Raw genomic sequence first — 141068 nt, forward strand, 5'->3', positions numbered from 1 at the left:
ACTCAGTAAATGTGTGAAAGAATTGGCTCACATAAACCTTTGATTTCCTCTTTGGAAACTTTTAGTAATACTTTTCAGCAACAACTTCAGGATCACATGTCTTCCCTACTTGATTTTGTGTTAACGCACACCTGAATCCAGAGCAGCGAATTGTCGAACAGTATATTCATTTTTGTTAAATGAGTAATGGCACATAGTTTTGTGATTCATCTAATTGAAGCCCTATTAAGGAACATTTTAATTTTAGAACGTCCTGATGTGTAAAACCTTAAAAGAGGGAGCACTTGTTTTGACATTGATACGTCGGGCACGAAGCGGCGCACACCCCGGACAGGCCACAGAGAAAACTTACATTTACAATCACGGACAATTTATTTAAATCCAAAATGCCACAGCAAACCGGGCAGGTGCAAGTATACCCACCCGCTGTGGATAAGTCCAGACTGGGACAGAGTCTAGTCCCTCTGAAGGCGACCGGCTCCAGAGCTCCAGAGCTGAGTTTTTACATTTTGTGTTCTCTTCTGTTCAGATTATCCATTTTCTTCATGTCAAACAAAGCTGTATGTAACGTGTCTCGCGGTTAGTATCATGGTTGCTCGGCAACCTGAACAGCACGACGAAGCGTATACCGTCCCATTTCACAAGCCTCTCACTTCCGCACTTCTCGTACTTATAGTACGCACCGTGCGTAGTGCGCGTACTTCAAGCGTGCAGACCCTGAATTGGGACACAGCTATCCGCTCTGCTGTCTCCAAACTGTGGAGTAGAGCTCCTCCCACTGATCTCTCCCCCCCGCCGCCACCATAATTCTTCATTCTGTGAACATACCAGTCAGCTACATATTTTAGTATTGCTCCTGCATGGAGCTGTTTTTGTTAGATTTATAGTCTACATATTATTTATTAATGCAGTTTGTAATTCTCTCTTACACAATGTCAGTCTTACTTTAAGTGTGTGTAGAGAGAGAGTGCAGGTTAAGTATCTATCGAGCATCAGTATAGTACAAGACCCTTACAGGCACCCGTGGCACTTTCATATAACTGTGTTGTTCATTTGTTGTTTATTGTAGATTCTACTATTTTTTTTTTTTTTTTTTTTTTTACTCATATTTGTTATTAGGGCTGCCACAAACGGTTATTTTGATAGTCGACTAATCAGATCATCATCCATTGGACGTACCGGTACAGCTTATTGCACCAGCAGCATCTGCTCTTATATAACTATCATTAGCTTACAGCTTTAAGTGTTTAAGGTGCTAACTAAAAATAAAGACAAGATGATAGTTTATTAAAGTTTAATGAAACTTGCAGATTGTTTCGGTGAAGTTTAATAAACTCCTTGCTATCTAAAATATAACAGGACACCGGAGTAAATTCTCGAGCATCTCACACTTCTGATGATCAGCTGTCTGCTTGACGTTTATTCAGCTGTGTAAAAACTTTAATCTCAGCCAAACAGACTTACTCAGGAACAAATAAAACACTGAAAAAAAGCCAAACAACAACATTTTTAAGTTATCTAAGTGACTCATGTATCATGTTTAACCTGAGTAGCGAAAGACGGCGGTGGGTTTGAAAACGATTTGCCGGGAGTCCGGTGTTCTCACGGCTCTAGTGAGCCTTGCCCCCTGCTAGCTATCGAGCTAGTGGGAAACAGACTTCTCCGAAAAGCGCTTTTGAAAATATGTGGTGTCTTGATAAACTGAGCAGATATTTGAGGTTTACATAGCTACATTCTCCCTGAAAATATGTTAAACGTTTATTTTGTGACCCAGAAAGAATAATAAGAGTAATATTAAAACTAACTAGCTGCCGCCATTGTTGGAAACTGGAATTGGCTGAGCCGTGCTATGAATTCTGGGATATGTTGGGCCATACGCCTGACCCATCCTTCAAATCTGGGGAAAAGTAGGACGCATTTAGTACACCTCATGTCGGCTGCATTTGCAGAAGTCTTTGAATTTGGAAAGCCTTCACAAATGCGGCCTCCGAAGGATGCGCCCCCTGAATTTGGACACAGCTTCTTCTTCTTCGGGGTTTAACGGCAGCTGGCATCCTTGTACATGCAGTGCTGCCATCTTCTGTTTCAGTCCGTTAGTACACTCTTAAATCCTGCTACTTATTCCTGCGTCTTTTGGGATCTTACAAAGCTTTAAATAACGCGTTAAATTAGTCGTCGATGATTTTGATAGTCGACGTAATCGTGGCAGCTGAAGTTGATTAGGATTTGACTTTGGGAGGTGGGATTGGGCTGCTGCACTCAGAGCATGAGCTTGAGATAGCTAGATTAAGGACATCTGCTCTGACTGATGTCTCCGAACCAGGAGTAAAACAAGCCCAACCTTCTGAAGTCTAAGCTGCTGGCTCTTATTTGCACACATGCTGACTCCAATGATTTTTGGCCATGTTGAACCTTCTAGCACTGCGAAAGTTTAAAAGCTCTTTGTTCCTGAAGTTTCATACACAACATTTGTTTGTCTTGTTTCGCAGCAGAGTCAGGATGACAGAAAACGACGTAGATAACGAGCTGTTGGACTATGAAGATGATGAGGTGGAGGCCAGAGGGGTTGGAGATGTTGGAGATGTTGGAGGTGCAAGTGACATGTCGATAAGGAAGGAGGGGGTGAAGGGCTCCTATGTGTCCATTCACTCCTCTGGATTCAGAGACTTTCTACTGAAACCTGAACTGCTGAGAGCCATAGTGGATTGTGGGTTTGAACATCCGTCTGAGGGTGAGTAACTGGTGCCAGGAGGAAAATTGCGAACTGGTACAACCGCTGCTGATTTTATTCACTTTTTTATCTTCTCTCTGTATTTGAAGCGTCTAATAAAGATTAATGCCAGTTCCTCCTTTAACAGAGCTGTGGTGGGTTGGTGTGTTGGCAACGGTAATTTTAGTTACATAACACATTTCATTATGCTCAAACTCGATGTGCTGAACACAGAAGATAAAAGCATGAAAATCTGTGTAGGTTTATGTGGTGGGGCGTGGACTGCGGTGCTGTGCGGATGCACCTTCACGGCATCCACAGTCAAGCCCGCCATGTTAAAACATGGGGACTCAGGGTTGTGGTGGTTTGACAAATGTTGAATAAAAATGGCTCAAAACACAAATCTGCGGTCCCGCTGTGCCTTAATTCCACCACACTGGTGCCGAAACCCAGGATGTGGCACGGCAGGGTGCATCCACACGGCACCGCAGGCCACGCCCCACCACAGTTTACAATCTAAATCATTGTAAACCTACAGTGAAAACAGCAAAATAGAATAGCCATTCATTGTAAATGTACAACAAATGTATAGGCGCTTCACACCAGCTGTGCTGGAATAAAATGTAAATAGAGAGCAGGAATAAATGGCAAACATAGCCATATGTACAGTCTAGAGGAATATGTACAAAACAAGACTAAGGCACACATTGGAGAACAAAGTGCTTGGAAATGGTGCAAAAAAAAACAAAAAACTCCATATGAAGAGATCTCAGCACAGGGTAATGTGCTCAAATTTCCCAGTTCTTGTTAAAATGCAAGCAGCCATCCCAACAATGGGATGGTTTAAAACAAAACATATCCATGTGTTAGACTGGCCCAGTCAAAGTCCAGATCTAAATCCAATCAAGAATCTGCAGCAAGATCTGAAAACTGCTGTTCACAAACGCTGTCCAGCTAATCTGACTGAGCTGGAGCTGTTTCAAAGAAGAATGGGCAAAGATTTCAGTCTGTAGATGTGCAAAGCTGGTAGAGACAGACCCTAAAAGACTGGCAGCTGGAACTGCAGCAAAAGCTGGTTCTACAAAGTATCGACTCAGGGGGCTGAATAATTACACACACCCCACTTTGCAGTTATTTATTTGTAAAACATGTTTGGAATCATGTCTGATTTTCGTTCCACTTCTCACGTGTGCACCACTTTGTGTTGGTCTTTCACGTGGAAGGTCAATAACATTGATTCATGTTTGTGGCTGTAATGTGACAAAATGTGGGAAAGTTCAAGGGGGCCCAATACTTTTGCAAGCCACTGTAACCTACCTCAGGTCAGCAGGTAGCTTGCTCCAAAGAACAGGACCACAGATGCTGAAAGCACCCGTAGTGTGGGAACAGTTCAGAGATGTGCATGTGATGACCTGAGAGTTCTGACTCTGAAAGACCCTGAGAAAGTATACTGGAGGGCAAACCACAGAGAGCTTTGTGAAATAATTAAAGGATTTTAAAGGTAACTTTGCATTGAACTGGGAGTGAAAGAAATGGCTTGGGTACTGGTTTCTGGTTGCTGCATCCTGAATGAGCTGAAATTCTCCTGCTCATGTGTTCTCCTTCCAGTTCAGCATGAATGCATCCCTCAGGCAATCCTGGGTATGGATGTGCTCTGTCAGGCCAAGTCTGGGATGGGGAAGACAGCAGTGTTTGTTCTTGCCACCCTGCAGCAGCTAGAGCCCATCACCGGTCAGGTGAGGTGTAGCAGCCAGGACAGAGCTAAAAGGTGTTTTATTATATTGTAACAACTGTCATTTAATTGCTTTTCTGCATTTATTTTCATTTTAGATTCTACTTACAGCTGATTTTTAGCTAATGAGCACATTTGTTCTGTACTTGTGGAGCCTTCATGTCTAGATAAACAGGCTCAAAAACAAATCTGAAAGCAAACTCAGGATATTGCGTTGTCTTTTGTGTGAAATGCCGACTTTTACCTGACAGTCACAGAGTCAGTTGACTCCATGATGTTGTGATTAGGGCTTTTCACAACTCCTGACTGACCAACTGCTAACATCCAGATGAGAGAAAAATGTTTGAGTCACTCTTAATTATTACCATCCACTTGGCAGAACGCTTGGTAAAGAGTTTTGGGCTGTTTGAGTTTGAACGAAAGACTTGCAGTAGTGTGCAGGGAAAAAAGAACAGTGTACATTCAGATTTACAGATGCATCGTGTTTTCAAGGACCATAGTGCAGTAAATACATCCCATAGTGAATTAAGTTGGTACTATATCTTAATCAATCCCTCTTTGTCCCCCATAAACCCCCCACCAAAGCAGCCAAAGGTTCGCCACCGAGCCCCACCCTCAACAGAGCAATCGAAGTCACATTGCCCAGCCTCGCCCCCCTTAGTTCCTCCTTACCACCTTCATGCTTTGTCTCCGCAGTCTGATGTGTGATGTGTGGAGGGTCCGGGCTGCGAGGATTATGGCAGTGGTGACTTTTCCCAGGAGAAGCTGGGACCCTGTTTACTAGAAGGTTTTAAAATTTCTGTACTTTTAGGTGACAGGAGACATGTGGCCTGGTCAAAACACAGAGAGCTGCACTCTAAAAGATCTTTAAATATAGTAAACATACCTTGTGTGCCACAGACTGCTCCCAAACACGAGGGGACAAGTAATACCTCTAAAACACTTAAGTTGGCTTTATTAAACGTTAGATCTTTAGCTGGGAAAACATCTTTAATTAATGATTTAATCACTGAGCACAGCCTTGATTTTATGTTTTTAACTGAAACTTGGTTGGACCAAAGTAACAGTGGAGCTGTTCTCATCGAGACGACCCCTCCTAACTACAGTTTTATCAGTGAGGCCAGGGTGAGCAGGAGAGGAGGAGGGGTTGCTGTCTTATTTAATGAATCATTTCAATGTAAGCAGCTATCTCCTGGAAGTTTTCAGTCTTTTGAATATGTGGCTTTACAGCTGAAGGCCCCATCCAAAGTTGTGTTTCTTAATGTTTACAGGCCTCCCAAATACGGCACAGACTTTTTTAATGACCTCAGTGAACTGCTGTCTGTGATCTGTGTTGATTTCGACTGTGTAATTATTGTTGGGGATTTTAACATCCATGTGGACAACCCTCAGGACAAAGGGACTAAAGACCTGAGTAACACTCTGGGCAACTTTGGGCTGACTCAGCATGTAACAGAGGCCACACACAATAGAGGACACACTCTTGACCTACTGATCTCCAAGGGCCTGAGCATTTCAAAGGTTACTGTGTCTGATGTGGGCTTATCTGATCATTACTGTGTTTTCTTTGAAAGTAAAATCTCAGCCCACACAAATATATCAACAGCAGTGATCACAAAACGGTGTATAACTGAACACAGTAGTGCAATTTTTAACCAGGTCTTCCCATTAACACCTGACCTGCCCAGAGGGTCAGTCAATGAGCTCGTCAATAGCTTCAATGCTAACATGTTAAATGTAATGGACACTATTGCTCCCATTAAGGTGAAGGTTATCTCTGGAAGGAAAAAGTCTCCATGGAGAAACTCCACACTAGTGAAAAATGAAAAAAGAGAGTGTAGGAAAGCTGAGCGCAGATGGAGAAAAACAAACCTCCAGGTTCATTATGACATCTATAAAGAGAAACTTCACAATTATAATTTACAACTGAGGAGTGCAAGGAGGTCCTACTTCTCTGACATCATCACTAAAAACAGCCATAATGCTCGGGTCTTATTTTCTACAGTTGACAGGCTAACAAACCCTCCTGTGTCAGTGGCAGCTGAACTTCATTCAACCATGGCCTGCAATGACTTTGCCAAATTCTTCACAGACAAAATCCAAAAGATTAGACAAGCAGTTGGTACATCAACAGCAGATCCAGGATATGTACTGTGTCCACCGAAAAACTGTTTAAACACCATCAAACAGTTTCACCCGATTAACAGCAAAGACCTGGAGGACATCTTAGGTCAACTGAACTCCTCCTCCTGCTGTTTAGATGTCCTGCCAACAAGTTTTTTCAAAAAGGTCTCAAAGACTTTAGAGTCAGACCTGTTACAGATCGTCAACTTTTCCTTAATGTCAAGTGTGTTTCCAGAACCACTAAAAACTGCTGTAATCAAACCTATACTGAAAAAGGACAATCTTGACAAGACACAAATGAAAAACTACAGGCCGATCTCAAATCTCCCATTTTTAAGTAAGATCATTGAAAAAGCAGTTTCTCAACAGCTCAGTTACTTCTTAAAACAGAATAACTGCTATGATGCCTTCCAGTCAGGTTTTAGACAGAACCACAGCACTGAAACCGCTCTGACCAAAGTGTTTAATGACATATGTCTGAATACAGACTGTGGAAAAATGTCAGTCTTAGTTTTACTGGATCTCAGTGCAGCATTTGATACAGTTGACCACAACATATTACTCAAACGACTGGAGAACTGGACAGGTCTTTCAGGAACTGTACTAAACTGGTTCAAAACATACTTAGAAAACAGGAAATACTTTGTATCAATAGGTAACTTCACATCTGAGCAGACAAGTATCACATGTGGAGTTCCCCAAGGTTCCATCTTGGGACCTCCTCTGTTTAACATTTACATGCTCCCACTGGCACAGATTATAAAGAACAACAAAATAAACTATCACAGCTATGCAGATGACACACAAATATATATCACAATGTCACCAGGAGACCGAGGCCCTGTACAGGCTCTTGGTAAATGCATTGAGGAAATTAATGACTGGCTGTGCCACAATTTTCTCCAGCTAAACAAAAACAAAACTGAGGTAATAGTCTTTGGCGCCAAAGAAAAACTATTACAGGTCACCAGAGAACTTCAATCTATACATCTAAAAACCACAAGCCAGGCGAGAAATTTGGGTGTAGTGATGGATGCAGACCTAAACTTAGAAAAACACATTAAGACAATAACAAAATCAGCTTACTATCACCTCAAGAATATATCAAGGATAAAAGATCTGATGTCTCAACAGGACCTGGAAAAACTAGTCCATGCATTCATTTTTAGTAGGCTTGATTACTGTAACAGCATCTTTACAGGTCTACCTAAAAAATCAGTCAGACAACTACAGCTCATTCAGAACTCTGCTGCTCGAGTCCTCACTAAGACCAAAAAAGTGGACCACATCAGTCCAGCTCTGAGGTCTTTACACTGGCTGCCTGTCCGTCAGAGGATAGACTTTAAAGTCCTGATGCTGGTCTATAAAGCTCTGAATGGTTTAGGACCAAAATACATCAGTGACCTCCTGACCCAGTATGAACCTTCCAGATCCCTCAGGTCATCTGGATCCGGTCTTTTATCAGTTCCCAGAGTCAGAACCAGACACGGAGAAGCTGCATTCAGCTTTTATGCTCCTTATATCTGGAACAAACTCCCAGAAAGCCTCAGATCAGCTGAAACACTCAGTTTATTTAAATCCAGGTTGAAGACTCACCTGTTCTCAGCTGCATTTGAATAAAGCACCAAATCCACACTTTAAGCTTAAATTTCAAAACCTACATTAACTACTGATCTTATCTATTTCTGATTTTATCTGTTTTGATTTTATATACTGTTTTGTTTGTTTGTTAAGCTTAAATTTCAAAACTTACATTAACTACTGATTTTATCTACTGTTCTGATTTTATCTGTTTTGATTTTATATACTGTTTTGTTTGTTTGTTTGTTAAGTGGGTTTAGAGCTCTGGGTAGCTCCCCAGCTGGGTCTAGACTGGGTCTAGAGAGTATTTTAAATTCAGGGAATTTAAAATAGAAAGTAGCTCGTCCACAGAAGGACTGGTAGCTCCCCTTACGATAAGGGTTCAGATCGCGCGAACAGGTGTGAAATGTGTGTATTTAGTTAGTTAGTTTGTTTGCTTGTTTTAATCAATTTTAAATCATGCTTTTTATTTGTTTTTGTTTCTAATGTCTCTGTAAAGCACTTTGAATCACCTTGTTGTTGAATTGTGCTATACAAATAAATTTGCCTTGCCTTGCCTAATCTTTGCCATTTTTATGTGCAGGTCTCTGTCCTGGTGATGTGCCATACCAGAGAGCTGGCGTTTCAGATCAGCAAGGAATATGAGAGATTTTCAAAGTACATGCCCACTGTTAAGGTAAAGCAGCTTGAACTCATACATCAGTTTCTCCCAGCTCAAACAGTATGATGTATGCTTGTTTTCCTGTAGGTGGCAGTGTTCTTTGGAGGGCTGTCTATAAAGAAGGATGAAGAGGAGCTGAAGAAAAACTCTCCTCATATTGTGGTGGGAACACCAGGCAGAATCCTGGCACTGACGCGCAGCAAGACGCTCAATTTGCGTCACATCAAACATTTCATCCTGGATGAGTGTGACAAGATGCTCGAGCAGCTTGGTAAGTGGCACAACCCACTTTTTAAAGCAAAATCAGATCCAAATATGTGCCAGTGTTTAAAACCAAGAAACAAAGAAGAGGATAAGATAACATTCAAACCAACATCTGTCTCATTAGCTTTGTGGTTTTTATGTATGGAGTCCACTTTCCTTTCATATTGTGTGAAGGTTTCCTGCCTCCCTTGGGGAGCTTGCAGCAGTAAATATGAGTCTGTGGTTTTCCTGTAATGTGTGATTTTTATAAGGATCATGAGGTATCCATCTTTTCTTTTCCCAGGATAATAAAGTGTTTGACAGCTGACAACTCGAGGCCAAGGTGCTGGTGGTAGAAGTTATTGTACTGCGGGTGTGATTGGTGTGACATTACAGAATAAACAGTAACGTATACATGGCATATATCTAGCTAAATCTGAATGTACACAGTGGATTTCTCTGCTGTGCTTGTGTGACAACAAACAGAATAAAGTGTAAGAAACAAATTTCTCAGTTAAAGATAAATTTGGAGGATTGTGAAAGATCATGGCACCAGCGTCTTCCCACCTTTGTAGAGGCAGAGGGGGCAGCTAAACAAATGCAGCATGACTTTGTTGCTTTTATTTTGATGACAACTGCTACTTTTATTGTCGTAACCCTGCTAGGCGGGCGGCCTGGACATGCAAATTTGTGAAGTGATAACTCAAGGACATAGCGACATAGGGGTGTGAAATTGATACCACTAGGGTATCTAATAAAACACTGAGGGCTATCAGTCTTTCCCTAATAAAATTTAATGAGGCGTCTGTTGTGATTTGGAGCACAAACTGGGTGTCATCAGGACGCTACAACACAGAGCGAACACCATCCCCACAGACACAGCAGCCAGGGAGGCAGAAGAACATCAAGAAGGCCCTGAGTAAATGTGGTTATCCCAGCTGGACTTTTGGCTCCTAAAGAAAGCTCCAGCCGATCCAGGAGAGAAGGACAACCGCTGCCCAAGAGAAAACCTGTAGTGATCCCATACGTGTCAGGAGTATCACAGCAGTTGAGACACATTTTTTCTAACCACCGGGTCTCTGTGGCTTTTAAACCCCAAAACACGCTGCGCCAAAAACTGGTCCACCCCAAGGATCGGGTCCCCCGACACAAACAGAGTAACATAGTGTACGCTGTTAAGTGCAGGAGGATTGCCAGGATTTATACATCAGGGAGACTAAACAACCTCTGGCTACAACACAGGAGAGCCACCTCGTCAGGCCAGGACTCTGCAGTCTATGCACACCTACAGGCCAGTGGACAATGTTTCAATGATGAGGATGTAACATCCTGGACAGGGAGGAGAGCTGGTTTGAGCGCGGAGTCAAGGAGGCCATTTACGTGAAAAGGGAAAGACCATCTCTGAATGGAGGAGGGGCCTAAGGGTGCATCTATCACCATCTTACAATGCTGTGATTGCAGCCATTCCCCAGCTCTCTGTGAATGGTACTCATGGCCACTGATCAATAGTCTTTGATTAATGGTCATGACCTCCCAGCCCATTGTTCACCCACCAATAGTTTCCCTAATTGTGTAAATGTGCTGTTTATAAGGTTGGAAACCTGCAGTCAGCTGAGACTGAAGAAGTCACTTGGACGAGTAACGAAACGTTTCTCCCACAAAACGTCCAGGTGAACGGAATCAACCTTTGGGATTTACTTACCTGGATGACTGAGCATGCATCAAAACTCTGACAATAATAATCCACGCCTTTTTTCTCACCATGGCGCATGTGGTGAGGGACATGATCAATAGTGGGTCAACAACATTCTTAACCTCCTAGGACCTGACGTCCACATATGTGGACATCACATTTTGGGTTGTCTAGACCAAAATACAAAATTTTGTTCTACAAGGGCCCGATATCCACTTACGAGGACATTATACTGCCACTGTTCTATCCAAATGTAAAGCAAATGTCCTCATATGTGGATCTAATTTATCTCAGAAACAAAAATCAGGTATAAAAAAATTCTGGTAATTCTTTGTTTTTACATCCATCGGGTCTCAATCAGCCCAAATAGCAAAGAAAAATTAAAAATGCATGCCATGAAAGAGTTCGGGCCTTAAGAGGTTAAGGGACAACTTCCACTAAGGATTAATACCTGGGAATCTCCACCATTTTGTTTTATAACTGAAGAAGCTTCTCGGATGAGACGTGAAACGTCTTCAAGAAACTTAAAGAAATCCAGTTGCTTTCAGTTCAGTTTTATATATACAGTACGAGATGACAACAACAGTCGCCTCAAGGTGCTTTATATTGTAAGGTAGACCCTACAATAATAAATACAGAGAAAAACCCAACAATCATATGACTCCCTATGAGCAAGCACTTTAGCGACAGTGGGAAGGGAAAACTCCCTTTTAACAGGAAGAAACCTCCGACAGCTGTGATTGGTTGGGGTGAGAGAACGAAGACAGGATAAAGACATGCTGTGGAAGCGAGACAGAGGTTAATAACAAGGATGATTCAGTGCAGAGAGGTCTGTTAACACATAGTGAGTGAAGAAGAAACATCCAGTGCATCATGGGAATCCCCCAGCAGCCTACACCTATTGCAGCGTAACTAAGGGAGGATTCAGGGTCACCTGGTCCAGCCCTAACTAGAGCAGGGCGATATGGCCGAAAATATTTATCACGATATATATTTGAAAATTTGTGATAACGATATAACTGACGATATAGTTAAGGCGAGACAAAATACAACTCCACAACTTTACTAGTGCAAAAAAAACATCCATTTATTTTCACTTAAACAAGCAGCTGTTTTTTATGTGCATTAAAGCTATATAAAAATTTAACAGTGCAAATGCAAATTTGCTGACATATCCTGAGCATAACCATGTATAATATCCACTGAAGTTAAAAAGAGGTGCTTTGCTGCATTAAACTGCAGTGTGCCAAATAAAAAAAGTCTAATATGTATTTTTCGGACCATAAGGTGCACGAGATTATAAGACACATTAAGCAAAACAAAGCAGTCAAACTTTATTAAACTCATTCTTCTTGCTTCCTCCACTTCTGTACCATTGATTCATTAATGTTGAATTCTCTGGCAGCTGCTCTATTCCCATGTAGTTGCAGTATATGAATGACTAACCTCGTATTGTGGATGGATTATCTCAGTTGTTCTCCTGACTGAAGTTTGGTCCATTTACAGCATCCTGCCATGCGATTGCATTTGTCTCTAACCATCAGGAACCTTCACGTTAACTTTTATAAGTGGAAAAGTGTTAGCGTTCATCCTGCAGCTTCACTGTTTGTTATGCTAACATAGCTGTGTCACTAGCTATCATGTAGCACATCATTATATACCAGCTAGCCCAACTTCAGTAACCCTACAAACGTCACTGCTGTTTAGTTTCCTGTCTTCATTTATGTTGGAAGTGATAGCAGAGCTGTACGTTTGAATGTTTCAGAAATCTCTCAGTCAGAACATGCTATATCATGCTTAGGTAACTAGCGAGCTAACTTCCTGCTAACTTCTAACTGTTAAATGTCATAAATTCTGTTTTCATGGATGCCTGGATGTTAAACTTAATTGTTACACCTGGTAAAGCAGCAATGCTCATCGTTTTATTAAAGATGAAAGAATTTAGACAGCTTTTAACTCTCAGTGATGCTGCAGTGTTCGTTTGACTTTGGGACCTGAAGCGGGCAAAGTTTAGGACCCAGATTACTCCCACATTTACGGGCACCTTAGTCCGACAAATACGACAATAACGACGACCCGCTTGCATGTTCTACAAAAAAAAGTGCTTTGTCGTGTATCTGACGGACAAACACCAAACCTGTTCCACATCACTGAAGTGTCACCATTTTTACAAACCAATTCTGGTTCATCGTTTTCACTCAACAATCGGCCATGTGCGTATGAAAACAAAGGAACTGCGCATGCGCGTTTTACCCATATTCTATCGCGATATTTCATTTTCTTTTTGTTGCCTAACATTGTACCGGTATTACCGTGAACGGTATAATATGGCTCAGCCATAGCCCTAACTACATGCTTTAGCAAAAAGGAAAGTTTGAAGCCTAATCTTGAAAGTAAAGATAGTGTCTGTCTCCTGAATCCAAACTGGAAGCTGGTTCCACAGAAGAGGGGCCTGAAAACTGAAGGCTCTGCCTCCCATTCTACTTTTAAATACTCTAGGAACAACAAGTAGGCCTGCAGAGCGAGAGCCAAGTGCTCTAATAGGGTGATATGGTACTACAAGGTCATTAAGATAAGATGGGGCCTGATTATTTAAGACCTTGTATGTGAGGAGCAGGATTTTGAATTCTGGATTTAACAGGAAGCCAAAACAGGAGAAATCTGCTCTCTCTTTCTAGTCCCTGTCAGGACTCTTGCTGCAGCATTTTGGATTAACTGAAGGCTTTTCAGGGAGTTTTTAGGACTTCCTGATAATAATGAATTACAGTCGTCCAGCCTGGAAGTAATAAATGCATGAACTAGTTTTTCAGCGTCACTCTGAGACAGGATATTTCTAACTTTAGAGATGTTGCACACATGGAAGAAAGCAGTCTTACATATGTGTTTAATAGCTCCTTAGATTACTATGACCTGGATGACCGAGAACCTACGCAGACTTGGCAGCTCTTAGGGTTTATTTTTCTCAGTTTAACAACAGTTTTAGATGTTGGGTGATATGATTGTTCAATACTGTACAAAAACTTTAGAATCAGAATCAGAATGGGTTTTATTGCCAAATGTTGAGCAGGTTTACAACATTAGGAAATTGCTGCGGTGCTTCAGTGCAAACATACTGTCATAAATTGCGCTTAAATAGACATGAAAAAATAAAAGTAAGAATAAGAATTAAAAGTGCTATGTAGAAAGATATATGCATGAGATATACATGAGATATATATATGAGAATAAGAATTAAAAGTGCTACGTAGAAAGATATATACATGAGTGCAGGTGGTGATCAGTGCCAAAACATGGAATGATGCAGTGAACACAGCGTAGGGTCATGTGTTAGTGGTGGGAACAGTCGTACGTTTATTGTTCATGTGTCCAACAGCAGAGGGGAAGAAACTGTTCTTATGGCGAGAAGTTCTGGTGCGAATGGACCGGAGCCTCCTGCCTGAGGGGAGCAGGTCAAACAGACTGTGTCCAGGGTGAGAAGGGTCAGCTGAGATCCGAGCTGCACGCCGCAGTGTCCTGGAGGTGTACAGGTCCTGCAGAGATGGGAGTCTACAGCCAATCACCTTCTCAGCAGAGTGCACAACACGCTGCAGTCTCTGTTTGTCCCTGATAGTGGCTCCAGCGTACCACACGGTGATGGAGGAGGTGAGGATGGACTCGATGATTGCAGTGTAGAATTGCATCATCGTCCGTGTTGGCAGGTTGAATTTCTTCAGCTGCCTCAGGAAGTACATCCTCTGCTGGGCTTTCTTGATGACGGAGGTGATGGTGGGCTCCCACTTCAGGTCCTGAGTGATGGTGGTACCCAGGAAGCGGAATGAGTCCACAGAGGTGATGGGGGTGTCAGTCAGGATGATGGGGGGGAGTGGAGCTGTGTGCTTCCTGAAGTCCACAATAATCTCCACTGTCTTCTGGGCATTCAGCACCAGGTTGTTGTGGCTGCACCAAGACACCAGACGTTCAACCTCCCTCCTGTAGGCAGACTCATCCCCGTCCGAGATGAGCCCAATAACGGTGGTGTCATCTGCAAACTTGATTAGCTTGACAGGCTGGTGGGTGGAGGTGCAGCAGTTGGTGTACAGGGAGAAGAGCAGAGGAGAAAGAACACAGCCCTGAGGGGAGCCGGTGCTGATGGTCTGGGAGTCCGAGACATTCTTTCCCAGCCTCACATGCTGCTTCCTGTCCGTCAGGAAGTCAGTGATCCACCGGCAGATGGGATCAGGCACATTCATCTGGGAAAGCTTGCCTCGGAGATGGTCTGGAAGGATGGTGTTGAAGGCAGAGCTGAAGTCCACAAACAGGATCCTGGCGTAGGTTCCTGGGGAGTCCAGATGCTGCAGGATGAAGTGTAGGGCCATGTTGATGGCGTCATCTACAGACCTGTTGGCTCTGTATGCAAACTGCAGGGGGTCCAGGAGGGGGGGCCGTGAGGGTCTTGAGATGGGAGAGAACTAGGCGCTCAAATGACTTCATGACCACAGATGTCAGAGCCACGGGTCTGTAGTCATTTAGTCCAGTGATCCTAGGTTTCTTGGGGACAGGGATTATGGTAGAGGACTTGAAGCAGGCAGGCACATGACATGCCTGCAGTGAGGAGTTGAAAATGCCAGAAAACACTGGGGCCAGCTCGTTTGCACAGTGTCTGAGGGTGGCAGGAGACACACCGTCTGGGCCGGGAGCTTTTCGAACATTCAGACTCTTAAACTGCTTCCTCACACCTTCTTCATGAATATGAAGAGTTGTGGTGGGAGAAGGTGGTGTGAAATCCTCTTTTGTGTGGGGTGAGGAGGGGGGTGTTGTAGGTGAACAGTTTGAAAGTGGTGATGGCTCTATGGAGGGGGGAGAGGTGAGGGAATTGGTGTCTAAAGTGCCTCTATTGTTGGGGCCGTTGGCGGTGTGAAGGCTGCCTGATGGCTCGTCAAAACGGCAGTAAAAGTCGTTAAGGGTGTTGGCTAAGAGCAAGTCATCAGTGGAGTGGGGGGTTTTAGGCTTGTAGTTGGTGATATTCCTAAAACCTTTCCACACAGAGGCCGAGTCATTCTCTGAGATCTGCTGCTGCATCTTCTCAGAGTGCTGATGTTTAGCAATGTCCACTTCTTTAGTGAACCTGTACTTGGCCTCTCTGTAGCAGTCCCTGTCTCCGCTTCTGAACGCCTTTCTCTTTTCCAGCCACAGCTTTTTGAGTTTAGGAGTAAACCAGGGTTTGTCATTGTTATAACTCACCCTGGTGCGTGATGGCACAATGCTGTCCTCACAGAAGTGGATATAGGAGGTGACAGTGTCCGTAAACTCATCCAAGCTGTTAGAAGCAGCCTTCATTGTGTCCCAGTCTGTAGACTCCAAACACGTGCGAAGCTCCTCCACAGCCTCGTTGCTCCACAGTTTTTTTTTGTCCTCACGACAGGTTTGGAGAGCTTCAGCCTCTGTCTGTACGCGGGGATTAGGTGGATCATTACGTGGTCAGAAAGTCCGAGTGAAGCGCGGGGCACCGCACGATAGGCCCCGCTGATCGTGCTGTAGCAGTGGTCTAATGTCCTCTCCTCTCTGGTCGGGCATTTAGGAATTAATTGTTTCAAATGTGATGTCATAGATTTCTTGGTGTTTTTGACAATTCATTTGGTACGAAGTGAAGCAAAAATGTTTTCTTTTGAAGGGCCTTTTACATCGGCCATGCGCTGCACTCACTGCTTGTCATTTCAAAACGTGTTTCTCTGACGAGAGTTTGTGTCCTATTATGTTCAAATGTTGATAAAAACATGTATCGCTGGTTCATAAAGAAGAAAACTTTGTAACTATCCCAGCTGGTGAAGAGTGTGTTGTTTCCACAACACTGCTTCTCTCGGAGGTCTGCAGAACCTGCGGCAAACAGTTCACCAAACTCTGATACGTACAGAATGTTCTCCTTCATCATGTGGTTGAACTCAGCGCAGCAGTACTCTTCGTTTCTGTTCCTCGCACAACAATACGTCACAAGTGTGCATGTGCTGTGCTTTGCTCGGTGCAGCAGGAAATCATTATTGTGTGGCACAAACAATAGACACAAATGGGTTCCAGAGTGCAGCGCGTGCATATGTGAAAGGGCCTTCAGTCATCATTATTGAATCTTTAGTCACTGCATCTAGATGAGTTTGTAATACGCTGTAAATAATGTTCTCTTCCTTAGACATGCGCAGAGATGTCCAAGAGATTTTCCGTATGACTCCCCACGAGAAGCAGGTCATGATGTTCAGCGCCACCCTGAGTAAAGAGATCCGTCCAGTCTGCAGAAAGTTCATGCAAGATGTAAATACGCCTCTTCACTTTCATCTGCCATGCCTCTTCCCGCTCCCTCCACACCTCCACTACTCCTTCGCCTGCTGGAACAGTGGGTAACAAAGTCCAAGTCGATGTTCAGCCTCCATGAGTCCAAGTCACAAGAAAGAAGTGTGTGTGTGTGTGTGTGTTTACTTATCTTTCTGGGGACCAAAAAGTGGAGTTTTACTATACTTGTGGGGACTAACAGCTCTTATAGGGACAAAGTTCCCGTCCCCACAAATTTGAAGGGATTTTCGAGGCTCAAAATCTTGTTTTAGTGTGAGGGTCACAGTTAGGTCATGGTTAGGTTTAGGCTGAGGGTCAGGCATTCATCTTTGATGGTTAGGGTAAGGGGCTAGGGAAAGCATTATGTCAATAAGATGTCCCCACAGAGATATGAAAACACAACTGTGTGTGTGTGTGTTACCTATACCAAAGCCTTCCCTCCGTCTCCTCGCTGCTTCCTTTTCACTTCCACTGTATTATGTTTGATGTTCTCTTTGTGTGCTCTTCCCTGAATCTTGCCAACCTCCCTTTTCAAACTCCTGCCGGTCCAGCCGATGGAAATCTTTGTAGATGACGAAACCAAGCTAACTCTGCATGGGCTGCAGCAGTACTACGTCAAGCTGAAGGATAATGAGAAAAACAGAAAGCTCTTCGATCTCCTGGACGCACTAGAGTTCAATCAGGTACCCACACCATACCTTCCCCACAGTGTAACCCCCCTGTGGACATTTTTGTTTTGTCTGTTTGCTTTTCTGTTGATGGGAATTAGATTGCTGCGTTTTATGTTCATGTCTTACAAGCATGTTACTGTGGGACACACTTGCAGATCCTGCTAGAGAAGCATTAGTTATTTCAAAGATCAAAATAAATGTTATTTATGCTACTTGTGTGCAACCCCACAGCTCATCAACTTCCTGAAACCAGGCTCTATTCTTCTTCTGATTGGCTACACCTCTCAGAAAGAAGGGTTAGGGTTAGGCTGTGTGCCAGAGGACATCTCCTCACATTTACAGTTAAAGAAATACTTATTAAGATATGTACAGGCGACCGTGGCTCAGGGGGTTGGAAATCGCATCTGTAACCGGAAGGTCGCCGGTTCGATCCCCGGGCTCTCTGTCCTGGTCGTTGTGTCCTTGGGCAAGACACTTTACCCTACTTGCCTACTGGTGTTGGCCAGAGGGGCCGATGGCGCGATATGGCAGCCTGGCCTCTGTCAGTCTGCCCCAGGGCAGCTGTGGCTACAACTGTAGCTGCCTCCACCAGTGTGTGAATGTGAGAGTGAATGAATAGTGGTATTGTAAAGCGCTTTGGGTGCCTTGAAAAGCACTATATAAATCCAATCTATTATTATTATTATTATTATTATTATTATTATTATTATTATTATTACAGTATGTGTGTGTACAGACAGAAAAGTATAAGGGCCTTACTATGCTTCAGTGTGAGGGAGCGAGGGAAACAATATACTTTGGTCATGTGAGTATGTGAGGGTCCACCAGAGTGAGGGGTGCGCCCACCCAGTATTTGTTAGATATCAGCCCAGTACAGACTTTAATACCTGAATCATGTATATTTGACAACAGGGCCAACAGTTCACTGGAGTTCTGTCGTTACCATGTCAGCAGCAGAGTTAACAGGACGTGGAGGAAACCAACAGGACAGCAGTGTCATAACTGCTAATCCAACAGGTTCTGCTTGTGCAGTTTGCGAGCTTGTCACTGAACAAAGAAACAAGTCGAGCGCTAGTGAGTGTCAAAAAGCATGGCTGACGGTGCTGTCCTGTTTCTCTCTGTCTCTTTTGTCCTGGTGTTGTTCTACATGAAAACTTTTTGATTCTACTTAGAGTAAAGTAATAAATAGCTGTTAATGATCGATTGTCTCCAAGTGCAGACGAGGGCGCACACAGTGAAACAGACACACACAGGAAGCCAACAGGACTTAATGTCCACTGTAGCTGAGTGATTGTGTCGCTGTGCTGCTCAGGTGGTGATCTTTGTGAAGTCCGTCCAGCGTTGTGTAGCTCTGGCTCAGCTGCTTGTGGAGCAGAACTTTCCAGCGATTGCCATCCATCGAGGGATGCCTCAGGAGGAACGGTAACCGAGAGCGGTGACGCCATAAACGTTTGTTACTATTTTATTACTCCAGATAACACTGAACTGCCATGTTGTGTTCACTCTACTTGTTCTTTTGGCAGAGGATAGCAAGCGCAGTGTGAACCTTTAGGAAATGGCTCAAATGTAATCAGCTGACAGTGAGCTTAGCTCCATGCAGCTGCAGTCTCTTTCTTGTGGCCAATTTGATTCAGTTTTATTTATATAGCACCAAATCACAACAACAGTTGGTACTTTATTTTGTAAAGTAAGGACCCCACATCTTTATGCTTTCTACTATACAATAATATTATGAAGAAGGAAGCAGGAGGCTTTTATTTTTTTCACTCTCAGACACTTTTATTTTGTTAAATTAATGCGTTGTGATGATTATACCATCGCAAACATAACTTTTACTGGTAAGTGAGGTCATTCTTTATATTAGGTAAAGCATGAGTTCTTATGGTGTTGTGTGCTCTAAGATGCAGTGCTGTGCAAAAGTCTTGAGCCAACCATTGTTAAGACAATGGTGCTGTCATATATTGAAACATGCAAACATACCGTAAAAGGAAATACAGTACATTAAAACACAGTCTGTACAGGTCTGACAAGATTAAAAGCCAGAATCCGGTATTCTTCAACACAGTCTGATCTCTCTGAGACAGCTTCCTTTATGAGTACTCAGGAGCAGTTCTCCAGGCTTCCCAAAGGACATTCAAAGGTTTGGGGAGGCCTTGACTGACCGTCCTGTGTGTGTTTTTTATATCCAGGTATGTTTTAGTGCATTGGCAGTGTGTAAGAAAGCACTTACATAGAAACAGCGTCGAAAAAAATGCTTGTGTGAATGAGGCAAGTTGTGTAAAGCGCTCAGAGTAGAAAGGCGCTCTATAAGAACCAGTCCATTTACCATTTACTCTCATGATTTAGCTCCATTATAAAATAACTCAATTGTAAATATCCAGAATATTACAGAGATTAAATATATATAACTGACATTTTACTGTAAAACTTAATTTTGTTATTTTCACTGTAGAGGATGTGCATTAGATGGAGAGAGATATCCACAGACAGGAATGACTTCCTGTGTCCTTTAGTGGTGCATTATGGGTAATCTTAGTCTCTCAGTGACTGACCAGCTCATCATGAGTGGGTGGGAGGTCCAGCATTGTCCTGACCTTGGACAACAGCCGCCTCTCAGACACCACCTTATTAAAGTCTAGCTCCATCCCCACAACATCACCCACCCTACCTTGTTTTACCGATGGCTGTAGGCACTCACTGTTGGACCTCCTGATCCTTTCCATACATATTGATGACCACAAATATTAGCATAGTGTGCATTGGGTCCTTCACAAAAATTTGAGGAAACTGTACGAGTGACAGGATGTCTGTTGGCATCTGAAACCCTCAACCTGCTGTCCCAGCATGCAACAGCACAGAGGATGGCACTGGCCACAACAGACTCATAGAAACACCTGTGTGTTGTCCGACAGATGTTGAAGACCTCAGAGACGACTCTCTCCCTTCCTGTAGAGTGCAGTGGTGTTTTTAACCCACTACAATTTATTATCAGGTGTACTCTGAGGTATTTATAGTCCTGCACATCGACCCCCTGGATTGAAACAGGGCTCACAGGTTTCCCGGTCCTCCTAAATCCGTTGGTCTTTGCTACGCTGAGTTGCAGATGATTCTGCTCGACCACAGCCCAATACTCATCACCCTCACTGATGCATCCAACCACTGCAGGATCATCTAAAAGTAAAAGGTCTGTGGTGTAGATGGTGAAGAGGAAAGGGGAGAGGACAGTCCCTTGTGGTGCCCGTGTTGCCGATCACCTTGTCAGACACACAATGTTGAAGACGCACGTTGTGGGCCTCCTGTCAGATAATCAACAAGTCCACAAAGCAAGCTCCATATAAATAAGCAGCTTTGATGTGGAAGAACTTGACTGGCCTGCAAAGAGTTCTTAGTTCTGCCTGACAGAACACATGACTGTACACTCAGCTCCTCCTCTGTCTCTGCGCCTTCCACTCTCTACACCCATGGACTTAGCGTGCTACTTAAATAGGGAAAGACAAGGTGGAACAATGAGGAACAGCTGTGGCCTTCAGCCTCCTCCAAGCACTGCTCCACCCCTCCCCTGCAGCTGAGCCAGAAACCACACCCCGTCACAAACACCTGTGGGATAAATTAAAGTGGAGACTACGAGCCAGTCCTTCTCATCCAGCATCAGTGTCTGACTGATGTCGGTGACCAGAAATCCCATAAATACACTCAAAAAAAGCTGATGTCCAAGAAAAACTTTGAAAGTCTTTCAGGAAGCTGGAGAGCTGTTACTCAAGACCACTTCCAAAGTTCCAAGAAGGTCTGTGTCATTGGGAGAAAAAAATGTAAAGACATGAGTGGGGACATTTGCACAGTACTGTGGGGATGTTGATCAACTCAGCAGCCCAATACACACATAATGAAACTTTCAATGTGAGGATATGTGACACACAGACTAAGCTTCACTTATTGTCCTCTGTAGTTTGTCTCGCTACCAGCAGTTCAAGGACTTCCAGAGGCGAATCCTGGTGGCCACCAACCTGTTTGGACGAGGGATGGACATTGAGAGAGTCAATATTGCCTTCAATTATGACATGCCAGAAGACTCTGACACTTACCTTCACAGGGTGAGACTATCCATGTGTTGTTCACCTGACAGGCTAAAAGAGTAATAGAAATATATGTGAAAGCTGCACAAGGTCATATTTGTGACTTATTGGATGATGTACAAATACATATTTAAGGAGATGCTGAGGAATCTGAGCTCTTTATTAAATAGACACAGGTGTGAGGCATTTATTAATGTTATAATCAGCTGAGCAGGTAGTAGCTTATCCCAAGAGTGGCAAGGAGGGTCTCTGTCCTGCACCCAGGCTGGAAGGAAGTCTTCTGTTGAAAGAGGACTTCATAGGACAAACACGGGTACGGAAAAGAAAAGGCAGATCAAATACTCTGGGACAGCATTTATTCACTAACATTGACCTATACCAGAAAAACACGGAGAGGGCTTCTATCAAAGCCATACTATATTGTCTTATACTTATCCTGTACTGTGATTAGTTTGCCCTACTGTGCTGTAGTCTGTGATCCTGACTGAGTAATGTGGTCAGCTGCACTGGTGTCTTGGTGTAGGTTGCTCGAGCAGGCAGGTTTGGAACGAAAGGCCTGGCCATCACATTTGTGTCTGATGAAGGTGACGCCCGCACGCTCAACGATGTCCAGGACCGCTTCGAGGTGAACATCGGCGAGCTGCCGGAAGAGATAGACATCTCCTCGTACAGTAAGTCTTCTTTCGTTTCTTGAATTATTGTAAGGTTCATCCAAACTAACGTGTGTGTGTGTGTGTGTGTGTGTGTGTGTGTGTGTGTGTGTGTGTGTGTGTGTGTGTGTGTGTGTGTGTGTGTGTGTGTGTGTGTGTGTGTGTGTGTGCGTGTGTGTGCGTGTGTGTGCGTGTGTGTGTGCGCTCCTGCAGTTGAACCAGCACGATAAACGAGCCGGACGCTCCAGTTGGACTTCGATTCACTTTGCAGTTTTACTCTGATGGAAGATGCAGACTGTGTTCGTATGAAACCTGGCATGTCCAACAGCAGATATTTACCCAAGCCTGTGCTTATTGAAAGGAAGAACGCAGGGGCACAGCTCCCTCTGCAGGAATGATTCAGAATAGACTTTGTATGATATGATTTAAGTTTCTAATGTCGGTATTTGTTAATTAGAGCTGGGCGATAGAACGATAACGATATGTATCGCGATATAACTTTTACTCGATAGAGAAATTAAGCTATCGCGATAGACCTTGCCGCTCTTGTCTTCTTAAAAAAAAAAAAAAAGGTCAGCCAATCCAAATTAAGTAGCGCAGAGCCGAACCAATCACAGCCGCAGCGTCACGTCGCGTTACGTACAGCACAAGTGCCAAGCCGCACGTGTGTTTGTTTGGGAAGCAGCCAGCAGGTAATGGAGGAAATGAGTGTGCCGACTAGAAAAATCAACCGAGCGTGACCGAAGAGAAAACAGATGATGGTTCCAATGCCGGAGAGATTGTCGAACGGAAGAGCCATAGAAGTTCCGTAGTGTGAAGGTATTTCGGCTATTTCAAGTCTGACAAAAAACAGAGTAGCGTGCACTGTAAATTGTGCCGAAAGCAAGTCTGGAAATACAATGAACTGGTGCATGTGTCACACTGTGCGCCACGTTATTGTTTCGGTGAAATGAATTTCTACAATACTGTTACTGTTAATTCTACTCTCTGCAGTGTTTAAATGCTTACATATACACAGTTACTGTCCGTCCACACATACGACTCTGTTCTGCTTCTATGCCCCAGCTTTGTTTACTTTTTCCCACCGAGGCTTCTAGACTTCTGATTGGCCAACATTTCTGCACGGTTAGGAATCTAGCTCCACCTGCTGCTTTGGCATGTTCATAGCAGCGTTTTCCTTCATTTCTGCCTTTATGTGTGGACGGGATTATTTTTTAAAACGAAAACGGAAAATCTCTGTTTTCAAAAATACCCGTGTATGTGTGGACGTAGCCTCAGTCTCTGACTGGAAGCGCTAATTCGTCATTCGGCTTTTGTCAGACTAAAGTAACTGTTAAAACTGTTTGAAAAGCTAAGCTATACAACAAGGAGAGATTGAGAATTTCCTTTTAGTTCTCAGTTTATTTGATATTGACAAAAGTTAGTCAGTTTTGTCTGTTCTTCTGTAAAACAAACTAAGATTTATTTTTAGAATTAATATTTTGTTTCTAAGTGGTATTGACAATTTAGTCTGTTTCTTTTGTTCTATTTTGAAACTTAAACGCTTTAGCGGCTGCCTTTTGTGTAGTTTGCAATATTTGCCTTTATTTATCTGAAAAAGTCTCATGTTCCTTAAGTACATCTACCCTGTTGAACTTATTATGGGAAATAAATATTTAAATCAAAACAAGCTGCTGATTATTTCACATTTTACTTGTGAGCAACGGCACATTTAAATCTTACAAATATAGTTATTTGGCTTATATCGTGATAGATATCGTTATCGCCTGAAATGAAAAAAACATATCGTGATATGAAAAAATCTCATATCGCCCAGCTCTATTGTTAATATATAATTCAAGTTATCTGGTTTTCTAGGTGTGAGTGGAAGTACCAGAGGTAGTTTAGTACTGACAGTAGAAAGGCACTGTTTACTGCTGTGGATTAATAAAGTTTGCCTGGTAAGGTCTCCTTTATTCTTCATCTTCTCCTTTTTTTAAATCCACATCCACACTCGTGCTGTTGGGATACATGCACAATGTGTTTGTTATCGTCTGACACTCAGACTTGTCAGGATGGCAGCACAGTTTTCTTTAAAACCTCTACATACCATTAACGGTGCGTTCACCAATATTCACAGCATAGGTGTAAATGGAGCCTCATAATATCATGCATGTGGGATTTTTAACTGCTGACAGGAAGTTTGATTCCTTCTCTAGAGCACACACCCATCCATCGTTTCCAAAAGGAATCTCTTATGTTTAATATCATTTGGAGTTAAAATGAGTTTAGATTCGTGAGTCTTTGTGATTTTACTTTCAACATGTTAGTATGATCTGTTGTATATTTGTTTTTAAATCCAAGCCTTGTTGAAGACAACATCTTGGACCATGTATGCTTGTGAACAGCACCTTTTAAATTTGAGCCCCGATCGTATCTGACAGTCCTGCATGCAAAGGTTTTTTCACAGCGCGTCGGCCACCTTAACTCCATGAATCAACTGAAAAACTGAGGAAGCTGAACGAAGACGTCTCATCACAGCTCGTTTGGCACAACACACAATGTCTGTATTTTTTTTTTTTTTTCATTCTTTAGACGTGGTCTGGTCACATAGGGTGTGGTTCCCTGTGTGCTTTTTAGTGTGATCTTCAGTCAGTGCAGCTATTACGCTCCAACTAAAGAGTGATCACTGTGGACACGCATGGATATGAGAACTGAAAATTTCCTTCAATATATGGACAAATATCAAAATAGTGGATTTTATTTGTAATGTAATAAAGTTATAAACACATCAGGCAGTGGTTTTACACATCACCATACAGAAGTGGGCATCAGTCAATCATGTAGATAATCTCCCAAAGCTAATTACAGTACAGTGATAATCATCTGTAGCTACCTCACAGACCTCCTGTTGCAGAAACTATCAAACACTGGTTGCTGTTTCTACAAACTGCAGTTTGAAGCTGTTTCAGGGCGATCATGATGTCAGTGAAATTTGAAGTTAATTTGCAGCTTTACATCCTTCATAAACCTACAGCTTGACACACCTGAAGGGAGCGTGGTGGAAAAATACTGTAACCCTCTGAAATGTAGTGTTTTTCAGTAAAGCATGGCTGTGATTCACACTGGAGTGACAGGTGGTCTACTCAAAGTTTTTCTTTTTAAGATTAGAGGTCTGCTCGAGCAGGACTAGAGCTCCATTTTTTAAGCAGCTTTCTGAACCAGGAAAGCCACTAACCATCCCCACAGACTAACCTACGTGATGTTTTGTGGGCAGGTATCACTTTCTTCTCAAACTACACTTTAACATTATTCACACAAGTTCATCAGAGTTCGACAGGATGACGGGCTCTGTGGAGTCTCGTTACCTATGTTGGTTTGATAGTGAAGACTTCGTGCACTCACACACCTGCTGTTTGTCCCGTGTAAACGCTTCTAACAATGTCTCCTCACTAAAACAGCGGTTTCTCACCAGAGCTTCATTCTTTGTGGAAACAATATTTAGTAGATTCAGGTGTACACTCTTGTTTTATATCTGAAACCTATTATTACTGTTATTAGACGTCAGACCTTCAGACTACATCTGGTTATTTGGCATCCACACCTCTGTATTTGTAGCACTCATGAGTAAAAAATGTTGTGCCTCGTGACTGAGAGACAGTAAAGCAAGTACTGCACTGTTGTCAGTTAGTCCTCAATCCAACCTACTGTTTGACCTCCCTAAACTTTGAAAATGGCCTGTTTACTACCACAGACTGTATATAAAAGATGCACGTGTTGCCTGCATTCTTTCCAAAGGCCAGCAGGGGGCAGCTGCACAAAAACTTGAAAAACCTCTTTCTTGATTTAAGGACTCAGTAAAAACCTTCCTGATGATTCTGAGGATAAATCACAGCATGATTTACTTGTTGGGTTACCTTTTGATTTTCACATGAGCCTGCATTGGTCCTCAGTTTCTCAGCAAGATCTCCAGCCCAGAATCAAGGGGAAAGAAGTAAAAACAATTGAAGCTGTGTTTATTTACTTCAATCGGTTCATGGTCACAAATCATTTTTCCCTGCTTTTGTCTCTGTAGTCACATCTGTGAGCTGTAGGAAGGCGGAGGGAAACACTGCACAGTCAGATTGACCCCTCACTTTGTTCAGCTGATGTTTAAAATGGTCAGCTCGAGGCTTCAGTGTGTCCATCTTTTATATACAATCTAATGCGTGATGCCTTCTACAAGCGTTACAGAAGCCAAGAGGTGGATAAGAAGGTGTTACATAGGACACTTCTTTCTCCCAGGTGTGAACGGTGATTAGTGTGCTTTCAGTGCAGAGTCTGACCGATTCTAGGATTTCACAGTATCTGCTTACTTTTTGTCTAGTATGTGCAAATTGATGATGTTCATAGCAAAATGCTCGGGGAGTCATTACAAATGTGTTATCATAGTTTATCTAGCAGAGTGCTTACTCTTTCTGCATCACAGACTAGCCAAAACTAAGACCCACCAAAAAACAAAACTGCATTGATCCAATACCTGTCAGGCTCCACTGCAGTGTACCATCACTCACACTGTTGATAATGACATGATTACCAGTAGCTGCTGCAAACATCTGAAAGTGATGTCAAGTCTATATTTGGCCAGTTTGTCACAAGAAGAGAGAATACACCAAACAAAATGAGCCCAGAAAGCAAGGCACGCCGACAGCAGCCGTTTAGTTTAAGGATGGAATGGCTTCAGCCAAAGTGGGACCGCTCTGAAGTCTGTGTGGCCCACACGTGCCGATCCTCAATGAGCGTCAGTTTTAGAAGCTCGGCCTTCCAGCTCCACGTTTAACTTTGAACTCCTGCGTCCACCGTATTCTTTGGTCTGAGAGGGTGTTCCTCTGATTAAGGCTCTGTCCCCTCTTCAACACCATTTGGACTGCGTCTGGGTCTCTCAGCTCCAGCTGGTGTCATACTGCGACCAGCCCTCTGGTGGAGCTAAGAACACCCTTCGACCACGGTACAGGAAGTTGACCACACCTCTATAACCTGTACGAGGAACTCCTGATTTTAAGTCATCCATTACTCCCAGATTTCGAGCAAAGACTTTAAAACTGTCCCTGGTGGAGTACTGCACCCTGTACGGCCCAGGTCCTCTTAAACTGCCCCCTTGTTGCAGATCCTCAATCTTTACCAGTGGGGCGCTATAAACCTCTTTAATAAACTTTTCCTCATACTTCTCTTTTAGCAAATAAGACAAATCCAGTTTGGTAAAAGGCACAAATTCAGTGTTTAGCTTAATATAACGAAGGTACTGGTCAAAGAATTGACCTAAGCTCACACCTTTCCGGCCAAAGGTGATAGTCCGAGAGATTTCTGGCCGAATGCAGGAGCGGCCGTTGCGCTGTTCCGGCTGACGCATCCAGTCGTCCCAGAAGGCCGATGGCCATTTGGGCTCCAGTTCATCCCACATCTCTTTCAGCAGCATCCAGCCCAGACCAGGGAAGAAGTCTGTCCTGTAGAGGAGATCAGCTTTGGACGAATCCACCAAGGCGTCTCTGCCATTATCGTTCCAGGCAGAAACGCACCACAGGGTTGGGTCAGAACGCAAGATTGGATACAAGGCTCGGAAATACTCGAAGAAGTCAGGTGCGACCTGAAAGAGAGGAGACAGATGAAGAGTAATTCTGCTGCTTCAAACACATAATCACTGCCTCAAGTGTAACGATCCAGGTATTATTTACCTATTTATTAGACATTGTTTTACTATCTGTTCTTCTCTGATGGTCACAGACAAGATGCCAATCCAAATGTCCTTTGTTCTTCTAGTCTGTTAGCCAACAACAACTACTACTGTTCAACCTGAAACCATTTAAATGTTTGCTCACCACAAAACGAACGGGCCTGAAAAGAGTATTCTAGTGTACGACAGCGCATGTTCTGGCTTTGTAGATTCATATTTGTGAAAGTACTGTAGCATAAACAAGCCAACAAATACAGCAGACAAAAGCTGAAGCAGGGAGCTGAGTCCCATCATTTTCATCCCCAGCGTTACCCTACAAATGCTGTTATTGGTTTGTAGTTTGCATGCAACATGTGACATTTACTTTTTCCTTCCTCCATGTTAATTGTTTTTTTGGAAGCGTTCACTTTTTGCTTTGCCATCTGAGAAGATCTTGATGTTCTTGATGTTCACTTCAGGACTGATTTCTGTGACTTCTTAAATCAGTTGAATTTCATGGTTGCAGTCCTACAACTTTTTGATTGTAATTCTTGCATAATTTCTCATGCTTGAATGTCCTACATGAGGTCCTTAATAATTCTACAAAAAACTAAAAAAAAAAACTAAAAAAACAAACAAAAAAAAAAAAACCTAAACTGATGAGCGTTCAGTTTATTCAAGATGAAGCATTCTGATTAGTGTTTAGTAGAACGAGGCTACCTGCAGCCGAATATCAAAGGTTTGATTGCTCCGTGACAGAAGACTTGATCCTGGCATGATGTACCTTGCCTATACTGGTCACTTTCGTGATATTCATGCAGTAGAGGTGTGCCTGTCTGTTGGGTTGGTATGTGCATAATGCACACCATGGAGACATTAAGGACACATATGTACAAATGCGTTTCATAGACTTCAGGTCAGCATTCAGCACAATCATTCCTCAGCACCTAATTGGAAAACTGAAGCAAGAACGACGAGTCAGCATACAGAGAGGAGGTGCAACAGCTAACAGACTGGTGTAGAGTCAACAATCTGTCTCTGAATGTGGACAAAACAAAGGAGATGATTGTTGACTTCATGAGAGCACGGAGAGATCACTGCCCACTTAACATCATTGGATCCTCTGTGGAGGTCGTCAAGAGCACCAAATTCCTTTGTGTCCACCTGCCGGAGAACCTCTCCTGGTCCCTCAACATGAAAAGCCCATCTCCTTCCATCCATTCTCACCACCTTCTACAGAGAGACTAGCAAGAGCATCCTGAGCAGCTGCATCACTGCCTGGTATGGTAAGTGCACCGTATCAGATTGCAATACCGTACAATGTGATAGTGAGAACAGCCGAGAAGATCACTGGACCCTCTCTTCCCTCCATCACGGACACGTATAACACCCACTGCATCCGCAGAGCCACCAGCATTGTGGAGGACCCCACACACCCCTCACAAACACTCTTCACCTGCTGCCTTCTGGAAAGAGGTACCAGAGCATCCTGCCCCTCACTGCCAAACTGTGGAACAGTTTCTTCCCCCAGGCCGTCAGACTCTCGAACACTCAGTGACTGGACTGACTGACACACACACACACACACACAGTTACCTTTTGCACAATGCTCAGTCTTTTTGCACAACCCACTGTGGTTGTTGCACTTTCCTGTTGCACTGTTGCGTGTCTGCATCGTTCTGTCCTGTCTGGTGTTGCACTGGTTTTGTAATTTTTGCACACTTGCACTTTCTGTAGTCCTGTGCTGATTGTCTGTTATATATATAGCACCTTCATCTTAGAGGAACGCTGTCTCGCCTCACTCTGTGCTGTACCACTGTACATGGTTGAAAGGACAATAAAGCCACTTGACTTGAACTAGGGTAGGGATCAAACACACTAGCTGTTATTAATTACCAACTATTAATTTAGAGGACTGGGTAATGAATTTTCCCAAGGGGCTACATGAGAGGAAAACAAACTGTTGTGGAGGGCTGCACCAGTAAGTTAAACTCAGCATTAATAGTTCAATAATAATTTTATCTCTACCGGTGTCATTGGCAGATATTGCAGTTAGACAATGAAAATAAAATAGTAAAAACACCAACAATTTAATTAATCAATGAATAAACATTCCCTTTTTGTCCCATTTCAGCCCCAACCTATCGGAGCATGCAGCTGCGTCCGTGATCTTCCAGTCCTAGTCCCACCTTAATCTCCAACTCTTTCCCTATCCCATGTACAAAGATCAGTAACTGGGCTGCCTCAGACATCACATGCTTGTTATGTAAATAGTTTCCCTGCCCCACAAAACAACTAAAGCAGATTTTAATGGGGGGAGTCATAGAGGAACAAGGGTCTGTGCTTTGAGACCAGCCTGGGACCACAGCATCATTCCTGATCATTCATATTCACCTCTGAGGTCTATTATTAAACAGAAAAGTCCACAAAACACTAAAATCTGAACGATAGCTGCCGCACATACAGTGTGTAGTAATCCAGTGGTGTGTTACACCAAGTGTAAAAGATCCATTCACTTAAACTCTTTATTCTTAAAGACAAAGCATTCAGCAAAGCACAGACTCATTCCACGACCTGCCAGAAACATGAAAAGAGCAAACTGGTAGATACCAGCTACATAAGTAAAGCCAGATTTTTCCCCAGGGCTCAGTTTCTCCAGAGCTGCTGGTTGAAATTACTTTATACTGCTGTAACTGCAGAGCCTCTTTTTACCACAACTTTTCTGTGTCACACGAAGCTTTTTACTTCAGAACGGATTTGTACTTTAAAGCGGTCAGTTCTTAAGAAAGAAGTTCTTAGCAGGCCTTACGATTGGATAAATACAACCTGAAATGGACAACAACACATACCACGACATACTACATAGTGTCATGATTTATTTAACTAAAACTGAACCAAAATGCAAAAACAATGTGTGAAAAACTGAGAACACTCCACGGATCAACAGTATGCACAGAGCTGATAATAATTCTGTAGAACAGTCTGAAATTTCTATGCTAGTTTCATTTTTACCGGAGAGAGGCAGAATATCAACCAAAAATCACATAAAAGCCATCAAATAAGTTGCATGCCATTGAGTGAAATAAGCATTTGATCCCCAAGCAAACATGACTTAACGCTTGAGGGAGAATCCCTTGTTGGCACCACAGCGGTAAGACGTTCCTTGTAGTTGGTCACCAGGTCTACACACATCTCAGGAGAGATTTTAGATCACTCTTCTAATACAGAAACTCTCTGAATCATTTAAGTGCAGTCATACTTAGACCACTGTGTGCTTATGGAGAACAAATTCAATTAGGCACAAGTGGCACCAGTAAAAATGTAAAGGAACAACATTAGAAATAGGATATACCAAGTTGTTTCCCACCTGAGGTTCTGAGTAGTCATGTAAATATAACCCTCGATTCCAAAAAGGTCGAGACACTATGTAAAATGTACACAGTAGATGCTCTATAAGCTGCTCAGAAGTGCACAAGGATGAAACGCTTTTATCTGTCACATTTAAATGAATATGGGTTTTGGGGTGCGACCAACGGTTATAACTAGCATATGCCACAGATCATTCACTGTGGTGACCCCACTAGCCAAAAGAGGATGACAAGCCTACTGAAGTCTTTGCTGCTAAAATGATACAATAACAGCAAAATAACACTCATCATCTCCAAAAGTTGATTCTGTTCATCTGGACGTAGCGTTTTATGGGAGAAACGTTTCATCATCATCATCAGGTGACGTCTTCAGTCTCAGCTGACTGCAGGTTTCAATCTTATAAACAGGACATTTGCATAATGACTGAAACCAGCCCACTGAAGGAACAATGGGCTGTGAGGTCAGTTCCTTAATCTTAATTATGCAAACTCATTGATCAACAACCTCTGATCAGTGGCCATGAGTCCCGGTCACAGAGAGCTGGGGAATGGCTGCAATCACAGCATTGTAAGATGGTGACAGATGTAGCCTTAGGCCCCTCCTCCATTCAGAGATGGTCTTTCCCTTTTCATGTAAATGGCCTCCTTGACTCCGCCCTCAAACCAGCGCTCCTCCCTGTCCAGGATGTTACATCCTCATCATTGAAAGTGTCCACTGGCCTGTAGGTGTAAACAGACTGCAGAGTCCTGGCCTGACGAGGTGGCTCTCCTGTGTTGTGCCATCCGCTTGCCAGGACTCTGCAGTCTATTTACACCTACAGGTCAGTGGCTGTTGATCAATGAGAGTTTGCATAATTAAGATTAAGGAACTGACCTCCCAGCCCATTGTTCCTTCAGTGGTGCTGGTTTCAGTCATTATGCAAATGTCCTGTTTATAAGATTGAAACCTGCAGTCAGCTGAGACTGAAGACGTCACCTGGATGAGTGACGAAACGTTTCTCCCCCAAACGCTACGTCCAGATGAACAGAATCAACTTTTGGAGATTTACTTACCTGGATGACTGAGCATGCATCAAAACACTCATCATCAATACCATGACAATAATGTGGATGTCTGAGAGCACTCACCTCCAAGTCATCCTCCACAATGACCACAGTAGACTGCGAGAATGTGTGAAATACTTGGTTGAGTGCCCAGCGGTAATGTCGGGCGATTTTGTAGTACCCCTGGAACTTCCTGTGTTCTGGCCGGACTCTGATGTCCGACAGGTCTGGTTGGCTTATGTGCGTTACTTTTTCTCCGTATGAGCCAATCACACGAGCAGTCTCAGCATGGCCGCAGTCTTGGCTGACGATGATTGGATACAGTTCTTGAGAAGGGCGGTATTGTATCAGTTTGTCAAGACTCCGCTTTACTGTCACTCTGTCACAGGCAATAACCAGAATGGGAATGATGACTTGTGGACCAGAAACAGAAGCTGTTACTTTATTGTCCTCAGCAACCTCTTCCTTTACATCAGTGGCCTGATGCCGTTCTATATTGGAGCCTGCAGCTACTGTAGCAACAGACCTCTGTGTGTGTTTTATTTCACCTTGGTCCCCAACATACACATCATTTATGAGAGGAACTGGATTATTCTGCTGCTGGTCAACAATCTGATTTACTTCTTTGATATTATCAGTTTGCTTCTTCCCAATCTCCTTCTGCCGAGCCCACACCGCCCTGTGACTTTCAATTTGCTTTAATAGCTTTTTCTGGGTGTCAAGTTGAATTTCAACCTCCTCGGCCAGTCGAATGACCTCCCCAGCAAGGTTAACTTGACCTCCTTTACCTCTGACCATGCCCCACTCCTCCTTTCCTCCTGGTTCAGCTCCACCGCCTTCTCCTAGGTGGCCCATGGGAGGGCGACCCCAAAGGTAAAGTAGAAGCAAAGCATTCCAGGCGACAAACAGGAAAGCACCGCATAGTATAAAAGAGCTTTTCTTGCGAACCATGGCCCAATAACACTAGAAAAGGGGTGGGGTTGATAAGGAACAAGCGATACCAGTATGAATCCTACAGACCAAGGTGACTATTTTGGATGTGCAGGGAGTTAATATCCCACCACTCTGTACTTATTTCATTCTGTCCTTCAGTCAGGAGGGTGTCTGCTATAGGAATGTCTAATTTAAAAGGAATTTATATGATGTTACTGTGGAATACATGCAGTCTATGAAATCCCATAAGGTCAGGTCAGCAAACTTGCAGCTAGCAAAACGGACTGCAGGTGAAAGTGGACAAAAGGAGAAGACAGGTCACTTTGGGTGGAGGGAGTGCAACTCCTTGAATGTTATCCTTCCACCATCCTGAAAAAAGAGAAGGGAAAATTCAGCTTGGTGACTGTAGGTCATTTGAGAATTTCATAAGTGTACTGTATATGTGTCTCCTCTGTAAAACAAAAGCAGCTATACTGTCAGTTAAACCCACAACAAGATCAAGACCCTTCCTCGCCCAGCGGAAGAGTCAACTAGGGCATGCAGAGGGTTGGTGTCACTGCTGAGGATACAGGAAGATGGTGGGAAATAGGGTTGGGCCATATCATATCGTTCACGGTAATACCGGTATAACGTTAGGCAATGATAAGAAAATGAAATATCACAATAGAATATGGGTAAAACGGGCATGCACAGTTCCCTTGCTTTCATATGCACATGGCGGAAAAAGCATGGCGGCGACAGAGAATGAGAAGAGCGAAAGTGGATCTTTGAATGAAACAGATGAACCAGAATTGGTTTGTAAAAATGCTGCAACTTCCGGGGTTGAAGAACTGGCCTCGCTTTTGTCCGTCAGATACACACCAAAGCACAATTTTTGTAATGCACATAAAAACAGCTGCTTGTTTAAGTGAAAATACATTGATGGGGTTTCTTTGCACTAATAAAGTTGTGGAGTTGTAAAGTATTTTGTCTAGTGTCAATTATATCGTCAGTTATATCATTATGGCAAATTTTCAAATATATCGTGATAAATATTTTTGGCCATATTGCCCTGCCCTAGTGGGGAAAAAAAAAAACCTTCAAAACAAGCTCTTCTTTTAGATTCTTGCAATATGAGCAAAGGACACAATCATGTAGTTTTAAGGTGACTTAAATCAGAAAACCTTAGACTACTCAGTTTGCAGAGGTGTGAGGGATCTTCCAGGAATGGTGATGCTATTTTCCGTAGACTTCACTAGTCAGTAGGCAGTGATTTCATGCCTGTTGATCTCTAACCTGGAACACAGCTTGCTACAGGGAAGATGAGGATTGCAGCACGTTATCATGGTGATATACCCCGGTAAGAACTGATAGTAAAGGCCTCTGGCAGGACAGAGTGGTCACACCGAGGTTCTGGCTGATGTTTTAGTCAACATGTGAAACTGACCTGTACACAACTTCAACTGGACACCAACAAACAGTATTCATAAATTAAAGACATCTAAAACTAAATGTCCAGTCCAATAAACCTGAATGTTGACAAGCTTTCTCTGTTATTTCAAAGTAACAGAGGGATAAATTTAGTAAGTGAGCGAGCGGATGAAGGTCACTTCTTAGCATTAGAAACACCTAAACCAATTAGCACTGACAAACATAAGCCTGTGCTCTGACAGGATGAAGCCAGTTCTCTAAGGTAGCAGAGAGGTGGGTACATAAAGGTGCTACCCATTACTGTCACATTCTCAATTTACCCCACATTTGTTCCAGCCAAACAAGTTAAAGTGTAGTGTCATGCCTGCAGAGTGAGAAATGGTTATGGTTAGTGGCCATGTGCACTCTGTCAACAGATCCAAACTTACCACAGTACAACACAACAGACTCTTCTATTCACTTTATATTATACTGGATGATTGGATGAGCAATACTGATTTTCAAGATGAAAAAAACACTATAGTTACTGAAGACGAGTTTCTTAAACTGTCATTTATTGTTTGATTCTTTATGATTGAACGGTTGGGTGTTCCCGTAGAGGTTGGGTGTATTCCAAGATGGCGGCGCGTGAACAACGCGAGGCTCAGTGTCTCTCCAGAATCTGCTATTTAGCGGTTTTTTATCTAACAACTTTTATGCTCGTTTTGAGCGAGGGAACCCCACAACCACAACCAAAGCAGACATGACGCCAGACCACCAACCTCTGACTCTCTCCCCCACCGATGTAGGAGCGGTGCTGAGCAGGATCAATGTCCACAAGGCTGCAGGCCCTGATGGCATCCCCGGGCGTGTTCTCAGAGCGTGTTCTGGGGAGCTTGCAGGAGTGCTCACAGACATATTCAATCTGTCCTTGGCCCACGCTGTGGTACCGGCCTGCTTCAAATCCACCTCCATCGTCCCGATACCCAAAAACTCCAACCCATCTTGCCTCAATGATTACCGCCCAGTAGCACTCACCCCCATCATCACTAAGTGCTTAGAGCAGCTGGTCCTAGCACACTTCAAATCCTGTCTCCCCCCCACCCTGGACCCCCACCAATTCGCATACCGCCAGAACAGGAGCACAGAGGATGCAGTCTCCATCGCACTGCACTCTGTCCTCTCACACCTGGACAACAACAACACCTACGCCAGAATGCTGTTTATAGACTTCAGTTCAGCGTTCAGTACAATCCACCCCTCACAACTCATCAGGAAACTGACAGACCTGGGCATCAATTCCCTCATCTGCAAATGGTTACTGGACTTCCTGACCAACCGCCCCCAACATGTCCGGCTGGATAACCGCTGCTCATCTACAATCACGATGAACACCGGTGTACCACAAGGCTGTGTGATGAGCCCTTTCCTCTACTCCCTCTTCACCCACGACTGCAGACCTGCTGATGGTTCCAACACCATCATTAAGTTTGCAGATGACACCACGGTGATTGGCCTCATCAGTGACAACGATGAGGCCGCCTACAGGGAGGAGGTGGATCGTCTGGCTGAGTGGTGCGACAGAAACAACCTGCTGCTTAACACCGAGAAGACCAAGGAGCTCATCGTGGACTACAGGAGGAATGCTGACCCACATCCACCCATCCACATTAAGGGGACGGCTGTGGAGCGTGTGAGCAGCTTCAAATTCCTGGGAGTCCACATCTCCGAGGATCTCACCTGGACGACCAACTGCTCCAAGCTGGTCAAGAAGGCTCACCAGCGCCTCTTCTTCTTGAGAACTCTGAGGAAGAACCACCTGTCCTCAGACATCCTGGTGAACTTCTATCGCTGCACCATCGAGAGCATCCTGACCAACTGTATAACAGTCTGGTACGGGAACTGCTCTGCCTCGGACCGGAAGGCGTTGCAGAGGGTCGTGAAAACTGCCCAGCGCATCGCCGGAGCACCACTTCCTGCCATAAAAGACATCTACAGGAAGCGGTGTCTGAAAAGGGCTGGGAAAATCATCAAAGACCCCAGTCACCCATCACATGGACTCTTCACCCTCCTCCCCTCTGGGAGGCGCCACAGGAGCCTCCGGACTAAGACCACCAGGTACCGGAACAGCTTCCTCCCCACAGCTGTCAGACTCCTGAACTCTGCCTCCTGACATCTGACCCACGTTAAACTCATGGACTGAACATACACACACCCACAATGGACAACTGTACCCTCAAACACACAATAATAACATGGACTGAACCACCACTCACAACCACTAGCACTTTATATAGCCTCTGTAGAAACTATCTACACCCTCACTTATCTTAACTGCACTACTGTATAGCTCTGTGTGTGTCTGTGAATAAGCATGGACATGTGTATTTTTGGTGCTTCTGTCCTCTGTTTCCTTATGTTTGTGTGTAGGTGGGTGTGGCAGAGCACCTGTTCTTCAGCCCTGGTGGGCGTGGCAGTCAGGAGCCTGGCCACACCTGAGGAGAAGCGCACACACCTGAAGTCGATCAAGCCTCGTCGGGGAGCTATTTAACAATTTGGCTGAGCGCTCCTCGACGCTGGATTGTTGCGTAAGACTCCATGTCAGTGTCTTGACTAAGGTTTAAATCAGTGTGTGCATACCTGCAAGAGCATGTTTCTTGACGGCTGCCTCTGGTATTCTTTCCCCCAGGAGGAGCATGGAAACAGGAGGGTAGTGAGCACGGGGATTGCGAAAACACGGGAGCGGAGAGCACCAAGACATGGATTTTGGGAGAAGACACTGCACGGGAGTCAAGGGAGCACACGGGGATTTATTGTTATTTCTCCTACACTGTCAATAAACGCACCATTGCGGTGAAGAGTCCTGCGTTTTGGGTCCTATTATCCCCACACCTCCATGGTCTGCCCTGCAGACCGTGACACTGGCAGACCAAGCCACACAATGGCTGAAACAAAAATTCAGGTGGGAGTTTGGTGAAGCCATGGAAAAACAACTTTGGAAAGCGGTGCTCTACCGACAATGTGTACAGCGTGGGTGAAGTGCTGCTGACTTCAACTGATGATATTGTCGGGGGTTGGAATACTCGGAGGACCTCCTTAATCCCACTGAGACGTCTTCCGTAGGATTAAGACGTCTCAGTGGGATAGGGTTAGGGAAGCAGAGTCTGGGGATGACCTAAGCATTACTCGGGGTAAGGTCACTGAGGCAGTTAAACAACACCATGGTGGCATGGCCCCTGGGGTGGATAAGGTTCACCCTGAGGTCCTCATGGCTCTGGATGTTGTAAGGTTTCGGTTGACATGTCTTTGCAATGTTGCGTTGAGATCTGGGGTGGTACCTCTGAATTGGCAGACTGGGGTAGTGGTTCCCATCTTCAAGAAGGGGGACCTGAGGGTGTGCTCCAACTATGATGGGGATCACGCTCATTAGCCTCCCCGGGAAAGTCTATGACAGGATGCTTCATCAGGAACTCAATGGGGATGTTGCGAACAACACTAGAAGCCAACTTCAAGCCAATAGCACAAGTAACCATCAAATGCTTTGTCCTGTCAAATCCTAGGCCTGAACCCTCTCAGTGAGATAACTGACAAGACTGGCTACGGATACCGACTACGGAATGGAGAAAGCCACCATCATCAGCCACTTCGTCTACATGGTTGACATCAAGATGTATGCCAGGAGTGAATGATCACTGATCCACACCACCAGGATCTACCAACAATGACATCGGAATGTCATTCAGACTGGAGAAGATGGTAACAAAGAGAGGGAAGGTAGTCAGAAGTAAGGGGACAGCCCTACCAGAAGGCAACATTGCAGACGTTGAGGACAGCTACAAGTACCTGTGAATCCCACAGGCAGAGAGTAAGGCAAGTCCTGAGGAGTCAGCTGAATGGGAAGGACAAAATCTGGGCTATCAACACCTACGCCCTGCCCATGATCAGGTACCCCTGCTGGGATAATATCCTGGCCAAAGGAGGAGATAGAAGCTACTAACATCAAGACAAGAAAGCTCCTCCTCCATACAGGGTTTCACCCCAAGTCCAGAACCCTGAGACTGTGTGCTAGGCGGAAGGAAGGAGGCTGGGAACTAGTGAGTGTCAGAAGCATGGGAACCCCTGGAGGTCCCGAGGTCAAAATGGGAGACGCCCCCTAGGGTGGTCGAGAATGACTGAGCTAAGATCCTGTGGGACTTCCAGATACAGATGGAAAAACTGGTGGTGGCTAACCAACCAGAAATAGTAGCGTGAACAAGCAGAGTAAGACGGCTATAGTGATAGATGTCAGCTACGTGGCATATAAAAACATGACAGAATGCAGTGACAGCCCTCTATAGAGCTTAAAATACTCTCACAATATTTGGGGATTATACTTTACAGTACTGTAGGTTTTTGCACTACAACGTAAAGCACCTTGAGGCGCTTGGTCTTCTATGTATGGCAACTTTAAATGGAAAAAGATGAATGTTAGATTATATTGTAGTGACAATAAAATGAGAGGTGTAATATCAAACTGTGCAAAGAATACTTGATGTAAAACATGTTCTGGAAATATATAAACTATTCATGCAAATCTCTCATGAAATTGGAAAATGAGTATATTAATTGACTAATGTAAACTTCTCTCATGTTTCACTTATCTTATTTCCTTCAGTAACATTTATATTTATTTCAATTTAGTTTTGCTTTAACTGTATAAAGCAATACAACAATTTTCAAACATGCACAGCAACCCTAACGTTTTATGACCGAGGTACGCGTGAGAACACAACAGCTGGAGACAGCTGGATCAAGATTAAAAGTTGATTGTGGCTGCCAGCTAGTTAGTACTAATTCTCTTTCAAACTGCATTTTAATCTCTTAAATTTTAACATTGTACAGCAATATATATTAGTTGTGATTATCTGTAACAGTGATTAAGCCATTGTTAAATACATTTGTGTTTATAGCTTTTTAAAAATTGTCCATCTGCCTGGGACTAGAGCTGAAAACCAGCCTGTAATGGAGTAGACTGGTTCTAATATAGTGCTTTTCTACTACACTCGAGCAGCCAAAGTACTTTATACAACGGTTCTTATTCACCTATTCACACAAGCACTTTCTAATTTATATTTTTACAAACATTCATACTTCATCAGAGAGCAACTTGGGGTTCAGTATCTTGCCCGGGACATTTGACATGCAGACTGAAGACTAGAGTCGCCCAGGACTGAACCACCAGTCTTCTTGGATGAGTGACGAAATGTTTCTCCTAAGTCCAGATGAACAGAATGCATTTTTGGGGATTTGAACATGCATCAAGACATGTCTCTGCCTCATTCTTGCAATACTGTCAAGAACCTGTGTATGAAAACAGTTTGCTAAGGAAAACTCGATCAAAGACGCCCACCTATATGCAAAACAAACCAATTTAGAGTTCAATGCTGTGTGGACTTGAGAATGGGGTTAAAGGTAAGGCTTGTCTCTCTAACTCTTCACCATTGCAATCTGAAGCTTTCAATCATGTACTAGGTACTTTTAACAGCACTGTGACATTAGATAGCTATGAGTATTTTTGATTCCTATAATAATGATCTCTGTAAGTTTACCTATGCTAAATATCCATGAGACTACTTCTCAGATGACTCTCTCTCTCTGTTTAATATATCAAGCAGCTTGATTATTTGCAAAAGACAGCTTATTAAAGAAAGGGTCAAGAGTCCCGGAGAGTGTCAGACATCATCAGCTCAACTGAAATTTAAAAATCCTCGAATTTGAGAGAACAGACAGACACAAACTGGTCAGAGAGACTAAGCCCAGCAAGTTAAACTCACTGCCAACTGTACCTGAAGTCGTGGTCCTGTTCAGCCATGCAGGGCTTCAAGCCGACAAGAGGAGCCGAGCAGAAGAAGAAACTGTTGCTCCTGTCACAAAGCGTACCAGCTGAAAGTCTCGGTGAATCCCCTCCTCCCTCCGCCAGCCGACGTGGAGCTGACTGGTAGGATGACAGAGAGCAGCCTGCGGCACGAACCTACTGAAGTAACGGACACGGACCGGGCTTACCGGTGTTCGGCTCACATGATTCCTGTGAACTGGGGGCTGGCAGGGAAGGACTGGGAGGGCGGCCGACGCCTCTTAGTTTGCCAACACTACAAACTTGTTGTTCTGCTTTCAGCTGACTCGTCCACTCTGCACACAGCAGCCGTCTGTGTCGCTGAACTGTTCGCTTCATATGCCCAGTGTCGCTGAAGCTGAGTTCAAGCACAGGACACGGTGCGTGTTAAATGCAGCAGGGCCGTGCCCAGTGTCTGTCCCCTCTACAGCGGTCTCTGAGCATCACACACGTACTGATCATCCTCACGGCCAGCTAACCAGTTCACTTGCGCTGACGTGCTGTTAGCAAGCCGGCTAACGCCAAATAGCCACAATGACAGCTTTTTAGCTGAACAGCCGCCCCAGTCAACGACAGGATGCAGCGGCAGGATCCAGGGTCACTCACCTCTCTCATGCCGTGCTGGCCCGCTAAACGAGGCTTGCATTTCCAAATGAACTGAGGCTCATCGAGCTGCAGCACTAACCGGCTAGCTGGCGAGCTAGCTGACGTTAGCTAGTCGAGCCCCTCTTATTTCTTATGGTGTGACATTAAGCAGCACATTTCTGAGTGGGTTCACAGAGGCCCCAGTATCACTTTCTGCACCTTATCCGCCTCCTGTTCCGTCATCTTCCCGGCCTCGTTCCCGTATCCAGCGCCAGCAGCTGTCTATGTTAGCCGGCTACAGTGTCTGCTCCGCAGCAGGGGGCAGACTGCTAGCGGTCTGTGCTCCACGGAGAAACTTTGCAGAAGGAAGCGCTTCTCTGTGTCCCTGCAGCCAGGGGCTTCACTTACTCCACAGACCACTACCTCCCATGTGTGTTGATGGCATTTTTCTTTTGATTGCACAAAACTACACTTCCGGATTGTCGACTGGCTTAGAACCGAGTTGACCCGAACCGAGCCGAAGTCTAATCCCTGACAAACTCACATCTTTCCAGCTCATAAAATCACTTTTCTCTGATCAGTCCAGTCTTCACTTGTTGCCGCAGGTTTTCTTAGACACTCCATAGAGGTCGGACCTACTGCTTTGTAGGCTTCAATGTGTTAATGGGAATGTGAAATTCAGTTGTGTTACATCTAACGTCTGCGTGGTTTGCAAGGAAAGGTTAGGATAGTAGTTAGTTAAATAAATTCACAACTTGAGCAAATGTTACAAGATATACTTAAAACATTAAAATGATCACACACAAACACAGGGTCATCACCTTAAAGATAAAATAGTAGTTGTTTGTAAGTCATCCAACCATGGTTTGTTTTTGCAGCTGTGCTGTACCTCTGTTATACACAGAAACTAAAAACGTGCATCCTCTAATTCTTCTGGCAGGCCTCCTCTCTCCTGAAGATGTATTTTAGAAGTGGAGGCATGAAATACTGTCACAGTAAATCATTGCACTGTTTTTCTTACAGTGAATGTGTTTTTAATATGAATGGTTTAGTGGCATTTTCTGGGCACACAAATTAAGAGAACGGAGAAAAGCTTTATCACTCCAGGAGAATGGTTCACCTCCACAGACACAAAAACACAAGTCTTGCCCTATCAGAAGGTTTTTTTGTAATTTTGTAAAGGGTGTAGTGACATCCAGGCAGTGGTGATGGGACTGTCACTATAGTACATCTGTCCAATGGGACATAGCACAGCTGCAAGGTTGTACTGCCCTAACGTGGACCCACACTGTCAGCGGTCCAGGAACTGGTGTTCCTCATGCTTGTGTGAGTCATCACATTTGTTTACTACACTGATAGTCAGCAGGTAATGAACTAAAGTTACAAATCAGGTGGATGACTTTAACTCATGTCAGTAACTTTGAAGCTATTTACTAGATTGGAGAGCTGAACGTAGGCCATCACATGGTAGTTACAGTGTAGCCTTCAAATCCAAAACAAGACTGGGTTTATGCAAGATCTTGGGCACAAGGAGATTACCCACTTTATGTACTGGCAGTGGTGTTCATCCCGGAAGTCCTGGACCTCCAGTTACCGTCTTGACTTCTCTTTGGCTAACAGCTGTTTCCTTTTGTTATTAACTTCCACAGACTGCAATTATTCCAGTACTCCAACTCCAAAGCTAAATCATCACAACTGCACCAAACTGTAACCTAGATGTAACCCTAAAGCTTTGAAGTTAAAACACAGTTTGAATAAATGTGACAAAAAAAGTTTCCTCACTTCAGTGATTGAACAAGATAACCAAGTACTCAACAGCATATGTTTGGAACTAGGACTGTGGCATAATCTCGAGGTTCTTTCTTTATTTCTAGGAAAGCTGATACTTTCCAGCTAAAATTAAGGCTCGCTGCTCGGCACAATCACGAATGTGCCAGGAAGTATGTACATCTGAGTGTGCGCAGCCTGTCCCAGCTGCAACTGGGGAAGAAGCTTGGAAAGGTCTTCCTACACTCACTCAGGGTGTTTGGCTGAGCACTTCTTAAGAATGGTGCAACCTGCTCATGAATAGGTAGCATCCCTGGGAGTGTTTTTACTTTTCTTTGCTTATGTGATCTAATTAAGGATGTACCGCTGGGGGCGCAGAGAAGTTCTGAGGAGTTGAGGTTAATAACTTCTGGATAGGCAGTTTTCAGAATTTGGGTAAAAGCCGTTTTCTGGCAAACTGTCACAGCTACTGACCGTCTGCATGACAGACAAACAGGGAACGTCTGCAGCCACACAAAACCACCATAACTAGGACTGTTAACCTGTGGGAAACATGGCTGTGAAATCTGGGCAGTTCTTGACGACCCCGATGAAACCCACAGGCTGAAACATGTTGGTGAAGTAATAAAGCTGATCTTTATGCCAAGTGTTGCTTGAGCTTTGAACTCAGACTGCTCTTCTTGTCCATGCTCTTTGGGAGAAGGTGAAGCTGTGCAGGAAACCTTCATTCTGTCATTAGATACGAGTGCTGACTTCCTGCTGTTTATAGCAAAGTAAGAGGATGAATTTCTGTATGAACACTCAAAGTTAGCTTTCTACATTTAGTCTCTAATCGATGTATTTAAAAAAATATTGAATTTCTATGATATATTTATTTTCTATCAATAGATTAACTGCTGTTTTAGTTCGCATGTTAGTTATTTAGCCTCCTTTATTCGCTCCATGATCCTTCTGGGGTCTAAATTATGATATACTCAAAAAGTGCTTTCCCACAGCAATATTCAGATTTGAAATGCATTCATGGTAAAACAATGAAAATGAAAAGTTGATCATAAAAATTATTTTAAAATCAGAGTTTTTAAAAGGCCAGAACAGAAGACAATATTTTTGGAATAAGAGCAACAGATCAAATGCAGATGCTTCCACTATGCTCAAAACACCTGGAGCCAGACAGGACTGCTACTTATACAGTGTATAACTCCATTACATAATATAAAGTTCATATTTTTGACTATAATATTATAAATAATGAAACAGCAGCTTTTTTCCTACAGCAGTCCACACAGCTACTGTAAAGGCTTCAGTTATTCTGCTGTTTGCATCTCTTGCAGCAATTTCAGTTGATCCTCAACAGTTTTCAGTTCCTGCTCCAAAGCAGACACCTGCACACAGAGTAGAACATATGAAAATACAGAGATGGATACAGTGCTAGTATGAACTCACAAAGTGAATGTTCTCTGCACAATGACACAACAACAACTGATGACACCATTAGCATTTACATGTGTTTCCTTGCTGTGCACAATCTCACAGGATTGCATAACCACAGCAGGAAGCCACATATTAGCTTAAGATGACTGTGCATTTTAAAATTGAGTGTGGCCTAGGCTTAGGAGGAGATCCACCGTGTACGTGTGGCGGGGTGTGGCTCAATTGCAGGGGAGGGGTGGAGGAGTGGTGTCAGGGGAGGTTGACCTGATCTCCATCAGTGAACCAGCCTCCCCAGTAAGGATGGTGCCTGGACCGGAGGGGAGAGGTGTGTATGTCGGTGTGCACCACCCAACCAGTCTGGATGCGACTGTTGGTTTGGCCGTGAACAACTTCTTCCACTTCTTCCCTTTGATTTACTGTTTGGGAGAAAGCTGTGGACAGGATTCAAGAAAACTGGTCTAAGCCCACACAAAAATTTAGATGTGTGTGAAGTTGGACGGAGGGAGGTACAGTATCTGAGGAACCACTTGGGGGGCGGGCACAGGTGGATAAAACGGCAGCCATCGCATCCTGCCCACGGCCTAAGACCGAAACAGAGCTGAGGCGGTTCTTGGGGCTGGCTGGGTACAACCGCCAGACTGACCTCATCCGAAAGGGTACCCCAGATTGGTCTAATGGACGGGGCAGTGCCAGGCGGTGTTTATTGCAGGTAAAGAAGGGTCTCTGTGGGAAACCCCTGCTCTACACGCCTAAACTTTTTCTACCTTCTGTTCTGCAGACTGATGGCTCAAAAAGGGGCTTGGGGGCTGTTTTGTCCTAGCAGGTAAAGGGGGGGGGTGGCTCAGCTGCAGGGGGCAGGTGGAGTAGTGGGTTCATAGTGTGGTGTCATACGCACCTGATCTCCAACACCAAACCACGCCTCCCCTTTAAGGACGGTGCTGGGACAGGAGGGTGGAGGTGTATGCAGGGCAGCTGAACAGCAACAAATAAAAAGCACCAGAATGTGCAAAGCTGGTGTGTGGCTCCTCATTCTGCCACAGCAGGATTCAAGGTTTTTGAGTGGAAGAATGTACGTATATGTACGAGGTTTCATATAATCTCCTATTTTAAATTGTAATTTTTATTTATCAGCAAAATCTCAGCATCAGTCTTTGAAATGTTCAGCGCACCACTCTACAACCATCTGTTGGTTAGAGAGCGATAACAGCAGTGCCATTCCCTGAGCTTTGATTTTCTCTCTCTCCAAAACATGAAGCTGACTCGGATACAGTGAAGCAGTTACAAACAAAGCTGCTGCAGGTCTCCTTCACCTTACTGTCCATCTGCTCCCGGACATGAGAAGGAACCTTGGTGAGGTAGCTTGGAGACTGGACTCTGGCAAGGATTTGATCCAGCTTTGGGACGAGCCTGTCTCTGCGCTGAGAGAGCTGCACGATCTGTTTCTCAATGTTCATTCCACTCTGAGAGACACAACACAGTACGTTAGACATGACCAGCATCCTCATCACCACTGCAAAAACATCCAACAGGAACAGGATGGGATTCTCATCACAGTGCAAACATGACGTGAACAATGTGTGCTTCTCTGAAGAGTTATTAGATTTGCTTAAGCAAAGGTCACATGACATTTAATATTCGTTGATTACGTGCATTTATTTATACACAACTCTCATAAGGCCACAGCATGTCAATGGAGTTCAGGTCCACACCGTGACTGGGATATTGCAGCACCTTGACTGTGTTTGGGTACATTGTCCCGATGCACGACTCCAGTTTTGGCTGTGGGACAGATGCCCTCACCTCTGACTCGTCGGTGTACAGAGGAGCTCATGGTCTTCAGTGGCTTCACCTGAAAGCGCTGCTGATGATCTAAGAAGCTTGGAGAGAAAAACGACTGGACTTCTCTAAGTTTCTTGAAGACGTTTCACCTGTCGTCTGAGAAGCTTCTTCAGCTCTAAGGCCAAAGGTGGCGGCTCCCAGATATTAATATTATAATCTGTACTGTGTAAGAGGGTAGTTGAGCCACTACTGATCATGTGCCTATTCACACAAGATGTTTATCTCCTTGGCTCATGGTGTTCGTGCCAGCAAACTGCCAAAACTGCACACTTGGCGATGATCAACCAATCAAGTTATTAGCGTAACCTGACTGCTCCTTACTTATTAAACCCTGCGCATTACAGATTGGGTTCATATCTTAGAGTAAATAATTTCATTCGCAGTATGTCAGATGATAATCCCAATGCTGAAAGACTAAACTGTCAGTCAGTCCAACACACAAAGTTAATTCATTAACAATGAAGTTCATTGCTTCATGCAGAAGAAGCCCGATACATACTTGAACGTGAAGATGTAGCTGACATGTGTGGTCCACCACACCAACGAGGCTTGTTTTGGGTGGAGAAGTGGAGTGTACAGACGGGGGGATACTGCCTCTGTCAGAACAGCAGATGTGAAGGTCGGAGATTCGGCTTAAAGTCCTAATCGCTGACCCGAAGCGAAGGAGGACCTCGGCCTGGCTGGGCGAACACACTGCCCACACTGAAACCATCGAGATTTAAAGAAATTAAAGCATGAAATCATTTTTGTTCTTTTCTTAAAGAATAAAGGTCCTGCCACAGCTGAGTGTGGCTCTCAAGGAGCTTTCAGAGTTTTGGCTACTTTGTTACACATATTCAGGCCAGTGCTCATACCTGACCATTTTCAAAGGAATGTTTTATGTTTGTTTGTTGAACCTCTGAATAATTCACGCATTTAAAAAAAAAGAGAGAAAAGTGAAGAACCAGTGTTGTGTCTACACATAACAGGCAACTTAGCAAAGAACCAATTTTAAGTGAAGCCTTTGGCACTTTGTTACAAGTGTCAAAAACACAGTTTGTTCCCATTTTTGAATACCAAGAAAAATACCAAAGATACCAGTTTGACAAGCATTAAATGCTATTTTTACACAAACAAGACGATTCCAAAAAAGCTGTAAGTTAAAAATTTGGCATATATTAGTATGCAAAACATACTGCACTAGCAAAGAGCTGAAACAAAACCTAAAAATCAGCTATTTACTGGTTCATCTACTGTGAGAAATGGTCCCAGTGGAAGTGCAGCTGTCAAGAAGCCGTTCTTAATGAAGCCGAGAAAAAACAAACCGAGGCATGAAAATTATGCAAGACGTGCACTGATGATCAAAACGTGTGTGATGGAGAGAAATCCAAATCTGAAACTTTTGGTTCAAATCATTGAATTGTTCAGAGCACATCAGGTAGAGGTGCGTGTCTAGCCTCCTCAGATCCCAAAGCAGTGTGGGATCATCCTGACAGATAACAGAACAAGAGGCAGAAATATCCAAGGAAAAATTCTGAATGTCCTCCAAGAAGCCTGGAGAACTATTCCTGAAGATACTTTTAAGGAGACCTGTCTCAGAGAGCTCAGGCTGTGAAGAATAAAGCTGGTCCTATGGGAAAACGGGAAATGGGTGCAGCGATTTTTTTTAAATATCTGCAAACCTTTAACTTCTGTGCTGTATCTCCATAAAGTCAGAGTTTGTGCAATATTAAAAAGAAAAAAAACGCTGCACCCATTTTCCTGGCAAAAAGTGAAGAAATCACAGGTGACTCAAGACTTTTGCATAGTAATAAAACGTAACTTTGTTGCTATATTTGCTTTCAAGCATTTGCCAGTGGAAGAGTCGGTGTGATAATGGTTATGCCTTCTTGTGCTGACTTACTGTCAGGTTTTGCTTTGGTTATGCCGCACTGTGCTCGTAAAGAACGGGCCACTCGGATCACTTCCTGTACCAGCAGGAAATCTCTTTCCTCTTCAGCAAAATGCCAGTGTGCCTGTGAGAATGGAAAGGACCGGGAGGTTAGAAAACGAACACATCAGCTGAAGTCCACGGACAGTGTTGTAAAGAGTCTTTTAATAACTCTGGGCCAGTTTTCAGTCCTGGACTAAGAAAGCATGTCAGTGTCCAGGTTAGTGTGGAGAAAACCCTCGGTAAAAAGTAAAAGTTTAGATGAAGCTTGTTATTCTGGCTGGATCATGTGACCTTCGTTATGCCACAGTAGAGCATTTTCTCTCTTTTATCACCACGCATTCATTTGCAGCTGCTGGATGTTACTAAGTTTGCACCTTCTCTTTCCCCGGTTTGTGCTTCCTCCTCTTTGGCTCTTTCTCTCTGCAGGCAAGTCTGACTCCACTGATTTGCGTTTGCTCGTCCCACAAATAGGTTTTTAAATCTTTTCTTTTTCAGGTCATGTTGTAGGACTGTCTTGGTTGACACGCCTCTGCAACATTCACTCTCCTCAGGCTTTGGGAAGGCCTGTGCCAGGGTACTGGAGGTGTGAGTCTGTCTTTTCATTGTGGTTGTGGAATGCTGGACCAACTCTTCCTCCTCGCATGGATATTCGAGGTTTCATGGGAGTTTGCCGAACTAGTTTACATGTGGGTTTGGAGAAGGCATTCAACCGCATCCCTCTGGGTATCCTGTGGGGAATTGCAGGGGAATACGTTGTATTGGGCTTATCCAGGCTCTGTACAAGTGTTGCTAGAGCTTGGTCCACATTGTTGGTAATAAATCAGATTTATTCTTTCTGTTCATCATTTTTATTTGCTGAATTTTTCTTCTCAGAGTTTGCAGCTGAAATCGAAGCAGCTTGGCTGAAAATTAGCTACAAGTGCAAGACCACGGTCCTTAGAGAAGGGCGGAGTGCTCAACGATTTAAGTAAGGAGAGCAGGAGTGACAGTGCACTCTGAACTGGTCTGTTGTATTGTGGTGACACACATTCAGAAAGAGCCAAATGTGAAAGCAAAGGTGTTGCTGGTCCATCTACATTCATACCCTCACCTATGATCAGGAGCTTTGGGTAATGACCAAAATAATGAGATGAGAGCCTTAAGGAGAGGGTGAGGATCTTGGTGAGGGGCTCAGAGTCGAGCTGCTCCTCTTCCAAATCCAAAAGAGCCAGATGAAGTATTTGGCCACACCAGGCTTGGGTGGGGTGTTCTGGGAGGAGGCTCAGTAGCTGATTAGATTAGTGCCAGTAGAGGGATGGACAGACATTTAAACCTTCAGGAGTAATGACTGGTCAACTCTCTCTTTCCCAAACGTTCAGAGAGTTTATTTCCTGCTATCAATATAAGATCATCTAATCTATGTTATTGTGGGGAGTTGATCTTACAGCCTTAAGATTATGGCTGTTGTCAGCTGGACCTTATTTACTGTCCCTCGGTCTGTGGGCGTACAAACTGGGCAGTGTGATCGATATTATCTGCTTCTCCAGTGATATTTGTCACTGAAATATTATTAAATTCTTGAATTACAGTATAATTACAGTAAATGTCTCTGGGTGAAGCTCACCTAATAAGCAACAACAGTCGTGTTGTGTTTCCTTCTGCTTGCTGTGAGTTTTAGTGTCTCAAGTTTGCCTGAACATGTTTGGATCCGTCTCTGCTCGTCATCTCTGACAGGAGAGGTTTCTGCCAAGCTGCTACTTGGTTTACTCTGACTGGAATAACTTGAGATTGGTAGAAATTTGGAATTTTCCCAAATCCAGATATTAATGCACATTAGCAGGTTGTTTTTTAGCGTTATTTAAGACAAGAAGGTGCTTTCCTGGGGGGCTACAAACACTTGAAAACCTCAGAAAGCCCTACCAACTGAGCGGAGCGGGGGTACGGCTGTAAACACAGGCTGGTTTGTGCAGCAGCTTCGGGTGCAAACGGCTGAAGTCTCTGCCACAGCTCCTCAGTGATGAACGGCATGAAGGGGGAGAGCAGGGCCAAGGACACAGACACACAGTGATAGAGAACAGCGATGGCCGCCTGCCTCGCGTCACCACTGTGCTCTGCGTCGGTTGTGAGGACGACTTCCTGGTCCTGCTGGGTCAGCAGAGGCTTTATATACTCCTGCAAATACACACAGAGCAAAGTGACAGCAGCTCATTCAGTGCTGGGCTAACTGCTGGCTTAGCGCTAACACTTTAGTCTTAATTAAGTTAATCTCTTTGCATTAAGCTTTGAGCCTCCACGTTTCCATGGAGAAACCAGATAAATATATCACCTTGTCTTTTTTTTTTTTTTTAGACAGAGCAGTAAGAAGATCAGTGGAGATACAAAGGAAACCCTCTTATCTGGTCTGTTGGGATGATCAAAGTCTACGCATGTCCTGGGACAGTTGTGCTCCTCACCATGTAAATATCACACAGGCTGTGGACCCAGAAGGAGTACAGGGCAGACGTGACGCTGTGGAGCTCATAAGCTTCAAAGGCCTGCTCACACTGCCCAACCGTGCTGTGTAGTCTGGAGCAGATCCAGCGGTCCATGCTGCTCAGAGGAGCTGTCTGCAGAGGCAAACACTGTGAATGAGGCGCTTCCAGTGTACACAGTCAAGTTTATGATGCCAGATTAGAAGAAGATGATAAAAGTAAACATTTTTCAGATGTCTTTTCCTCCACGCTGTCAAACAGTGTGTGAAACAGGCACAAACAGACATGTCAGATTTCCCACACCTCAAACCTCTGAGAGACGGCACAGCTGTTTGTAAAGTGGGAGTGGGGAGTCAGCGTGTCATGCTCAGACTACGTCCACACTCGCCCGGATAGATTTGAAAACGGCGTTTTCGTCTGAAAACACTCGGCGTCCAACTAGCGTTTTCAGCCGTTTTCACAGTTGTGCGTCCACATTGAAACGGCCCAAAACGCTTACGTGCAGTCCTGCGCAAAAACGAGTGAGAACTAAAGAATTTGAAGAAAAGCTATCTGATATTCATCTTTTTTTAGGGCTGTCAAAATTGAGAGCAATCAAAACAACTGCTGTATAATGCCCTCCGCTATCTTTGTTGAATTGGTCACATGACTGCATCACATGACCAACATGCGTCATCGTTTTCGAGCGTCCACACTGCGCCGCGTCTCCGTGTGGACGGGAGGCCAAACCGTAGAGAAAACTGAGTTTTCAAACGCATTAGTGTGGACGTAGCCTCAGTGTCCACGCCGTTAAAACAAAGCTGTCATGATGCATTTTGGTATTTGAGAAGAACTGTAGTTCATTTTAACCTGGTGTATCTCTCTTGGTGTGCATGTTTGGTCCCTGTGTTGTGAAGAACAACGAGTTTCCTCCAGCTTTGGGTCCAACTCAACGAAAAAACAAAAAAACAAAAAACAAAACAAAAAAAGATCTTTTAGGATCAGCAGATAGATAATGGAGTCAGAGCTCCATGGTAACTGGTCAGCTGACCTGATCACTCTGTGCGAGGCAGCCAGTGTTGTTGTATTAGTCTGCTTCTATGTTTTGACAGGACCGTGGGGACGCCCGGGACTCTGCAGTTGTTCTTGGACATATCAGGTTCCTGCTCAGTGACACAAACTGTTCTTTTCCCTGAGTGCAGAGGTGGACGGCGTGTAAACTTTAAATATTCCTGTCGCTCTCAGAAAGAAAATGCCGTGTTTATAAGGGACAAACTTCTTTCCCTTGTTATAGAGAACCTCTGACAGCCTTTGTACAAAAACACTTTCCTCTCTTTTTACACTTGTGTTACATTCAACACAGCTCAGTGCTCATACTCTTTGATATGTAGGCTCAGTCCTTCAAAAAACAAACACCACACACACACATCCTGTCAGATAAGCTTAGCCTTTTTCAAACAACTACAAGTCTATAAGGTAAGAAGAAGCGCTCCAAATCGTCTGACATCGTTCTTGCTGTACCTTTGCTATAGTTTCCAGTGTTGCTCCGTTCTCACTCAGCACTCCCAATGTGAACCTTAAGGTCTGCCACATCTTATTACAGAAGTGTCTGCAGCTCAGAACCTGAGCGACAGACAGACTGAGGTCTTCTCCTGACAACAGGCAAAAGTGAAAACGTTACACACAGTAAAAAGACAAAGCAGCAGCCCACCAGTCTAACATGGATCACTTGTTTGATTGTTCTGCTCCCCAGCAGTTAGTTACGAGTTAGGAACCTCTGACTGTGATGAAAGATGAGATGTTATCACCCCGATAACATCTCATAACCATACCCGAGATGGTTTTAACCTTCTGTGTTGTAATGACGGCTGGCTTTTATGTGAAACAGGGATCAATAATATGTTATGCAGTCACTTTTAACTCTAGTGAACATATGCATCACATCTTCTTTCCCGTGACGCTGTCTTCCACATTCATTCGCTCTGACAAATTGTTTCCTGTCAGAGGAGGGACTCACTCACCCTGCATTTTGTGAGAGCAAAGGGCAAAGCGCAGAGCATCAGTCCCACACTCTGGGATCCCCGCGGGGAAGTCCTTCCTCTGTGGGGAAGCAGATGTAGCAGACAGATAAGAGTGGGAATAAAGAGAAAGAACGAGTCGGGAGGGAGGGGAGCTGACCTGTGCTTCCATGGCAACCAGCTGCTCCCTCGGATCCAGGTTCCCCTCCTTCACTTTTCCTTGAAGTCTCTAAGAGGACGGAGGAAACCACATCGTTTAAGGTGAAGAGCAGACGGCTGTGCCGCGGTGACGGCTGTACTGCTTACAACTCTGCTATGCATCTTCTCAGCAACTCAGAGGTTGTGAGACAAAATAAAAATGCAATCTTTCGCCAGCTGTTGTTAGCTCTCTACACCGCGCTGTAGCAGTAAAGACAAATCAATAACTGCTTTTCTTTAAGACGTCTAGAATGAGCAAAAAAGTGAATAAATGTAACCATTTCCTTAAAATAGAGCGTAACAACAAAACAGACGCTAACATGATGTTTCTGACACTAGTTTAAAGATGCCGGGGCTCTTCACTGAGTGAGACGGATGTCAGACAGTCATTACAGCCTTATTACCTCCAAAGAGACTCCGTGTATAACGTCTAAGGGGTCGATGACATTTCCCAGAGATTTACTCATTTTTCTGCCATATTTATCTCTCACTAGTGAATGAAACAGGACCTAAGAGACAGGAAGGAAACGGGATGAGAGACAAAAATAAAATAACAGGATATGCTGAGGCTGTAGTCCATTTTCTCATTATTATAAGTAACCTGTTTAAAGGGTAGCTGCCCGGTCAGCTCTGTTCCAAGCATCACCATCCTGGCAACCCAGAAAAAGATGAGGTCACTGCCCGTCTCCAGGACAGAGTTGGGGTAAAACTGCTGCAGGTCAGCGGTCTGTGGAAAGAGTGGGTGGGTTAGGGATGAGGGTTGCTTCTTTTTACATTCAGTCAGAGGAAGTCCAGTACCTGATCTGGCCAGCCAAGCATGGCAAAGGGAAAGAGCGCAGAGGAAAACCATGTATCCAAGACATCTGGGTCTGAAACAGGGAACAATGTAGCTGAATTCTGACACACCTCACATCCTTTTAGTTTATCTCAACATCAACAGTCCAGCTCAGTAAACCACTAACTGGACCCATTACCATTTTTGTCACACGTTTCAGATCATCAAACAGTTTTATATTAGACAAAAATAACCAAAGTAAATTAATAAAAAAAGACTGTTTTTAAATTTATTACAGGAGAAAAAGCTATCCAAACCCAGCTGTTCAATTAAGAAATGCAGACAAAGTGAAGTAAGCCAGAAGATGTCAAAAACCAGCACACTGGGATCCAATCACTGACATCTGTGACTCCGACACGAGTACAGAGGATTTACCATCAGTCATCCACACATGGAGAAAGCAGTGCGAACCTTCACAGGAGCGACCAGTCTGACAAAATTACTCAGAGTGCACCGACGACTCATCCGGGAGGTCACAGAAGAAGCTAGAACATCAAAAGAAGACCTCGGTCGTCTCAGTTAAGGTCAGAGCTCGCGATTCAACAACCTGAATGAGAGCAGGCAAACATGGCCTCCATGGGAGAGTTCGAGGAGGAAACCACTGCTGACAAGAACAGGAAGGGTCGCCTCACAAAAACACCCTCAATGTAGCCGACTTAAAAGAATTCTACAAAGAAGATTGGCTCAGTGTGAACGACTCATTAGCAACACAACACTCAAGTTCCTACAGCGAGGGTGGCAGCAGGCGTTTGGAGTCTGAAGCCTGCTGGTTATCTTAGCCTGACATAAAACCTGTTTGACAACCTGAAACGTGTGACAGACATGCACCAAAAAACCTACAAAACTACCAAACAATCAAGTAGGCAACTAATACTTTTACACAGCAGTGTGTAATAATCATGAACATGTTCAGACCCGTCTCATTAGATCAGCGAATCCTTGTCCTCGTCATTTAGCCGGCTGTAGCACAGTCATATTAGTGGTTTACAGAAAAAACAACAGCAACAAATAACTAGAAAAAGTTGCATTTCCTGCAAAAATGCAGCGTAAATGCCATGTAGTGGAATCTGAAAACAGCAGAAGGAGAACTGTCTGCTGAAAAGAGGTGAAGAAGCTGAAATTTGTGTTGAAAAGAGTTAAAGTTGAAGTGTTAACTGAAGCTTCTTATGTCATAAGCGGGATTCGAACCCGGGCCTCCCGCTCTGAGAACGGCTGCTCATCTCACTGAGCTAAAACACGGCTCAGCCCGGCAAACCAAACTGGTGATCACACTGATAATGTGGTCCCATCCAGCAAAATGGGCCAAAAAAAAAAAAGGGTATAAAAAGCTTAATGTCTCAAAAAGTATAAAAGCTATGAGCACCAAAAGATATATCACGCTTCAGCAGAAAGAGCAGAACAATTTAAAGTTTGAATGGTGAAAATTGGCTGAAAACTGAGGGACTAGTTAAGCCGCAAAAAATTGATAAATTTTGGAATAATAATAAAGTTTAAAGAGAAACAGGAACACAATAGTGTGAACGCCTCGCACAATTTACACAATAAGGTAACAATGTGTAGATACAGCAGCAGGTTAAAGGTCAGGAGGGAGGTGAGTCACCCCGAGTCAATGTGACGGCATCTGGCTTCAATCCATATTTGACAGCAGCTCTCTGACGGGCCTCGTCCTCGCTGAGTCCCCAAACCCACTGCTCCTGCGCGCGCACGCACACACACACACACACACACACACACACACACACACACACACACACTAGGGATTATCAGATAATTCACAAAATAATCTACAAACTCTGTGCAGTCCTTTTGGTTCCTCTGCATGAAACTGTCAATCACAGGCGACACAAGCGTGCTGTTTTTGGAAGTTTTCCCACACACTAACCTCTTGTTGTCCCTCATAACTCGGAAGCATCACTTTGTAGGCAGGGATCTGATGACCCCACCAGAGCTGCCTGGATATGCACCAGTCACTGCACAGCAAACAGAGGCACATTGTTCACAACCCACATGTTCTGTGACAAGAGCTGCATTATTGTGAGAGTGGTGTCATTTCACACATGTCACTGACGACACACGCTGCCACACAACCTGATGTTGGACAGCCAGTTCTTCCACGTCTTTGTGTAGTACTCAGGAATGATTTCCAGCCGTCTTTCCTCGACAGCCTGACCGGGAAAGACCACACCTCCGTGACGATAGTGACCCGGGAACTTTTTCACAAATTTTACTTTTGAAAGCAAGTCATGGAATCGATACAGCTGTAAACTGACCTGCACAGCTTTTTTTGCCATTACATCACACCGGACAAACCATTGGTTTCTTAGAAGAGGTTCAATGATGTCTCCTGAGCGGCTAAAACAGAGAGGAGAGTGGGAAAAAGAATCAGGAAAGAGAAACCACAAAGAAGAACATCTGCAAATGAGCAGGAAAAATAAATAATAATCAGGCCCCATCTTATCTTAATGACCTTGTAGTACCATATCACCCTATTAGAGCACTTCGCTCTCGCTCTGCAGGCCTACTTGTTGTTCCTAGAGTATTTAAAAGTAGAATGGGAGGCAGAGCCTTCAGTTTTCAGGCCCCTCTTCTGTGGAACCAGCTTCCAGTTTGGATTCAGGAGACAGACACTATCTCTACTTTCAAGATTAGGCTTCAAACTTTCCTTTTTGCTAAAGCATATAGTTAGGGCTGGACCAGGTGACCCTGAATCCTCCCTTAGTTATGCTGCAATAGACGTAGGCTGCAGAGGATTCCCATGATGCATTGAGTTTTTCCTTTCCAGTCACCTTTCTCACTCACTATGTGTTCACAGACCTCTCTGCATTGAATCATTTCTGTTATTAACCTCTGTCTCTCTTCCACAGCATGTCTTTATCCTGTCTTCCTTCTCTCACCCCAACCAATCACAGCAGATGGCCCCGCCCCTCCCCGAGCCTGGTTCTGCCGGAGGTTTCTTCCTGTTAAAAGGGAGTTTTTCCTTCCCACTGTCGCCAAAGTGCTGCTCATAGGGGGTCATATGATTGTTGGGTTTTTCTCTGCATGTAGTATTGTAGGGTCGACCTTACAATATAAAGCGCCTTGAGGCGACTGTATAAATAAAACTGAAGACTTTGTACATGGAAACAAGCGAAGCATTCAAAAATCTGGTGATGGATATAAAGTAAAGAGGCAGACAGCTGCGCTCTTCACTCGTTTAAACAATTTATTCTGAAGAGGACTGAATGTTTTTCTTGGCTGATCGAGCAAAGCTATAGACAGGTGACAAATTAAAGGAAAGAAAGGCATAAAAAGAAATACTTCAGTGTGCATTGGCATTATTTCAAGTCATGAGAAAGCTGTGGAAGCGCTCCTTTAAAAAAATTAAACAAATTCTCTGATTTGGTGTTTTGATGATGGTGATGAAGAGTAGTGGCTATTATACTGGTCCAAAATCCCTGATAGGCGAGATCTGGAGACTATATTGACAAGAGGTGGGACCTTCAGGCCTCGAGGGCCGGCGTCCTGCAGGTTTAGATCTCACTCTGGGTCAACACACCTGAATCACACGATTAGTTCATTAGCAGGCCTCTGGAGAACTGCAGGACATGTTGAGGTCATTTAAATCAGCTGTGTTGGATCAAGGACACATCTCAACCTGCAGGACACGAGGCCTGGAGTTGGACACCCCTGATGTAGACCATTACAATTTCCACTGTTTCCTCTGCATCAAGTCCTGCAGTGCCCCCTGCTGTCCTATGGATGAATTAACTGTGATCATAAGGTTCTCATATAGACAGCTTTGTACTGATTTGGGGTCCGGGACCACGTGAGAGACTGAGGGCTAATAAGCTTCATATAAAGAGATCAGGATATATTCGTGCGCCCCTCACAGCAGTCCCAGCTTCTCATGTGGCTTTGTGGGAAATTAATTACTGACCTCTGCTCCGAGGGGACAAGTGGAGCTAACCCACGACGGCAAAATTCCCCAAAAGCAAAACCGAGCCCTCTGAGCTGGTCACTGCGAGGGATCAAGCATTCAGGCTTTCCCTTTAATCGATGCACCGACACAAAAACCAGTTCAAACTCTGTACTGTGGTGTCAGCTGGCACAAAACGCTGCACACAACACGGTCCATCCAGTTCCTTTAGAGCAAACACTCAGACGTTGAGCGTGCATGCGCTGCTGTACCTGCAGACGGGTAAACTCATGGCATGAGCTTTTCTTCCTCTGAACAGTCTTTTCTCAACCAGAGCATCCACAACGAGCTGTCTGGCATCAAAACGCTTCACTCCCTTCACAAAGAAAAAGAACAGTGAAACCCAAAGACACACCAAACCGCACCAACAACACACAACAAACTCACACACGTACACAAACAGGTAACACAGCACCTCCAGCCACTGTCCACAGGACTCTGTCATCGTCCCATCGCCAGCAATCACAGTCAGGCGTGGAAGTGAGTGTCTCTGTGAGAGGACGAAGTCTGTGTGGTCATGAGCAGGAGTCACCTTCACTGCACCTGCAAAAGACAAACAGGAAGTGGGCGGATACCACGGGTCAGAGGGCTGAACACATCCACAGGAACAGTGTCACGCCAGGTGTCAGGTGCGGTCGTCACCAGTTCCAAGCTCCACGTCCACCATAGAATCAGTGATGATGGGTAACAGTCTGTCGGTGAAAGGATGCCTGCAGTGCTTCCCATGAACCGTCTGGAAGAAGCAAAGACACGCTCCGTTAAACAAGCGTCACGCTGCTCACGTGGTTTCCACTCTTCCAGCCTGCAGTTCATCCATTTGGCCTCCAGGCTTCCTGATGCTGTAGTGCAGGGGTGTCCAACCCCAGGCCTCGAGGGCCGGCGTCCTGCAGGTTTAGATCTCACCCTGGGTCAACACACCTGAATCACATGATTAGTTCATTAGCAGGCCTCTGGAGACCTTCAGGACATGTTGAGGAGGTCATTTAAATCAGCTGTGTTGGCTCCTGCAGGACACCGGCCCTCGAGGCCTGGACATCCCCACCCCTGATGTAGTGTCTCACCGTTGTGTTACGGCGCTTGCTAACGGCGCTTGCTAACGGCGCTTTTAAAGTTTTCTCTGTGAACAGTCGTCGTGTTTTCAGCTCACTGATGTTACAACACACTGAGCGGTGTAGGAGATCTGTACTGTTTATTGTCGCTTGTCCTGAAATATTGTCAAACACTCCCACTGAGACACTCCCAGAGTATCTAACATAAACAACTGGCCTGGTATCGAGGATCATCAGGGTGAACAGCTATGGCCACGTCTCCCAGCATAGTCTCTGGACGGGTGGTGGACACCACCACCTCCGTGTCTAAAATACAGAGAAGAGGATCAATGTACAAAATACAGGACACACCATGTCCCAGGACGGTCCCGACACGCACCGTGGCCTTCTACGGGGTACGCAAAGCTCAGCATCGATCCAAACTCCACCTTGTGTTCATAGCCAGGAACAGACAACATGGTCCGGCCGGAGAGCTCCTTCGAGTCCACCTGATGATGAGTTCAAGTGATATTATATCAGAGGCACACTCTGCTCTGTAGCTCATCTAAAAAGCGTACAGTGAGTGCTCATATGAGCTCCACCTGCATCAGGTCACATTATCAGACTGTAGCATTAGACATGCAAACACATGCTGAAGGTTTTATTGTTGACGTGGAGGCAAAGAGCAGGTTTGGTACTGTTTTCAGCACACACATGGTCTCTGAGTAGAGTTCTTCCCATAACCTTTAGTTTTAGATATGACATTAACGTCCATGTGCTAAGGAACAAGCAAAATCAAACCTTGTACACGTTCTTATATAAAAAAGCCACTTATATACAAGCTGTTAATCAATCTGAAAGCTGTCTGGACCCCTAGATACGAGTAACTTTAGGTTGGGGAGAAGACACATTACCGTCTCTATTATTCTGTCCACTTGTTGTATTTGCTATCCATTTATGTAAAGCTGTCTCACCTCTATGTCAGAGATGGCAGATTCCAGGGCACAGCTCCAGCTGACCAAACCCTCTGAGCGATAAATTAGACCAGAGTCACACAGTCGGACAAACGCTGCAGTTACAGCTCTGCTAAAACCCTGAAATCAAATCACAAAAGCAGGATAAACAGTTGAAGGTGCTTTGCCCCATTCACCACTGCAGCTTTACAGCTCAGCTTCAGTGTTTCACTCTGCAATTCTTACGGCACTTTCATTTTCCTGGAGAGGCCACAGGATGGTGCGATTTCTCGTTTAGACGAGCCTGCGTGTGCCGTGGTGAGGAGGCAGAGATGGCTACAAATAAATAAATCTGCCTTACTGGAAACAGGGACGCTGGGAATGACTCATCTCTACCCATCGTGTGTATGTGGTGTATGTGCTTACATCGCACCACAGTTTCATATTCGTCTCTCTTTGTACTGCTGCTGCAGTTATTTGTACAGTTTGACTCCACTCTTACTGGGTCCATGGTGAAACAGGCTCTGCTCCAGTCCAGAGAAGCTCCAAGCTTCCTCAGCTGGTGGTAGATCTCGTCTCCTTTCCTGCAACAGAGGCTCAAAACTCAGCAAACACCGTGCAGGCCACACAGCAGATGTGCTCAGAAGTCCAGATGTGAAGACTCACTCATTCTTCCACTTCCACACCTCCTCCAGAAACTCGTCCCTCGTAAAGTCTCGTCTGTGCTTCCCTGTTTGCCTCAGCAGTCTCCTCTCCACCACAGTCTAAAACACGAGCACATCGACACTCTCAGCACTGAGCATGTGCCACTATCACGATATAAATGTGTGATTTTTAGCAGTTTCCATATTTTGATGTTACTCTGAGGGACACCTGAGAACATGTGAGCCAAACCGTCATCACGCGTACCTGCGTTGCGATACCTGCATGGTCACATCCAGGCACCCACAGCACTCTGCAGCCCTGCATCCGTCTCCTGATGGATACAAACCATCAACACGTGAGCTCAGAGAACAAAGACAACATGCTGCTCTGCTGTTGATGGTTACCATCGAACCAGCGCATCCTCTACAGCTACTGTCAGAGCGTGGCCCAGGTGCAGAGTACCAGTCACGTTTGGTGGAGGAATACACAGAGAGAAGGTCTGATCCACAGCGTGGGGCAGCCGTTCCTGAGAACAGGAAGGGAAACACGTTACTGGCGTGGATGTGTGCACACTCGCTCTACAGAACAACGTTTTCCTTCGCTGTAATCAAATATCTCGTAGTGCTGTTGCTCGTGCTTTAGTAACGTATACTTTATAATTATTGAAAATATTGACTTGACTTCTAAGGATTAAAAAAAACATGTTCAGATTCAAATGAAACTGAACATTAAGGTGGACCTTTGAGACTGATGTCTCTTTTGCTCCTCGTCGTGCCACCTTTACCTGGATAACTTGAATACAATCAGATCACTCTGACCAAATCTGAGGTGGTCAGGCTTGCAGTGTGATCACATCTCAGGAAGACGCACTTTTCTGTTTTTACAATCACAGTGATCCTCTGAAGGCCCAGAAAAATGCACAACAGATTTATTTTCCCCAAATAGATCGTTATGGCTTTTACCGCATGATTGTCATATTTTATTCGACCTTTATTATTATTTATTTATTTTAAGTTATTGCAATTAGAACGGACAGGACTGAGGGACGGGAAAGATGAGGGACAGAGAAGTTGGGGAGAAGAGGAGGAAAAACTCGAGATGAAGAGGGAGGGAGAAAAAACCCCACTGAAAATCTGCTTCATCACCTGCTGAGAGAAAAACAAAAAACAACACAGGAGGACATCACAGCAACCTGCCTTCTCCTGTCAAAGGGACAGAAGAAGCAAAGCAATGTTTTTTCTACAATAAAAATAATTATTGTAGAAAAAACAAACTGCTTTACAGCAAATAAAGAGCGCACTGCTGGCAGGACAAGGTCAGAAAGGACATAAAGGTCACTTTGGATGCCTGAAAATATGACCAAAGTAGAAGTAACTGTCTGTGACAAATACAAATGTATGTTTTCTGATCAGTGCTCTCAAACAGTTCATCCATTTTCTGCATCACTAAATAAAAAGTATTTATTTGCTATTATTAGCATTAAAGCTTAGCTGATTAACCACTTACTCAGTGTGTTTCATAGAAACTGCAAAAAAACTGCATTAAAGTGAATTCATTTTAACTGCAACAGTAATGATTTAACAAGTTCACATGTTTACATGTTGCTCAGGACTGAAGAATCCCTCTTTCTCCCACCACTGATACCAGCTGGACTCCACATACTCCGGACTGTAACACGATGGGAACGGTAAGCTAGTGTCTGCAGGGAAACAGAAGAAGGACTTTCAGAGCCTGTGAGGAGAAGAGACAGCCGAGCCAGCAGAGGTTACAGGAGAGTCACCTTTCTTTGCCCCAGGAGGTGTAGGAGCAGTGTAAGCAATCTTCTGCTTCTCACTCCACTTTACTGCTTTACCTTCAGCACTCTGCAAACAGAAACATCAGAGCGTGTCTGACTGGCAGCTTCAGCTATCGTATCTCTCATAACTATATTTATGACATCATGGAGTGCATTAGCACAGCACTGAACAAGTCACAAGTCAACACGGTTGAAACACAACAGTGTGTAAAGTAATTGTCCCCTAAACCCAATAACTGGTAGTGCTACCCTCAAGACGTCCAATCGAGTGTTTGAGTTAACAGCCAAGGACTCTTTCACATCACTGTGGAGGAATTTTAGCCCACTCTGCTTTGCATGATTGTTTCCATTCAGACACATTGGACAGATTTTCCAGCACGAACAGCCACTGATTTCACACATGGCTGTGCAGGTTTGAATAACTTTAATAAATGAAAGCATCATTTAAAGACAAAGACCTGGATGGCCTCTAACTTTCTGCTTCTTAATTCAGATCAAACTGAGGTTATTGTACTCGGCCCTGAAAAGCTTAGAAATATGGTCTCTAAGCAGATTCTTCCTCTGGATGGCATTACCTTGGCCTCCAGTAACGCTGTGAGGAACCTTGGAGTCATTTTTGACCAGGACATGTCCTTCAACGCACATATTAAACAAATATGTAAGACTGCTTTCTTCCATTTGTGCAACATCTCTAAAGTTAGAAATATCCTGTCTCACAGTGATGCTGAAAAACTAGTTCATGCATTTATTACTTCCAGGCTGGACGACTGTAATTCATTATTATCAGGATGTCCTAAAAACTCCCTGAAAAGCCTTCAGTTAATCCAAAATGCTGCAGCAAGAGTCCTGACAGGGACTAGAAAGAGAGAGCAGATTTCTCCTGTTTTGGCTTCCTGTTAAATCCAGAATTCAAAATCCTGCTCCTCACATACAAGGTCTTAAATAATCAGGCCCCATCTTATCTTAATGACCTTGTAGTACCATATCACCCTATTAGAGCACTTCGCTCTCGCTCTGCAGGCCTACTTGTTGTTCCTAGAGTATTTAAAAGTAGAATGGGAGGGAGAGGTAACTAATGAGTGCAGCATTAAACTATTACATTATTATTGTTATTATCAATACAACGATGCCAGTATATCTGTAAACATACACACAAACGCACTAGTACTCTTTCCTTGGGGGATTTGGCAGAGAGCTTTAGCCTTAGTGCTTTGCCTCCCTCTAACTTACACCATGCTGACTCGATAGGATGCCCTCCTCCCGCACTCGTCTGCGCCTCTGCTTCTCGGCGTGGGGCCGTGCAGTGAAGTTTGTGTGAGAAGCTTTAGGTGGGGTGCTGGAACAGAGTCTGGCTGCCCTCCTCAGACTCGGACCAGGACCTGTCCTCCACATCCTCGGTGACTTTACACGCTAGAATGCCCACGCATGCCAGCCACAGCCGTGTAACGTCACTACTTTGTCCCTGCCAACCTGAGGAGAGACGTTTGTATGGAAGCTTTACACAAAATTAAATCCGTGACAAAACGATGTTCCAGTATGGTTTGGTGCTGTTTGTTGACGGGCTATTATATCTTCACGGACAACAGGAAACGCACTTGGTCCGTCTGGAAATATCTTCCCCACAGCGTTTCAAGTTAAAGCTAAGAGGAACCGGAACATCCTTCCCGAGTTTAAAAATAAAATAAATTGTGGAAACAGAGTTTTCTATCCAGTTAACTATCTAAACTATTTTAATTCCACACATAATATAATGATATAGCCCAGCGACTACTGTCATGTGATTATTTTTGTGGGTGATGATGGTTCCCATAGCTGATAGTTGTAACGAGGAGCCGTACGTTTCCGTTCCGACCCTGGCTAACGCGTTTTGTGCTTTGACTGTAGCCACCGCTGTCCCACACCTCGTAACTGTGGGTTGACATTTTTCCATTCAGTGCGATTTTTGGAGTTAAAGAGCGGAAGGTTAGTCGGTTAGCTGTCGACTAACGCGGTGTCGCTCATTGTTGACGCTCTGCTTCGTTTCTTTTGGATCTTTAAGCTAGTTAACGGTAGCGTTAGCAAAGCAGCTGCAGGGATGGCGGAGGTTCCAGGAACATCCAGTGAGACCATAACGGAGACCGTTCAGACGAGCACGCCGCCGCCGCCCCAGCAGGTAAACGATGGACAGCTGTTCGTGAGACAGTTGGACCGCTCTGGCAGCCAGTGACAGTGTACATTAAAGATACAGCGTTCATGTTATTACGGGGGAAGCTTCGTGGGGCCTGATATGTTAGTTACGTTAGGCTTATTTAAATGACAGGGCTGCTAGTAGCGCGGTAGCATTATGGAAAGCCGATAGCGGGCTAAGTGCTGAATAGCTCCGCGTTGCTGTGTGAAAGTTAAACAGCTTTCAATTAACAACCCGAATCTGTAGTATTGTTGCATAATGTCTAAAGCAGCAGGAGCATCCGGTTTACATGTTAAATACACTCTGTTCAAATCATATTTCAAGTTGTCCTGCTCAGATAAACAGTCAGACCTCCATTAACTGAAATCCCCAAAGTCGGTTAGAATGGGTTTAGATGCAGCGCAGACAGGCCCATCTGTAGGCACCACGGGGCAAAGGGATGGTCTCTGCTAGCGTACATGCCCGGTAACCCCAGCTTTGTGTCATTTCTGAGGCAGGTGCTCTTTAATAGTTTGTTATTAAACCCTCCCAACCCTCACGGCTTGACTTTTTTTTAATTTGTTGCGCATTTTTATTTCTTTTTAAATATGTGCATAGTCATGTTTGACTTTTAAATAAGAAGAAGTCTTAAAGGATTTAAGAGGCATACTCGTGTTTGGCTACAACATACTTTGTGTATCATTTTACACAAATCTTCGTAGTCCTACTGATGCAGACTGTTTACTGCAGATGATGTCATAATTAGAAGTATTTCAATAGTTGCAATTTATTTTAAGTTAGGCCTTTAAAATATTATCAGAATTTGCCTAACTGATGGTCATGGTACATAGACTGGTTCTTATATAGACGCTTCTGCTCTGAGCAGTCAAAGTACTTTCCACAACTTAGCCAATTAGCACTTGTATCTGTCTAACATCCATACACATTTAGAATAGAATAGAATAGAATTCAACTTTATTGTCATTGCACATGCACAGGTACAGGGCAACGAAATGCAGTTTGCATCCATCCAGAAGTGCTTTAGTGATATAGATATATTACAATATATATTAGCAATAATATAGATATGTAAGTATATTACAGAAATGGGTCTATTATGGTATGTTATAATGTACACGGTATTTAGAGTCTGATACATCAGAGGAATAAGTCCTTGGGGTTAGTATCTGCAGCAGACAGGGATCAAACCACCAACCCTCTGATTAGTAGGTGACCTGCTCCATCACCTGAGCAAGGACATGTTTTACTTTTCAGAGAGCAGGACACAATAGCATGCCCATGACGCCATAGAGACAACAAGAAGGTCCTACAAATGATAGATGTCATTGAGTGTGACTGCAGGATTCACAGTTCACACTGTGGGTTGTTTGCGATGTCTCACAGTAGACCTCTTACATGTTACAGGAGGGACGAAGCTTGACAATCAAGTTGAGGAAGAGGAAGACTGAGAAGAAGGTGGAGTGGTCCAGTGACACTGTCGACAACGAGCATTTGGGAAGAAGGTCTTCAAAGTGTGAGTTTATCTTTCTCCGTAGGACACAGGCTGAGAAATGTAATTAAGCATTTCAAATATGTCTGCCACCAGTTTTCAGTGTTTTGCTCAGTCACGTTTTAGGAGGAACAAATGCAAACGTATTGGATGTACTTTTTCTTTTACTGTTTAGGTTCAGTGCCAAAACTTGCACTGTGGTATATTTTATGATTGTGGTGGTTTCACAGTGGGGTGGTTGTTCTCAGTGGGATTTTCTGTGGGCGTCCAGTGGCTCGTCTGTTGGGATTCTGCAGAATATGAAATAATTGAAAGTCATCATAAAACAATTAAAACTAAATCACAAAAACAACACAGCTGATATTTTACTCTTATGCTGAGTGTGGAACAATGGAATATTTGGCACCGGGCTGCAGAGTCAGTCCTGAAAAAGCTGTTTCATGAAGTTTGTCCTGGAAAGAAACTCGATTTGGACGTTTTCCTCTGAACTGTGTGATTTTATTATCAGGAAAGAAAGCAAGAAAAAGAAAAACCAGTTTGAAATGACAATAAAGTACACTGGCTATGCTGCCCAGCACCGTTTGTACTGCCGCGCTGCACCCCTGCTTTCCATATGATTCTTTTTATTTATTTAGTTTTGTATCATTAATTTCCCCTCAGCATGGTTGAAACTGTGTGTCCACAGCAGAGACTGTACTCAGTCAAATGATGCACACTTATTTATAAAGCCTGGACCATATACACCTGCGCACCACGAGTGACTGTACAGTACACGTGGTTTTCCTGTTTAACTGCAGTATATGACACGCATGAAGTAATTACAACAAGTAGTAGCTGTACCGAACGTGCTTCAGCGTGTCACGGTGCATTGCATCTCATTACTTTCCCCATGACATAATCGAGGCTCAGCTAATTAATTTTAATAGCCTTAATCTTTCTCAGTACCGTGCACATGTGTAACATGCACTAAAATGCAGCTAAAGCCCTGAGTAGACCACGGACTCCTGCCTCAGCATCCGCCTTCTGCACACTTACTACATCAAAGACACAGTATGTGTTTAATCACACGCTCCTGCAGTTACTGTTTCTGAAGTGAAAGTATTTTTAATTTCCAAATGACGAACTTGGAGCTTCATCTGAGCCTGTGGCATCATGAGCTGCTTGTTGTGTTTCAGGCTGCTGCATTTACGAGAAGCCCCGACAGTTTGGAGAATCTTCCTCCGAGAGCGAGGGAGACGACGACGACGAAGGCTGCGGCAGCGCTCACTGTATCCTGGGCCACGGCAGGAGAGGCCATGGACAGACGGGGGGTGGGGGGACTACAGTACCCCCAAACTCTGGGGGGTCGCACTCGCACTAACAAAAAGCAGGGCTGATCGTGTGGTCTGAGGGCTCTTTGGCGCCACGACAATGACACATTAAAAACAAACAAACTGCACTCTTGTTTTAGTTTAGTTTCATCACTGAGGTTCAGGCCTGACAACCGGGCTTCAGCCCGAGTCCGAAAGTCCCAGCTGCTGCCGCACGACGGCAGCCTCTGTGCTGCTGCTCCTCTCGGGGAAAGTCATAGCCACGTCACGGGCTCGTGGAAAATACTTTGCCGACCTCAAAGCGTGTTTGCTATTGTGCCAACTTAAATATGAAGCATAGACTGGCAACACGTTCAAATCGCATTGTGATTCTAATTGAAATCAAATGACAGTTTCAGCGTTTTTCCAATCAGCTCCACTCGGTGTGCATGACATCACTGCTCAGCCTTATCTGCCGACCTAACACACTAGGAAAATAAGCTCTGAGCTTTGAACTTTATTCTTTCCTTTGTTTGGTTTTATTGAGTTGTGCTGGCAGGTTGGGCTCCTTTATGGTCATCATCTAGGTGATGCGTATCAACCCCATGATGTGGAGGTTTGAAAGGATTATTTAGAAAAGAAAAATAAAACTTGTAAAATCGATTTTCCTTTTTCCAGAAAAGTTATGTCTGCAGATTCCACAGTGCACCCAGAAGAGCTTCACAGCTCTATAACAGTCTATACGCATTACTTCCTGTTACTTCCTAGAACTTTAAATCATTCCAAAAGTAGTCATTAGTAGCAATGTGATTGGTTTTGAATACATCAGAGGAGTGCTGACTCTCCCCAGCAGCATGTGGGACTTTCTGACTGCAAGGCGTCAGTTTGGAAAAGGTGACAGCAGAAAGAGGCCATTAAATGCTGTCTGCTCGCAGAGTTAAATGTATATAATACAGCATATTGTTTTTTTTAAAATGTAGTTTTCTAATTTATTTGCTGCTCTTAATTCTGAACTCGTCCATATTTGACATGTACCTGAGCCCAGCGGGTTAAATACTGGACATTTAGATTAGCTTCATATTTGTCTTTTCTGAGCTGTTCACCAGATTTACAGCGAATGCTGAACATATGAGCCAAGGCTCTGAATACAGTTTGGTTCACTGAGGTGGGCTTGTGTGAGCTGCTTTTCTATATCTTCACTGTATGGAGAGAAATTTGCTTCTGTGTACAATACGATCCACAAGCGTAAACTAACATTTACAAATGTGTACAATAATCTGTGTGCAACTTTTCAGGGGCACCACAGACAAATATGAAGCGATCTGACCACATGTAAAACCATTTTATAAATGCGTATACCCAGACCTGAATAAATATGATTATTTATGCACAGTTTATTAAGTTCAGCTTTACGAATCCAATAATTTTACTTTTCAAAAACCTTTGTGTGTACAAATGTCTACACGTAACATCTCACTCATTTAAAAACATTACATATGTGTGGAATCGCCTGATGTGCACAGATCACCTCGCACGCCAACGTGGGGTTTTGAGACAGATTTAGCCGAGCCAGCTTGGCACAGATCCACAAATATGAGATGCACCAAGCTCCCAGTGTAAAACTGCTTCAAGTGTAGACCTGCGTTTCTTTTTCTAAATAAACAGAACAGCTCATTCAGTTCTGTTCAGTTTTATTTACACAGCCCCAAATCACAACAACAGTCGCCTCAAGGTGCTTTATATTGTAAGGTCGACCCTACAATACTACATGCAGAGAAAAACCCAACAATCATATGACCCCCTGTGAGCAGCACTTTGGTGACAGTGGGAAGGAAAAACTCCCTTTTAACAGGAAGAAACCTCCAGCAGAACCAGGCTCAGGGAGGGGCGGGGCCATCTGCTGTGATTGGTTGGGGTGAGAGAAGGAAGACAGGATAAAGACATGCTGTGGAAGAGAGACAGAGATTAATAACAGATATGATTCAATGCAGAGAGGTCTGTTAACACATAGTGAGTGAAGAAGAAACACCCAGTGCATCATGGGAATCCCCGGCAGCCTACGTCTATTGCAGCATAACTACGGGAGGATTCAGGGCTCACCTGGTCCAGCCCTAACTATATGCTTTAGCAAAAAGGAAAGTTTGAAGCCTAATCTTGAAAGTAGAGATAGTGTCTGTCTCCTGAATCCAAACTGGAAGCTGGTTCCACAGAAGAGGGGCCTGAAAACTGAAGGCTCTGCCTCCCATTCTACTTTTAAATACTCTAGGAACAACAAGTAGACCTGCAGAGCGAGAGCGAAGTGCTCTAATAGGGTGATATGGTACTACAAGGTCATTAAGATAAGGTGGGGCCTGATTATTTAAGACCTTGTATGTGAGGAGCAGGATTTTGAATTCTGGATTTAACAGGAAGCCAATGAAGGGAAGCCGATACAGGCTTACCCCACATGGGCATGTGATGTGATCTGTGCGTATCAGGGGATTCATCCAAACGTATTTAAGGTTTTTTGAGTAAGTGAGAGAAATGTTACGTGTAGTTTTCGACACACACAGAAAGGTTTTTGAAAGGTGGGATTATAGGATTTGTGAAGCTGATCTTAATGAACTGTGTGTAAATGATCAGAATGTATTCAGGTTTTGATGCATGAATTTTTAGAATAGTTTTACATGTGGTCAGATTGCTTGTATTTGTGTGTGGATTGAAGTGTGTGCTAATGAAAAGTTGCACACAAATTACTGCACAGATTTGTAAATGTTAGTTTTCTCTTGTGGATCATATTGTACACATTGGCAACCCTTATCAGGTAAATCTGTCTCCATATCATTAGACTATGGAAGGCATGCTCACAATAACACAAACTAACTAATAGAGGCAGCAGATACGAATTAGTGTATCCCATTCAAATGGACCCATATTCAAAAGTATTTTGCAGGATTAGTGCCTTTCTGTAAAGTGTTCCCCATAATCAGTACCACCTTTTACTGTATTAGGAAGTAGCTCTACAAAAACAAAGTGAGGGAAAAATAAAGTCAAACATTTAGATTATTGAAATATAGTAAATAAACACAGTTTAATCATGAGTACATACGCATGCTAAAATGTTTCAATTTACATACAAAACTGCTTTAAATGAGTTTCTAACTACTGTTGTATAACTAGAGTTTGCAGATTAGTCACACAAGTTCATCTTGTTTTGTGTCCCATGATTTTTATCAGAGACTTTGGCAGTGAGCTGGTTATAAATACAAATATTAACTAAGCTTATATATTTCAGAATTGACTGATTATAGGCTTGTTTTCTTTTTAAAAAACCTTTAATGTCATTGGGAGTCACTTTCAAAATCGGTATTGTTTTAGCTAGTTGGATTCTTGAAGACAGTTTCATGTGTGATGAGGATGTTAATGTTGGATGAACTGAAGTAAGCTGATTTGGTCAGGATCATGTAAGCCTGGATTAGTCAGACTAGATCTGAAGAATGGAGGCCTGGAGGAGATGCACGGTCGCCTTACTTCAAAACTTTAGCTCTCCGCCTCTTATTTACAATCATTCTGTATTCTGACCAAAGCTCATTAACTCAGAAGGAGGAGGCGGGGTCTGTTTTACCTTTAAACACTTTCATGGGTTTAGTTTTGTTTGATTGTTTAAATCCTTCGTGTCCACTGGATAAAACCAGTCTGCCCACTTGAGATTTGAGTACAACTGCTTTTTCATTTTTCTTTTCCTTTGGTAGGCGTGGCGTTCACAGGCTCAGCAGTGGTTGTCAGCAGAAGCATGGAAAAGTAAGAAGTTGTGTGTGTGCACTGATTCACTACAGTGTTCACGTTCCTGAGCTGCATGTCAGCCAGAAAACAAAGCCTCGGTGAGGGCGAGGGGTGTTTGTGCTTTTCCTGCTGTGCTCGCTGGTTTCCTCGCTGTGAGGTAAATAAAGACAGAGCTTTACATGATTTGAGGTTCGTTGCTGACCAGAGTGTACACATGTAACTGCCTAACGTGGCACAGAGAACGGGGGTGAAGCTGCGTGACTACTGGCCCAGGCTTATTTTTCTGACGTCTCTGCTGTGACACTCCATCATCATCGTCCTCATCCAGGATGGGTTCAGACCGTGGGCTATATTCACATCATCTCCACCAACATTTCCTGTACTGCCCACACACATTGTTACATATGTACATTGTTCTTGTAACAGTATTGCAGCTTTCTGTACATATACAATGAATACACTGAGATCGGATTTAATGTGAATTAAAGTTTTGAACTGTGATTAAAAATGTCGTACTGATGTGTGACACAGGAATAAATGTTTAGTCATGTCCCGTCAGGTCTCCCCAGTGGACTAAAGGACAAATCTGTGCGTAAAATCCACTTTCGGTAAAGACCCCACAGTAACAGACCTGACAAAGATAAAAACACCTCAATTGTAGCTTCCACTGTGGAAACACGTGGTTGTCATGCTTCTCAGTCACTTCCTCAGCCTCACCTTGAACTGGCTTAAGGTTTAAAGGTTGGCCAGTGTGCTGACAGCTGATTCGAGTTTCCTGTTGGTGAATGGTGGAGACATGTCCAACATCAACTGACAAAAACATTACAGCTTAAAGTTATTTGCAACTTTGCACTTTCAGTACTGTGACTTCCTACATTGCTTCACTGTTCTGTTGCTATCATTATTTCTTTCCAGTAGAAGCAAGCAGCTGCTTCCTGGCTGCTTTGTTTTTTAGCCTTTAAAGGCCCAATGATTGTGAACGCTCAAGTGACACCAGTGACACCTAGTGGTCGGTGGAAAAGCCAAACTTTCACTGTAAAGTCTTTGTTCACGACTCCATGATTTGTTCCATTTGAAGGGTGAGAGGTGTGCACTAACATTTGAAATGTTAATGAAAGGTTTCTGAATGGCCCTCTCTCTGCAGTATTTATGTATTTTGACCAATCACAGTACAGGGGAGTACCTTTCCTAGGTCTAGAGCCTAGAGACAGAAATGGGACTCGTAAAAGTGTGTAAAAAACACCAAACTCACGTGTGTGTAATACTAACCAGATAAAGAGTAAGACGTGTTTCGCAGGAAATAGGACAAATAAAGATTGCTCCTTCATGTGAGCCCTGCCTTAAAGTAGTTTGTCAGACTAGAGTCACAATCAAGCCGAGATTTAAAACTGATGCTTTTCATTCTTCATGATCTACTAAACACAGCTAACTTTGGCCTACAGACTATTACATCATCAACATCCCACAGTAAAAAAATACCTTAGAATTTATTGTTTGAATCTACCCAAGAGTCTTTTTTAATGCAGATTTAATTTCATATGATGGCTCCTGGTGACTTTACAGCGTGATGTGGCAGGTATCAGTCATCTGTAGAAACTAACTACAGGCTACAGAGGTTCACGCAGCCTAGGATGCTTTTAGGTCACTTGTCAGAGTAGCATCAGTGTTACACATCTGATTTGAAGAACGCACTGACCACTTAATTAATTCTGGCAGTTAAAAAAGGTCATCAGCTCTGTGCAAGTACATTTCCCAGCATGAATGGAAACAAATGCATCAATCATTTAAAACAATCAGGTTTAGCTGGCTATTACATGCAAAGACTTCAGTGTGGTCCTGCACTCTGGCTACAAACGGTCGTTCCAGCACAATCCACATAACCAACCACCAGAGTTTCAAGATTTCAGCTGAGAAGGATGGCAGCTAGAAATCCTTCCCTGCTTTGTTTCTTCAAGGTTGACACAAGGGATCAGCATCAGGCAAGTGATTAATACAATAACAAAGAAGTATACACATAGACTTGTAAAGATTTGGTGTAACCTGTTTACTTGAAGAATAATATAAAATCAAACATTTTCAAACACTTAAATATTTCATTATGTGGCCAAAAACTGGAAAAAAGCAAGATTAAGATTGTAAGATTAAGGAAAAAATACCATATCATTATTTGAATTGTGATGGACAAATATAGCATGGCCAAAGGATCCAATGATGCCCTTTAAAGCTGCATCCTCTGAGGACTGTCCTATGTTACAGTAAGATGAGGAAAAGCAGCAGATTTACATCTCCTACCTTAAACTATCAGCAGACTCTGAACCCTGTTGTGCTGTGAAGTGCAGTGTCAGTAAGGGTTTGATTTTACGCTATATTTTCATCAATAAGAATTCTGTAGTTTTGTTATACGTCATGCACAAATAAGACACAAATACTTCAGTTAATTTTGCCCAAAGGCTTCATCATCGCACAGGCTGATGGAGCTGAAGTCCATAAGTGTTATTGGAATAAACGGTTCAGCGGCACATACTTAAACACAGTAATATATACGAGAGTAGTGGTAAATGGAAAAGCCCTCCGTGACATTTCTGTGGAGGGAAAGTGCGCCCTACGTTGTGAGTATATATCATGGCACAGAAAACAACAAAAGGCAGAATCTAAGTGTACACACAAAATACTTTAAAGTCAGCTGCTGGTATTGTGCCGGTTCCCAGAATCTCACATATCCCTCACAGAAAGCAACAATGAGTGTACTGCTCCTTCAACCAGTTCATAGTTTGAATGTAGCATCGGCTGCAAATGCATGCCAAGGTTGCAGAAGCTTCCACAGCTCAGGTAGACCTGCTGTTTGATTCACCGAACATCTGATCTCTTATAAATGAATAGCAACCATCTCCATGCTGAAGCTACTTCCTTTATGACTTGAAAGGAAAGATCTGAATTAGATTTCATTAGTCTTTTGCTCTTTGTCTAAAAAAAGAAATTTAAACTGCAGACTACTCTTGGCTTTAATACAGGGGTATGCCAGGGGTGTCGAACTCCAGGCCTTGAGGGCCGGGGTCCTGCAGGTTTTAGATCTCACCCTGGGTCAACACACCTGAATCAAATGATTACTTCATTAGCAGGCATCTGGAGAACTTCAAGACATGTTGAGGAGGTCATTTAGCCATTTGAATCAGCTGTGTTGGATCAAGGAGACATCTGAAACCTGCAGGACACCGGCCCTCGAGGCCTGGAGTTCAACACCTGTGGTCTATGCTGTAGTGTGCGTGTCTTGAGTAGCTATAGCTCACCAGTGGTGTTTGCTACTAGCTCGGATCTCCTGCAGGCGACACAAACATTCACATTAGCTCCCTGTTCCACTGAGTGAGCCGGTACTGTGTCCTGGATACAAACTCAAAGTCACAGGTCAGTACCATCACAGAGTCTAAACCAGGGGTGGGGACCTCCAGGCCTTGAGAGCTGGTGTCCTGCAGGTTTTAGATCTCACCCTGGGTGAGCACACCTGAGTCAGATGATTGGTTCATTACCAGCCTCTGAAGAACTTCAAGACATGTTGAGGTCATTTAAATCAGCTGTGTTGGAACAAAGGTTAAAGTCAAGCAAATGTACATGGCCAAGCTTCAATTGAGTTCAAACTGAGCGGGGCCATACGGCAGATTTAAATTTGCCCCCCACACAATGAACACGGTCAGAAGAGCTAAACATTAGGAGGCACACTAAAACTGGCCAGTGGATGCAGGAGCAAACTGTCGGTGGTGCTGTTCAGTAAGACTTCTGTTCAGAGTTTATTCCTGCTCCTCGCTGTGTTTAAGAGACCCAAAGATATTTCTGCTTCACCTAAAGTGTCTCAGTGAGGCTCTCTTCATAAATGCTGCATCTGTCCTCTCTAAGATTTGCTGTTCTACTCACCAACACAACGCACTGGAGGCAATCGGCTGGTCTCAAATCAAGTGACTGTCTCATGGGAAGAGTAGTCCCACAAACAAGAAGAAAACAGAAACAGGTACCTGCTGGCGATTTCCCCTTTCACTTAAGCATTCTCTGAACATTCATGAGCTCTTCTGGTGTAGATTACAACAGTTATCAGTGAGAGCATTCTGGTGACAACAGTGAGATCAACTGAACACAGATGCAGATCTGTAGTGCTGGACATAAAGTGCCACAAGTATCATTTCTCTGAATATGAAATTAATGTGCAATACAATTCTTAAGTTACGCTGCAGAACACACGCTGCAGTCCACAGTCTGTCAGTCCCACCGCTGTGACGTCAGAGGGCTGGAGGAGGTGTGATACAGCTGGAGTACTGGTGGTGCCAGCAAATTCTCTCCACCTGTGGAAGACACACACCAAATAAACAGACGATCAGGAGACTACAGCGATCACTGCACGTGTGTGCATGCTGCCTGGTATAGCTCAACAATTAGAGTTAACTGTAACACGGTGGTTGTTGCCTCTGTTTTAAAACTACCAAAAACTAAACTCTGTTCAAGAGCACAGGTTTAATAAAATCCTGTTAACTGTGAAGAAAACATGTGAGATTTGTCCCAAAAACAGAGCCAACCTAAGGAAACTGCCTCTGAAAGGAAACTGCCTCTGAAACCACCCTGCTGTCAGTTTGGTTAAAACAACTTCCTTTTCCGAGCTCTCAGTTCACGTCTTTAGAAATAATGAAATCTAAAACAATCAGTCTGATACACAACAAGTGTTTTCAGCCTACAAATGCAGGACAGTGACAACTAAGATTTCTTCATAGCGTGCAACATTTCTTTCCAACACTGGCTCTGTGGACACTGGAGACACTGTTATGCTGTCAGTCAGATCCCCCAAAACAAAAATCAAGCCAGCAGTGTTTAGGAAGCATAGTCTTTAGTCTGTAGGGGTCTTTTATTTTGAAAAGTTAAGAGCTTCTCTTTGTTGTTCCAGTGTCTAACCTCATACTCTCCTCATGTGCTCTGTGCAGCCTGACGTGGCTTCCATGAAAAACAAAAGACCCGATGCCGTTTTCACCAGCAGAGGCACATCTGGTGGAACTGCTAGTGACAGTCTCACCAGTGTCCTGTTCAGCTCTTCTACAACTGAACATGTTTCCATCTCAGAGGTGAAAGTTAAACCAAAGGCCTTGTCAATGCTACCACTGCTTATCACTGTTGCATAATGTTTGCCTCCCGTAGTTATTTGGGAATTTAATTTGAAGTTCCCATTACATGAATGAGAAGAATGCTGGTACTTTTACTTCTGTCAGTGGGACATAAAAACTCCATGTTGAGAAGTACAGTCAAATCTGATAAAGACACTTAAAAAGTTAGATGTCTTTTCCCCAAAGTAAGATTTAAAATGCTTCTTATAGTGCATGTTTTTATTTTACTTTGCTTTATTCAAGACCGGGCATGAGCCAAACATGTCAAAGATCCATATCTCGTCAAACATGAAAGTTTGCTAAACCTGCTTTGTGAAACAGGCGCATGTACTTTGCCATGTCACAGTAAACACAAGCTGATGATGTTCTTCCTTTGTTGGAGTTTATTCCTCCCTTTGGAGGCCTTCCTACTTGGGGGGGATACATGGTCTCAATAGCAAATGTTTAAACGTATGTCTCACACAAAACAACATAACATTTGGAAGAATATGAAACTGATCAAGTTGATCACCCATTGTATATATAACTATGCTAAATTGTATCTATCACTGTAGCTATGTTTATACATGTTCTCCTTGTTTATTGTGTGGGGTAAGTGATGATGGGAATTAGGTGAATCGTGGGATTCAATAGAAGGTTGAGCATGGGGTAGGGATTAATAGGTATGTTATACTTCTTCCATTTCAGACTTAATAATTGTCATTTCATGTCATTTAGACTGTTTTATTTTATTTATTTTGTTTTATCTGAGCACATACGTGTGTGTATTTACATATATATTCATTTTTGTAAATGCAAGTATGTGTACTTGTGTATATATTGCTTTTTTTCTGTATATGTCTGAAATAAAGATACAATACATAAGGCACATTAAATACAGAGTAACACACTTTTGGTTCACATAAAAACATGTAGTTAAATCACCAATAGGCTGCAAGTAGGGCTGGGTTTAACGATTTCAGCTTGAATAAAGTGATATTGATTCATTAAATCCTGAATCAATTTTTAAATATAAATGTTTATATGTTTAATTACAAACGACAGAATCTCAGCTTAAAGCTCATTAAAGTATTTAAACAACCAGCAAACAGCTAAAACAGTAAATGAGAGCAGATAAACGGACTCCACACAAAGAAACACGCAGCGTGGATCGTTCACCCGACTGTGTTTTATCCTCAGTTACTTTGACAGAAAGGCATCTGCTGTGATGCTCACACCTCTGATCAAGTCTTTGTTTTTATACATAGATATAAAAATGTAGATATGTACTGATGAGCAGAATTTTAATATTTCCGACTGTGTCAAAATGTAATCAAATGGAATCAGTTATAAAATCAGTGAGGATTCTCGGGCCCAGCTGCTAACGCAGGCCTTCAGAGTCACTTTCAGCAGGAGCTTGCACACCTGCCTTTTGAGGGTAATTCAGTGTCCATGAACAAGTCAATTACTTACTGAATGCCATACAAGAGACAGAAAAACAGCTCTATGCAGACGGGTATTTGTTTTTATGTGGAATGTAAACCTTTTCTACATGAATCAATCTATGCAACAAAAATGTCTGCGTGCTCTTTAACGCAGGGCTTTGTGTTACTTTAACTCTTTAAAATGATCCAAATGTGTAGTAATGAATTTGAGGCCACTTTCTCCTCCTTTAGAAACGCTATGATTTTGTCAGTGTGCTTTGGATCATCACGCTGGAGTATTCCTGGGAGAGTTTTTGTCAGATTATTTTGGTACATCCACTGGTGTAATTTATATCTGTCATCTCCCCCTGAGTACTTCGACTGTGGAGACGACACATTCATTGTTAACATCAGTAAGTTCATCTTGGTCTGTTCTGATCAAAGAATGCACTCCCAGTATTTATTCGATTTCATCTCATGTTCTTTAACTAATATTCATTTTTTTAATAAACTGAAAAGTTTATTAAAGTTGTTTTTTTTTCCTTTGGATGCAATCCGTAGTCGCTGTTATGCAACCTCTTCCTCACTGAATGAACTCTCAGTAATAACTGCTCCACTGAGTCTAAAGCATTTGCCCATGTATGTTTTCAGGGCTAGACTGTGGAGGTAGCATGGGCTTATTTTAGAAAAGCCTCTTCAGCTTGTTGTACGTCTCCTCCTGATTACTGCTGCAGCTCGGTGGTTTGTTTTGGCTGGTCACACACAGCACAGACTGGCAGATACACTCAGGAAGTAGAACATCCACTAATCCCAATTCAATCATTTAATCAACAATCATCCTAAAGGCAGCTCCCAACATGAGGACATAACCAATGTAAAATTATTAAATAAACCAAACTTCAGTTCCATCATTTTTTCACGTAGTCTCGAGTTATTCATTATCTTCACACGTTGTAAACTCTGTCAGCTTTCCTGACTTGGATTGAAATGCTTGGATGTGAGCATGTGCAGTAGCCCAATTCAGGCCCAATGTTGATCTCAGAGTAGAAGACAGAAACCCCTCAGTGCAGCATAAAATGGTAAATGGCCTGCATTTGTATAGCGCTTTACTAGTCCCTAAGGACCCCAAAGCGCTTTACACTACATCCAGTCATCCACCCATTCACACACTGGTGATGGCAGCTACATTGTAGCCACAGCCACCCTGGGGCGCACTGACAGAGGCGAGGCTGCCGGACACTGGCGCCACCGGGCCCTCTGACCACGGGTACAGGCAACGGGTGCCCAAGGACACAACGACCGAGACTGTCGGAGCCGGGGCTCGAACCGTCAACCTTCCAATTACAAGGTGAACTCCCAACTCTTGAGCTACGATCGGCCCCTAAAAAAAACATAAAGAGCCTCAATGCTGGATTTGAACTTTTTTTTTTAAGCTTGTAATAAGTGTGACACAAAATGCGCAGCTGACATCATCTAATGTTTGTTAAAGTTAGTTTTCCAGCACTAACTATCTCAGCTAATCGGTGCTTCACAGTTAGACTTAACTATGAGGGAACATTAGGGCCACATTGAGAATAAAGTCAGAAGCTTGAGATTAATCTTGAAATGCTATTTTGGTGCCTGTGACAACAACGACTTTAATCTCCACATTTTGAATAATACATATATTTTTACTCTTAACGGGGCCCTAATACTCCGTCACATTTGGGAGAGAAACTTGTACTGAATGTGTCGAGGCTTTGTTGCACAGCCAACAGCAGCTTTTCTTACCACTGGTCACAGAATGCCTCAAACATATTTTAGTTATTTCAACTAACAGTGAAAGTAAACAAGTTGGCGCCCTTTTTCTATTTTGCTCGAGCTGACAGAGTGAATGTAGTTTGATCCTCCAGGTGTTTGCAGAAGGTAAACTCCAAACAAATAACCACAGCTCTGGCTGTGTTAACTTAGCTGCAGAGTTCACGCTCAGTGAAGTTTGTTAAAGCTGTGTGAAGCCTAGCAGACAGCTGATAGTGGGTCTTACTCACAACACACAATAACTCAATCTTGACAGGGAAATAAGTGGTTCCTCCCACAGCAGGTCTGAGCTTCGAGCTGGTTTCACACCACTCAGAGAATGTTTTTTTGTGTTTCACTTGGTAACAGGGTTAAAATAGATCCAGGATGTCCCTGCTGTGTTTGTGTTGGATGCCCAATGACAGCACTGAGCATTTTTCTCTTCTTCTTACAGTAGTTGATCAACTTACACAGACTCATAGTGTTTAACTGTGTAACAACTGCTAGCCCCTACACTAAAACCCCTTCAGTAAACAGCTGTATTATTCTGAAGCCTGGACAAAAAAACAACACAATGTTACAGAATAAAACTAAATCTGATAACTTTGACAAATATAACAAGAATAAATGGACTCACCTTTAATTTGTCTTTACCTTGTCTGTGACAGACACAGGCTTGTCTTTGTGTTCCTTAGTGTCTCTCGTGTCATCAGTGTCCTTTCCTGTCTGGTCATTCTCTTCCTCAACACCTAGCATCACACTCTGTCGAACACTGACAGAGATCACCAACGCCTGAATGATGCCATAGATCAGGGCAAACTGCAGGAGATACTCCTGGATCAACCAGAGTAATCCTGCCATTCCAACTGTGGCGACAAAAAACATAGCCATACCATGAAACCACAGTCTCAGTGCTCCCTGGACACCCAGCACCTCCAGGATAAGCTTGGCAGGAGGTGACACAGTCCACAGGAAGCCAACAACAAACAGGTCAAACAAGTGGCGTAGGAAGTTAAAGCAGATCTCGTAGTGCTCTGGTACAATCTCCACGTTCCAGCTGTGTGCAAACAGTCGAAAAGGAGAAGTCAGCTGAGAGGGAGAAGGGGTGGGGGACGGAGGAGGGGTTCCATAATCAGAAAAGTCTCCATCAGTATCACGTTCCCGTGGATCTCCAGTCCCACCGTCACGTTTCCTGTGTCGTAGTCCACTTAGCTCAGTTTTCCTTGGCCACAGATAAGAAGTTGGAAGATATCTATCCCACCACCTAGGCACCAGTACAGTTTCAGCCTCTGGCTTCCCTGCCGCCAGATCTTCAATTTTAATGGGCTGAAGCTTCTCCTGTGCCTCCCAGTACTCCTCTACTGGACTGCTTAGTTCGTGCTGACGTCCCCATGAGCCCCAGATCCAAGCCTTGATGCCCCAACCACCACTGCCACGCAGCTTTTGGCGCTCAGCTGTCAAAACGTTAGTGTCCTTTGACCTGGCACCGCTGCTGCCCCATGAGCGGACCCACCCCCACGCTTTGCCCACCACAGCTGTCATGTCTGCTCGCGGAGCTTGTTAGAGCTCGGTTAAAATCGTCAGTTCTCACGTCCCGTTGGCTTCCCGAGCTTCAGAGAAAAGCATGCACTCGCTGTCGGTGCAGTTATGAAGTTGAAATACTTGTTCAGGAGGCCTCAGGCCTGGGCAACGTGACGTCCTCGGGTCATCGCCACACCTGTGGGTGTGTTCGAGCAGTTCAGCAGACAAAAGGTTACACTCGCCCCCACCCTACATTACTTACAGGGCTCTGCTCTTAACGAGACTCCACCATTTAAAGTCCAGAAGAACAGTCTACATGTTTGGTTTCAGCTGACAACCTTCGAGGGTTCTTTCAGTATTTCAGCGACACCTTAGCACAGAGGAACTGGGAAAGTTGACGAAAGCTTCAGCTCAGCGTTAGCCAACAGTTAGCTTATTCTTTGGCCAGCCCTTCCCAACAAAAAAACAAAAACTTTTTTTCAGTCTCTCGAAACGCATTTGTTAACTCCTCAAACAAGTAGAAAGGTTGGTTTACGCGTGCAGTCCGGTATCCAGCTCCACGTCAACATCGTGCAGCTTTGCTAACACAGCGGTCAGCTGCCCTACAGGTTACTCACCACTGAGCGAGCTGTTTAAAGTTTACCTCACATATGATTTTTCGGTGTGAATAAACCTGTCAGTGATAAAAGTCAGTAGCTAAAAGCTCACCTTCGCCGCTGTTAGCTGCTTTGTCAGAACCCAGCTAGCGCTACTCGTTAGCATGAGGTAACTCGATAAACAGACTAGTTGCTCTGCTTCAGCACGTCGTGGCTCAAATGTCCTCTGTGGAGAGAAAGGTCCGTGTCCACTTAAAGCTAAGGGAAGGCAGGTACCACTAAGAGCACTCCTAGCAAGCACAAAAAGGTCGCCTGAACAGTTTCCCCGCTCATTACGAGAACAAAGACGACGAACTACCGGGTCGCTTTCAGCCTTCAAAATAAAACCATGGTTACCGTCAGCGGGTCAGCCTCACGTGAGACTCGTCCTCTTCAGCGATGTTGCCAACGTGTAAATTAGCTTTGCACGTCAGTCAATTTCACGGAGGCAGATGTTTGTAAAACATATCAAACTACACAATTTCTCAGGTTCTGGACACACCCGATTTTATATCAGTTCAGCGTAGAAATACGTGACCAAGCCGCTTTCAGCTCAGCTTTTTATTCCTTTGCATGAGATCGTTTAATGATGTTGGATAATTTTGCCACATCACTAACATTTAATTCCAGTTCAGCCATGTGCAGCACTTTAATACAGCATTCAGTCACCCATCAGTAAGATTTCACACATTTATATAAGTAAAATGTTGCACTGATGTGTAAGAGACAGTAAACCCAAAAGCTGCTTGGGGATTATACAGTTACAACCATCTGATCAGTGCATGAGAAGAACTTATGGCAAAACTGTCACCCACTGAGATTAGCTTCCAAAGCACACTGCTCTGAGTTTACTGTGATCATCCCACTGAAGAAAATAGCCATTGGTCGTGTGTGGTCAACCTTTATTGTCCTTAAATACAGTGGTTTAAAAACAAAACAAAAAACCACATTCAACATTCACACAGATGAAGACACGTTGCTTAAAGCAATGGAAGACGTGCACTGCTCCAGCTTGATGCTTCCATCAGATGACAGACGAGGCTCTTCAGTGTTGGGAGTGCCACCTCTGCAGTTACACCTGTCAAAGGACAAAAATGAGTTGAGACATGTAAGGGGGTGGGGGAACTCATTGTCACAGAGTGTAGTACATCTCCAACTTACAGCACACACACTGCATCTCATACTGCAGCAATGATCATTTGAATAATCCACCAACCTGCTTTCTCTTCATGAAGGTCATCCATCTGGGGCTGCTACAGTCATGCCTGACAAGATAACAGTGATGAAATCACAAGCTCTTTCTCATCCATATATTCAGGAAGCGCTCCAGTCTGAGTGTCTCAGTGCGCTGCGAGTAGACTTCAGTTAACATCAGTAGAACCGAATAACTGAATCATCATCGACCAGACTCAGAAAACAGCAGCTCCATTTCAACAAGCTTGGATCATTTGAATACACAGGCTTAGCTGCGATATCTTAGTATAATCTGTTCATGATGAAGTATGGTCACAGAGGTGACCCAAAATGAACACGTTTCTTACTTACAGACATGGAGAGAGCAGCTGTGTGCAGACGAGCTACAAGACAAAAGAAAGCACCATTAGCACCTGACTTATACCAGTGAACACATTCAGGGAAATCATGTGTATGGATGCTTTACCCATTTACTGCAAACACTTCAGACTTGTTACATGACTGTACAACTTCTCCCTGTGAGGAACTATCAGATGACTAAGACACTTGTTTCAAACATCTGAAGTATTAAAATGGTAAATGTGTTTTTATGTTTTACATGTGCTCAAGTTTGGAGACGGTATGACTACCTTTACTCAAAGCAATGAAACACAAGCTTTAAGTGTTCTTTGTTGGGCAGACCTGAAGAAAGCCCAGCCATGATTTAATGTCTGTAATGTGCAGTAAATGGGCTGCTGTGGGTTTTGTGGTCAGTGCACTGTGAAAACAACTTCATGCTTCTCAGAGACTCTAGTCTATGCAATCATCATCCCACATTAAGGCACAGAACAATGTTTAGAGTCCAGGCTTACCCAGAAGAGCTATGTCCAGCAGATAAATCCATGCTGAGGTGCCTGCAGAGTACAAAGGAGAGTTTTAGAACTAGCTCTGATTGTAGTATTCACATTTTAAGAAGTAAAATGCTGTTCAGTGCACTGTGAAAGAGCTTCATTGTGTATTCAGAGACTCTAGTCTTATGAATCATCATATCAGCATACTACTTTCTCCATCACATTAGAAGATCTTTCTAACACTCACCATCAGCTCGCAGCTGCAGACTCCACACTGTTCTGCATCTGCTCTTTGCAGCTTTCTGGAAAGCAGAGGATGCAATTTCCAGTCAGTTTAGTTTTTATATGGTAAACGTTCTAGAGCCATAGTCCATCTTCAGAAAGATCTACTTCACAGCGAGGCCTTACAGCCCAATGATATTTATTTCCAGGGCTTTAATACATTTTTAAATATACCAGCTTCACTGTGCTAGGGCAGGTAACCGCATCTCACCAGCAGAATTACTATGTACTGCTGTAATTTTCTTGCCTTGTAAAATGGTATTACCTTACCCCAGTTAACTGCTACATATTTGCACTGATTAAAATTTAGATGGAAAAAACGCGTATTTCACCTGCTGTGCACCACGTTGTGTCGATGCGGACATGAGCTGTTAGCTGGACAATTTAGCATTTTAATACTGCCCGATTATAAGGCTTTACTCCAGCATAGCCTAAAACTACGGTAAAGTATCAGATTAATAATAGAAGATTACTCATTCCTACTAATAATTTAAATGAAAATCGACACTGAAAACAGAACCTTTGATGTAATACTCACACTCTTCCCCTAACAGCTTCTCCGGAGGTAGACTCTGCAGATTCACTACCCTAACCCCACTTTTTCTGCACAGAAACGAACAGGACCGCAACGAGGCCAGGCTCCTGGCCACGTGCTGAGCACCTGACCCGCGGATCGCGTGCCGCTCGTCCCTCGCGCTCTGCAGCATGACTCTGACCACAGAGCTCTCCGAATAAACCCTCCATTATCAATTCAGAGCGTTAATCTGTGTAAATGCTAAAGCCTTGAACATCTGATCCTCCTCCTTCCACAGCCAGGACCCAAAGGCTGAGCACGAGCGCGCCCAGGGCTTATATATCCGGGTCCTTCACCGTTACGGGACTTTTGGTGGCCCGAAAAATGCCCGTTTTGGCCTGAATAATGCCTGTTAGGAAGTCAGGCCCCAAAGAAAATGTGAACACTTCATAACGCTGTCAGTTTGTGCAAACAAGCTATGATACACAGATACGATATATTTAAAATACCATACACAAGAGAGCAACGAGATTAAAACAATACACCAAATCTCTCTCTCCCACACACACACACACACACACACACACACACACGAAATAAATAAACTTAAAAACGAACAAATAAATAATCACGATGGGTGGGTTAGTCCACGCTGGGTGCACTCTTTAAGCTTTTTTCCACCTCCTACTCCTTCACATAAGTTCTGATTTCACTGTAAAGTCAATAATGTGTAAAAGGCGAGATGTTCATAATAAGCGAACTTCTTAGGCCACCAATAAAGCTCCGTGAAAGGGCTTTACTGGTGAAAGGAGGTGGGCCTGCTGCACCAAACCTATTTTTCTTAATGAAAATGGCAAACTACAGTGGCACTGTGATTTCATCTGATACCCACACACTAAGAATTAAGTTAGAAACAGGAAGTTTGAGCCATGGTTTGTGTGTATTTGTGTATTCAGCTGTCTGCACTTAAATCTAAACCGTGAAGTAGAAACAAGTTATTCATGTAGTCCATAATGGAGACTTTTACCGAAGAAAAAAAAGACTCGGGTGTAAAAGTCCCACTAACCCTTAACCATGTGACGTGCGGCTATTGTTCACACAGCCAGTGACAGTTGCAGCGACCGAACCGGATTAAACTACAAGTACCACCCATCACCACGTCTGTCTCAGGGTGCCAGGTTCGCTGGGCTTGGCGGGAAAAACGTGCACTTCAGGCCCCGCGCCTGCTCTGTGTTTTACACCTCGTATCTGGCAACGCCTGCAGGTCCTCGCATTGCTGTCGTCACTGAGGTCGGGTAGAAGGAGCGAAGATGGCGACTTGCTACGAGAGATACAATTTGTAAGTAGTGCTCATACGGAACAGCGTAGTGTTTCTGTCTGCGGCTTTTCTGCTCACAGCTCCGGTTAAAGACACATAAGACGAGTGGCTGTCCGTGAGAGGTGAAGCAGCTGCGGGGGCTCAGCGGTGCTGGTGGGGTAGATGACACAGCGGCTGAAGTTTGCTGACAGGCTCGGCCGGCGGAGCAGGAACCAGCCAGGTTTCTCTCCACTCTCATTCATAATGAACACTTAGCCAGTGTCGCTGTGTGGAGCCGGCAGCAGCGAGTGTGGCCGTGGGTGAGAGCGCCGACGGGCGCCTTTGGTGTTCGGGGAGGCTTCATTCGCCCAACGAGCTGCTGCACAGCTGCTTCCTCCGGCTTTAGTGGCACTCCACGGCTGGCAGCTCCTCGACGCGTTTTTAGACGTGCAGGGTTTATATTTACTTGTGAACGTCACTCAGCTGTAAGTGAGCCTAACACTGATAACCGCGGACATGTGACGTTAGCCGTGCGGCAGCTGACAGCTCAGCCCCGGCACACCCTCGATCAAGCCCTTTATTTCAAGTACCCAGCCCTACCGGTCCTGCCTCTGCCTGCAGCGTGTTTTACTTACACGAGTGAAGGTGTTGGGTGCTCCTCAGCCTTTCCCAACACGGAGCAGGTAATGAGGCACAGCTCTGTAGTACGTCACACATGTTAGACAAATGGACCCTCTGAGTTTGGGCCAGTACAGTGAGCACTGGCATAATCTAACTGGGGAAATGCAAAACAAACAAAAACTTTGACAAAGCATCTTTTCAAATAAAGTAAAGACCTAACATTTCTTGGCAATTTGTACATAATTGTCCAGTTATTGACAATAATGCCAGTTTTTCATTTAACCCTGGAGTGTTTAAGGTGCCTCTGTGTACAAAGAGGTGCTGGGTGCACCTTAACCTGATGCATCCCAGCACTGCGGGCCTGGAAGTGTGATTTAGACCAGTCTCAGTCATGTGTTACTCATCACACGACTGCTCATTCTAACACTGACAAATGCAAAAGTTACCTCAGAACAAAACCGGCTGTTTGAAAACTCGTTTCCTGTTTGGTCCACACTGTGGTGGGGGGTCAGAGTTCACCCCCCCACAGTTAAACTCTATTTTCTGTGTTTTCCACCATGGGGGTCACGTTCACCACCTGATTATTGTGTGTGTGTCTTATTGTGCTTCTGATGGCATAGTTTTCAAGGACCACAGATCAAACATGTCCTGATTCACACTTGCCTGTTGTCCACGCTGTGGCTCCTGGCTGTGGGACCTTATTCGGTCTCTTCTCTTTGTTCTTGGTTTTACACTGACTGTCAGTCACAAAGCATATCTCTGCTTATGGCAGCATTAAGTGACCCTGAAACTTTCTTAAATGTGCGTAGGTGTAGATGCTGTGTTTAAACTGTGGCCTGTTCTGTCCTCAGAACAAACCGGAGCAGCGTCCAGTCTGAACCTGTGTGCTGCTCTGGAGGCTACCTGGGGTCACAAAGCAAACATGACTGCAGATGTGCTCTTCTCTCAGATTTCCATCGTACAGAGTGTGGGTGCTGACAGTCTGCGCTTTAAATAAAAGCCTCAATTTAGAAAGTTCACTGAAACATTTCCTAATACACAGCATGAAATCAATCTTTAGTTTTGATATTTGTATTTAATACTGGTTTATCACAACATCGTGCTCCCGGCATCGTAGGTTTTGGTATCAGTTGAGCTTTTGTTTAAGAGGAAGATGGCTGGAGTTCCTCTGCCAGCGTGTTTGTCATTATTTAATTAATGACAAGTGGGAAAGTGTCCGTCACAGAAAACGAGCAGCGGAGCTTTGTAGAGTGAAAGATGACGTCAGACAAGTTGTTTGTTCTCAGCTGACAAAGGCAGAAATATTGTGTTTCCAGGAACATGTGACTAAGAAAACTAGCACTAAAGGACCAAAGGGGCCGTTTTTGACATTTCAATGATCTTTGGTTGTAGTTGAGTGATTGTTTGAAGTATAATCAGCATTAACCGTTCATGCTGTTGAATAATTGACATTTATTTGTTGACTAAACACCTCCTGGCTATATTTTCATGCGCGACTGAAAATTTCCTCTTTCCTCCCGTTTCCCTCTCCCAGGCACACGACCCCTGAGAAGTTCTTCATCGAGGCCTGCGATGAGGGTGCCGATGCTGTGCTGGCAATCGACAGGGTCTCGAACGAGATGACGCTCACAGGTAGGCTGTGTTCGAAAGTGCTGAGCATCGCTTATGATCCAAAGACGCTGTCGTTGAGACGTGCCTCAGTTTGGACGTTGTTAGCTAATCACATCTAAAGAACTTTCTGACATTCTCAGACTGTATGAGAATAACAAACTGGGTGTCCTGACACATGATATACATGTTTACAACCTGATTTACACGATTCAAGAGTGTTAGCCTGCATGCAGTAACTACATGTCACTGTTACAGGGATATAAGAGGCTTAGACGGTGAGCCTTACTGCCCTGTGTGTGCATGCATGTGTACAGGACTGCTGTCCAAGCTAAGCTCAGTCACACTCCTGAGCCCGTCCTCAGAGGAAGTAGACGTCTACTGCACAAGATGAACTCTTTTGACACGCTCTGTGCGATCTGTCCATCTTAGTCGTCCCCATAAAGGAAACAAGGTGACGTTAAAACTAGTAAAGACCTGTCCAACTGCATTACATGTCCTGAAAACAAGACTGTGCTGCACATTTTTGCAGATTATGTTAAATAAGCTGCTTTTGGGGTTTTTATGTTTTTGCCTTTCCAGCGTTCCAAACTCTCGTCTGATGTTTTCATTATGGATGTTTAGATATGCTTTTTAATCGTTTGCATTTTCATTTATACTATGAAGCAAGTTCAACACAGCCGGGCTTTCTTTGCTTTAGCTGGCTCAACAAAAACCGTTATCAGTTTTCAGTAAATTAACAGTAAAACGCAACAAAGTTACAAAGCATCAGAGGTTAGCACACAGAGCAGTTCAGTAAACATTATATAACCACGTGAGTTGAGCTCTCAGTGCGTTGTTTATTTCTGCTCTGAAACTTTAAACTGGATCCATTTAAACATCATGGGCTGGTTTCCCGTGCAGGATTCGTTCCAGTCTAAACTGCACTTTAACCCGGGACCTCACTGAATTGTCCTCCTTGGTCATGGATCAAAGTCACCTCAGGTTTGTCCTAGTTTGGAGTTCTGTATCTCCTCTCGTGAGTGAAGCCTCGAGCTAAATCAGGTCCACCTGAGGACTTAAGATAAACCTGGTCAGAGCCTGTTGGCCTGAACGTGGATCGTATCAGTGCAGAAGGAATAGTAAACGTGGATTTTCACAAAAGTGTGCACGCTCCCTCTGTGTACTGTGTTGAAAAGTTCAACTAATGATTCCAGGCTTTTCCAGGACTCTGCTCTCTCAGTTTGAAGCAGGACGGCAGGTGAAAGTGGAAATGCACAGACAAACTTTGAGTTGATTCCTGAACACTACAACCACGCTGCTGTCCACAAACATTCTCGACTCTGCTCCGGCTCGTCTAATATCTGGTTCGAGCTCAAATCGTCTTTTTCTAGACTTCAGAGTGGAGACGATTAAATATTCTGTATTATCAGAGTACTGAAGATAGTTCGTGCTAAATCACCGAGCACTGAACCAAACTGTTGGGTCTGCGCTTCCACAGGCCCCGCTGGTTTACAAACGTGTTCCCGTTAACGAAGCCAGACGAACAGCTCAGCCGGTTTTTTATGTTAGCAAGGGAAGGATCTCAGAGCAGCTTCTGCCCTCAGTGTCAGCCTCTTATTTCTGTCACACACGGTTTACACAAACACCCATTGTAACCCCCCCATGGTGTCAGGCACTAGGTATGTGTGTGTGTGTGTGTGTGTGTGTGTGTGTGTGTGTGTGTGTGTGTGTGTGTGTGTGAGACCTCCTGCTCACCAAAAGGGTCATAAAGGCAGGAAGTTTACTAAACAAGAAAACAGAAGCCTCACATAGGACGTGCATGTAATAAGACACTACAGCCTCCCCCGGCTGGGGTCAGAAACACGGGGATGTCTTTGATCGTACAGTTTGAACTGAGACTTACAAATTTAAGTACAATAATGGCAACATTTAACAATTTGACTCTAACACAAATGAACACTGGAGGTTTTTGCCGTCTTGGCTCTCCAGGTGGTTGTTGTTTAATCATCCGGGTCCAAGCGTGTCCCTGCTCGCCTGTCCGCTCACCTGTCCCTGTCCGCTCACCTGTCCGCTCACCTGTCCGCTCACCTGTCCCTGTCCGCTCACCTGTCCCCTCCCTATGAGAAATGGCACTCGTTCTTCTTTCCAGTTGTATTTGAATGTTTCTCCAGGACAGTTTAAGGGTAAGTTAGTTTTGTTATATGAGCACAAACGCACATCAAAGTGAACGATTAGTGAAAGCAGGAAAATAATTCGAATGAATATTACGTGACGTTAGAGCTGGGCGATATGAGATTTTTTTTCATATCACGATATCTTTTTTTCATTTCAGGCGATAACGATATCTATCACGATATAAGCCAAATAACTATATTTGTAAGATTTAAATGTGCCGTTGCTCACAAGTAAAATGTGAAATAATCAGCAGCTTGTTTTGATTTAAATATTTATTTCCCATAATAAGTTCAACAGGGTAGATGTACTTAAGGAACATGAGACTTTTTCAGATAAATAAAGGCAAATATTGCAAACTACACAAAAGGCAGCCGCTAAAGCGTTTAAGTTTCAAAATAGAACAAACAAAATAGACTAAATTGTCAATTCCACTTAGAAACAAAATATTAATTCTAAAAGTAAATCTTAGTTTGTTTTACAGAAGAACAGACAAAACTGACTAACTTTTGTCAATATCAAATAAACTGAGAACTAAAAGGAAATTCTCAGTCTCTCCTTGTTGTATAGCTTAGCTTTTCAAACAGTTTTAACAGTTACTTTAGTCTGACAAAAGCCGAATGACGAATTAGCGCTTCCAGTCAGAGACTGAGGCTACGTCCACACATACACGGGTATTTTTGAAAACGGAGATTTTCCGTTTTCGTTTTAAAAAATAATCCCGTCCACACATAAAGGCAGAAATGAAGGAAAACGCTGCTATGAACATGCCAAAGCAGCAGGTGGAGCTAGATTCCTAACCGTGCAGAAATGTTGGCCAATCAGAAGTCTAGAAGCCTCGGTGGGAAAAAGTAAACAAAGCTGGGGCATAGAAGCAGAACAGAGTCGTATGTGTGGCAGAGGTGTGGACTCGAGTCACATGACTTGGACTCGAGTCAGACTCGAGTCATTAATTTTATGACTTTAGACTTGACTTGAAAAAATGTTCTAAGACTTGTGACTTGACTTGGACTTTTACACCAATGACTTGGGACTTGAATTGGACTTGAACCGGTTTACTTGAAAAGACTTGATATTTTACCCCAAATATAAAATTTAACATACATATTATATAGAGATTGAAAATGTGACGTCATTCACGGGTAGAACCGCAAAGGATTCTGGGAACTCGTGGCAAGCGGTACTAGCGCACGCAGGCTTTCAATTGAAATCAGTCACACAGTGATTAAAAAGAAACCCAAAAAATGTCAAGAAGCTGTTGTATTATTAACTGCAATAGCCGGTCGCATGACAGCCACGGGAAGCCTACGGGTAAAGAGATCGGTTGTTATCGGATTACGTCGTTGAAGAGAAATTGTTCGAGCCATGTTTCCGAAGTAACAAAGAGGCGACGGATGGCCTGGATTGCAGCCATTCAAAGACCAAATATAACGTCCCAGAACCCTCCAGCTCACAGGTTAGTCTGCTCCAAGCATTTCCACACAGGTCAGTCTGCTGTTGTAGTTAATGCATCATTTTTCTTAACATAATTGGTGATATAGGTTACAAGCAAGTCTGGCGCTGAACAGAAATTGTCGCGCTATGCTCCTTTGTTTATTGTGCATAAATAGTGAATTGTCCTGACACAATATTGCGTTTCGCTTCTGTTATTATGGTACATTGACAAAAACATATACTTTTATTCACAGGATAAAACAGTTGTTTTGTATCACTAATTGCCCAGTGCGATTACAGCATACAGTATTATTGTCACTGCTACATTTCTGTGATGCTACCAGAAATTATTTCCACTGCTAATTAATTACCGTTGAGCTCAAAGGTCCTATTAATAAACGGTTAACGAATGTGTATTTATGACGACAATTTGTGAGACTGGTAAACTTATGATATGTACGATGGTCTTTCGTTCTACATGGTGCATTTCAAGGTCCTGCACCCATCCGTCGGTAAACTGTACCTGGGCTTGTTGCAGTGACCGGAAGTTACTAAACTTCATGAGTGTATGCACTCACTCCAAGAACCGTATGATTATAAATATGCATATAAATATGCTACGATGAGATAGCTGACTTCATCTAACTAGCAAATGTTTTCCAGGCTACGTTGGTGATGCAGTTTTTTTTTTTTTTAAATGATATTTAAAAAAAAAATCATTTATTTATGTATGATATTTTTGTCATGCGATTTTAAAGCCGGTCCTACAACTGCATCCAAGAATAACATGCAGCTTATCTCAGAACTGTCGGTGAAAATTATTCTTGGAGCTAGGTTTAATTGAGCTGCATTTTAAAGAGGTGCAATTTCACAATTTGTGTATATTTTCTAAGTTCACTATTTCGTCATGTGTTGAGAAAAACACAGATTTAAAAATTACATGGTCTAATATTTACATTTAGCATATAACTGCAACATGCTTTTTTTTCGTTTTTTTTTTTTTTTTTTTTTAAAGACTCGAAAGGACTTGAAATTCAAAATTTCAGACTTGTGACTTTACTTGGACTTTTACACCAGTGACTTGAGACTCGACTCTGACTTGCCTGACATTACTTGAGACTTGACTTGAGACTTGAGGATAAAGACTTGAGACTTACTTGAGACTTGCAAAACAATGACTTGGTCCCACCTCTGAATTGTGTGGACGGACAGTAACTGTGTATATGTAAGCATTTAAACACTGCAGAGAGTAGAATTAACAGTAACAGTATTGTAGAAATTCATTTCACCGAAACAATAACGTGGCGCACAGTGTGACACATGCACCAGTTTATTGTATTTCCAGACTTGCTTTCGGCACAATTTACAGTGCACGCTACTCTGTTTTTTGTCAGACTTGAAATAGCCGAAATACCTTCACACTACGGAACTTCTATGGCTCTTCCGTTCGACAATCTCTCCGGCATTGGAACCATCATCTGTTTTCTCTTCGGTCACGCTCGGTTGATTTTTCTAGTCGGCACACTCATTTCCTCCATTACCTGCTGGCTGCTTCCCAAACAAACACACGTGCGGCTTGGCACTTGTGCTGTACGTAACGCGACGTGACGCTGCGGCTGTGATTGGTTCGGCTCTGCGCTACTTAATTTGGATTGGCTGACCTTTTTTTTTTTTTTTTTTTTTTTTTTTTTATTTAAGAGGACAAGAGCGGCGAGGTCTATCGCGATAGCTTAATTTCTCTATCGAGTAAAAGTTATATCGCGATACATATCGTTATCGTTCTATCGCCCAGCTCTACGTGACGTTGTTGGGTTGGTCACTTCTTGTCTTGAGCTCCGTGCTTTCCTTTTTGCAAGTTTATCCATGTGATACGTGGAGAATGAGGCGACACTGGAGCGTGAGGGTGATACCACGTGTGGGAGCGGCACAGCAGACGACATTATTACTGTTTGCTTTCAGTGATACTGTACACCTGCTTATGAAATGGTTTCCTTTGAAGTGTCTTCGGACTTTCACAGGAGTTTTTTGAATGCTTCCCTTTTGCTTTGCCAATTCTCTGATTAAGTCAGGGCTCAAACTCCAGACGCGCGCGCGCGCGCGCGCACACACACGCACACAGACACACTGCTTCTAAAGGTTGAGGTGAACTTTGTAGAACACCCCTCTGGACTTGTATGTTGTGGTGACTCGAGTACAGCATCCAGCACAGGTGTACTTTGTGTGAATTTAAAGGCCTCTGATGCTTCACGAATCGCTGTCACTTCTTTGTGATGAAGAGGTTTTCTCTTCAGACAAAAGCAGCTGGCCCTTCTGTGTACTCGTCCACAAATATGATCAAATACGAACAATATGTTGCAGTGAAGCTGAAGCCTTGTGTGTGTGCAGGCCCATGTCAGCCACTGAGACGGAGGATTCAGAGGAATAAAATGAAACCTTTGTTCCTGTCACAGGTAAAAAGGACGTTCCTCCCTCTGCAGTTACCAGGCCTATCTGTGGCATCATGGGAACTATCCGCCTGGTAGCAGGTATGTAGCACACACGCACATCACTGCTGTCCGAGCTGCTCTTTGAAGCTGTGCAGTAAAACGCTTCTGCTTCCACCACAGGGATGTACCTCGTTGTCATCACCAGGAAGAGAAATGTCGGCAGCCTTCTGGGCCACGCTGTGTGGAAGGCTGCGGACTTTGACGTGATCTCTTATAAGAAGACGGTGCTGCATCTGTCTGAGATACAGGTCGGTAAGAATGGATCACTGATCCCGAAGGAAATTCAAACGTGCTGTGGCAAGAAAACATTTATGGAGAAAAGCTCATTAAAAAGCGTACGCTCGTGTGCAGCAAACATTTAGCATGTTCTGTGTTTCTTTTGTTTCTTGTGTTTTTCTTCGGTGCGTGCTCACTCGCTCTGTGTGAGATTAATCCACACACACGGCTGGTAGCGCAGCCCGTGCTGCTGTCGCCGTAGTCTGCTCATTTTAATAGGACACGGTGTTCTGAAACAACAACAATAAACTTTGTTAGTCAGTGTAGGAATAGCAACAGGGACAGACGGTGGTAAGCCAGTAACACTCTTTGTTTCCGTAAGTAGTTTTGCTCTGACATCAGCCCAGCTGTGATGCAGCGATTCAGAAAAACTAAACCGGAGGCGCCCCGAACGCCGTCAGGCTAAAGCAGAGCCTGATTCGATGACCCGACCTAAGAGACAGATGTGCGTGCTGTTTTTAAAACGGAGCTGAAATGTCTGTACCTGACAGACTGTCGCGTTTGGCTGGTGAATCGCCTAACAATGTAGAATTTGTGACATGCAGCAAAGTGACCTGTCATGAGCTTTCCTGCCATCTAAACGTGTCTTTCCTTTCCTAGTCTCAGGAGAATAAGACCTTCCTCTCTATGCTGAACAATGTGCTGACCACGGACGGCTTCTACTTCTGCACTGACTTCGACCTGACGCACACGCTGCAGCGGCTCGCCAACACCAGCCCTGACTTCCAGGAGATGAGTCTGCTTGAGAGGGTGAAACATGTGGTCTTAATAGCTGTTAGCAGCCGATGCACTCAGTGTAACACAGACAGGTGACTTTGAACTGGTCTAGTGGACAATATGAAGGCTCTGTTATGGTTAATAAGAGAGGTAACAAACAGCAGTGTAGCTTCAAGCTGAGACGCAGCTCTGCAGATGTGGCGTTTGCTCTGAGCGAGCAGGTGGGGTGGAGATAAAATGAGCGTGACAGAGTGTGTGAGTGAACATGCAAGGAGCAGTGGTAGTGAAGGCAGGCGAGTTTAAATACCTGTGACACTATCCACTGCAACAGGTGGTGCACAAGAGAGGTGAAGAACAGGGTGCAGGCAGGGTGGAGCGGCTGAAGTCTGGTGTCGGGGTGGTGTGTGAAAGGGAAGGTTTACAACCTGCTGTGATGGCGGATATATGGGACGAAGGAGGATGAAGATGCAGCTGCCAGGCAGGAGGAACAGAGGAAGACCTCAGAGGAGGTTCGTGGATGCAGTGAAGGGTGGAGTGACAGGAGCGTGCTGGGATGGGAGGAGCTAAAGGGAGCAGCTGAAAGAAGATTTCTCAAAATAAAATCTTTTGTGTTTTGCTGTATTTATTGCTCGAGGTTTTTATTTATCGGTCAAGTATTCACAGTAGCATTTTAGTTACTTTTAAATCGCACATCCTTAATTTGACATTTGTGTCCAACTTAAATGCAACATTAGTGTAAAGTCTTCCTCAGTGTCATGTGTTGATCCTTGTGGTTATTTTCAGGCTGATCAGAGGTTTGTGTGGAACGGGAACCTGCTGAGGGAGCTGGCTGGGCAGCCCGAGGTGACCTGAGCCTCACTTACACTGATGCATGTGTTTGTACTTGTTGTGCTTAATTACTGACCTTCACTGTCTCTCCATAGCTTCACAAGTTTGCCCTTCCCGTCATCCATGGATGTATCCTTTGCACTGAATGTGAAAGTTTTTTTTCCTTCATAAAATCGTAAGCGAAGCCTTTTTTCCTTTGACCGACCCGGTTCAGTCATCGTCATGAAACCGTGCCGTATAAACGGGAAGATCTTTGAGTGGATCCTCATATCGAGGAGAAGCTGCTTCCGGGCTGGCGTCAGATACTACGTGAGAGGTAAAACCCTCGGAGCCGAGACTTTTCTTAAAGAGCAGCTGTTCTGCTAATTTTCACACCCATCATTTTATTCGCTGGGTGACCTAGAGGGGCTTTGCATAACCAGTTCAAACAAATCCTTCTTTGTCACGTACTGAGCACTGGCACATCATCCTCTGTCTAATGTTAGCTGCTTGGCTGTTCCTTATAAACTGTCAGTACGAAGAATGAAACCTTTGTCCAGCCTAAACCCTGGGCTTGAGCTCATAGGGATTACTTGCACATACCTCCTGACCTCATTGTTTCAAACTAATGTGACCAGTGTAACAGTCTGTACTGAGCGGCGGACAGTAATGAAGGGCACCCTGTGTGCCCTGCTGTGTGGCAGTATCACCATGCTGCACCGTGCAGCAGCAGACGGTGCTCCTGAGTGTGGCTGCTGACCGATGGTGTGTGTGTCCACAGGCATCGACTCTGAAGGCCATGCTGCCAACTTTGTGGAGAGTGAGCAGATCGTTTTGTATGAGGGAGCAAAGGCTTCATTTGTGCAGGTAAGTTTCAGGGTTCATCATATCATCAGTGTTTTTACTGTTTGCATCGAGGATCATTTATCAGATGTGTTAGCCCTGCGTCACACTCTGTGCTGCCTCCTATGGCGGCTGGGGCAGAGTCCCGCCCCCTGCGACCCTGCTGAGGACCAGCTGATGAGAACGGATGGTATTTCACAGCGTTTTTTCTTTTTCTTTGAAACAACCAGACACGAGGCTCAATGCCCTTTTACTGGAGTCAGAGACCCAACCTCAGATACAAACCCAAACCTATAATCAGCAAAACCACAAATCATGTAAGCTGATCTTTCTGCACATCCGCGTGTTCGTTTCAATCACGTGAAATGGAAATCTTATGCTAACGTAATGGAAATGTTGTACAGATGGACGGCTTCCAGAGGCATTTCGACTCTCAGCTCCTCATCTATGGGAAGCAAACGATTCTGAACCTGGTGAGCCGTCCTCCTTTCCTTAGTCACTTACTGGTAAACGGAAGCACTCAGGAGACCAGTCTGACCAGTCTGTTTGTCTTCTTCCTGCTCAGGTGAATCAGAAGGGCTCAGAGAAGCCACTGGAGCAGGCCTTTGATAGGATGGTGTCTGGCATGAATAATGATATGCTCAAGTAAGTGTCACCCTGTGTTTTTACTGGTCACTGAGTCGCCATTAGCTTAATCAACCAGGTTCAGCAGTTTGACCTTCCTCATCAAAAGTGTTTGATAAACTATTGTTTTATTGATTAACCTTTTTATTGACAGAGACAAGAACGACACTGGTGCTGCATCAGTTTTAGTTGTTCTACAAACCTTTTCAGTCAGTGTGCTGTGACAAGCTTTCAAAGATTTAGTCTTCGTTTTGTTTTGTAGCAGTCTGCCCTCCAGTTGTCTCCTTTATAATCTACAGTGTGACCCACTCCTGTCCACAGATACATAGCCTTCGACTTCCACAAAGAGTGCAGCCACATGAGGTGGGACCGTCTCCAGATCCTAGTGGATGCTGTTGCTGACAAGCAAGAGGAATACGGGTAACAAAATGAGCAGCTGCTCTTTGCTAATGTCGAGCAGTTCGCTGTGATGACGTGCGTGTGCGTGTGTAGGTACTTCATGGTGAACTCGGAGGGAAAGACGGTGGCCCAGCAGAAAGGCGTATTCCGCAGTAACTGCATGGACTGCCTGGACAGGACCAACGTCATCCAGAGCCTGCTGGCTCGCCGCTCGCTGCAGTCTCAGCTCCAGGTATTTAAGGTCACAGCTGCCAGTCGTACTGTGTGGTGTAATGCTGCAGTGCAGAACGGTGCTACGCTCGCACGTCTGCCCCGTTGGTTTGTAATGGTTTTAGCGTAGAGAGCAGACTGTATGTACATGAAATAAGCTGGTGGACTTGGCCAGTTTGGGAAGGTGCAGTTTCAGAAGAGTCGCACAGGTGTTGTTGCTGTGTCTCCACAGAGGATGGGGGTTCTGAATGTGGGGCAGCGCATTGAAGAGCAGGCCGAGTTTGAAAAGATCTACAAGAACGGTAGGATACTCTGTTAGCACAGCTGCATGTGCAGTGTGATTGGTAGAAACTGTAGCCTCATGTTGTTTTTGTGTGTGTGCTCTCTAACCAGCATGGGCTGACAATGCCAATGCATGCGCTGTACAGTACGCAGGAACTGGAGCCTTAAAAACAGACTTCACAAGGTACCGTAGCATCCACACTGACTAACATGTACTCAGCCTTGGTTCTGCTGCTCTGATGACTGCTGTTTAACCAGAGTTCATCTCTTTCAGGACAGGGAAGCGGACCAGGTGGGGGCTGCTGATGGATGGCTGGAACTCGATGATCCGTTATTACAAAAACAACTTCTCTGATGGATTCAGACAGGTGTGAAAGCTATTACACACTTTGTCACTTAAGAAACAAGTTTAGTGTCAGAACAACAGACCATTGGAGTCTTGATTCTGAAAAAGTTTGGACTCGGTGTAGAATATTAACGGTCTAAGGCATCATCTGAGACATTGCTAACTCTGAACTTAGAGATGGCACGATACCACTTTTTTATGTCCGATACCAATATCATAAATTTGGATATCTGCCGATACCGATATGAATCCGATAGTTTTTTTTGTTTTGTTTTGTTTTTTTTGTTTGGTGTTTTTTTTTTTTTTTTTTTTTTTTTGTTTTAATATCTTGCTGCATTTTGTAGAAGTTCATACTCAAGTTTAACTAAACAACAACACTAAAGCTATTCTGTTACTCCTGTATGTAAAAAATACACTGCACTCAAAATAATTCATAGTTCAGCAAAACTGATCAATCTAATAAACGTAAACCTGCTCCATCCTCCCTATTCTGGTATTTTAAAGAGTCCTTTGCAGCCCTATTAGTTAGGTTGTTTAATATTTCTGCTAACTCCTAGCAAAAAAAAAAAAAAAAAAAAAAATAGGGAACCACCCCCCGCCATCCACCCTCATGATGCTTAATCAACTTTAATTTAATGCACATGTGAAAAAAAAAAATGCACAGAAATTAATTATTTTTCAAGAATAATTAAACAGATTCAACATCTTCCTTCAACAGAACTGCAGACTGCACAGATGGTTCCCAAAGGAAAAAGTACTATAGCTTACTAGGGTATATTAGACTTAACAGTTACTATATACAGTAATGGACTTCTATACATTTTACATCAGATTAAAACTTTGGGTGTCAGATTCAGATAATTATTTATTAAAAGCTCGACATTTTAAATGAGAATAAGAAAGAAAAGTCTGTCTCTGTGCCCCCCTTTCCCTGTTCATGCCCTATCGGCCCCCCTGGATAAACTTTGCTAGATCCGCCCCTGCACAGTTACAGCCGTCAGCTGCGTAGAAAAAGATCCTGGTGTAGAAAGTAATATTAAATAAATTCTAACAACAGTTTAAGCTTAAACGTGCTGCTGTTGTTCAGCCGCTGGTTTCCTCTTTCTGGCGCAAAGTGGGCCAAAAACAAAGAAGAGAGACGATCAGCTGATCATTGATCAGTTTCATGATTGAAGTAGCAGCAGGAGAGAGAGAGAGGGGCAGTCGCTCCATATATCGGTTGTTAAGCTTAACGTGGGAATGCTTTACAAACATTCAGAGATGAACTTACACACTTGCTTTACTTCTCTCTGGGATCACTTCCTCGGAGATGAAATGCTGGTTTGGTAGCGAGGCTACAAACACACAGCCGCTCTATCACGTGAGCACACTGCTGCGACGTGCTACGGTTATGAGCCGAGTTACGCGTGTTGCAAGTTTTGTGAGGTGCTTTTTTGATATTTAGAATAGAATAGAATTCAACTTTATTGTCATTGCACATGCACAGGTACAGGGCAACGAAATGCAGTTTGCATCCATCCAGAAGTGCTTTAGTGATATAGATATATTACAATATATATTAGCAATAATATAGATATGTAAGTATATTACAGAAATGGGTCTATTATGGTATGTTATAATGTACACGGTATGAAGTATGTTGTGAATATTCTATAACTAAGTATGTACAGGCTGTAGTGAGTACAAGCTATGTACAGGATATAAATATGAAAGCTATACAGAATATGAAATAAATAACTTTACAGAATCTGAGATATACAGCTATACAGAAATGGGAACTATGCAAGTTGTAAACAGTTGTAGGATTAAAAATTATCGAATGTACAGAATGATTATTTACACAGAGCTATACAGTAGTGCAGTTAAGATAAGTGAGATATAATTCCTACAGAGGCTATATAAAGTGCTAGTGGTTGTGAGTGGTGGTTCAGTCCATGTTATTATTGTGTGTTTGAGGGTACAGTTGTCCATTGTGGGTGTGTGTATGTTCAGTCCATGTGTTAACGTGGGTCAGATGTCAGGAGGCAGAGTTCAGGAGTCTGACAGCTGTGGGGAAGAAGCTGTTCCGTTAATGGATCGGATTACGTTTTTTTTATTTCTCTCTGATATCCGATCCTGTAATTTACGTCAGTATCGGACCGATACCGATACGTAATATCGGATCGGTCCATCTCTACTCTGAACCCAAAGTTCAGAGGAGACGAGCTGAACGTTCTCTATGGAAACACATAAATGACTGTTGCCTCACAGCAGGATGGTCCTGAGTTCAGTTCCTCCAGCAGGTCTTTCTGTGTGGAGCATGTTCTCTCCAGCTTCCTCCCACAGTCCACAGACATGCAGTTAGTGGGGACAGGTTAACTGGAAACTCTAAGTTGCCCATAGGTCTGAATGGTTATCTGTTAGCCCTGCGACAGACTGGTAACGGCGCCCATGAGACTGCTGAGATAGCCCCCTCACCCCCCGTGACCCTGGTTGGATGGAGGGTGGCACTGGTTAACGACAGACTTGCCTTCTTAAATACAACCGGGTCCACATTCACCGGCTCTGCTTTGGCTTATTTGTTGCAGAAATGAGGTGTAATGCAGCCACGTTCAGATTTATGCATGTGCGTTGTTGCTGGTTTCAGGACTCCATCGACCTGTTCCTGGGTAACTTTGCCGTCGATGAGTCGGACGGACCCACTCCGCTTCGTGTGCAAAAGGACTGGAAGTTCCTCACAGTCAGTATATCAGCACCGTGTCCTGTCGTCACCAGCAGCAGGACGTTGTGACTAACTCGTGTTTTTATTTTTGCAGCTGCCCATCATTATGCTGGTGGCATTTTCCATGTGCATTGTCTGTCTTCTCATGGCTGGTATGTACAACTGCTGATCCTTAATCCTGTTTAGTTTGGTACAGATGAGCACTGTCCAGTTCCTAAAGCATTTATGTTTTATTCAGTATGAAGTGAGTGACTGAGCTCATTGAGAACTTGGTGTAATTCCCAGGCTATAGAGATGAATCCAGGGTTTAACTATAGATGGTATAAATGATGGACGTAGTTTTCAGCTCATCATGCAGCTTGACCCAAACTTGCATTATTTTAATGGCTATCAAGGGGTGATGTGTGTGCTCTGGTAAATGCATGGGCGTTTTGAAGCACTCGCAGCACTTTAACAACAAGCCCTTCACTTCTAACCTGACACTGAGGCACTCCCATGGATGCCCAAGCATACTTTGACATGCAGGCAAAAGCTGCTGGAGATTGAGCTGCTCATGCTCTGATTGGTCGTCCACATCCTGAGCCACAGCTGGCCCGTGGTTGCAAAAAGACTTCTTTTGGAAAACAGCACCCTGACAAACAGAAAGTCCAATGATCTAAGGACACCATCATCATGCTGGTGTCAGCCTCAGTCACAGCTGCTTGCAACAATGTAAACACTCACCATCAAAATGATACTCCGCTGACGTCACACTAGCTACATCCATCTTTTTTACTGCCTGTGAATTTATCAGAGATACTGAGCTTAAATAGGTCAGTATTAAAGGACCAACGTGTCTCGATACAACTGGAAAGAAGCACAACCAGTCAGCACTGAAACATGCATGTTGATGGTGCAACATCCAGTTCTTATCAAATAGTTTTATGCATCAGAGACAGCCGTCGTGCTTGTTTAGGAAAGTGTTTGTCAGCCCTCCACTGTGTAATATGAGTATCAAACAGGCCTCGTGTGAACATCTTCAGGATTTTGGTAACTTTATCTCAGATCTTTTTAAGTTCAACCAGAACAGCTTCACAAGCTTTGTTGCTGTTGTTTAGTAAAAGTAGTCCCCAAACTACACGTTGAAGCAACAATTACAGCCTTCATGTAAAATATGGTCCAGACTTCTGCAGCTTCAGGTTCCACTTCTGTCTGGATAAAGTCTCTCGCTGCCTCCTTTCTTTTTCTAGATTGCACTAATTGCATCATACTTTTAAAGGCGAGCTTAAAGAATATTCCTGATATTTGTTAATAATTAATATAATTTTATTCTTTGCTTTGAATTTGTTCTGCAAAACATTTCAGGGTGAGAATCCAACCGCACACTTGGCCGAAGGGATCAAAGCTGTGTAGTGAAAGCAGCTCGTTAGAAGCTGCTTGGTTTACAGAGTAACAGCCTAAAAGTGCTCCTGGTGATGATGGTGATGATGATGAGATGTCTGCTGTCTGCCTTCCAGGTGATACATGGACAGAGACCCTGGCTTATGTGATGTTCTGGGGTGCTGCAAGTGCAATTACAGCCACTATCATCCTGTTTAATGGCCAAGACTTTGTGGACGCCCCCAAGTTGGTTCACAAGGAGAAGATGGACTAAGTGTGCGCTTGTGTGTGTGAGGATGAGCTGGGTCCGGCGGGCTCGTATACCTCATCATCTTCACCTTCGGCAGGTCTGGAGTCCAGGCTGCCCTGCCGCCTCCGTGTTGCCCTCTGGACTTTCTCATACAAAACAGTGTCTGTCTTCTGTCTGCAGCACATGTGACCACCTTCAGTTGTACTGCACACACGTGCTTTTCATCCAATTTAGTTTCCCTTGGTCCCCAGGCTTTAGTTTGCCGTTGGTTTAGCTAGCTGGGTTTCGTTGGTGTTGGTTGTTTCCATGACTACACTACCACTGTGTTTCCCTTTGTTTGGGCTTGTTTGTGCTTTCTTTCCCCGTACGTTAGCTTCAGCAGTCGTGGCGATGAAACATGCAGATATTAAAACCTATGTTGTATTGCAATGAAAAGTATGCACTCTGGAAGTTTTGAATGTAATGAGCCTTACTTGTGTATTAATTATATAACTATGTGGCCAATCTGTCTTCCTATGAAGCGACCTTAGAAAAGCGCCGGTGACCTTGTTCTTTGTAGAAGCACAAACTGTGGCCGCACACACCTGTGACAGAGCCGTCAGTGGTAAACGTTTGGCTTCAGGGTTACAGGCTTGATTTGCTCCATTTCAGCTTTATACAGGGTCAAGAATGAGGGTCTCATCTGAGCCACCTGCAGATGACCACAGCACACTACAGCGTACTGCTTTATGTGCACGATATCATCATTGGGTTTGGGCCTCCATGGCTGAGGCTTGCCTTGGTGATCAAACGTGCCCTCGGCCTTTGTGCATGTTTCGCTAGCTTAAATGAATGCCAGGAACCAAAGTTTCTGGCAAAAGTTCGACGATAACCAGGCGGTCATGTTGTCCTCTTCACCTGCAGTAGTTTCAGGTTGACCTGCAGCAGCATGTCTGCATCGCTGTTGCAGGTTTTCAGAGTTGGTGCTGGATGTAGCAGAAAAATGACAACCTTTTCCCAAATACTGTCAGGTGTGACAGAGTAAGGTTCTTACTGTAGTTTGAGAATACCAAATGATTTAGTTGTTAAAACATTCTGTGGATTTATTCTTAAGGTGCAGCTTTCTTGGTCATTAACCCAGGACACCATCTTAAACCAGTCGTTACCTTGGTTATGGTCCTCGTTCGTTCGAGATGAGGCACAGGGTCACACCTCATCATGTGTCCACGACCCGAGATCACTCATTCCCGTGGAGCTGCCAGTGAGCTCAAATGTTCGGTCTAGCTACTTCTTCACCAGCTTATACAGTATGCAATCAGCTGTGAACTCTGGACACATCCTTGTGTATTTTGAACAGGACATTTGTATTAGAGTAGACTGAGCGATGGTTTGATCTGGACGCTGCAGCTCTCGGTCTTTCCTGCACCTGCAGCGATCTGACGGGTCCGTACTGTCTTCTGTCCACCAGTGGAGTCAGTGACGGGGGCTCAACATGTGGTTCGTGTTTTCACGGCTCGGCAGCGAGTCACGCTCGTTTTCTTTATTTCATGTTGTGGTTTTAGAAAAATGCGACAAACACATTTCAGAAACATTTGTCATGTTAGGACATAATAACAAGATTCTGTCTTTTCTGATCTTTAATACTCTGTAAGCTCTCTGAGTAGTGCGCACATCGTCTCTCCACACAGACGATGATCTCTGTGAAGTACAGCTGACTTTGGTGTTTTTATGTCTGACTGTTGCTGATAATCGTCACATATTAGGAACACTGGGAGTGTACGACGATAAACAACACGTCCTGTCTCTGTTTTGTGGTGGAAAATGATCTCGTGCTTCTTCAGCACTCTCCTTCCAGGACCAGACTTTATCTTTGTTAATAAACTGAACACGCAGATGTTACAGCACCTTTGAGCTTCTGGAGTTTCATTTATCGTTTCTTTTCTTTGTGAAATAGAAAGGAAAGCAGGGACGGACACATGGGAGGCTTTGTACGGGACATTAACGTCAGATCAGGTGAAAGTACTTCTTACTAAGGGTTTTAGGAACAGACTCGCTCAGTGTCTGTTTAAAAAAACAACCTTTATGGTTCATTTACAGGCTCCGTTTACGTTTGTTGGGGCTTCACCGTTTAAAAATGGAGCACACAAATGATTGAAGATGAAAGCAGCAGCCTGTAAAAAGGTTCTACGTTTGTAAGCAGCAGCAACAGAAATGTAGTTCATGGGGCTTGAAGGCCAATGCCTCTGTGGGAACGCTGTGTTGGAGCAGAATTACATGTAGTGTGGAGGTACTGTGACTTTTCTTGGATCTCTTTCTAAACAATATCAGGTCAGTTTCACACAATCTGATAAAAATAAAAGTCAAATAGGTTACAATACAGATGTGTCAGTGATGGAGGAACGTCATCTCTATAATACTTATTAAAAATAAAGGGTGAATAAAGTGCACCATGTTTGTCCTCACAGCTGTTTTTATTTCTGTTATGGAGCAAAGATCAAAATGAAAACATTATTAAACAGGAATAAGGTCATGGCTGACTGCGTTAGATTATTCCACTGATATGATGACTGATATCTTTGGTTCTGAGGGATCACTGACACACTATTGATCATGTGAGTCATCACATGAGCCATGGTGTGGAAAAAAGGGCGTGGGTCATTATGTCACTGGGGAAAGGGGATGAAGTCACAGCGAGACAAGGCCCCACCCTCTCATGTGACGTCCTGAGATCACCTGAGGCTCGGCGACCTAAAGCTCCTGGGTGCAGTCACTGACCAGGAATCTGTTTACACCGGTTTAAGGAATGTTTCTCAATATAGGGCCTCTAGATGAACCAGTCAATGATGGGGAGGCATTTTTATCATGGCTGTGTCCAAATTCAGGGGCTGGAAAGTTGGAAATGGCAGGAAGGTAGGCGTTAGCATTCAAGATTCTTTATTTGTCACATGCATAGTTCTACAAGTACAACACGCAGTGAAATGTATCCTGACACGCTCCTCGACTGTGCAAAGGGGGAGAGAAGAACATTATATGCACACATGTATTCATGTTATGGTTTAGGGCTCGGGTGGCTTGGGGATAGAAGCTCCTCTTGAGTCTCTGTCCTTGCCCTGATGATGTGGAACTTTCTGCCGGATCGCAGAAGTTGGAACAGATCATTGCCAGGATGGGACGGGTCCTTCAGCAGGGGGGGGCAATCCTGCTCAGGGGTTAGGCTAACCCTGAACCCTAACGAGGTATTTAATAATATAGATCAATCATTATTTGCTGATGATGGAGGCATTTGGATTATTTTTACAGAGAGTAGATTAGCTGTTTAATCTCAAATTGTATGGGAATGAGACGGAACAGGTTGATTGCTTTAAACATTTAGGTATGTGGTTTGATAAAAGGCTTACATGGAAAACACATATTGGGGAATAACTGAGAAATGTAAAAAGGTTTTGGATATTTGAAGATGTTTAAAAGGCAGCGCGTGGGGTGCAGATAGGACAGCATCAAAAGCTTTATAAAGACTTCATTAGCTCAGTTCTGCTTTATGGTTCAGCGGCTAAAACATTGTTAAATAACTTGGATAAAATTCAGTGTCAAGTGCTGAGGTTTTGTTGTGGGGCCATTAAAACTACACCAGTGTCCACACTGCACGTTGGAGTGGGTGAACAACCATTAGAAATCAGAAGACATGAAATAGCTTTAACTTACTGGACAAAGTTAAAGGGACACAGTGAAAATCATAAAGCTCAGAATATAATTAAACCTTGTTTAAGAAAAAGTAAAAAAGTGAACAAATAAGACGTTTTGGTTGGATTATAGGGGAAAAATAAATGAGACAGGAATTAGTAACGAACATATTAGTCCAGCAGAACCATTTTCAAATTTACTGCCATGGATATATGACCAGACAACTGATTTCATTCATCACACAAAGGAAGAGCCAGGTATATGATCACATAAGGGGAGAGTATTCAGAACATGTGGACAGAGCATGTAAACTGATGCAGCATAATTGTTAGATAATGAAGTGGGTGTTGTGTTTGTTATTCCAGAAACAAGCTTTGTGATGAATAAAATAATTACTGATGTTTATACTGGAGAACTGTAGCAGTGTTAATCACTGCAAACTGGGTGGAGGAGGCACCAGTAGGAAGTGTTTGATGTGCTCGGACTCTGGTAGCGCACTATTGAGGATATGTCTTATGTGTTTGGAGTCTAGACACGATATTGTTTTTTAATATAATTCATTTAATCTGTAGAATCAAACAGAGGAATAGAAATACATTTTTATGGATTCCTGAACATATCGGTGTAGATGGAAAGGAAGAGGCCGGTAAGATTGCAAAAGGTGCAACGAGAAGAAGTCATGTAGATATGGATATAAAATATAGTAAAAATTAGGTTAAAGGACGCGTGTCAGGCACAATGGGACAGAGAAGGAAAAGGTAGATATTATTATGGTATACAGCTGGACACTGTAGAAGAAGTCATAACAGTAAGAGAGAAGATACAGGTTTAAATAACACTCTAAAAAAGATGAATAAGCATGAGACGGGGAAGTGTGAAACACTTGAATGTGTAATGTTAGAATGTGGTCAATACTCTGAGTTACAGAAAAATAAAATTCAATCAAGTGTCAAATAAATATTACAGAGGAGTCCAGGTGACAGGGACACGGCCACTGTGTTGGAAGGAAGAGTGCTACGAACCATACTTAAAAGCAGCTCAAAAGAAAAAGGACGGTACAGAGACAGATTGCGACCGGATGCAAAGAGACGGTACTTGCAAAAAAATAGCGTGCATTGAAAATGTGGACCCGTATGAAATAACAGCAGTGGAGTAGAAACCCTGAGGACCAACTGCCGTCGACGTAGCCTGATCTATTCTCGTACCTGTGGAGTCAGCGCGTACACGGCGAACCAATTTCACAATTATAAATCTCTGGAGGCGCACATCCAGTTCACCAATGGTTGGGTACAAGATTTGGCTATTTTTAAGCCTCCACGTCGTGAGTACGCCGTCATTCCAACAAAGGTAAGTCAGCTCGAGTACTGCGAGTGAAATGCGTTCGACTTCCTCCCGAACATTCAGATTAGTGCAGCATAAATTCATTCATGAGGGGAAACTACAGTGAGAACATGTGGAGGCTGTTAGAGGGATAACACAGTGAGTTCAGTGCATTGATGTGACTAAATTGTGACAATTTAGTTATCCTCTATGGTTAAAGAAATTGCAATAATTTATTAATGTTTATTATAAATAATCCTAATTATACATCTTGCTTCCGTGTTTGTGTCCTGTGTCACTAAAAATACATTTTATTGTGGTTTTATACATCGATTAATGACCTGCAGAATCTCCTTATCATATTAAGTGATTCATAATTGTCACTTTATGCTTTCTCCATCTCTAAAGTGATGACATCCTTCCATTACATACTTTAGGTTCATTTTCTGCAGGCAGGTTTCTGACAGAGAACAGGCAGATTTACACTACAGGGAGTGCAGAATTATTAGGCAAATGAGTATTTTGTCCACATCATCCTCTTCATGCATGTTGTCTTACTCCAAGCTGTATAGGCTCGAAAGCCTACTACCAATTAAGCATATTAGGTGATGTGCATCTCTGTAATGAGAAGGGGTGTGGTCTAATGACATCAACACCCTATATCAGGTGTGCATAATTATTAGGCAACGTCCTTTCCTTTGGCAAAATGGGTCAAAAGAAGGACTTGACAGGCTCAGAAAAGTCAAAAATAGTGAGATATCTTGCAGAGGGATGCAGCAGTCTCAAAATTGCAAAGCTTCTGAAGCGTGATCATCGAACAATCAAGCGTTTCATTCAAAATAGTCAACAGGGTCGCAAGAAGCGTGTGGAAAAACCAAGGCGCCAAATAACTGCCCATGAACTGAGAAAAGTCAAGCGTGCAGCTGCCAAGATGCCACTTGCCACCAGTTTGGCCATATTTCAGAGCTGCAACATCACTGGAGTGCCCAAAAGCACAAGGTGTGCAATACTCAGAGACATGGCCAAGGTAAGAAAGGCTGAAAGACGACCACCACTGAACAAGACACACAAGCTGAAACGTCAAGACTGGGCCAAGAAATATCTCAAGACTGGTTTTTCTAAGGTTTTATGGACTGATGAAATGAGAGTGAGTCTTGATGGGCCAGATGGATGGGCCCGTGGCTGGATTGGTAAAGGGCAGAGAGCTCCAGTCCGACTCAGACGCCAGCAAGGTGGAGGTGGAGTACTGGTTTGGGCTGGTATCATCAAAGATGAGCTTGTGGGGCCTTTTCGGGTTGAGGATGGAGTCAAGCTCCACTCCCAGTCCTACTGCCAGTTTCTGGAAGACACCTTCTTCAAGCAGTGGTACAGGAAGAAGTCTGCATCCTTCAAGAAAAACATGATTTTCATGCAGGACAATGCTCCATCACACGCGTCCAAGTACTCCACAGCGTGGCTGGCAAGAAAGGGTATAAAAGGAGAAAAACTAATGACATGGCCTCCTTGTTCACCTGATCTGAACCCCATTGAGAACCTGTGGTCCATCATCAAATGTGAGATTTACAAGGAGGGAAAACAGTACACCTCTCTGAACAGTGTCTGGGAGGCTGTGGTTGCTGCTGCACGCAATGTTGATGGTGAACAGATCAAAACACTGACAGAATCCATGGATGGCAGGCTTTTGAGTGTCCTTGCAAAGAAAGGTGGCTATATCGGTCGCTGATTTGTTTTTGTTTTGTTTTTGAATGTCAGAAATGTATATTTGTGAATGTGGAGATGTTATATTGGTTTCACTGGTAAAAATAAATAATTGAAATGGGTATATATTTGTTTTTTGTTAAGTTGCCTAATAATTATGCACAGTAATAGTCACCTGCACACACAGATATCCCCCTAAAATAGCTAAAACTAAAAACAAACTAAAAACTACTTCCAAAAACATTCAGCTTTGATATTAATGAGTTTTTTGGGTTCATTGAGAACATGGTTGTTGTTCAATAATAAAATTATTCCTCAAAAATACAACTTGCCTAATAATTCTGCACTCCCTGTATAACCTGCAGCGTTCTATAGATGGACACATAAAGAAATGAAAAATCACATGTATGTGCCAACTTTCTAAACACTTTGTTACATTTATGATAAAGTAGATAAAACACATTTATGTCGGCCTTGGCTCATAGTTCTTGTCTTTAAATGAACTTTGTGTGGGTTTCAGGTGCTGCACTCTCAAAGACTGAATGAACCAGCATTGCAGCCATGGGTCACTGTGAGCATCACAGGGAAGGTTGAGCCGCCCACTGCAGCTGTAAGGCCGGAGTCGTGCAGACCTGCAGCCATGTCGCTGCTCTTCTGTTTAAAGTAGAAGCAACAGTGTTGATCCGTGGCACAAGGACTGTTACAGATGAACCTGCATACTGGGTTTTGCTGGGTAATGTGACCAAGATACAGCCAGTGGTTGGCTATAAGATAGACCTCTCCTCTTCAGCTGCCCAAAAAAAGGCTCTCGATCAAAACATAAACAGACCATCCTTATTGAAAGGTAAAAGGAGCCGTCCTCAAAGAAGAAAAATCCCACCTGCTACTGTGGAGGAGTTGGATCAACTGATGGGAAAATATTTCTCCAAACATAGTTCTGTTCTGAATGACCCATAATGTTGTATTTAGGGGTCTACATTTATGCCTGAAGTGCACTGCCATGTAAGTAATTTGGATTTGCTGAATGTGTACTTACTAAGTACCACTGTTCAAAAGTTGAATAAAGAAATACATGTTTGCCTTTAAAAAAAATTAAAAGCACTTTGTAGAACATCACATCAGTAACAATGTAGAATCCATGTCATGTGTAGTTTACAAATGACAAAATGTTCACATAAAATCACGACAGCATTTAAATAATATCACCCACTATAGCGTTCTGTAATTTACTGTCACTACATAAACAGCACAAGACTTTTAAGAGTATTTAACAAGAGCAAGTTTCCTTTCCCTGGTTTTACTGCCACACTGGGGCACATGTTCACCAAAACGCAGCAAACCTTCACCATCTTATCCAGGAGGGTCACCTCTTCAGCCTCACATGGAAGTAATCTGATTGGCCTGGTGCTTTGTAGCATGTGGTTTGAAGCAGGGATTTCGGAGTGCCCCTTGTGTAGCGCTGGAACCCAGTCAGGGTGTTTCATCCATTTCATAGGCTGGTTTGCTGCAATAATGAAAAACAATTAGCAACTCTATAAACAGAACATAAATCTACAAAATCACTCAGTATGATGTTTGTTCTAATTTGCTATGAGCTCAGAGCGCATTGAAAATAACACTAATAGGCTACAAAGAGTGATATGAACTTATTCAGATCTTACCTGAATGAAAATGTCTGGAGCACCAACAGATGTCTGTGGATGGAAGAGAACTGGAGCTCACAGCTGCTATCCAGGCGCTTCTTTTGGTAACATCATACACGAGCTGCCTCACGATGCTTCCAGGTGGGGAAAGAATAAAAACAGCCCATTTCCAGCTTATTCCCTTCACGATCGTGCGATCTAACATTACAACCGACAACACAGCAAGTGCGAACCATTGCTGACAAGGCTGGACTGGGACAAAAAATCGGTCCGGGCATTTTGACTAGAGACCGGCCCACCAGGATAAAGATTGAAAATGTGGCGTCATTCAGGGGTAAAACCGCAAAGGATTCTGGGAACTTGTGGCAAGAGGTACTAGCGCACGCAGGCTTTCAATTGAACTCAGTTACACAGCGATAAAAAGAAACCCAAAAAATGGCAAGAAGCTGTTGTATTATTAACTGCAATAGCCGGTCGCATGACAGCCACAGGAAGCCGACGGGTAAAGAGATGGGGTTTTTTTTTTATCGGATTACGTCGTTGAAGAGAAATTTTTTAAGCCATGTTTCCGAAGTAAGAGCCGACAGATGGTCTGGATATACCAAATATAACGTCCCAGAACACTCCAGCTCACAGGTTAGTCTGCTCCAAGCATTCCCACAAAGGTCAGAGTTTTGTAGTCGTTAATGCGTCATTTTTCTTAACATAATTGGTGATATAGGTTACAAGCAAGTCTGGCGCTGAACAGAAATTGTCGCGCTATGCTCCTTTATTTATTGTGCATAAATAGTAAATTGTCCTGACACAATATTGTGTTTCGCTTCTGTTATTACCATGGTACACTGACAAAAACATATACTTTTATTCACAGGATAAAACAGTTGTTTTGTATCACTAATTGTCCAGTGCGATTACAACATACAATATTGTTGTCACTGCTACATTTCTGTAATGCTACCAGAAATTATTTCCACTACTAATTAATTACCGTTGAGCTCAAAGGTTATATTAATAAACGGTTAACGAATGTGTATCTATGACGACGATTTGTGAGACTGGTAAACTTACCTTTGTTCGTACGATGGTCTTTCGTTCTACACGGTGCGTTTCAAGGTCCTGCACCCATCCGTCGGTAAACTGTACCTGGGCTTGTTGCAGTGACATGAAGTTACTAAACTTCACGAGTGTATGCACTCACTCCAAGAACCGTATAATTATAAATATGAGCGTGGTGAAAGTTGGGCAGCACGCTAACGTCTTTTGTCCACTCTGTGTGCTCGTAAGGGTCTAACCCTTTCACTCCTTTGATTTTTTCCTCATATCTTTTCTTTGTCTTTTCGTCGAGTCTGTCTTTGTACGGACCGGCATTGTTCTCCTTTTGTTTTGTACATTCCTATTTTGTGCGGCAAAGAAAAAACAAGAAGGTATTGGAACCGGAGAATGAACGTTTTGCGGTGCCGAAAATGCTTGCATTTGATGCGGTACTTGGATTGTTTTGCCACGAGTTCCCGACATGCAATGCGCGAAAATCACGTGATTGCTAAACAAGGGGGAGGGTGCATCCGGCCTCCTCGGCTGTAATTGGTCCAGCCCAGAGTCGATCATGACCAATTGGCCAATCCAACACCTTTCATTATATATACCCTTCCTTAAAAAAAAAAAAAAAAATCCATCGGCCCATAAAAACAAAAAATCGCCAGCGGCCCACCGGGCAAATGCCCGGTATGCCCGATGGCCAGTCCAGCTATGATTGCTGATGCCATCCGTGTGCTTTCGCTCCTTTGTTTGGCCTGCTAAAATGGCGCCTCGGCGGCCACGCCCCCTCCCGTGACATCACGCTCCAAAGCCCTTTTGAGTGACGTAGGACCTAGCGGTGGCGCGTGGTCCGCGTTAGGCTAAAGCGTACAGGAAGCTTCGGTGTAGTTTAGCAGTTGGACCGTAAACCGTATTCGTGGTCGGATCTTCACCGCGGCAGCGCCATGAGTACGCTATGGATGGGAAACGTGAGTTGCTTCCAGCTTGTTGTCGCGGTAACTTGTTTGGTCTGACCGTGAGTGTTAGCTAGCTGTAAACGAGCCGCACACGCCAAATGAACGTAACTTGACTTCATGTAATGTTGCGTTGTCGCACAAAACTTTGTACGGAGTTCCTGTAAGACGGTTACTTTGTGTTTAATGTGACAGTCAGGGGCCAAGACCAACCGTGGACAGACCAAAACACGCTTTCTCGTGTAGCATACATTTAGCATACATCCGCGTTCCGCAGCTTAGCCGCGGATAAACCCAGGACACTGTTTTAACCGGTCTTTACCCATAACAGTGACTTTTCCTTATCAGACCACATCTACTGCAACAAACTCCTGCAACGCGCTGGCTGATACCAGTGTTGCACTAAAAGCGATTTCCAGTCTTTGTTGTAAATATCTTGCTGGTAATATGTCAGATAAATCTCTCATGAATGATCTCAAGTCACTTTATATCCATAATGCAGCTCAAGAGTCTCAATGACAATAAAAATGTTTGTTTTTGTCCGAGATCGATCTGGCCAAGAGGGCAGCAACAAGTATAACGGCTCTATAAAGTGGACTCGGTTGGTAATGATGCTGTGGGTGCAAAACAGCAAATTTCTTTATTTTGTGTTTAACAGTGTCACAGATCCTGCTGACTACAGTCTATTTATTAATGCAAGCAATTTCAATTGGGTTTTATTTATACAGCACCAATAGGACTGGGCGATATGGACCAAAATTCATATCTCGATATTTTTTAGCTGGGTGGCGATAAACAATATATATCTTGATTATTTTTTTTAATCCCATAAAGTAAGAACAAACAGAGTTCTTAGTCAAAGCTACTTGTCCCAGATGTCACACAGGGACTTTTATTAACATACAACTGCAGATGTACATGGAAAAATTAGTCAAAAATAAATTGTCAACATTTATTATTTAATAATGCTCCATAAATAAAATTTAAAAAAAAAATTATTTTCATGTATAACAAAAAGCTCACAATTGTAAACTAAATGTAAACTAAAAAGATGCAGAGCAAAAGTGACAAAGGCAACTTGGCCTTTGGAAGTGGCTTACACTGAAGTAAAGTTTTGCTTCCTTGTGTGTATTCCTGAACAATCATCTGGTACTTTGTGCAAAAAACTAAACATGTAAACAGACTGAACGAAATGAACAAAATTCCATCCTTTGCTCAGTGGGTCTTTGTGCAAATCTCCAATGCCAATAAAAATATAGCAAGAACACAAACAATTGGCAAGGCCAGCTATTGTACAGCTTCCAGATTTTGTGCCAGGAAAACTAATCTGTCAACAGTATCAGGCTTCAAGGATGCCCTGTGGCAGGTTACCATGTTTCCACTGCAACTTAAAGTCCTTTCAGAGGGGGAGCTGGTAGCTGGCACACAAAGGTATTTCTCGGCCAGGCGGCTCAGTGCTGGAAAGGCAACTTCATGTTCCTTCCACCATTTGAGAGGGTCAGCATCACGCTACACAAACTGACAACAGGTAGCTAGAAAATTCATTTTCGATTGCCTCCCTCTTTGTGAAACCAGTGTTGGTGGCTGTGCTGTGCTGGGAGAAGCTTGCCAGTGATCTGTTTTTTAGCTGTGTCACCCACAGCTGCTTCTTCACGGTCTGCAGACTCAGGCACGGCTGGATCAGGCAGCTCAGACAAACACGTGCCCTGATAGCTGAGCAGAGACTCTGCCTCCAAGATGAGTTTATGTTTTAGTGCATTAATTTTCTCACTTGGGATGTATTTCGCCCTGAACCGTGGATCCACAAAAGAAGCCATGTCCAACAGGCCACCTCTCCAGGTGCCAGGAGACTAGTGTTAAATAGGTGTAGCACAGGACAGGGTCACATACTTTTCTCCTGAAAGTGCATCAGTGAAGTCCTGAAGGGTTTGAGAGCTTTCTGAACTGCTTCCAGGACCTCTATGTCCCGCCAAGTAGGGACTAGAGGTCTGGTTTTCATGTGGACAGAGAACTTTAGAAAGTGCTCTTTCCTGCTCCAGAACCCTCTCTATCACGAGAAGCCTTGATCCCCAGCGAGCTGTTGCCTCTGTGAGTAGCTGGTGACTTGGAAGACCCAGCTGTATTTGCACTTCAGCCAGCTCTCTTCTCTTCCTCCAGCTGTAGGAGAAGCTGCTGACGACTTTCTTACACAGAGAAATAACCGGGTAATGCGGGCATCATCCACAGCATGTCCTGTGACACACAAAATGCAAACTTTTAAAATCACTTTAATTGTTATGTTAAGAGGCAAATTGCTCAAAGGGAAACTAACATCCATCTCAGTTATATAAGATGTGATGCATAAGACTCAACAATATTTGCAAAATGTGTCGTGTAATGTATAACCTAGAAATGGTTTTAGTTAGCATATCTTGGTAAAATCACCAGCAAATGATTGGAACGTGTATATTTTTGCATCTTTTCAATCTCACTATGTATTTAAAAATTTTAAATCTGGGACCCTGTCCCCCAAATGTTGCAGCAGAACTCGAGACTTGTCAGACCGGGCAGCATATTTGTAATTGTCCAGTTTAGGTGAGCCTGTGCAAACTGTACCCTCAGTTTGATAGGAGTGGCACAGCTGTGATAAGTCACACTTTAACTAGACCAGCCTTACTTTGAGCCCAGATTTGTGACAGATTCATTAGAAAAGGGGGAATTTCACATTGTTATTTCTCACTGTGCAGTTCTGTGGACCAAAGAAGATTTATCTTCCCTCTCTTGTTAGAAACATTTAGCTGAAACCCGACTCGTTCCTAACAGTAATCACTACAGTGATCACATAGCTAACTGTTTTTGCTGCTCTGCAGCTGGAGACCTACATGGATGAGAAGTTCATCACCAGAGCTTTTTCCACCATGGGCGAGCAGGTGGTTAATGTCAGGATCATCCGCAACAAGATGACAGGGTAAGAGCTGAATTCATATGCAGTCTTCTTATTTGCAGTTATTCTATAATGACGTTAAATAGTGTGTCGTCCCCCAGGGGTGCTCTGGGTTACTGTTTTGTGGAGATGACAGACGAGGCCACAGCCGAGAGGTGTCTCCGCAAAATCAATGGAAAACCTTTACCGGGAGCCAACCCGGTATGGAGAACAGCAGTTGCTAACAGCAGCCTTATCTTTTGTTTTGTTTGTTTATCATTTCAGAGATTTTATTCATTTGTTGATTGATTGGACTTTATTTTCTCATAGCCCACAAGATTCAAGTTGAACCGAGCGACCTTTGGAAAACAGGAAAGCGGGTGAGTCCAGGTGGACAAGCAGAATTATCCAAGGTGACAGGAACGGTCCTAATGACAGAACCATCACGGAGCGCTGCTCTGACTTTGTCTCTTCTTGTTGTAGGCAGATGTATTCTCTGTTTGTCGGAGATCTCACTCCAGATGTGGATGATGGGATGCTTTATGAGTTTTTTTACAATCGTTACCCTTCCTGTCGTGGTGGTAAAGTGGTACTGGACAGCATGGGCAACTCCAAGTAAGTATTAACATGTCAGAACACATTTGGATCTACAGAATGGCATTGCTGCACTCATCCAGTCATATTTTCACCCTCACTATACGTGTTGGTGTGGCAGGTCTGTCCTCCCCCGCCACCTGGTCCAACTCACCACCAGGTGGTGATTAGCTGACAACTCTCACAGAGTGTCCAGAACATCCGGCCGTGAATCTGATGATACGATTACACAATCAGCCTGCGGCCTCGGGCGACCTGGTACTGCGATCACTTACGGACACCCTTATGTTCAAACATGGCGTTTGTTATGGACAAACTGACAAACAACACTCCGGTAACATCACTGCTTGAGTTCAGGTCAGCAAGGCCATCCCTCCCAATCGCGCCTCCAGGTCTCACTGTCAGTGCCCACATGAGCGTTGAAGTCCCCCAGTAGGATGACAGAGTTCCCACACAGGGACTCCCAAGAAGGCTGGATACTCTGAACGGTCCTTTGGCGCGTGCAGATGACAGTCAGGACCCGTTCAGGGAGCAAACCCTCTCGTCCACTGAGGAAAACCCCAAGGCAAGTGGATACCAGGATACCCACTGCAGCCCACTGCCTCTCATGGCCCCCGGTATCCCGGGCAGGGTGAACTGTTGCCTTGATGTTGTAGTCACGGGGGTCTTCTGAATCGCTCTTTCTCTGGTCCTTCATTGAGGACCAGTCTGCCCCTTACAGCAAACAATCAGACCCCTTCACCACAATAAGGCAGTGATTCACTGACGGGGACCTACACACATGTTAATTATCGTAAAAGGGACAATTATTGACTGTTGATGAACTTTGAAGCGATGAATTTGACAGACAGTATATGAACATGTTACAGACACTGCTCCTCTCCATAGCTGCGATTATGTTCTGCTACGTGTGCTGCTAACTTCAGTCTAACCCTGATTTTTCTGCAGTATTTTGTGTAACTGTGTATAAAAAGACTTTTTCCTCACTGACCATACTGCCTGTGGATTTAACTGGCAGCCAAAATCAACAGCACCACGAATGTATAATTAAGTGTTGGTCTTTATCTGTGCCTATCCAGACTCAAACATGATCCCGGAGTATCCAAACTAAACTGAATCTAGAGCGTTTTCTTACCCTCTGTTTTTAAAATTGGTGTAAACGTAAGAAAACTTCTGGTGGTCCTAAGACGAGTTGCTCCCTCGTGAGTTTAACATCGCCGTGTTTCTCTGCAGGGGCTGTGGCTTCGTTCAGTTCCCTGATGAGCGGCTGCAGAAGCGGGCGTTAGAGGAGTGTCAGGGAGCTGTGGGGCTGGGTGGCAAGCCTCTGCGATTGAGCCTGGCTGCTAACAAGTGAGTTCTCAGAATCTTACCTCCCTTTGTCAGGACACGGCTGTATTTGTGCCTGTAGTACAGCCCCAAGGACCGGCTCAGTTTACGAGTGTTTCTGTGCTTTCCTCTCTAAGCTTAAAGAACAAGCAGCAGCAGTCGGAGCACAAATCATGGCAGTCCACCTCTGGATACAGACAAAACTATGACCAGTACACCCAGTACCAGCAGCAGACCTATCCTGGCTTTTATTCTTCCTGGGGCTATGACCAGACTGGAGGAATGTATGGCTACAACTATCCGCAGTATGATTACTCACAGTATTCTGCTGCACAGGTAACTGCTGTCTCTGTTAAACCGGAGTTGCAGATATCAGTTATTGTTAAACAGATGGAATCATTCTAACTTCTTTTTTGTTTGTTTGTTTGTTTGTTTGTTTTAGGAGAGTGAAACCGTTCAGGAGGACGAAGGACTGGAAGGTTAGCATTTAGCCTGGGTGGCAGCTGCTTGCTGTTGCTTGTCATTATTTTCACATGCCAGACTTAAAAAATAAGAAAAAGATGAGCAGTAGTTTCCAAAAAGGTTGATCCTGTTCATCTGGCTGCAGCGTTTTCAGTGGGAGAAACATTTCATCATCAAGTGACTTCTTCAGTCTCAGCTGACTGCAGGATTCAATTCAATTTTATTTACAGTGGGGCAAAAAAGTATTTAGTCAGCCACCGATTGTGCAAGTTCCCCCACCTAAAATGATGACAGAGGTCAGTAATTTGCACCAGAGGTACACTTCAACTGTGAGAGACAGAATGTGGAAAAAAAAATCCATGAACCCACATGGTAGGATTTGTAAAGAATTTATTCGTAAATCAGGGTGGAAAATAAGTATTTGGTCAATAACAAAAATACAACTCAATACTTTGTAACATGACCTTTGTTGGCAATAACAGAGGTCAAACGTTTACTATAGGTCTTTACCAGGTTTGCACACACAGTAGCTGGTATTTTGGCCCATTCCTCCATGCAGATCTTCTCGAGAGCAGTGATGTTTTGGGGCTGTCGCCGAGCAACACGGACTTTCAACTCCCGCCACAGATTTTCTATGGGGTTGAGGTCTGGAGACTGGCTAGGCCACTCCAGGACTTTCAAATGCTTCTTACGGAGCCACTCCTTTGTTGCCCGGGCGGTGTGTTTTGGATCATTGTCATGTTGGAAGACCCAGCCTCGTTTCATCTTCAAAGTTCTCACTGATGGAAGGAGGTTTTGGCTCAAAATCTCACGATACATGGCCCCATTCATTCTGTCCTTAACACGGATCAGTCGTCCTGTCCCCTTGGCAGAAAAACAGCCCCATAGCATGATGTTTCCACCCCCATGCTTCACAGTAGGTATGGTGTTCTTGGGATGCAACTCAGTATTCTTCTTCCTCCAAACACGACGAGTTGAGTTTATACCAAAAAGTTCTACTTTGGTTTCATCTGACCACATGACATTCTCCCAATCCTCTGCTGTATCATCCATGTGCTCTCTGGCAAACTTCAGACGGGCCTGGACATGCACTGGCTTCAGCAGCGGAACACGTCTGGCACTGCGGGATTTGATTCCCTGCCGTTGTAGTGTGTTACTGATGGTGACCTTTGTTACTTTGGTCCCAGCTCTCTGCAGGTCATTCACCAGGTCCCCCCGTGTGGTTCTGGGATCTTTGCTCACCGTTCTCATGATCATTTTGACCCCACGGGATGAGATCTTGCGTGGAGCCCCAGATCGAGGGAGATTATCAGTGGTCTTGTATGTCTTCCATTTTCTGATGATTGCTCCCACAGTTGATTTTTTCACACCAAGCTGCTTGCCTATTGTAGATTCACTCTTCCCAGTCTGGTGCAGGTCTACAATACTTTTCCTGGTGTCCTTCGAAAGCTCTTTGGTCTTGGCCATGGCGGAGTTTGGAGTCGGACTGTTTGAGGCTGTGGACAGGTGTCTTTTATACAGATGATGAGTTCAAACAGGTGCCATTCATACAGGTAACGAGTGGGGGACAGAAAAGCTTCTTACAGAAGACGTTACAGGTCTGTGAGAGCCAGAGATTTTCCTTGTTTGAGGTGACCAAATACTTATTTTCCACCCTAATTTACGAATAAATTCTTTACAAATCCTACCATGTGAATTCATGGATTTTTTTTTTCACATTCTGTCTCTCACAGTTGAAGTGTACCTCTGGTGCAAATTACTGACCTCTGTCGTCATTTTAAGTGGGGGAACTTGCACAATCGGTGGCTGACTAAATACTTTTTTGCCCCACTGTATATAGCACCAAATCACAACAAAAGTCGCCTCAAGGCGCTTCATAGATACAGAGAAAAACCCAACAATCATATGACCCCCTATGAGCAAGCACTTTGGTGACAGTGGGAAGGAAAAACTCCCTTTTAACAGGAAGAAACCTCCGGCAGAACCAGGCTCAGGGAGGGGCGGGGCCATCTGCTGTGATTGGTTGGGGTGAGAGAAGGAAGACAGGATAAAGACATGCTGTGGAAGAGAGACAGAGGTTAATAACAGATATGATTCAATGCAGAGAGGTCTGTTAACACATAGTGAGGTAGAAACACCCAGTGCATCATGGGAATCCTCTGCAGCCTACGTCTATTGCAGCATAACTACGGGAGGATTCAGGGTCACCTGGTCCAGCCCTAACTATATGCTTTAGCAAAAAGGAAAGTTTGAAGCCTAATCTTGAAAGTAGAGATAGTGTCTGTCTCCTGAATCCAAACTGGAAGCTGGTTCCACAGAAGAGGGGCCTGAAAACTGAAGGCTCTGCCTCCCATTCTACTTTTAAATACTCTAGGAACAACAAGTAGGCCTGCAGAGCGAGAGCCAAGTGCTCTAATAGGGTGATATGGTACTACAAGGTCATTAAGATAAGGTGGGGCCTGATTATTTAAGACCTTGTATGTGAGGAGCAGGATTTTGAATTCTGGATTTAACAGGAAGCCAAAACAGGAGAAATCTGCTCTCTCTTTCTAGTCCCTGTCAGGACTCTTGCTGCAGCATTTTGGATTAGCTGAAGGCTTTTCAGGGAGTTTTTAGGACTTCCTGATAATAATGAATTACAGTCGTCCAGCCTGGAAGTAATAAATGCATGAACTAGTTTTTCAGCGTCACTCTGAGACAGGATATTTCTAACTTTAGAGATGTTGCACAAATGGAAGAAAGCAGTCTTACATATTTGTTTAATATGTGCGTTGAAGGACATGTCCTGGTCAAAAATGACTCAAAGGTTCCTCACAGTGTTACTGGAGGCCAAGGTAATGCCATCCAGAGGAAGAATCTGCTTAGAGACCATATTCCAACCTTATAAACAGGACATTTGTACAATAAGTGAAACTAGCGCCACTGACTAACAATGGGCTGGGAGGTCATGACCACTGATCAATGGTCATGAGTACCATTCAGAGAGTTGGGGAATGGCTGCAATCACAGCATTGTAAGATGGTGATAGATGTACCCTTAGGCCCCTCCTCCATTCAGAGATGGTCTTTCCCTTTTCACGTAAATGGCCTCCTTGACTCCACCCTCAAACCAGCGTTCCTCCCTGTCCAGGATGTTACACCCTCATCATTGAAAGTGTCCACTGGCCTGTGGGTGTGCATAGGTGCATAGGCTGCAGAGTCCTGGCCTAACGAGTAGGGCTGGGCGATATCGAACATTTTCATTGTATCGCGAGTTTCTCCACGTACAATGGTTAAAATGGCTTTATCCTAACCATCGAGTATGAGTTGCCATGGCAATATTAAACTTTGCACGTGAACGTCTCCCCACACACCAAAGAATCAGAATCAGAATCAGAAAGGGGTTTATTGCCAAATGTTGAGCAGGTTTACAACATTAGGAAATTGCTGCGGTGCTTCAGTGCAAACATAGTGTCATAAAGATATAAAAATAAGAATAAGAATTAAAAGTGCTACGTAGAAAGATATGTGCATGAGATATACATGAGAGATATACATGAGAATAAGAATTAAGAGTGCTACGTAGAAAGATATATACATTAGTGCAGGTGGAAAGGAACCTTTAAAATCCTTTGTTAAAGGTGTTGACCACAGACATACTGTGGCAGTATCCTCTGTGCACCTGATGGTTAAAGAACGGCTAAAATAAAACATTCAGATTTTTTTATTTTTTTTATTTTTTTATTTTTTTTTTGTATTCAAAGTAGAAAAAAAACCATTGACTGGTCGATTTGACTGAGTATAGCAGTGAAATTTTAGGTTTATATGGTTGAAAATAACATTTGGAGGTTATTTAAACATATGGTGATATGTGTATATAAAGAAAGTATTGTGATATTAGATTTCCCTCATGTCGCTCTGCCCCGCTGACGAGTTAGTTCTTCATTGTTGTAGCCAGAGGTTGTTTGGTTTCCCCGATATATAAATCCTGGCGCTGAACAGCGTACACTATGTCACTCTGTTTGTGTCGGGGTGGACCAGTTTTTGGCGCAGCATTATTTGGGGTTTAAAAGCCACAGAGACTCTGTGTTTAGAGGAAATGTTCCGATACTCCTGGTAGGGCTGTGCGATATGACCAAAATCTCATATCCCGATATAAGACTTCCATCGTCCTGATAACGATATAAATCACAAAAATGTAACATTTTCTGTGAATCTCGGGCAGCTCGACTTGCGTGACGTGTTTCCAGCTGCGCGTCATGTAGCTGGAGTCGAGTGTTTTAATCGATGCATGAAACGATACATTTTTAGACATAAGTTGTAACGGCGCCGTTTTCTTTGTATTTATTACACGGCGTGCTGCGGGGAAAAGCCTGTTCTAACGTTTGAGTCCAAGGTTTATTTGGAGCACCTAACAGCTCATTTTTGCTCCTCATCTGTAAACACTCTGCATACTCTTTCACGTGATGCAGTTTATTTTGAAAAGTTTCAACAGGATCTTGAGCTTTATTGTGAAAGGTTTATGTGGAAAATAAACAAGCGGACATGCGATGGTTTTACCATTTTGTCCGTCTGTAGTGTGGTTATATTAAATATAAGAGAAAGAGAGAGCTTTAAGAAATGAATGTAGCCACTACAGTGACCATCAAAACATGAAAAAATATTGCCGTAAACAGTTTATTTGGCAACACCACGAAACAAACGATAGATGTTTTTATATCGTCATGCGATTATATATCGTTATATCGAACAGCCCTAACTCCTGACACATAAGGGACCACTACGGGTTTGGAGCGTTCTGTAGGCGCCTTCCCTGCTTCGACAAATGCCCAGCTGGGATAACCACATTTACTCGCACGTGCTCGTACTAGCTTCAAGCAGTCGTGGCCAAAGTGGGTTCAAATTTCTCGATGCATGCTCGATCATCTGGGTAAGGCAATTTCAACAGGTTGGTTGTGTTGATCTGGACATTTACAGTGGAAGAAACGTTTCGTCTACTAACAACATCAGACAAGTTTGAATGTCAGTGACCTCAAACTAAAGGTCAGAGGTCACGTTTTGTGAAAGTCTTGTGAATGTGGTAACTTGACATTGATATCATAGGTGTGTCTCCTAGTAGGCTGAGGGGTAACACTAGCAGTATTCCTACTTATTTATTCGTGTGTATGCAGTTTGGCCCATTGCTGATGTTTTAAACAGATGACGCTGGTGTTGTGGTCTTCAACAGGTCATCCTGCTGCCTTGTGATTTGGCAAAACAAATATTTGCGTTCTTGAGTGGTGGAGGTGTACCTAATAAAGAGGCTTGTGTGTAATTGCAGCGCATATACCTTCTAAGTGGATGTTTGTGTTTCACAGATCCAAGTGTGGAGGTGGATGTGGTGGAGGCCAACAGGAAGTTCATGGAGCACAGTGAGGAACTGTACGATGCACTGATAGACTGTCACTGGCAGTCCACAGAGTTACAGCAGGACTATGTGACATCCAGTCTGCCAGAGCCCATCTACTGCTGAACCGGGACATCATGGCCTCTGTGGAGTTCACCTTTCCACCTTTTCCTCCCAGTCCATACGGATTGTGTGTGTGTGGGCTTCTTTCTTTCTTTCTTTCTTTCTTTCTTTTTTTTTTTTTTTTTTTTTTTTTTTTTTTTTTTTTTTTAGATAATAAAATAAGCTAATGGTTTTTATTTGTGTATAATCCTGTTTAAAATTAAACACGGCCATTGGTACACAACCTGCCTTATGAGTCTCTTTCATACCTGACTGTGATTGGATTGTTTGTTTCAGACTTTGTAGAGTCAGGGCTGTGTTGGTGTGATTGACATTTCTGTCAGGCCAGAGGTAAAGGAGCAGGTTAAATATCGTTTAGTGCAGGAGTCAACAGGATTCCAGCAGAATAGAAAAGTTGAGTAAACTCTTGAGTTGGTGGATGATGCTGTGAGAAACTGTGACGGCTCTAATATCATTTCTCCAGTCCTCTGCACCAAAAACTGGTCCACCCCAAGGATCGGGTCCCCCGACACAAACAGAATAACATAGTGTACGCTGTTAAGTGCAGGAGGACTGCCAGGATTTATACATCGGGGAAACCAAACAACCTCTGGCTACAACACAGGAGAGCCACCTCGTCAGGCCAGGACTCTGCAGTCTATGCACACCTACAGGCCAGTGGACACTGTTTCAATGATGAGGATGTAACATCCTGGACAGGGAGGAACGCTGGTTTGAGCGCGGAGTCAAGGAGGCCATTTACGTGAAAAGGGAAAGACCATCTCTGAATGGAGGAGGGGCCTAAGGGTGCATCTGTCACCATGTTACAATGCTGTGATTGCAGCCATTCCCCAGCTCTCTGTGACCGGGACTCATGGCCACTGATCAGAGGTTGTTGATCAATGAGAGTTTGCATAATTAAGATTAAGGAACTGACCTCCCAGCCCATTGTTCCTTCAGTGGGCTGGTTTCAGTCATTGTGCAGATGCGCTGTTTATAAGATTGAAACCTGCAGTCAGCTGAGACTGAAGATGTCACCTGATGATGATGATGAAACGTTTCTTCCACTGAAAACTTCCAGAATCAAACTTTTGGGTTTGGCTGCAGAGTGTAAATGACTAATAAAGAAACTTGATATAAGGAAAATGAGAGAGATCAATATAATCAATTATGATTGAAGGAGTCAGGAACCACCGACCTTCCAAAAACGACCAGAAAATGAGTTGAAATGACTTAAAAAACAGCACAAAACGTATCCTCTACATCAGATGTTTCTCTGCTAGCCTGAAGTTTGTCTCTGCATTCAGACTTTTGATCGTTTATCTTCAAACAAAAGAGGGAAAAACAACCCTGGCATTGACGGTGCTGAATTTTTCCTTCTCTTTTAGGCTGACGACGGCTCTCGGGATGAAAAGCTTGTGTCCTTTGATAAGTAAGTGACCTCTGTTTGTTTATGGTTGACATCTGTTGCAAGTGTGTCATGAAGACCTGCAGTGTCACTTAAAAAGAAAGACCATGTGGAGTCTGCCTGAAGATGGAGGAGAAAGAATAAATCTGTCCAATTCTAATCTTTACACACATTGTTCAGCTGGTCACGTGATCACTGAAATGTTGTTATGTTATGTGAAGCCAAGATGAGTGGGGTCAGATGACCACGCAGACGGAGGAAGCGGTCATCACGGAGGAGGACCTGGAGCTCATCAAGGAGAGAGAAACCAACATCAGACAGCTGGAGGTGATCCTCGGCTCGCTCTATGATCCACATCCAGCACGCTGCCGTCAGCGCTCAGCTAATCTCTGTGTCTTTACAGTCTGATATCATGGATGTAAACCAGATCTTCAAGGACCTGGCTGTGATGATTCATAGGGGTGCAACGATATTCGTATCGATATTGAACCGTTCGATACAGTGCTTTCGGTTCGGTACGCATATGTATCGAACAATACAACATTTGTAATTTATTTGATCAATTTTCCTTCTGACGATGCTGTCTGTGTTGAGCGCTCAGTGAATCTGTGTTCGACTACTCCGCCTAGGCTGCACTGTCGAGCGCAGATCCACTGAGCGCTCAACACAGACAGCATAGTCAGAAGGAAGAGCGCAGGGCAAGCTAGCGAGACAGAAGTTAAGCTCTACTTGCAACATTCAGATCTGGCGTTTGGAATTATTTTGGTTTTCATGTGATGTATGACCCTGAAGGTAAGCGAGTCATGGACTAAAGTAAAACAGTATGTTGGATGTGCCATGCAATGCTCAATTACATTGGTGTGAACTAGTGTGTTAGCGCAGTTAGCTCGTTAACGTGTTTGCCGTCTAGCCCCATGCACGGAGCGATCGGCGGTAGCTCGTTAACGGAGATTTGCCGTGTTGTGGCGTTAAGGTCATTTCAACGAGATTAACCTGAAAGCACTAGTGGGAACACAACGAATATGACTGCACATTTACGCCGACATCATCCTAGTGCAAAGACAAAAACAACAAGTATGCTACTAACTTTAGCCGAGTCATTTAGACAGCTGTTAGCACATGATTCTCCTTATGCTGCTGAGAATATAGCCCAGAAGAAGCGGATAGTATAGCTTTTATTTTGGAAAGAGACATTTCTCTGTAATAAACTCTCTTTTCCAAAGATGAGTGATTCCTCAATCAGATACAGGGCTTGCAATATCGCTAGCCCGACGTCCCGGAGCTAGCGATTTTTTCAGTCGGGCTACCAAAATCTATCTCTTCCCTGCCCGTCGGGCTATTGTAGGAAAAATATATGTCAATGCTTTTGCATTCTTTCAGAAATGTAGCTGGGTAATTATGTCATTGGCATCGGTGAGCCACTGTCAATATGTGACATATTGAAGTCGCGTTTGAATTTGCGCTTGTTTTTTTGCTTTCACTTTGCAATCGTGCGAACTGTGTATAGAGAGCGACAGCACTAATCTGTGAGTGATGATAATTTGTGCACCAATTCCTCTGACATCGTCTTATTAATCGTTAGCTTACTATGCAAACATGACAAGTGAAATCTTCCGCAGCAAGCTTAAACATGTGAGAGGTTGATCGCGCAGAGAATCGCTGAGCTTATGTGAGTGTGTGTGTAAAAGCATTTCAGTTCTGCTGAGCCAAATAAGACAGGTCAGGGTGAAGAAGTGACAGCCAAAGAAAAGCTTACCACAAAACGGAGAAGTTATGACAAATCAGACTATAAGGCAAAAAGAAAGTGCAGCTTTATGGTTTCATGGACAAAATAATTTCTGTGGCTGCAATATGACGAGCTAAATAACCAGGGCTGCACATAAGTGGTCTGCAGGTGCGCATTCGCTGTCAAAATAAAAAACACGCACAAGGGTTAGGGTTAAATTTAAAAACTGTACTTTTGAGTTCAAATATATATTTATAATTTTAATAAATGACAAATTAAAAATGCATGAACATTTTTTTGTATCGAAAAAATATCGAACCGTGACACCAAAGTATCGAACCGAACCGAACCGTGAATTTTGTGTATCGTTGCACCCCTAATGATTCATGACCAGGGAGAGATGATTGGTAAGTAGTAACAGGAACGTTGTCGTTCCCATCACTGTGAAGTAACCATTAATTAGTTCCTATATCAATAATCTGTCCTCCTTAAAAACCGACACTCGCTCCCTTTTCAGCTCCGCCCAGAATGCTCAGCCTGCAGCTCCGTCCTCTCTGACCAACATACACAAAACATTCACAGCACATGGTGTCACAGCCTCATTCCAACATCAGTTTCCACCTCACATCTTTACACACAATAACCCATAAAGTAAATTCCACTTGAAAATGTTCCACTTGCATTACAAACAAAAACCCAAAGTAGCGTGCACACAGGTATCCACGGCCTCTGTTCAGGACTATGTTGAAGCACCTCACTGGGACCCTTCCCCAGATCTGCGCCTCCATACAAACCTGAGGTCTGCAGACCTTCCCCGGGCGTTTTGGCTTGGTCTGCGCTCTGACGTGCGCTGTCAGCAATAGGACGGTAGACACACAGTAGACATGACACTCCAAGTCATGTCCAACCAACCGAGTCAACCACCAGTGGACTCGAGTCAAATCAGCAGAAGCAGGATCCACCTGAGCTCAAATCTCAATGTTAGATTTTTGTTTCCCTTCCCAGTTTGAAGAAACCAGTTAACCAAACTAAAAATCGTGTCTTTGCAGGCAGCACATGTCCAGGGCAGCTCCCAGCTGACCGTGGTGTATTTTTGTTTTTGTCTCCCTGCAGATAGCATCGAGGCCAACGTGGAGAATGCTGAAGTTCACGTAGAACGAGGAACAGAGCAGCTGCAGAGAGCTGCTTACTATCAGGTGGGTGTGTCGGTCACCACTCTGTGGCGTCATTCAGCGCAGACCCTCACCATAACCCTGCTGTCCCGTCTTTATCGCAGCAAAAGTCCCGGAAGAAGATCTGCATCCTGGTTATGGTCTGCGTCGTCGTGCTCGTCATACTCTCCGTCATCATCTGGTGGGCGTCCAAATGAGCCGATGTCAAGCAGCCAATGTAATCGTTTCAGTCCCCTCCCACCTGCTTGGAATCAAAAGAAGAGTAAGAAAAGGCTCATCCCTGCACCAAGATCAGTGCAGCACGTCTACAAAGGGCTCGTCAATGTGGGAATTGTAGTTATCTGAAGTAATCAAGCCTTTGTGTTCCTTTAAAACTGTAAGAGGTGATTTAGGGGACGAGGACTGGGTTGGTGCAGGGGAGCGATTCCAGACTTGAGATTCCTAAATTAGCGTCACTGATACATTTCTTCTTATTAACTGCACTAACACTAGCTCTCACTGTTTTGCAAATGTCAAAAATATTGTTGGAAATTATTTTAAAGACATGCACACAAGCTCGTCTGGGTAACTGAAGATATTTAGGGTTTTTGTTGTTGTCCATAAACATGTTGTGGCCCTTTCTGATGTCTAGTGTGTGGAGAACTGTATCCTGCTGTGGTTCCTTGTCTTCACAGGCACAACGTACTGGTAATGCCAGCGATGGTTAAATCGTACATGTTGCAAAAGCAAAGTTGAAAACTACAGGCAGATGTTGTTTTATTACAAGAAACTCACAGACCTGTCACAGGTTTAAACGAACTTAAAACACCTGAGTTTCCTAACGTGTTTGCAGCCTGTTATAATTCTAGACAACGGGGAGTAGCAATTTTAATACCTAAAAATGTTAATTTTACAGTACTCGATACAGTTATAGATCCAGAGGGTAGATTTCTAATTATTAAACTATCAATATTGAACAAAAAACTATGTATTGTAAGTATATATGGTCCAAATGTTGATGAACCCTCATTCTTCCACGGATTTTTTAGTTCACTCTCTGAACACCTCGATTGCACACTCATTCTTGGCGGCGACCTCAACCTTGGACTAAATGAAGAAATGGATAGGCTCAACACAACAGGAACTCAGCGCAATTGGCAATCCACAAATATAATCAAACAGTATATGAGCGACTTTGGTTTTTGCGATGCATGGCGCTCCCTTCACCCCACCAGTAAGGAATATACTTTTTTCTCACATGTCCATTACTCCTACTCTCGTCTGGATTATTTTCTGGTCAGCAGCTCACTGCTGAGTGACATTTCAGACACTGAGATTCATCCTATAGCTGTCAGCGACCATGCTCCTGTATCTTTAACACTAATGCACAAGAATAATACTATGCCAAGTAAAAACTGGAGATTTAATACATCACTGCTTAAAGATGAAGACTTTATTAAATATTTTAAAAAGGAATGGACTTCATATTTAGACTTTAATGACACTCCCGGAACATCAGCTTCTGTTCTATGGGAAGCAGGGAAAGCTGTGATGAGAGGTAAAATAATTTCTTTCTCATCACACAAAAAGAAAGAAGAAAACAAAAATATTCAGGAATTAGAAAAAACCATCAAAACACTAGAAGAAGCCTACGCGTCCCACCAAGATCAGGAAACATTGAACAAAATACGCAAAACAAAACTAGAACTAAATGAAATTATTAATAAAAAAACACAATTCCTTATACAAAGACTTCGCTTGCAGAATTTTGAACACAGTAACAAATCAGGTCGATTTCTAGCTAACCAGTTAAAAATAAATAAAGAAAAAACAACTATATGTGCTGCTAAAGATTTATCGGGGAACACAATATATGACCCTGGAAGAATAAACAACATTTTTAGGGATTTCTATGAAACTTTATATTCACCACAAATAAACCATCTAAAAATGAAATTGATTTGTTTCTTGACAACGTAACTCTTCCAAAATTACTAGACAGTCAAGCAATGGCACTGGATTCGCCACTGACGCCAGGTGAACTCCAGGAAGCCCTGATAAGTATGCCCAATAATAAGGCTCCAGGTCCAGACGGCTTCCCTGCAGAATTCTACAAAGAATTCTGGACAATTTTGGCACCAGTATTCCACAGCATGTTGCAGGAAATCGAGGAAAAGGGCAGACTACCACCAAATATGAATTCTGCCAACATTAGTCTCCTGCTAAAACCAGGCAAAGACCCTTTATTTCCCTCAAGCTATCGTCCAATTTCTCTTTTAAATGTAGACCTTAAAATAATCTGCAAAGCTCTCTCAAAGAGATTAGAGAAAATAACCCCCCTCTTAATTCATCCTGACCAAACTGGTTTCATAAAAGGTAGGCACTCATCAACAAATACATGCAGATTACTTAATTTAATAGACTACTCATACAATAAAAACATCGAAACCATAATATTATCTCTAGATGCAGAAAAAGCATTTGATAGAGTTAACTGGAAATTTTTATTCGTAACTTTACACAAATTTGGTTTTGGAAACTCTTTCATAAACTGGATAAGAATATTATACAATTCCCCAACAGCTCGTATCAGAACAAATGACCAGACATCCTCCAGCTTCTGTCTCCTGAGGGGCACCAGACAGGGATGCCCACTCTCCCCTTCACTTTTTGCAATTTTTATCGAACCTCTAGCAGCAGCATTTAGACAGGCTACAACAATTAAGGGCATAAAATGTAAGAACATAGAACATAAAATCAGTCTCTATGCGGATGATGTGTTGCTTTTTCTGCAAAACACACAAACCAACCTCTCTGAGGTAATTACTCTAATAAACTGGTTTTCAAGAGTTTCAGATTATTCAATTAACTGGCCAAAATCTACAGTTCTCCCCATTAACTGCTCCTTCCATAATTCTTCCTCTGCCCCACTGCAATCCGGAAATATTAAATATTTAGGTATTAATGTTTCTCCTAAGCTTTCAGACTTAACTAAATTAAACCACATCCCACTTCTAAAGAAAGTGGAAGGCGATCTGACTAGATGGAAATCTTTACCCATATCACTCATGGGAAGGGTCGCCACTATAAAAATGATGATCTTGCCAAAAATAAATTACTTATTTTTGATGATCCCTAACAAACCATCACAAGATTGGTTCAGATCTCTGGATTCATATATTTCCAAATTCCTTTGGAAAGATAAACCCCCGCGTATCAGCTTAAAAACGCTACAAAGAACCAAGGATAGAGGAGGATTAGATCTGCCTAATTTTCAACAATACTTCTTAGCCAACAGGCTTCAGTTCATCTCAGAATGGTTAAAACATACCTTCTTAGATGAGCCCTGGCTAGATGTTGAACAGGCACTATGCAAGGATCTAGAGATTTCAGACCTACCATTTATTAGCTCAAACATCAAAAGACATGAATGCTTTAAAAGCATCAACATCAGCTTTTCTCTGACAGCATGGTGGGAGTTTCTAAAAATAACGGAGTCTTCATTAATCCCATGCAAACGTACACCTATCTGGAATAACCCTGACATATTACAAAACAATAATATGATTAATTTCCCAGAATGGAGTTGTAAAGGAATTAAATACTTAGAACATATATTAGAGGGAACAGAATTTATTCCATTTGACAGACTAGTTGCACAATATAGGATCAACAAGAAAATATTTTTAGAATATCAACAAATTAAATCCATAGTAAAAAAGAAATTTAACCTCAGTCAAGTTGAATTACAAACACCACCAAGTGCGGCACATTTCCTTACTCTTAAATCCCCCAAATTATTATCTAAAATATACAGAACACTTTCTAAATTAGATGAATCAATATCACTTCCTATTGCAAAGTGGGAAGCAGATTTATCAGTCAGCTTAGACCAAAACTTCTGGTCTCAGGTATGCTTAAAAACCTTTAAATTGATTAAAAATCCCAGTCTGCAATTAATACAATACAAAATATTACATAGAGTGCACTATACAGGTCATCGGATGTTCAAGATGGGCTTTACGTCTTCCAACAACTGCTCACACTGTCAAGGCAATACACCAGACAATTATATCCACGCTCTTTGGTTCTGTCCACCAGTTCAGAAGTTTTGGCACGAGATATGTGAAGACTTATCAAAGTGTCTGAAATGTAAAATTCCAACCTCCCCTTTAGTGTGCTTGTTGGGAAAACTGGATGAGGTCACTACAGAAACTAATACAGTCCACATGGTTTTCACTGCCCTATGCATCGCCAAGAAAACAGTCCTCATGAACTGGAAAAATAAAAATAATCTTAATTCTAGCCAATATAGAAACCTTCTAATAGATCACATTAGTCTCGAGACAGCCTCTGCCACCACATTAGATCAATCCCTTTGGGCTCCTTTGATCAGCTCCATCACCTAGCGGGGGTAGGGGGTCGTGGTTTGGTCCCGCCTTAGCTACTGTGGTTGATATGGAGTTGGGATGGGCTTAGGGCGCCTGGAGGACCCCTAGAGACGTTATCCCTGGAGGGCTTAACCCGGGGGTTGTGTTCATAACCTGGTTAGTGGCTCTGGTCGCTCTTAGAGGTTGTTCTCCTCGTGGCTGCGTGCAGCGGGGCTGGAGGATGGTCTGTACTGGTGGACGTAGGTTACTGGCCTGGTGGCCTGGCTGCCCCTGAGTGGATCTGGGGCAGGCGTGGGGGTTTGGGGTTCGGGGGTGCTTCGCCTCCGTGCTGGGGCTCTGGCTGGGCTCTCCCCCCCCGTCCCCTTCTGGCCACCTGTGCCTCAATTTTATCTCACAACTTAGACATCCACATTACTTACACTCTCATAACACACACATATATATAGGGCCTTGAGGGTGGGCACGTTAACGGCGTCCAGTGGACGGTCTGTGTACTCAAACCTACCTCTGGCACTGGTGCCCACCTCTCAATTTTAAATCCATGTAGACAGTGAGGGTTCTCGGGAGGGGCCGTGCTAACACCTGCTGCTCTCTGGCAGCAGCACCATGCTCTCCCTTGTTTTAAATGCACTTTAGAACAACACGCAGCAACACTACACATGAGCGGGAGGAGGGAGGTATGGGGTCTTCACACACCCCCGTTCTCTGCTAGCCATCGGGGCGGAGGGGCTGGGAGGAGATGTTGGCTGTCCAATTGGCCTCCCTGCTGCTGCGGAGCCTGGGACGGTCTGCTTGCCTCCACCCCGGGGGGAAGGGTAACATCTCTTGGGTCTGGGTTCTGTTTCCCCCTCTGGGGGCGAGGGTACCTGGCCCCGGGGTATAGAGTATGTTTGGGGAGTGTGATTGTGTGTACATGTCCATTTATGTCAATCCTTACGTTGGGTGAGTGCTGAGTGTTTGTATGTGTGTGCATGAGGGTGGGAATGCATGTTTGTGTCTGTGTGTGCCTGTTTGTCTGTGTCTATATGTCAGGTCGGGTCTTAGACTCCACCTCTCTGGGAACTCCCAGGCCCTCCAAGGCCTATCTCCCCTCACCACACTCCCTGCCGGTGACTGATGCCCTCAGAGGTCGGTGCATTGGTGGTTCTTGGTGTCCGGGGCTGGGCGCTCAGGTATGTACCAGCTCACTCCCGGTGGCTACTTGGCGGGGCCTGGTGCCTGTTGCTCGGTCAGGCCTCCTCCGGGGTGCGGGGGCCCTCGGGCCTCCGGCCTCTAGGTCTGCGGCTCGGTTCACTCTGGCACAGCTGGCTGCCGGCGGAGCCAACGGGCACGCCGGTGCAGCCCCCTCTAGCTTCTGCTCGGTGGCTACTGGGTGACGCCTCGTCTGGGGATCCTCAGCCCTTCCCATGAGGGTGGCACGGATGCCCCTCCGGTGGTCCTCCTTGGGCTCTCGCACTCTGGGGCCTCTGGATGTCTGGGGCCTGGATCTCCTCCATGCCTCCTTCATGCCCTGGGGGACGGGGCTATGGCTCGCTACATCCTCTTGCAGACCATTACATGTGGAAACCATTTGAATACAAGCGCGCTGATCCACACAGGTGTGCACACGGGTGTTCACTGCTCGTAGACTTAAATTACACCTTTCTTGGCTGCTACTTCAAAGCACATTGTGCGCTGTCTGTCCTGCGTGCTGCACAACAACATTGAATATTTAGTATTTACTGCTGTTTACACTTAGCTAGATTAATGCGATGGTGTTGTGTTTAGTATGTTGCTTTGGTTTTTTTTTTTTTTTTTGCTGTTTTCTATTCTTCTTCTCTCAACAGGTGATCCAGGAGATTTTTTTTTCTCCCCCCCTTTCTCACTGTCCCTCTCCCCTTCTGTTTTTCTTTTCCTTCCTCTTTCTCTCTCCCTTTTCTATCCCTCACTCATGTCTGTCCCGTCTGTAACATCTGAAAATAAAATATAATAAATAATAAAAACAAAGGTCGATCAAATGGACCAATGCGGCAATGCCACGATGATCCATTTGGCAAAGTAAATCCATTGGGTATCCTTGTTGGTCTTCAGACAACAATTCTGACGGCTAAAGAACCAAATGGGACAGGCAAAAAAAAAAAAAAAAAAACAAAGTTGAAAATATTAGAAGTCGAATTCAACTCTGCATTAGTTCAAACATCAAGAATGGTAAATAATCGCTCCTTCAGATCAAGTGTTTTAAGTTGATTTCTATGAACCCTGACAGTATGATAATAAACGTCTTAAACATTTGCTGTTCTGTGGTATGTTTCCCTCTGTGATTGTACACATCAGCTTTACTTGATTTGCAGTTGTTGGAAAAGGAAAGTTGCTCTTTAGTTAGTGAAGGAAACCATTCTGACTTTGAGTCTGGTTACTCTGTCAGCATCATCACTGAAAACTGAAAAATGGGTCTAGAAATGCAAGAGGTGATCATTTGAATCCTTTCGTTTCCTCAAGTTCTCCAAATCATCTGCACGCTGCTCTCAGAGTGAATCGAAGACTGCTGGGTCCCCGGTAGCTAAATTTGACTGCACAATCTGGCCGGAGCTTTTCTGAGTTTGCATGTTCTCCCAGTGTTTGAGTGGGATTTTTCCAGGTACTCCAGCTTCCTCCCACAGTCCAAAAACATGCAGTTAATGGGGTTAAGTTAATTGGTCATTGTAAATTGCCCATTGGTGTGAATATGAGTGTTGTTTGCCTGTGTGGTAGCCTGGCATCAGACTGGTGACCTGTCCAGAGTGTACCCCACCTCTTGCCCAATGACAGCTGGGATACGCTTCAGCTTGAAGGCCTGTGGTACAAAGCTGATTATTAGAGACTGAAGAATTAATTAATGGCAGGACTTCTTTGAGCAGTTTTGTAGGAATGGGGTCTGAAAGACACGTTGATGGTTTGGAGGAAGTAATTATTGAAGTTAACTCAGAAAGATCAACTGGAGGAAAAGAGTCTAAATGAACATCAATGGTGCTGAAAGTAGCTTGAGTTTGAGAATTATACCACAGAGTTAAATACTTCTGATCTGAGGCCTTAGTTTTCACAGGAGCTACAGTCGTACGTAGTGAGGAGGCAAAATTATTAACAAGATAATCGACCTCGTAGTGTTCAGGTAGCTGCTCTATGTTGGTACAGGGCATTGAAGATGATAACAATCTTCAATGTTAAAATCAGCCACAGTAATGATTTTATCTGAGCTGAGCACTCGATCAGATAAAAAGTCTGAGAGACAGAAGCTTTGTGTGAGGCCCAGGTGGGCGATAGACGATCACAAATAAGGCTGCGTTCACACTGCAGGGGAAAGCGCATCAAATCCGACTTCTTTGACCCTCTGCGACCCATCTATCCCATCATGGTGTGACGGTGTGAACGACACAAATCCGATATCTTCAAATCCGATCTGGGTCACTTTGGTATGTGGTGCTGAATCCGATACATATCTGATGTTTTAGAAAGCGACTGCTGTTTGACGGTCACGTCGCATTAAATCCGTCTTTTACGTCACCGACACAAGACAGACGCCAACTATCAGCGCCCGACATGGTGAACGCTTCTATCCAGTGAAACTGCTGGGAAGACAGCGTTGGAGAAACGTGAACATTTTCTTTGTACTGCATAATCTGCAGATTCTGACAGAAATCTGCAGCTAGAAGCAGCGCTCCTCTGAAACAGCAGTAAGGATCATTATTAGGACAAATGTAAATAACAAAACTTTATAACTTAAAGCAAAACTGGGAAACGTAAAGTCTGAAGTCTTTACATTAAGGCCATCAGTCACACATCCTGTTGCTCTGGGTCTAAACAGAGCGTCGTGTGTGACGTCTTCTTTTGAGCACGCGGCCGCTCTGAGCGTTCACACTAGAGCGCGTTTGCTGTCGCATTTTAATTGTCGTGTGAACGAGCAGACAAAAAAATCAGATTTGATCAAAAGATCTGAATTGAGCATCAAGACCTGCAGAGTGAACGTAGCCTAAGACTGTTTCTTGAGTTTTACAGTTAGGAATATGTCTCTGTCTACAATGTGCCGTCTCTCAAGACAGTCAAAACCCTTTAACTGGAACTTGATCAGTCAGGCTAGAATCAAAAGTACTGATGTCATCAGGACATTTCCACACTGAGCCAACACCTCTCTGTTACAGAGCTGAGGATGCCTTTGTGCCAAATATCTAGAATAAATATCTACATTTAACCTACAATGACAAAACCAACTCAAAGTGCTCTGACTAAATCGAGTTTGTGCGATTGTCTCTACATTGTGATTGATGAGACTACAAACCATTATACACATTTAACAATTAAATGATCTGACAAACACATTTGTTTCATTTTCTGCTCATTTTATTTCCAAATTAAGAAGCAAATTATGTGAGTAATTATGAAGATAATCACTGTGTCACTCTGTTTCTGAACAGCCTCCTCAAAGATCTACAAAAAGAAGCGAGGGCCCTAACGACACAGTTTCTCGGCCTGTCTTTCTGGGAACCTGTGGATCCATTTTGTGCCTTGTCCTCACTGGCAGATTGTTGCGTTTTGTTCTCACTGGCTGGAGAAACGCTTTTGTTACTTTCTAAACGTCTCAGCGCGTGACTGGAGCCGCTCGATGCTTTTAGCTCTGCTTTTAATAGCTCCACAACGGCTGCTACAAAAGTCGCGTCACCCTTTTCCATCGCAGACTGAAGCACGTATTTGGATCCAAATATGCAACACAGGTCTTTGTACATTATGATGTACAAGTTTTTTTACAGTTTTTAGAGGAGTCAAGTCTCCCCCAATCTTCTCTCTTATATCAGTCACTATCTGCTGAAAATTCAGCTTTAAATCAAATCAAATCAAATCACTTTTATTGTCACATCACATGTGCAGGTACATTGGTACAGCACATGTGAGTGAAATTCTTGTGTGCGAGCTTCACAAGCAACAGAGTTGTGCAAAATACAATAATGTAAACAAGCAAAATACAAGAATGGCTACATCTGAAACTAATAAATATATGTACAATATATAATAGTATATGCATTTCTGGATGTGTATACTAAATATTTTTCTACGTGTGTGTGTGTGTGTGTGTGTGTACACATATTTTACAAATTAAATAGAGTAAACAATAAATAAAATATATAAAATATACAGAGTTGAGACATGTGCAAAACAGTGGCATTTATATACAGTGTGGAGTGCATAGTGTTAAAGTTCTAGTAGTGAAGCTGAGGTGTCTATGACGTGTTCAGCAGTCTGATGGCCTGGTGGAAGAAGCTGTCTCTCAGTCTGCTGGTTCGGGACCGGATGCTGCAGAACCTCCTTCCTGATGGAAGCAGTCTGAACAGTTTATGGCTGGGGTGACTGGAGTCCTTGATGATCCTCCCCGCTTTCCTCAGGCAGCGCTTCCTGTAGATGTCTCGGAGGGAGGGAAGCTCACCTCCAATTATCCGTTCAGAGCACCGCACTACTCGCTGGAGAGCTTTGCAGTTGTAGGCGGTGCTGTTGCCGTACCAGGTGGTGATGCATCCAGTGAGGACGCTCTCAATGGCACAGTGATAGAAGGTCCTGAGGATGCGGGGGCTCATGCCGAATCTTTTCAGTCTCCTGAGAAAGAAGAGGCGCTGCTGTGCCTTCTTCACTGTTTTGTTTGTGTGTACTGACCACGTAAGATCCTCAGCCAGATGTACACCAAGGAACCGGAAGCTGCTCACTCTCTCCACAGCAGCGCCGTTGATGGTGATGGGGGTGTGTACTTCTCTGCACCTCCGGAAGTCCACTATCAACTCCTTTGTCTTTGCGACGTTGAGGGTGAGATGGTTGTCTTGACACCAGTGGGTCAGGGCGCTGACCTCCTCCCTGTAAGCCGTCTCATCACCATTGGTGATAAGACCCACCACTGTAGTGTCGTCCGCAAACTTCACAATGATGTTGGAGTTGTTAGTGGCTGTGCAGTCGTAGGTGTAGAGTGAGTACAGGAGAGGGCTCAGTACACACCCCTGTGGAGCACCAGTGTTCAGTGTGATGGGGGATGAGGTGATGCTGCCCAGTCTGACCACTTGGCGTCTGTCAGACAGGAAGCTAAGGATCCAGCTGCAGAGGGAGCTGCTCAGTCCTAGATCCTGCAGTTTCCTGTCCAGCTTCGAGGGAACGATGGTATTGAATGCTGAGCTGTAATCTACAAACAGCATTCTCACATACGTGTCTCTCTTCTCCAGGTGTGACAGGGCAGTATGTAGTGTCAGGGCTATGGCATCATCAGTGGACCTGTTGTGGCGGTATGCGAACTGTAGAGGGTCCAGTGAGTCGGGTAGTGCAGAGCAGATGAAGTCCCTGACCAGCTTCTCGAAGCATTTGCTTACGATGGGGGTCAGGGCTACAGGTCGCCAGTCGTTCAATGAGGAGATGGTGGAGGATTTGGGTACAGGGACGATGGTGGCCATTTTGAAGCAGGCTGGGAGTACAGACAGAGAGAAGGAAAGGTTGAAGATGTGTGTAAACACTCCAGCCAGCTGAGCCGCGCATGACTTGAGGACGCGGCCGGGAATCCCGTCCGGACCAGTAGCTTTGCGTGCGTTCACCTTCCTGAAGCACTTCCGCACATCCTCCTCAGACACAGTGTGCGCACTGACGTCATCCGCGGTGCGCACACTGTCCGGTCTCATGGTGTTCGCTGCGTCGAATCTAGCGTAGAATACGTTTAGATCCTCACACAGAGAGGCCGTGGTCTGCGGTGTGCTGGTTTTCCCTCTAAAGTCTGTGATCGTGTTTAGTCCCTGCCACATACTCCGAGGGTTGTCAAACTGTTGCTCCACCCTGTCCCTGTACTCACGTTTGGCTGCTTCCAGAGTTGGTAATGTGCGTGTTTGTAGTCCGATGTGTTCGCGGAGGCAAAGGCGGTGCTCTGTGCCGCGCGAACATCTCCGTTAATCCAGGGTTTTTGATTTGGGAAGGATTTAACTTTACAGCAGTTGTTTGTGTTTTCTCAGAAACGTGAGCGACTAAATTTGCAAGACACAAAGTGAGAAAGGTATCGGTCTCTGCGGGCGTAGGAAGCGCCCCAGACGAACACTGCGGGGCGTCGCTACATTTTTCTTCACTCTCTGAACTCTCACGGTCAAGATTTTGGACATCAGTGATTTGAAATGTATCACTGTTGCCCTCGCTACCCACATCTCCCTCACCTACACAAGCTGGAGTCTGTGTGCTTTTAAAAGTCTCTGCAGACTCTGGTTTAAAGTTGTCATCTTCCTCAGAGTTTGGCGAATCAACAATGCTGTAGCTGCGACTCTCACCATCTACAAAAGAGGGAGCTAAGGTCTTTGTAAAGTCCTTTAAAATGTTCGCTACACTGTGAACCATCCCAACAAAGTTTGTTGGGGATGTGGATCTATCTGATTGCAAGGATGTGGACCCTGTGATACGACTCAGGGCTGAGTTTACGTTCTTTGCAATCGACACTGAAAATAAAGTCAGTAGTTTGTCTGAGTCACAAGACCGCCGTTGCCCAAAACCCAAGACCCAACCGAAGCAGTAATGAAAGATGTTTCTGAGGCTGGCCTGAATATCATCCTCTGTCACCCTGCAGTAACTACACCCATCAAGCAGAGGTTCAACCTTCATCCTGAAAAGGGAGAGAAGAGAAACGTAGTCAGTCATTTTCCCACACTATCACTGTTTTGTCCAAATCTACAGGCGTCATTAAAAGAAACCACATGGACGACTTCACACGTGATGTAAACGAAGCAATGCTGTGTCCTCTGAAAAACCCCTCCGTCACCAGGATTACCCGATGAACCATCTCATGTAAAACGTCTAAGAAGAAGAAAGACTGAATGAAACTGTTTAATAAAGCAAGCTCTAGATTTACCGGTCAGCGGAGCTTTCTTTGTCTCCACGATCATGGTTATGTGGGCAGCATGAAACCTGTCGGCGTATGACTTTATACACTACGGTGCTAATGTGCCCTATGAGTGCTCGGCACATCTCGGTCAGCAGATCGACGACATCCGAGGAGACGTCATCGGTGGCTAATGCCGTCCACTGTCTGAAAGAAAAACATTGAGAATGGTTGAGCGAAACAAACCTGTAACCAGTGAATATGTCTGTGTATGCTGGTAACTGTCTCGCTGACTTTGAGCGTGTGACTTACCTGAGCGATAAATCGTCTAAATAGTTTCTGAGGCATCGTTCAATGTCTCCAAATCTGAACAGAGGCACGCTGAGATGACTGCACCTCGGTTCAGCACGTTCATCTAATGGGATCTAGAAAGAAGAGACAGATGTCAGGGAGCAGGCGTTACACATCCAAAATAATAAGAATTAGACCAGCAGCCAATGTAAGGTTTTTGTCACAGCTGCACAAACAGTATTGGTGCCTCATTTTGGATGTTTCTGTAACAGTTAGTCCACCAGTACCACTAAGCTTCTCACATATAATCATTGCAATTATTGCATTTTCAAAATGTCTAAAATATTGATGAGAGGTGTTCTGATCAATTTTTCAGAGCCCTACCACGTTCATGTTTCCACAATCTCGTCCGTGAATTCACGTTTTGGCGACAGCTTTGCACAAATGATCACTTTTTCCAATCTTTCACTCTCCGTCCTCACACTAGATCTGGATAGTTGTGTACTTTTGACCATCAGGAGACCTGACGTGACGTCAGTTCGAACGTTCAGCGCCTTTGGCCGTGGCGCATGCGCATGCTTCGCGTTGACTTCACGTGCAGCTTTTCTGTGTAGTTTTCATATAATGGCATAGCTACTGAGACACGCCCACCTGGCAGTACTGCGGTCTTTTGCGCTCCAGGCATCGTTTGAACGTCTTCG

General features: G+C 43.8%; 9 protein-coding genes and 1 non-coding gene across 17 annotated transcripts in view; 5 read left to right on the forward strand and 5 right to left on the reverse strand.

The window, feature by feature from the left end:
* The first annotated feature begins 2123 nt into the window (after positions 1–2123).
* ddx39b (DEAD (Asp-Glu-Ala-Asp) box polypeptide 39B) lies at positions 2124–22908 on the forward strand. Of its 2 annotated transcripts, XM_040014507.1 has the most exons (10): positions 2126–2731; positions 4319–4446; positions 8731–8823; positions 8896–9079; positions 16905–17023; positions 17593–17724; positions 19025–19134; positions 21659–21803; positions 22309–22456; positions 22649–22908. In XM_040014507.1, exons 1-10 carry the CDS (start codon positions 2404–2406, stop codon positions 22663–22665), a joined length of 1404 nt encoding a protein of 467 aa, XP_039870441.1. In that variant the 5' UTR covers positions 2126–2403; the 3' UTR covers positions 22666–22908. The 2 variants fall into 2 exon arrangements, with proteins under 2 accessions (XP_039870442.1, XP_039870441.1); XM_040014508.1 differs by lacking the exons at positions 22309–22456; positions 22649–22908 and adding an exon at positions 21992–22103 and having other exon boundaries at positions 2124–2731.
* A 2251-nt stretch (positions 22909–25159) lies between these two features.
* On the reverse strand, positions 25160–41934 carry mgat1b (alpha-1,3-mannosyl-glycoprotein 2-beta-N-acetylglucosaminyltransferase b). The gene is made up of 3 exons (XM_040014506.1): positions 40663–41934; positions 32600–33817; positions 25160–28037 (listed from the first exon to the last, which is right to left on the reverse strand). Exons 2-3 carry the CDS (start codon positions 33464–33466, stop codon positions 27336–27338), a joined length of 1569 nt encoding a protein of 522 aa, XP_039870440.1. The 5' UTR covers positions 33467–33817; positions 40663–41934; the 3' UTR covers positions 25160–27335.
* A 2172-nt stretch (positions 41935–44106) lies between these two features.
* On the reverse strand, positions 44107–63669 carry vars2 (valyl-tRNA synthetase 2, mitochondrial). 2 transcript variants are annotated; one of them, XM_040014504.1, is made up of 29 exons: positions 63330–63669; positions 62085–62166; positions 61903–62003; positions 60709–60830; positions 60569–60635; positions 60326–60423; positions 60162–60243; positions 59681–59800; positions 59107–59215; positions 58945–59033; positions 58321–58411; positions 58094–58221; positions 57891–57994; positions 55994–56075; positions 55812–55888; positions 55606–55693; positions 55324–55417; positions 53687–53757; positions 53490–53615; positions 53293–53397; positions 52851–52919; positions 52694–52772; positions 52194–52324; positions 50676–50828; positions 50143–50394; positions 48214–48325; positions 46831–47033; positions 45803–45952; positions 44107–44443 (listed from the first exon to the last, which is right to left on the reverse strand). In XM_040014504.1, the coding sequence occupies exons 1-29, from the start codon at positions 63489–63491 to the stop codon at positions 44366–44368; spliced, it is 3225 nt and encodes a 1074-aa protein (XP_039870438.1). In that variant the 5' UTR covers positions 63492–63669; the 3' UTR covers positions 44107–44365. The 2 variants fall into 2 exon arrangements, with proteins under 2 accessions (XP_039870438.1, XP_039870439.1); XM_040014505.1 differs by lacking the exons at positions 50143–50394; positions 50676–50828.
* A 283-nt stretch (positions 63670–63952) lies between these two features.
* On the forward strand, positions 63953–68722 carry ppp1r11 (protein phosphatase 1, regulatory (inhibitor) subunit 11). Its single transcript, XM_040014509.1, has 3 exons — positions 63953–64251; positions 65671–65779; positions 66931–68722. The coding sequence occupies exons 1-3, from the start codon at positions 64174–64176 to the stop codon at positions 67113–67115; spliced, it is 372 nt and encodes a 123-aa protein (XP_039870443.1). The 5' UTR covers positions 63953–64173; the 3' UTR covers positions 67116–68722.
* A 5504-nt stretch (positions 68723–74226) lies between these two features.
* Positions 74227–85276, reverse strand: cunh6orf47 (chromosome unknown C6orf47 homolog). Of its 3 annotated transcripts, none has more exons than XM_040014513.1 (7): positions 85163–85276; positions 83548–83602; positions 83322–83363; positions 82822–82853; positions 82493–82541; positions 79758–82354; positions 74227–75134 (listed from the first exon to the last, which is right to left on the reverse strand). In XM_040014513.1, exon 6 carries the CDS (start codon positions 80660–80662, stop codon positions 79760–79762), a length of 903 nt encoding a protein of 300 aa, XP_039870447.1. In that variant the 5' UTR covers positions 80663–82354; positions 82493–82541; positions 82822–82853; positions 83322–83363; positions 83548–83602; positions 85163–85276; the 3' UTR covers positions 74227–75134; positions 79758–79759. The 3 variants fall into 3 exon arrangements, with proteins under 3 accessions (XP_039870447.1, XP_039870448.1, XP_039870446.1); XM_040014514.1 differs by lacking the exon at positions 85163–85276 and adding an exon at positions 84121–84597 and having other exon boundaries at positions 82493–82624; XM_040014512.1 differs by lacking the exon at positions 85163–85276 and adding an exon at positions 84121–84498.
* On the reverse strand, positions 83217–83283 carry LOC120723198. The gene has a single exon (XR_005693680.1). It is a non-coding gene; the product is annotated as a small nucleolar RNA SNORD52 (small nucleolar RNA).
* A 10-nt stretch (positions 85277–85286) lies between the features above and the next one.
* On the forward strand, positions 85287–104395 carry sacm1la (SAC1 like phosphatidylinositide phosphatase a). Its single transcript, XM_040014511.1, has 20 exons — positions 85287–85435; positions 87549–87646; positions 93661–93735; positions 93817–93944; positions 94573–94722; positions 95473–95532; positions 95613–95646; positions 95732–95833; positions 96278–96363; positions 96570–96656; positions 96744–96812; positions 96905–96984; positions 97285–97383; positions 97456–97594; positions 97805–97874; positions 97966–98038; positions 98129–98222; positions 100827–100919; positions 100996–101053; positions 102398–104395. The coding sequence occupies exons 1-20, from the start codon at positions 85407–85409 to the stop codon at positions 102532–102534; spliced, it is 1761 nt and encodes a 586-aa protein (XP_039870445.1). The 5' UTR covers positions 85287–85406; the 3' UTR covers positions 102535–104395.
* An 8288-nt stretch (positions 104396–112683) lies between these two features.
* LOC120723194 (tRNA selenocysteine 1-associated protein 1-like) lies at positions 112684–123728 on the forward strand. Of its 2 annotated transcripts, none has more exons than XM_040014544.1 (9): positions 112684–112834; positions 115669–115766; positions 115829–115943; positions 116052–116101; positions 116205–116336; positions 117549–117665; positions 117779–117977; positions 118084–118120; positions 123439–123728. In XM_040014544.1, the coding sequence occupies exons 1-9, from the start codon at positions 112811–112813 to the stop codon at positions 123591–123593; spliced, it is 927 nt and encodes a 308-aa protein (XP_039870478.1). In that variant the 5' UTR covers positions 112684–112810; the 3' UTR covers positions 123594–123728. The 2 variants fall into 2 exon arrangements, with proteins under 2 accessions (XP_039870478.1, XP_039870479.1); XM_040014545.1 differs by having other exon boundaries at positions 115844–115943.
* Positions 123729–124416: 688 nt separating this feature from the next.
* Positions 124417–128595, forward strand: LOC120723195 (syntaxin-12-like). The gene is made up of 6 exons (XM_040014546.1): positions 124417–125001; positions 125199–125304; positions 125381–125425; positions 127083–127110; positions 127817–127899; positions 127980–128595. Exons 2-6 carry the CDS (start codon positions 125218–125220, stop codon positions 128070–128072), a joined length of 336 nt encoding a protein of 111 aa, XP_039870480.1. The 5' UTR covers positions 124417–125001; positions 125199–125217; the 3' UTR covers positions 128073–128595.
* A 7548-nt stretch (positions 128596–136143) lies between these two features.
* LOC120723180 overlaps positions 136144–141068 on the reverse strand; it is a 5519-nt gene continuing 594 nt past the window's right edge. Inside the window, exons 1-5 of one of the 3 annotated variants that reach the window (XM_040014519.1) lie at positions 140752–141068; positions 140389–140501; positions 140107–140283; positions 139197–139860; positions 136144–137072 (exon numbers count right to left, since the gene is read on the reverse strand). The exon at positions 140752–141068 is cut by the window's right edge and continues 594 nt beyond it. In XM_040014519.1, the coding sequence (XP_039870453.1) occupies positions 136914–137072; positions 139197–139860; positions 140107–140283; positions 140389–140501; positions 140752–140760 (1122 nt within the window). In that variant the 5' untranslated portion in view covers positions 140761–141068 and the 3' untranslated portion in view covers positions 136144–136913. Of the gene's footprint in view, positions 137073–139196; positions 139861–140088; positions 140284–140388; positions 140502–140751 lie in introns of those variants that run through there. The other 2 variants (XM_040014520.1, XM_040014521.1) reach the window with 2 other exon arrangements.

This window comes from Simochromis diagramma, unplaced genomic scaffold (assembly GCF_900408965.1).
Source record: "Simochromis diagramma unplaced genomic scaffold, fSimDia1.1 OVJJ01000251.1, whole genome shotgun sequence".
In the NCBI taxonomy this organism is placed as follows: Eukaryota; Metazoa; Chordata; class Actinopteri; order Cichliformes; family Cichlidae; genus Simochromis; species Simochromis diagramma.

What these genes read in the sequence shown, in the direction of transcription:
- ddx39b (XM_040014507.1), top strand. Translation starts at nt 2,404, where the DNA reads ATGTTGAACCTTCTAGCACTGCGAAAGTTTAAAAGCTCTTTGTTCCTG. An exon ending in GTTTGAACATCCGTCTGAGG is followed by an intron (nt 2,732 to 4,318) that starts GTGAGTAACTGG and finishes TTCTCCTTCCAG; the next exon opens with TTCAGCATGAATGCATCCCT. An exon ending in ACGCACTAGAGTTCAATCAG is followed by an intron (nt 17,725 to 19,024) that starts GTACCCACACCA and finishes TGTGCTGCTCAG; the next exon opens with GTGGTGATCTTTGTGAAGTC.
- mgat1b (XM_040014506.1), bottom strand. Translation starts at nt 33,466, where the DNA reads ATGGTTCGCAAGAAAAGCTCTTTTATACTATGCGGTGCTTTCCTGTTT. An exon ending in TTGTGGAGGATGACTTGGAG is followed by an intron (nt 28,038 to 32,599) that starts GTGAGTGCTCTC and finishes CCTCTCTTTCAG; the next exon opens with GTCGCACCTGACTTCTTCGA.
- vars2 (XM_040014504.1), bottom strand. Translation starts at nt 63,491, where the DNA reads ATGTGGAGGACAGGTCCTGGTCCGAGTCTGAGGAGGGCAGCCAGACTC. An exon ending in GAGGATGCGCTGGTTCGATG is followed by an intron (nt 60,636 to 60,708) that starts GTAACCATCAAC and finishes TGTATCCATCAG; the next exon opens with GAGACGGATGCAGGGCTGCA. An exon ending in GTGTGGAAGTGGAAGAATGA is followed by an intron (nt 60,244 to 60,325) that starts GTGAGTCTTCAC and finishes CCTCTGTTGCAG; the next exon opens with GAAAGGAGACGAGATCTACC.
- ppp1r11 (XM_040014509.1), top strand. Translation starts at nt 64,174, where the DNA reads ATGGCGGAGGTTCCAGGAACATCCAGTGAGACCATAACGGAGACCGTT. An exon ending in CGCCGCCGCCGCCCCAGCAG is followed by an intron (nt 64,252 to 65,670) that starts GTAAACGATGGA and finishes TACATGTTACAG; the next exon opens with GAGGGACGAAGCTTGACAAT. An exon ending in GGGAAGAAGGTCTTCAAAGT is followed by an intron (nt 65,780 to 66,930) that starts GTGAGTTTATCT and finishes GTTGTGTTTCAG; the next exon opens with GCTGCTGCATTTACGAGAAG.
- cunh6orf47 (XM_040014513.1), bottom strand. Translation starts at nt 80,662, where the DNA reads ATGACAGCTGTGGTGGGCAAAGCGTGGGGGTGGGTCCGCTCATGGGGC.
- sacm1la (XM_040014511.1), top strand. Translation starts at nt 85,407, where the DNA reads ATGGCGACTTGCTACGAGAGATACAATTT. An exon ending in AGCTGGCTGGGCAGCCCGAG is followed by an intron (nt 95,533 to 95,612) that starts GTGACCTGAGCC and finishes GTCTCTCCATAG; the next exon opens with CTTCACAAGTTTGCCCTTCC. An exon ending in TCTCTGATGGATTCAGACAG is followed by an intron (nt 98,223 to 100,826) that starts GTGTGAAAGCTA and finishes TGCTGGTTTCAG; the next exon opens with GACTCCATCGACCTGTTCCT.
- LOC120723194 (XM_040014544.1), top strand. Translation starts at nt 112,811, where the DNA reads ATGAGTACGCTATGGATGGGAAAC. An exon ending in CTTTACCGGGAGCCAACCCG is followed by an intron (nt 115,944 to 116,051) that starts GTATGGAGAACA and finishes ATTTTCTCATAG; the next exon opens with CCCACAAGATTCAAGTTGAA. An exon ending in TTGAGCCTGGCTGCTAACAA is followed by an intron (nt 117,666 to 117,778) that starts GTGAGTTCTCAG and finishes TTCCTCTCTAAG; the next exon opens with CTTAAAGAACAAGCAGCAGC.
- LOC120723195 (XM_040014546.1), top strand. Translation starts at nt 125,218, where the DNA reads ATGACCACGCAGACGGAGGAAGCGGTCATCACGGAGGAGGACCTGGAG. An exon ending in CCAACATCAGACAGCTGGAG is followed by an intron (nt 125,305 to 125,380) that starts GTGATCCTCGGC and finishes GTGTCTTTACAG; the next exon opens with TCTGATATCATGGATGTAAA. An exon ending in TGACCAGGGAGAGATGATTG is followed by an intron (nt 127,111 to 127,816) that starts GTAAGTAGTAAC and finishes GTCTCCCTGCAG; the next exon opens with ATAGCATCGAGGCCAACGTG.